General features: G+C 35.0%; 3 protein-coding genes, 2 long non-coding RNA genes, 1 other non-coding gene and 3 pseudogenes across 7 annotated transcripts; 5 read left to right on the forward strand and 4 right to left on the reverse strand.

The window, feature by feature from the left end:
• Nucleotides 1-6517: 6517 nt before the first annotated feature.
• Nucleotides 6518-97479, forward strand: LOC146926513 (uncharacterized; annotated as a pseudogene).
• On the forward strand, nucleotides 19151-20302 carry LOC146926514 (uncharacterized). The gene is made up of 2 exons (XM_085758836.1): nucleotides 19151-19656; nucleotides 20113-20302. The coding sequence occupies exons 1-2, from the start codon at nucleotides 19222-19224 to the stop codon at nucleotides 20185-20187; spliced, it is 510 nt and encodes a 169-aa protein (XP_085614962.1). The 5' UTR covers nucleotides 19151-19221; the 3' UTR covers nucleotides 20188-20302.
• On the forward strand, nucleotides 35091-36274 carry LOC146926515 (uncharacterized; annotated as a pseudogene). The gene is made up of 2 exons (XR_015008129.1): nucleotides 35091-35595; nucleotides 36038-36274. The product of XR_015008129.1 is annotated as an uncharacterized LOC146926515 (transcript).
• On the reverse strand, nucleotides 39060-42339 carry LOC146926516 (receptor-like protein 7; annotated as a pseudogene).
• Nucleotides 42460-50692, forward strand: LOC146926517 (uncharacterized). The gene is made up of 6 exons (XR_015034141.1): nucleotides 42460-42810; nucleotides 42980-43051; nucleotides 44506-44569; nucleotides 44840-48702; nucleotides 48872-48943; nucleotides 50398-50692. It is a non-coding gene; the product is annotated as an uncharacterized LOC146926517 (long non-coding RNA).
• On the reverse strand, nucleotides 53352-55894 carry LOC146926518 (receptor-like protein 33). Its single transcript, XM_085758835.1, has one exon. The coding sequence runs from the start codon at nucleotides 54583-54585 to the stop codon at nucleotides 53563-53565; it is 1023 nt and encodes a 340-aa protein (XP_085614961.1). The 5' UTR covers nucleotides 54586-55894; the 3' UTR covers nucleotides 53352-53562.
• Nucleotides 58374-61598, reverse strand: LOC146926519 (uncharacterized). Its single transcript, XM_085758834.1, has one exon. The coding sequence runs from the start codon at nucleotides 61478-61480 to the stop codon at nucleotides 58535-58537; it is 2946 nt and encodes a 981-aa protein (XP_085614960.1). The 5' UTR covers nucleotides 61481-61598; the 3' UTR covers nucleotides 58374-58534.
• Nucleotides 92780-92886, reverse strand: LOC146926520 (small nucleolar RNA R71). The gene has a single exon (XR_015009192.1). It is a non-coding gene; the product is annotated as a small nucleolar RNA R71 (small nucleolar RNA).
• An 8223-nt stretch (nucleotides 97480-105702) lies between the features above and the next one.
• Nucleotides 105703-106897, forward strand: LOC146926521 (uncharacterized). Its single transcript, XR_015034140.1, has 2 exons — nucleotides 105703-106319; nucleotides 106460-106897. It is a non-coding gene; the product is annotated as an uncharacterized LOC146926521 (long non-coding RNA).
• The last annotated feature ends 37282 nt before the right edge of the window (nucleotides 106898-144179 follow it).

The following is a 144179-nucleotide window of genomic DNA, read 5'->3' on the forward strand; positions in this document are numbered from 1 at the left end:
ATAAAAATTTCCGTTACTCCCCGGCAACGGCGCCATTTTGATGTAAGACTTTTCCTACACGTCATATAACTATGTACACGTGAGTATATATAGGATCGTTTCCACAGGGAGTTACGTTTAATCATAAGCATTTACACAATCGTTCACATTAAGGGTTTGGATATAATTTGTTTGTTTGTAACACTATATCCATATTTGACACTAAAGTAAAAACGAGAGGGGATCGAACTATTTCGCTTGCGGTATAAGATAACGAGCAAGCATAACAGCAGCAATCTCTCGATCGATTAACAGACTCTAGCTTTATAACCAATATTATTACAATCATTTCTACAATATCCTTCGTGTCCAAAGCGACATCGTTATTTCTAGGTTATCGTTTAAACATTCGTGTCCAAATTCCTTAAACGATAACAAAGTTGATCGGATGACTTAATCGACCGTGTCCAGCCTGATTAAGTATCTGAAAGCATTAAAAGCTTGATTAAAAGTAATTATCAAAGGTTTACAAACTTGTCAAGAATGATATAACATAAGATAGATTGTTATTCTAGGTCTAGATTCAAGGGTTTGTGTCCAAATCATCTTGAATCTCTTTGAAAGCATTAAAAGCAAGAATAACAACAATATTGAATCATTAAGCTAGAACCTTATATATTAAAAGATCAAAAGATTACATAATAGCTTGATTGTTACCTCAATACTACAAAGAAGGTTAGTTACATATAGACATGTAAACTAATGCAAGGAATGAAGGAAAGATGAAGATTCCATGCCAAGATCCTTGATGTCTCAATGAATCTAGGGTTGAATCTACTCTTTAATCACTTGCTTTGTGTTTCTCTCTATGAAATAGCTCTAACCTCTCTCTAGAAATGTATAAAATGTTTCAATGGAATAGTGAATAGTCCTAGAGAGAGGGAAAACTTGTATTTAAATGGGCTAAAAACGTGTAATCTCGCTTAAGCGAGATACATCTCGCTCAAGCGAGAAGCCTAAATATCCAATCATGGCCAATGAAGTCTTGCCACGTAGCCCTGCTCCTTGATGAAGTTGCATCTCGCGTAAGCGAGTTAGACCTCGCGTAAGCGAGGTTGCTTGAAACTTAAACCGCCTTAGAATCCTGCTTGAGCGACATGGAAGCGAGATGGAAAGCGAGATGCTCATCTGATCCCTGGAGAAATCTCGCGTAAGCGAGATTATCTCGCGTAAGCGAGTTTCTAAGATTGCACAAGCGACCTGGAAGCGAGTTGTAAGCGAATGTTTAGTTTCTCCCTGGAGGAATCTCGCGTAAGCGAGATGACCTCGCGTAAGCGAGATTTGCTTGGTTCACACAATTGAGTTTTGGTCCTTGCTTGTCATTTCCTGCATCAATTGGGTAGAATTAGGCATATAAAGCATAAATGGTATAATTACAACAATTGATTGCTTTTCCGTAGATAACTTGCATAACAAGTCACTAAAAATGCCTCTTTTTCCACATGAAATATATTACTTTTGAGCACTTATCAATCATATACTCCAAAAATCCCCAATCCACCGAATCATACGCCTTCTCAAAGTCTACCTTAAAAATAAGACAATCCTTCTTCATTTTCTTCGCATAATCCACCAACTCGTTCACAACCAACACACCATCCACTAAATGCCTCCCTTTAAGAAAAGCCGATTGAGAATTAGAGATGATAGAATTCATGACACTTGCTAACCTCCTAGCCAAAACCTTAGCAAGTAATTTATATAGACACCCAAGAAGAGAAATAAGCCTAAAGTCCTTCAATTCCAACGGGGATGAGACTTTGGGAATCAACGTGACAAAGAACGCCAACATACCCTTAGGTAGAACCTCATTAGCATGGAATTGGTCAAACATGATTCTCACCTCCCCTTTGATCAAGTACCAAAACTCCTTAACAAACGCAAAGTTGAAGCCATCCGGACCCGGACTTTTACCTCCATCACTATCCTTCACTATCGCCTCTATTTCCAACAAGGAGAATGGCGTCACCAAGCTCGCATTATCTCTATCGGAAAGCATACAAAAATTCACCCCATCCAACTTTGGCCTCTCCCATTTATCATTCGAAAAGTGCTCCTTAAAATAATTCACCACCTTCCTACGAACGTCAAAAGGAGTAACAACCCACCCATCACCCTCATTGAGAGCCTTGATGGAATTTCTACTCCTCCTTAATTTAATACATTTATGGAAAAACTTTGAGTTGGCATCACCCTCTTTTAACCACCTAGATCTCGACCTTTGGGCTACCGAGGCATCCTTGGCTTTAAGAAGTTTCCAAAGCTCATCAAACTTGGTCTTTCGGCTACCCACTTCCCATTCCGTCAACACCCCATCCTCCCCTTTTTCATCAAGAACTCTAATCTCCTCAACAAGCAAATCAACCTTCCCCTCCATACCCCCATATTCCTCCTTATTCCAATCCTTAAGAGAGTACTTAAGACCTTTCAACTTTTCCTTAAGCACAAAGCTCATCCAACCGGAAACATTTAGATTCCTCCAAGCCTCCTCCACCACCCCCTTGAAATCCCTACGTTGAAGCCAAAAATTATTGAAACGGAACGGGGAAGGTCCCCAATTCCAAGCCTCATTCTTGAGCATTAAAGGACAATGATCGGAGACATCTCTTGGTAAAACCCAAAGGGCATTATCCCCCCACAAATTTGCCCATTCCTCCGATATTAGCATCCTATCAATCCTACTCATCGATCGCCCATTAGGATGATACCACGTAAACCTACGACCCAACACATTTAAATCCTCCAAATCCATCTCTCCTAAAAAGGCATTGAACAAGAACATCTCTAATATATGTGCCGACGATGCTTCCGCATTAACTCCTCTCCTCTCATCCCTTCTTCTAACCACATTAAAATCTCCAAGGACGTACCACGCCCCAACACCTCTACCATTCCGGTCTCCAATAAGATCTTCCCATAGCCTTCTCTTAGCCGGCAAGTCACATTTGGAATAAACATTAATAATAAAACATTTAGAGTTATCAACCCCCCACTCCAACTCCACCCCAACATAACCATCCCCTTGGAAAGTCGTGATTAAAGACGCACAAGACTTCCTCCAAATAAAAAGAATACCACCACTGTTACCTTCCGACGCTCTAAACACCCAATCACAATCTTCATTACCCCAAATAGAATAACATAAAGATGGCGTAACGGTTTCCAACTTTGTCTCTTGAATTGCCAAAAAATCAATATTATTTTGCCTAACCAACTCAAGAATCTTATTTTTCTTGATCCTTCCCCCCAACCCCCTCTCATTGAAAGTTGAAATAATCATAAAACCACCTGAGAACCCACATTACCATCCTTGATTTTCTTAGCCTTAACTTCAAGATTAACAAGTTTGTCTATAATCCCTCCTTCCTTCAAAGGAAACAATACCCCTGACTTCTTTTGGATATGTAATTCTTTGGATGCTGCAAGCACCTTAAGATGATTGCCTCCCCCACATTGTTTACGAGCATGGAATTCATTCACCTCATCCGCATCTCCTCTACACATAAAATCGATTCCAGAACCAAGAGAGTGCCCAACACGCCTTCCTCCCCCACCTCTTCCAGTCACCGAGTCAACTTCATCACACCACCCATCCTCTCTATTCACCGGGTAAGATGCGGCCCTCCTACCAGAAGAGCGTTTAAGGCGCCTTTTCTTATCATGGTTCAACCCTATCGGGCTACCATCAAGATGATTTTCTATGGGCGACCCTGATAATTTGAGCGCCAAAGAAATGTCTTTCTTCTGTCTAACCTTCAGAATCATATGAATATCCCCCACAGAATCTTCAATAGAGTCGCTATAGTCCGAGCAATTAGATTCTTCCGAAGCAAACCTTATATGTTGATTAACCAGCGGTTCTTCCTGTGCCATAAAACCCACCTCTTTAAAAGGATCCTCATCACCTCCTTGAACTGGCCCAGACGAGCCCAGACCTTTGCCACGAACAGAAACAACAAAGAAGGACGATGCAATAAGTGCTGGCTGCACCTCCCCTTTCGTTCTGAAAGTAGAAGAATTCACCTCCAAACCTTGGGCTTGCAAATTCACGGGCCCAAAAGAAATTCCAGGAGCAAGTCCTGATGGCCCCACCAACTCAGGCGCGTGAGGAGAGGATGCCTTCCTATCCTGTGAAGCTAGCGCGTGAGCTTCTGTTGGCGCGTTGGAAGCAGAACCCAACCACTCCTGCTCACTTTCCAACGAATGCTCCCTCCTGTCTCCTTCAGCGCAATGGTACATGTCCACTTCAAACCTCCTCAAGTCAGAGCCCTCTACACTAGCTGCCACTAAGCTACCAACGATTGGATCATTCAAAAACTTAACCCCATTTGATGTGTTTGGTAACTGAGATTCCCTGATATCCTCCCCCAGTAGTACTCTGTTAACTCCTGACACCTGTGTTTGCTATACACAAGGTTGACTAATGGGAGGCCCTACACCCTGTTGACCCCTAGGAGATCCCTCATCCTTTGAAAAAACATCTACCAAATCTCTTCCCACCTCCTCATCACGTGATCCAGTCGAGGACCCATCCTCAAGAGCTTCCATCCCTTCTGGTAGCCGCCGTCGTCCACCACCCTCCTCCACCACCCACGAACCAAACACTGCCCCCATTGATAAGTGTTTAAAAGTGATATATTTCATATAGGAGTTTAGGCATTTTAGTGACTTGTTTTGCAAGATTCTCTATGAAAAACTCCAAATATTGTGTTAATATGTCATTTATGCTTTTGAGCCTTATTCTACCCTTTTTGTGCAGGAAAATACAAGCAAGGAGCAAGAAAAGTCAAAATTCAAGGAAGCCACGCCATTAGCGTGTCCTACGCTATTAGCGTGAGGAAGAAAAGCCCAAGGTCAGAAGGGTACGCCAATGGCGCACCTGGAGCATAAATCTAGAGCACTTGTGAAGAACACGCCATTAGCGTAAGCTACGCTATTAGCGTAATCACTCCAGAAAGGTACGCTAATAGCGTACCTGGAGCGTAGCAGGCCATGAAGAAACACGCCATTAGCGTGAGACACGCTATTAGCGTAAAGAGTCCAGAAAGCTACGCCATTAGCGTGGCTGGAGCGTAGAAGCAGGGCAAGGCCAACGTGGCAGCAGCCCATTGGCCAGATTATAGGCCGACCTACCACGCTATTAGCGTAAATGGCGATATTAGCGTAGGTACAAAAACACAGGCCCATATAAATAACATTCTTACCTCTCTTTTAGGTCATTCACTATTCCATTGATATTTTTATACATTCTAAGAGAGAGGTCAGAGCTATTTCCAAGTGAGAAACACAAAGCAAGTGATTAAGGAGTAGATTCAACCCTAGATTCATTGAGACATCAAGGATCTTGGCATGGAATCTTCATCTTTCCTTCATTCCTTGCATTAGTTTACATGTCTATGTGTAACTATCACCTTCTTTGTAGTATTGAGGTAACAATCAAGCTATTATGTAATCTTTTGATCTTTTAATATATAAGGTTCTAGCTTAATGATTCAATATTGTTGTTATTCTTGCTTTTAATGCTTTCAAAGAGATTCAAGATGATTTGGACACGAACTCTTGAATCTAGAACTAGAATAACAATCTATCTTATGTTATATCACTCTTGACAAGTTTGTAAACCTTTGATAATTACTTTTAATCAAGATTTTAATGCTTTCGGATACTTAATCAGGCTGGACACGGTCGATTAAGTTATCCGATCGACTTTGTTATCGTTTAAGGAATTTGGACACGAATGTTTAAACGCTAATTTGGAAATAACGATGTCGCTTTGGACACGAATGATGTTGTAGAAATGATTGTAATAATATTGGTTATAAAGCTAGAGTCTGTTAATCGATCGAGAGATTGCTGCTGTTATGCTTGCTCGTTATCTTATACCGCAAGCGAAATAGTTCGATCCCCTCTCGTTTTTACTTTTATGTCATTAGTGGATATAGTGTTACAAACAAACATTTTATAAATGATACCTTAATGTGAAAGATTGTGAAAACGCTTATGATATAACGCAACTCCCTGTGGAAAACGATCCTATATATACTCACGTGTACATAGTTATATGACATGTAGAAAACCTACATCAAAATGGCGCCGTTGCCGGGGATGTAGCGTATTTTATATTATAAGTTTTGAAACAATTTTGTCATGTTAAGTCAATTTTGCACAAAATTCTTTCATGCATATACTTATACACATATATCATTCATTATTTTTGATGCTAACCACCTGGTATAGTCTTGGTAAACTTTGTTTATGCGAGGTACCATTTCTAAAGAAGACCTTCAATTTGATCCAGAAATAGAGAAAACTGCTAGGTTACTTAAGAAGCAAGCAAAGGAAGCTAAGAGATTAGCCAGGCTGGCTTAGCCGGAATCATCTAGTTCTATTCACTCTCCTTCGGGTTCGGACACTATCTCCGGGTGGTTCTCTACACACAACTCCACCATCATCACCGGAAAGGGAAACTATTGTAACTATGGCTAATGAAGATGAGAATGCTCTTCCAAGTTGGGTTAGTCCAAGAAGGCTTGCTAACCTTGGTAATCAAAATGCCAAGCAAGTCGAGTTGAAATCGGGGTTGATAAATTTGATAACTCATAATCAATTCACTGGAATGGATCAGGAAGACCCTTACAAGCATCTCTCAAATTTCTATGTTACCGCCGGTACTCTTGGTATGAGGGAAGATGAGGAAGAACCAATGTTTTGCAAATTATTTCCTCACTCTTTGATTGGTAAGGCTAAGGAGTGGTACTTAGATCAACCTACTTCTTTGATGAAAGATTGGCCTGCATTGGAGAAAATGTTTCAAGAGAGGTTCTTTCCGGAGGATAGGCATCTTGAAGCTAAAACATCAATCATAACTTTTTCTCAAGGTCAAAGTGAGTCTCTATGTGATGCTTGGGAGCGATACAAGTCTTTGCTTAGGAGCTATCCTAAGCATGGTTATGATAGCCAGATGCAAATCTACCTATTTCGTCAAGGGCTTCAAGACATGTCCAAGACGATGCTAGATGCAAGTGCTGGAGGATCTATTGCTTTGAAAAGTCCAGCTGATGCTGTCAAAATCATTAACCAAATGGCTCTCAACACAAGAAAATCTTCTCACAACCGGAATCCTAATCAAAGGAAAGCCGATATCCTTGAACTAGAAGCAAACGATGCAGTGTTGGCTCAAAATAAGCTTCTCACTCAACAAATAGAAGCCATGCAAAAGGAGATGAGAGTTATGCCAAAACAAATTCTCGAATCTCTCAAGCAAGAAGGAGGAACATCTCAGGTTAATGCTTGTGAGCTTTGCACGGGAGATCATCCCACCGGCTTTAGTCCCACACCCAGTTCTTTCGAAGAAGAGGTAAATTATGTGGGAAACCAACAAAGACCTAACCAACCACAACAAGCCGGAACCTCACAACAAGCTCAAAATCCGGGTACTTACAACTTCCAAGGAAGCTATCCGGCCAACCAAAACCAACAAAGACCTTGGAGAACACCTTACAACAATAACTACCAATATCCACAATCAAATTTCTACCAACAACCGTACCCTCAATTCCAACAACCATTCAATAATCAATACCAATTCCCACCACAAAATAACCCCCAACAACCTAACAATTCCCAAAGCACCGAAGAAACCTTGAAGCAATTCATGCAAATGTCCATGGCTAACCAGAAAAACACCGACGTGTCCATCAAAGGCCTTGAAACGCAAGTTGGTCAGTTAGCACAACAAATGGCTCAAGGTCCTCCGCAAGTGGGAACTTTCACCGCTAACACTCAACCAAATCCTAAGGAGCATCACAAAGCATAGAATTCAAAGGCTATTGCTACAAGGAGTGGTAGAGTAGTAGGTAAAGGGGTAGGTGAAGATATTGTTGTTGAAGAGAAGAATGATGAAGTTGTCAATGAGGAGGATAAAGAGAAGTTCGAGGAGGATGTTGTAGAGATAGAGAAGGAAGTGTATATAAAGAATAAAGAAGAATTAGTTGAAAAGAAAAAAAATCAAAAAAGAGAAATAGTTGAACAAGAGTCGATGGAGAGAAAGAGTAAAGCTGTGGTGCAAGATAAAGGCAAGAAGAAAGAAGTTGAGAAGCAAGAAGTAGCTCAACGTCTACCGTATCCACATGCTCCATCGAAGAAAGATAAAGAGCGGCAATACGCAAGGTTTCTTGAACTCTTCAAGAAGTTGCAAATAGACATACCATTCTCAGAAGCCTTGGAGCAAATGCCGGTCTATGCTAAATTCATGAAAGACATCCTTTCCAAGAAAAGAAAAGTCAATGATGAAGAGACTATCCAAATCAATGCCAATTGTAGTGCTATCATTCAAAGAAGGTTGCCAAAGAAAGAGCAAGATCCGGGTAAAGTTACACTTCCGGTAGCTATTGGCACAAACCATGTAGGTAAAGCACTACTTGATCTTGGATCAAGCATAAATCTCATGCCTTTGTCTGTTGCCAAAAGAGTTGGTGACCTTTGTATAAAGCGGACTAGGATGATGTTGCAATTGGCCGACAAATCCTTTGCAAAACCACTAGGTATGGCCGAAGATGTTCTTGTAAAAGTGGACAAATTTGTTTTTCCGGCTGACTTTGTGGTTATGGATGTCGAAGAAGATGAGGATGTGCCTATCTTAATGGGAAGGAATTTCATGCAAACGGCTCGGATGATGATTGATCTTGATGATAATATTATGAAGGTCAAGGTAAATGATGAAGAGGTTACTTTCAACATTCGAGAAGCCTTGAAGTACTCAAAAGACAAGGGTGCATGCTTCAAAATGGATGCAACCGAAGAAGTCATCTTGACTACTCGGAAGCAATTGCACAAGAGAACACCCCTTGAGAGTGCTTTGGTGGACACACTCAATGCTATTGATGAAGATGAAGCAAGAGACATTGAAGAGTGTTTGAAGGAGCTAGATTCCTTGAAGGAGATTCTTCCTAATCAAGCCATACTTGAAGATTTGAAAGAAGATTCCAAGGAAGAAGCAAAAGTTGATGACGCCAAGGTAGAATTAAATGTTTTACCATCTAATTTGAAATATGTTTTTCTTGAGAAAGATGGTACAAAACCGGTGATCATTAGTAGCTCCTTGTCCATCGATGAAGAAACAAAGTTAGTAAAGGTCATCAAGGCCAACAAGGAAGCGATAGGGTGGAAATTATCCGACTTGAAAGGGATAAGTCCATCTTATTGTATGCACAAGATTATGATGGAAGAAAACTACAAGCCGGTAGCACAACCACAACGCCGCTTAAATCCAAACATGAAAGAGGTAGTGCGAAAGGAAGTAGTGAAGTTGCTTGAAGCAGGCATGATCTATCCTATCTCGGATAGTGCTTGGGTAAGCCCAGTTCAAGTAGTTCCCAAGAAAGGAGGAATGACGGTGATCACTAATGATAAAAATGAGTTGATCCCAACTAGAACCGTCACCGGATGGAGGATGTGTATAGATTGTAGAAGACTCAATCAAGCAACAAGGAAGGATCACTTCCCCTTGCCCTTCATGGATCAAATGCTTGAAAGACTCTCCGGTCAATCCTTTTATTGCTTCCTAGATGGTTACTCCGATTACAATCAAATCGCCATGAACCCAGATGATCACGAGAAGACGGCTTTCACTTGCCCCTTTAGTATTTTTGCTTATCGAAGAATGCCATTTGGCTTGTGTAATGCACCCGCAACTTTTCAACGGTGTGTTCAAGCAATCTTCTCCAAATTTATTGGTAAATGCATGGAGGTGTTCATGGATGATTTCTCAGTTTTCGGTTCGTCATTTGATATGTGTTTGAATAGCTTGGATACCGTGCTGAAGCGGTGTATTGAAACTAGCTTGGTGCTCAATTGGGAGAAATGTCACTTCATGGTTACCGAGGGTATTGTCCTTGGTCATAAGATTTCTGCTAAGGGTATTGAGGTAGACCAAGCAAAGGTCGATGTTATTGGAAAGCTTCCACCACCGGTGAATGTCAAAGGTGTTCGGAGTTTTCTTGGTCATGCCGGATTCTACCGGAGGTTCATCAAAGACTTCTCAAAGATAGCAAAGCCTATGAGCAACTTGCTCAACAAAGATAAGTCTTTTATTTTTGATAATGAATGTATTTTAGCATTTGAAACTTTGAAAGAAAAATTGACCACTGCACCAATAATCATTGCTCCTAATTGGAATTTAAATTTTGAATTAATGTGTGATGCAAGTGATTATGCTGTTGGTGCGGTCTTGGGTCAACGTAAGGATAAAATTTTTCATGCTATTCACTATGCAAGTAAGGTTTTAAATGAGGCACAAATCAATTATGCCACAACTGAAAAAGAGTTACTTGCAATAGTTTATGCAATGGAGAAATTTCGTTCTTACCTTGTAGGTTCCAAAATTGTTATTTATACTGACCATGCAGCTATCAAGTATCTCCTTGCTAAGTCCGACTCAAAGCCAAGGCTCATCCGTTGGATGTTGTTGCTTCAAGAGTTTGACTTAGAGATCAAAGATAAGAAAGGCACGGAGAATCTTGTAGCTGATCACCTTTCAAGGTTGACAAACAATGAGGTAACCAAGAATTAACCGGAAGTTCGTGAAGAATTTCCCGACGAAAGGTTGCTTGCAATCAATGTGAGACCGTGGTTTGCCGACATGGTGAACTACAAAGCAACCGGGTTCATTCCGGAAGATTTTGAATGGCAACAACGCAAGAAGTTCCTCCATGATGCTAACCACTATGTGTGGGATGAGCCTTACTTGTTCAAAATTGGAGCGGACAATCTCTTGCGTAGTTGTGTGGATGATGAAGAGGCAAAGAAGATCCTATGGCAATGTCACAATTCACCCTATGGAGGTCACTTCAACGGGGAAAGAACCACCACAAAGGTACTTCAATCCGAGTTCTATTGGCCAACTCTTTTCAAAGATGCCAATACACATTGCAAGCATTGTGATGAATGCCAAAGAACCGGATCAATGTCAAAGAGAAACGAGATGCCTTTACAAATCATCCTTGAAGTGGAAGTGTTTGATTGTTGGGGTATAGATTTTGTTGGCCCTTTTCCTTAATCATATTCAAATGAGTACATCTTGGTAGCTGTTGATTATGTTTCAAAGTGGGTGGAAGCCGTAGCATCGCCTAAAGCCGATAGCAAGACGGTAGTGAAGTTCCTAAAGAAGAATATTTTTACCCGGTTTGGTACACCAAGAGTTCTTATTAGTGATGGAGGGTCACACTTTTGCAACACACAACTTGCCAAGGCCCTAGATCATTATGGAGTCAAGCACAAAGTAGCATCACCTTATCATCCGCAAACGAATGGACAAGCCGAAGTTTCTAACCGGGAGGTCAAACGAATACTTGAGAAGACGGTCTCTACATCTCGGAAGGATTGGTCGGCTAAACTTGATGAAGCTTTGTGGGCATATAGGACTGCATACAAATCTCCTATAGGCCTCACTCCTTTCCAAATGGTCTATGGCAAATCTTGTCACTTATCGGTCGAGCTCGAACATAAAGCATTTTGGGCATTGAAGTTCCTAAACTTTGATCAAGAGAAGGCCGGTGAAAGAAGAAAAGTTCAAATGCATGAGCTTGAAGAATTGAGAAATCAAGCTTATGAATCTTCAAAGCTCTACAAAGAAAAGACCAAGAAGTATCATGACAAGAAGATCATTCTGAGACAATTCATGCCGGGGCAAATGGTGTTACTTTTCAATTCAAGACTAAGACTGTTTCCGGGCAAATTGAAGTCTAAGTGGTCCGGACCTTTCATGGTTAAAGAGGTCAAACCATATGGAGCTGTTGAACTTGAGGATCCAGTCACAAAAGCCAACTGGACTGTGAATGGGCAGAGACTTAAGCCCTACTTCGGTGGTGAAATTGATCGGTGTTTAACGATGATTTCACTAATCGAGCCATGATTTCTTCAAAATGCGTCAAGCTCAGGACGTAAAACAAGCTCTTGCTGGGAGGCACACCCAGTTTTGTAAGTATTTTTTTATGTTTATTGCATATAGTAGTAGTACATAAGCATTGAAAGCTGAATTGAAGCAACAAAGAAAAAAACTGATCCTGAAGCATCACGCTAATAGCGTGAATTTCGCTATAAGCGTGGGAGCTACAGAAAGCTACGCTAATAGCGTAAGTTTGGCGTAGGAGAAAATTTTTTTGGTGGGCCCAGGGGATTAACTCCCCTTAACTTCCCACAACCCACTCCTCTTCCCTTTTTACGGTTTCATTATTTCTTTTTTCACTCTCACACACAAAAACTTCTCTCACTCACACACTAACCCTAAAAATCAAAACCCTTTTCTTGTGGTTCAATTGGTTCCAAGCATTCATCCTTGCATCATTCATTCTTGCTTGCATCCAATCACTACACTAACAGGTTTGATTCTCCTTCCTTTCCTTGTTTTTGAATTGAGAAATACATGTTTTGACATGATTAGCAATGGTTAGGGTTAGGGTTAGAATTTTGCTTTGTGATTAGAGACTGTTATTCATTGATTATAGTTTGAAAAGGAACAAGAATCATAACCCACATGCAACAAACATTCATCTTTTGATTTTGACCCATTTTGTAAAAAATTGAAAAATAAGGGTTTTGAATGATTTGTGTGCCAATGTTGTGATTCTGATTCCTTTTCAAGATTATATTGTGTTTTAGAGACATAGGATGAAACCTAGGGCTGAAAATTGCTGGTTTCTACTGTGAAATTGCAGGAACAAGAATTTTGAAAATTTGAAAATTGCAGGTACGAAGAAATACGCTAATAGCGAAATTTACGCTAATAGCGAAATTTTTCCAGAAAATTTCGCTATTAGCGTGGCAGGCGCTATTAGCGTGGTTCTTCCAACTTGCCCAGATTTTTAAAATTTTTTATGTTTTTAAATGACCAATTCTAGTTTGTGCTAATATTTTCTATGCAATATGTTGGTTTTTCCTGGTTTTGTTGCAGATGGCACCTAAAAATGTTGAGAAAACTACCGGGACCAAACGTCCTAGAGGCAAAGGTGCCTCAACCTCTGCTACACCTGTGGCCCCAAACCGTTTCCCCACCCCTGCCCACTCTGCCAGGTTTAAGAAGATGGCTCAATACAAAACCTGGCACGAGAAAACTTTTGACATTCACCCCGATGGTGAACATTGTGACCTCCTCTACATTTTCACTGATCGTAAGTGGCATAAACTGCTTTATCCTTCAACTGAGATTAACACTGATTTAGTAAAGGAGTTCTATTGCAATGCTACACCTGATGCCTCACCCACTACCCTGGCTGATGCCTTTTCTTGGACTTCATATGTGAGAGGGAAGCAAATCCCTTTTGATAGGGATTCAATCAATGAATTCCTAGGCAATCCCTTAGTCCTTCCACCTTCAGAAGATCCAACTGTCCCTCCTTTGTGTACTTATGCTAAGAGAAATGCTCAAGGAAACTGGACCTATGAGCAAATTGAGCGGGACATCATGAACAAGGGTAGGTTCTTTGTGAAGAATGATAGGGGAGAGATCAGGCATGCTCTCACAAAAGAGATGAATGCTAAGGCCTGCTTAGTGTTCCAATTTCTTGTCCACAATGCTTTACCCCGAGCCCATACATCCGATGCCCCGAAAGCTGTCCTACCACTCATCTGGTGTATTATGAAGAAAGTCAAGGTTGATATTGCTCGCGTAATAGCCAATGAGCTGAAGGCTGTGGCGTTGAAGGTTGTCACAGGTGCTAAGAAGGTTGCACTATTCTATCCTGGACTTATCATGGCCTTGCTTAAGGCCCATGGAGTAGCCATTACTGGACCCTTTGATGAAGACATTGAGGGGACCATTACTGATACTTCTATCCACACTTGGGAGAAGAGAGAGCAACGATGTTCCCAAAGCCACTTTGATGATGATGAGGGTGGCCCATCTGAGGGCCCTGGTTCCTTTGATTTTTCAGGTTTGCAGACTTTCATGCTGGAGCAGCAGATGCATAACCAGTACGTGAGGGACCAGAATAGCTTCTTAATGGATCAGAATGAGGCAATTTGGAGGAGCAACATGGGCATACACCAGGACCTCTACAATGGTCACATGTATCCGGGAAATGCTGATTACCCGGTTATGACACCTGACCAGTACCAGAGCTATGTTCACTGGCCTGAGGGCAGGCCAGGTCCTTATGTGGGGGTGGCAGATGCTATGGATGATGAGGCTACACCTGATGCTGATGTTGCTGATGCTGGAGGTGAAGATGATGATTTGGATGTGGACGTGGATCTGGATATGGATGATGATGGAGAGGATGATCAGTGATATCATGGATTTTTAGTGATGTTTTTATTTTTGCTTTCGAACTTATGTTTCTTTATTTCATGTTAGAACTTATTTAATTTGGTTGTTTTTGTACTCTTCGAGCATTGTGGTTTTTAGTGCTCGACCTGATACTTTAGTACTTTATATTATTGTGGTTTAATAACTTAGCTTTTTGGTTTTTAACTTATGCTTTGGATGAATTTTTTTGTTTACATCTTGCTTGTGTCTCTCAAAAGAAAATTGCTCATGAACAATAAATTTTAAAGTGCTCCATGGAGCCATGTTTGAGCAAAAGCAGGTGAGTGATAATGATATTACTTGTGAGAAAGCGTAAGGCCAAGGTATTGGTTTCCTGTTATTCTAGGTTTTTAATAAGAATTTGAAACTTGTACTTTGCACAAAATATATATCATTTAATTCTTTTCATAAACATAAATATTTTTGAACCACTTAGTACTTAACATAAATGTGAGGTAGCTTCAATCTGTTGTATATATGCTGGAGACCGATAATCACCGTCTAACTTGTTTTAGTTATGTTAAATCTGATAATCATTTTGAATTGTTTGAAAGCATGGAAAAGATCAAGGCACTTTTTGAATTGAGAGTAACCTACTTGAGCACATAAAGCCTACCTGTGAGAAGAGCGAGTATCTGATACCCCAATCTGAGCCTAATGAATCAAGTCCTCAAACATGAACTGTCAATATTCATAAGCAATGCTTAGTGAATTTGTCTGAAATTTTTCATAAATCCAGTTCATGCTTGTCTCTGAAAGGACTTTGATAATTTTTAAATTTGTTGAACCCTTAACCTCTTTGTACTTTGTCCCTTGCCTTAGGATAGGGGAACATTCAATTAGAGTTTTGTTGTATTCAAGTTGGGGAGAAAAGGAGGCATTATATGTCAAGTTTATGGTGAAATTGTTAAAATAACCTGACAACATTGAATCAAAGAAAAAAAAATTGTACATTTGAAAAGAAAAAAAAAAGATAGAGAAAAATCAAAAATAGAATAAGTTGTCAAGGTTATAAGTTTGATTGTTAATCACCAAAGGTTGTAATTCTTGGTAGGGAAGTATATGGATTTCAAGTTGTGATACAAAAAAATGTTCCTCTTTGATAGGCTTTCTGATCAATTGCCCCACATATGACATTTCTTTTGTAGCCCGGCCAAGTTATAACCCTTGCAAGACCTTTTGATCCATGCTTTTATGCTTTTTGAGACGATATTTGGATGGACACCTAACTTAAATAGGATGTTAGCATGATTGTTGGATGTGTGTTCATTACCTCACTTATTGTTATCATATCATTGCATTTACTTTTAAAGAAGTGTGTTAGGTGTGGTTCATAGATAGATATGTTTATGTTTTGAAGTTTATGATGTATAGTTTGTGCTTAGGACATTTTTCGCATTCTTACTTTGAATCTAGAGTAGTGGAGGACTTTATGCTTGTCCACGCGATCTTATTTGAATCACCATTTGTTTATTTTTGTTTTGAATTGTTTGACACCATGTTGAAAACCTTGTCCAAAGCCTTGTTAGTTTCCTTTTCAATTGATTTGTTTGAGGACAAACAAAAAGCCAAGTTGGGGAGAGTTTGATAAGTGTTTAAAAGTGATATATTTCATATAGGAGTTTAGGCATTTTAGTGACTTGTTTTGCAAGATTCTCTATGAAAAACTCCAAATATTGTGTTAATATGTCATTTATGCTTTTGAGCCTTATTCTACCCTTTTTGTGCAGGAAAATACAAGCAAGGAGCAAGAAAAGTCGAAATTCAAGGAAGCCACGCCATTAGCGTGTCCTACGCTATTAGCGTGAGGAAGAAAAGCCCAAGGTCAGAAGGGTACGCCAATGGCGCACCTGGAGCATAAATCTGGAGCACTTGTGAAGAACACGCCATTAGCGTAAGCTACGCTATTAGCGTAATCACTCCAGAAAGGTACGCTAATAGCGTACCTGGAGCGTAGCAGGCCATGAAGAAACACGCCATTAGCGTGAGACACGCTATTAGCGTAAAGAGTCCAGAAAGCTACGCCATTAGAGTGGCTGGAGCGTAGAAGCAGGGCAAGGCCAACGTGGCAGCAGCCCATTGGCCAGATTATAGGCCGACCTACCACGCTATTAGCGTAAATGGCGCTATTAGCGTAGGTACAAAAACACAGGCCCATATAAATAGCATTCTTACCTCTCTTTTAGGTCATTCACTATTCCATTGATATTTTTATACATTCTAAGAGAGATGTCAGAGCTATTTCCAAGAGAGAAACACAAAGCAAGTGATTAAGGAGTAGATTCAACCCTAGATTCATTGAGACATCAAGGATCTTGGCATGGAATCTTCATTTTTCCTTCATTCCTTGCATTAGTTTACATGTCTATGTGTAACTATCACCTTCTTTGTAGTATTGAGGTAACAATCAAGCTATTATGTAATCTTTAGATCTTTTAATATATAAGGTTCTAGCTTAATGATTCAATATTGTTGTTATTCTTGCTTTTAATGCTTTCAAAGAGATTCAAGATGATTTGGACACGAACTCTTGAATCTAGAACTAGAATAACAATCTATCTTATGTTATATCACTCTTGACAAGTTTGTAAACCTTTGATAATTACTTTTAATCAAGATTTTAATGCTTTCAGATACTTAATCAGGCTGGACACGGTCGATTAAGTTATCCGATCGACTTTGTTATCGTTTAAGGAATTTAGACACGAATGTTTAAACGCTAACTTGGAAATAACGATGTCGCTTTGGACACGAAGGATGTTGTAGAAATGATTGTAATAATATTGGTTATAAAGCTAGAGTCTGTTAATCGATCGAGAGATTGCTACTGTTATGCTTGCTCGTTATCTTATACCGCAAGCGAAATAGTTCGATCCCCTCTCGTTTTTACTTTTATGTCATTAGTGGATATAGTGTTACAAACAAACATTTTATAAATGATACCTTAATGTGAAAGATTGTGAAAACGCTTATGATATAACGCAACTCCCTGTGGAAAACGATCCTATATATACTCACGTGTACATAGTTATATGACATGTAGGAAACCTACATCAAAATGGCGCCGTTGCCGGGGATGTAGCGTATTTTATATTATAAGTTTTGAAACAATTTTGTCATGTTAAGTCAATTTTGCACAAAATTCTTTCATGCATATACTTATACACATATATCATTCATTATTTTTGATGCTAACCACCTGGTATAGTCTTGGTAAACTTTGTTTATGCGAGGTACCGTTTCTAAAGAAGACCTTCAATTTGATCCAGAAATAGAGAAAACTGCTAGGTTACTTAAGAAGCAAGCAAAGGAAGCTAAGAGATTAGCCAGGCTGGCTCAGCCGGAATCATCTAGTTCTATTCACTCTTCTTCGGGTTCGGTTCAGACACTATCTCCGGGTGGTTCTCTACACACAACTCCACCATCATTTTTTAGAAGATGAACTTGAATCAGTACACTAAAATGTTCTGCAAAGGATGACGTTGTTTCAATCCCCCTGAATTGGTTCATTTTCATTATTTGATATCTGAATCTCTCATCTATTTTGTAAATTATAGGAAGAGGATGTAGAGATCATAGATGAAACAGAGAAACCTAGAAGAAGAAATGGTCCTGTCAAAAATAAGAATGCAAAACTGCCAAGTCATATAGAGGTGTTCATACGAGTTCGGTGCGGAAGAACATAGACCGGAAAGATGAAGAGGCAGCAATAGCAAAGTAATGTTGTTATGGATGAAAATGTGTTGCTTTGGAATTGAGAGGTGAAGTTGACAGGAACAAGTGGCAGAAACAAGTGGACAGCAAACAAAAGCAGTTTTCCAGCGGTAGTTAACTACCGCTGAGAGTCCATCGGCAATTAACTACCGGCGCTTTAATCAATGGTAGTTAACAACCGCTGGGGGCAAAAAGGTCATTTCCATGTGTCAATAGGAAGTATTCTATGTCGGAAAAGCAATTTTCATGCTTTTGAGTCACTTGATAGACACAACAGAGCGTCCTTTTTGAAATGGGCAGTTGTATTTAGTATTGCTATCCGCACCTATATTTTACTTAAGTACACCCTTTTTTCAGTTTTTTTTTTCTTTGGCATTTAGAAGTTGATTTCATTTATACATATTATGCGTGTAAAATTTTGTCAATCAATCATAATCATCGAAGTATCACAAAAGTTTGTTTTATCATAATCACTTCTAAAATCATACAAAAGATTGATTGCGATTTTTTAAGTGCAAACCTCTTTACAATAAAAATGCACGTGTGTGGTTGGGTTGCACGTTTAGTGGCGAAAAACCCGAGTTTGCAAGTTCACTAAAACAAAGTTGCGGTGATTTTCAAAAGCTAGATTCTTACAACTTTTGCCAAAATAAAAGATCAATTAAAAAATAATAAACCAAAATGATTTTTTTTTTTTTAAAGCTATAGAACTAAAGTAAAACAAATAAAGCAAAATATCTAACTTTTTTTGACTCAAACAAAATATCTAATTAAAAATTCCAAAGGTTAAGAAATCAAAATTAAATTGATCAAAGTCAGATAAGTAGATAACATTTCATTTTCACAATCATGCATGTTCAAGATTGTTTCTTTCTCCTTTCCACTTGTCTTGTTACTACAAGATCCTTGAATTACGTCAAGAGCTAGAACACTCAAAATCATCGACGTGTAGCAACACGTGTTATGCCCCTAAGACATTGCTCTCACACATCAAATTCCTCACGACACACTTTGCCACATGTCACAAACCTAACAATTTTTCCCTTAAATCCACACCCCATAAATCACCACTTTCAATTCTCACTTTTTCTTCCCATAATAACGCAAAATCACACACCACCATCATCACAAAGAAACAAGAAAAAACACTCAAGAAAAACAACAATATGGCTAGTGATGGAAGTGAAGTGTTCAAGTTGGTGTCACCAGCAATAGCAAACGAAGGAAAACTACCAAGACAATTCACTGATGAAGGACAAGGAGCAAAGAAAAACATATCACCACCATTAGAATGGTACAACATACCGGAGGGGACAAAATCTCTTGCACTTGTTGTGGAGGATATTGATACACCTGACCCAGAAAGTCCACTTATACCGTGGACATGCTGGGTCGTGGTGAATATTCCTCCGACAATTAAGGGATTGCCGGAGGGGTTCTCCGGAAAAGAAGAGGAGATGGGTGGTGAGTATGCTGGGATTAAAGAAGGGACCAATGATTGGAAACAACCTGGTTGGCGTGGTCCGAGGTTGCCTACACATGGTCATAGGTTGGAGTTTAAGCTCTATGCCTTGGATGATGAACTTCATCTGGGTAATAAGGTATATACATTTTTTTGTTAATTTTATGTTTTCTATATCATTGTTTGTTGAATTTCTTTTCTTCTATATAAAAAAGAATATAAATATATGAAAAATAATATTATAAGAATATTTTAGTATGAGTGTGTTGTATAAAAAATAACAATGAAATTGGTTCATGTATGATATCATGTGACATGTTTGTTTCATATTATAGCTTCTAAATGCATATAAACTAAACCCATTTGAGTTGGTTTGGTGGTGTTGACTGAATTGTGTTTCTTTTAAAGTTTTATATGTTCAATTCTCTCCCGTATTAATTTTGGATAGACGAATTTAACTTATTTATAAAAATGCATCCGGTGTCAATTTGTATAAACTAATTTAGCTTCTTAAAAAAAAATCATATAAACTAGAGTAACTTGTTTGAAAGTGGATTTTTTTTTTCTCTTCTTTAATTTGGTGAATTAATTGCAGGTGACTAAGGAGAAAACCTTGGAGGCCAAGGAAGGGCACGTGCTAGGAGAAGCGACTTTGATTGCTATATTCTAAATAATATTGTGATGATATTGTGATGTAAAAGTTTGAACTATTACTAGTATACAATGTCTTTGACAGATGTACCATTTTGAATCCAATGAGAGAAGAGCTTCATTTAATCCCATTACACTATAGATTTGTCTTATTTGCAGATTAGAAGACAATTTCTTGATTGAAACTTCAACCGAAGTGAATTATGTTTTTTAGGGCAAATAATTACCGAGTAGATACAATATTTCTTCAATATTGTAAAATTACAAAATAGCTTTTTCTTTAACAAGCTAAAATAAAATTATATTAAGAATATTAATCAAACAGAAGCTTTACAGTTCGATACATTGAACACATGACAAAAACAAACTCTGCTAGCCACCAACCTTGAAAACCTATAGATAAATTTGCAATTTTAGAGTTCAACCACCCGAAAGAAATAAGCTTAACCTTGTCTATTAGTTGTGTCATAGATTTTTTCTTATTATTGAAAATTCGATCATTTCTTTCATTTTAAAGGACCTAAACACAAGTGAATCAGATTAAGTGCATAAAAGAGCGTCATACTTTAGAACCACCTACCAAATAAGCATATTGAATAATGTGATCCTGAAGAACATTGGGATCAACCGAAGAAAAACTCAACCAAGCACGAACCGAACATCAAAAAGAGCTAAAACTGGCACAATTAAGAAACAAGTGGGATGTCGTTTCTGCCACACCACACCCACTCACACACAAAAGATCCTTATGTCATGAGTAATTACACCATGCCTAGCCAGATTATCTTTGGTAGATAACCTCTTACGCAGAAGACATCATGCAAAAACTAAAACCTTCAACGGAACATATTTATGCCAAATCAAATCGGAAGCAACGGGAGGTTGAAGCTGATGTGAACTAGGTACCCACCACGAATTGAATAGGCACTATGAAGCACGGATACATCTCGGATAAGGCGTGTCTCCGTATCAGACACGTGTCGTGTCCGACACCGACACATATAATTACATTGAATTATATAGTTTTCTAGAAAAATTAGCTGTGTCGGTGTCCGAAGTCCGTGTCCGTATCCGTGCTTCATAGAATAGACACCATTCCGGTCTAACTGCCACCACCAATCATTATTAGTATCAAGCTTCTAATTAACGATAGAAATAAGATCCGCACACTCTTCAATCAACTCATTCTTCTTTGTTAACAACCGTCTCCTCCACTTTGAAAATTGTTAGATTGTACACTTTACTAGTTAAAATGATCTAGAACATTAAAATGCTCTTTTATGCAAGTGTTTTTGTATTTTTGCATTAACATTATCATATTATCATTTTACGTCATTGGCAGCTTGACTAACAAAGTCCATAACATGGATTATTTTAAAATAAGTGACTATATTTTTTAGTGTTTACGTTGTTATTTATATTGCTCCAGTCATCAAGACTTTGAGTCCTATTATTGTAAATTGTAGATTAAATTTTCTTGTCATGTTGTGTTTACAAATTAAATTTCTTGTTTAGTCTTGACAAAAAGTAAATAATATTTCTTATTTAGTAAAGTAAATCACGAAACCAGAATCATTTATGGTAATTCAAATTTTGCAAAAGAAAATAAAAACAGAATTTGGCAGTGATAATATGTGGATTACCTGTACTTTTACACAAGTAGAGAGACAACCATCATGATTCATGACATTCATAAACCCCAATTTCAATCTCAACAAACTTAATATTCAAATTATTTTCTATTACACAAGGGTAGTGGTCAAAGAGGGAGAAAGATCAACTATCCGATCGATTCAAGTTACAAATAATTTTTTTTTTTTTGGCTTGTGGAGACTAAAATCGACTATAGGTGTTATCATAACTGACCAATCCAACTGTCCTTGATCAATTCAAGTTACAGATCATTTGTTATGAAATGAGTCCTTCAGTGTAACGGATTTTCCCAAGTGCAATTTTTTTTTATTTACACCATTAGATATGAAAAGGAAACAGAGATATAATAATGAGTTTTTCTAGTAACACCCCATAATAATCTAGTACACTAAAAAATATTCAAAATACCCGTGTGTTTGGGGTAACTTGATATTTTTGGGGTATTACTAGAAAAAGTCTTTAATAATATTATAAAAAGAAATATTGAGTGTGTGATTGAGATGTAATAATTAAGAAAAATGAAAAGAATTTTACTTCAAAGAATTCACTCCAGTCTTTCAGAAACATTTCACGAGCACAAACATTAAACCAACTAAAACTAACAAAACACAAACAGAGAAGTTGAACAGGATAAATAAATAAACATCATTATAGAATATAAATAATTGATCTCAAACTCATTTATTTTTCGTTGTGCAGACTAAAATTGACTATAGTGTTCTTTTAGCTGATCAATCCAGCCACGCGTCTAGAAGGGCAAAAGTTATGGTGCATAAGGAGATCCTTATGCACCGTGCATAATTGCTTTCTACACCCAACATAATTGCTTTTCACTATAAAATCTATTTGTTTGTGGGCCTAATAAAGCCCCATATTATAATTTTTTTTCTTAACAATTTATTTATGCAAAATAGCTTATTCGAAATAGTTTATTTATGCAAAACAACTTATTAGAATGATTTTTTAAAAACCGCTTATTCAAAACAACTTATTTATGCAAAATAGCTTATTCCGATTAATTTTAAAAACCAACTTATTCAAAATAGCTTATTTATGCAAAACAGCTTATTCGAAACAACTTATTAGGATCACTTTTTTTAAAACCGCTTATTCAAAACAACTTATTTATGCAAAACAGTTTATTTGTTCAAAACAACTTATTTATACAAAACAACTTATTCCGATTTCATTTTAAAAAACAACTTATTCAAAACAACTTATTTATGCAAAACAACTTATTCAAAACAGCTTATTTATGCAAAACAGCTTATTCGAAACAACTTATTTATACAAAATAGCTTATTTGTGCAAAACAACTTATTCAAAACAACTTATTTATACAAAACAGCTTATTTGTGCAAAACAGCTTATTCAAAACAGCTTATTTATACAAAACAACTTATTCCGATTTCATTTTAAAAAACAACTTATTCAAAACAACTTATTTATGCAAAACAACATATTTATGCAAAACAACTTATTCAAAACAGCTTATTTATGCAAAACAGCTTATTCGAAACAACTTATTTATACAAAAGAGCTTATTTGTGCAAAACAGCTTATTCAAAACAACTTATTTATACAAAACAGCTTATTTGTGCAAAACAGCTTATTCAAAACAGCTTATTTATACAAAACAGCTTATTCCGATTAATTTTAAAAACCAACTTATTCAAAATAGCTTATTTATGCAAAACAACTTATTCAAAACAACTTATTAGGATCACTTTTTTTAAAACCGATTATTCAAAACAACTTATTTATGCAAAACAGCTTATTTGTTCAAAACAGCTTATTCAAAACAGCTTATTTATACAAAACAGCTTATTCCGATTTCATTTTAAAAAACAACTTATTCAAAACAACTTATTTATGCAAAACAACATATTTATGCAAAACAACTTATTTAAAACAGGTTATTTATGCAAACAGCTTATTCGAAACAACTTATTTATACAAAATAGCTTATTTGTGCAAAACAACTTATTCAAAACAACTTATTTATACAAAACAGCTTATTTGTGCAAAACAGCTTATTTATACAAAACAACTTATTCCGATTTCATTTTAAAAAACAACTTATTCAAAACAACATATTTATGCAAAACAACTTATTCAAAACAGCTTATTTATGCAAAACAGCTTATTCGAAACAACTTATTTATACAAAATAGCATATTTGTGCAAAACAGCTTATTCAAAACAACTTATTTATACAAAACAGCTTATTTGTGCAAAACAGCTTATTCAAAACAGCTTATTTATACAAAACAACTTATTCCGATTTCATTTTAAAAAACAACTTATTCGAAACAACTTATTTATGCAAAACAGCTTATTTGTTCAAAACAGCTTATTCAAAACAGCTTATTTATACAAAACAGCTTATTTCGATTTCATTTTAAAAAACAACTTATTCAAAACAACTTATTTATGCAAAACAACATATTTATGCAAAACAACTTATTCAAAACAGGTTATTTATGCAAACAGCTTATTCGAAACAACTTATTTATACAAAATAGCTTGTTTGTGCAAAACAACTTAATCAAAACAACTTATTTATAAAAAACAGCTTATTTGTGCAAAACAGCTTATTCAAAACAGCTTATTTATACAAAACAACTTATTCCGATTTCATTTTAAAAAACAACTTATTCAAAACAACATATTTATGCAAAACAACTTATTCAAAACAGCTTATTTATGCAAAACAGCTTATTCGAAACAACTTATTTATACAAAATAGCATATTTGTGCAAAACAGCTTATTCAAAACAACTTATTTATACAAAACAACTTATTTGTGCAAAACAGCTTATTCAAAACAGCTTATTTATACAAAACAACTTATTCCGATTTCATTTTAAAAAACAACTTATTCAAAACAACTTATTTATGCAAAACAGCTTATTTGTTCAAAACAGCTTATTCAAAACAGCTTATTTATACAAAACAGCTTATTCCGATTTCATTTTAAAAAACAACTTATTCAAAACAACTTATTTATGCAAAACAACATATTTATGCAAAACAACTTATTCAAAACAGGTTATTTATGCAAACAGCTTATTCGAAACAACTTATTTATACAAAAATAGCTTATTTGTGCAAAACATCTTATTCAAAACAACTTATTTATACAAAACAACTTATTTGTGCAAAACAGCTTATTCAAAACAGCTTATTTATACAAAACAACTTATTCCGATTTCATTTTAAAAAACAACTTATTCAAAACAACTTATTTATGCAAAACAACATATTTATGCAAAACAACTTATTCAAAACAGCTTATTTATGCAAAACTTCTTATTCGAAACAACTTATTTATACAAAAGAGCTTATTTGTGCAAAACAGCTTATTCAAAACAACTTATTTATACAAAACAACTTATTTGTGCAAAACAGCTTATTCAAAACAGCTTATTTATACAAAACAGCTTATTTCGATTAATTTTAAAAACCAACTTATTCAAAATAGCTTATTTATGCAAAACAACTTATTCAAAACAACTTATTAGGATCACTTTTTTTATAACCGCTTATTCAAAACAGCTTATTTATGCAAAACAGCTTATTTGTTCAAAACCGCTTATTCAAAACAGCTTATTTATACAAAACAGCTTATTCCAATTTTATTTTAAAAAACAACTTATTCAAAACAACTTATTTATGCAAAACAACTTATTTATGCAAAACAACTTATTCAAAACAGCTTATTCGAAACAACTTATTTATACAAAATAGCTTATTTGTGCAAAACAACTTATTCAAAACAACTTATTTATACAAAACAGCTTATTTGTGCAAAACAGCTTATTCAAAACAGCTTATTTATACAAAACAACGTATTCCGATTTCATTTTAAAAAACAACTTATTCAAAACAACTTATTTATGCAAAACAACATATTTATGCAAAACAACTTATTCAAAACAGCTTATTTATGCAAAACAGCTTATTCGAAACAACTTATTTATACAAAAGAGCTTATTTGTGCAAAACAGCTTATTCAAAACAACTTATTTATACAAAACAGCTTATTTGTGCAAAACAACTATTTTGCACAAAATAAGCTGTTTTGAATAAGCTTTTTATGAGTTAGAGAGAGAAATGAGTATGGATTATGAGTTTCTTTACTGTAACGTTGTTTTACATGTTATACACTGCAATTATTACTGAAACCATAATTATGGTTTAATGGTTTTGATAATCATGTATGTGAAACCAAGATAAATGTGTAATGATTTTTAATGAAATTATTATTGTTAGATGGTTTTGAATAATGATTAAGATGTTATACACTGAAATTATTACTGAAACCATAATTATGGTTTAATGGTTTTGATAGTCTTCTATGAGAAACCAAAATAATTGTCTAATGGTTTTGCTATGGCTATGGTTTCTGTGAGTTGGTTTCAAAACCATTTTGCTGTGGAAATGGTTTCCGTGAGTTGTACTCCAAAACCATTTTGCAGTGAAAATGGTTTCCGTGAGTAATGCTAACACCAAATCCGAACCGGATTGATCATAAACAACACAATTCATCACAACATTCTCAATAATTCATCAAATCCGAATTCCAGCTTATACCAACAGATTTCACATCGAATCATTTCCCAATTCCAGTGAAAATGGTTTTGTAATAAAAAAATTGTGATAAACATTTAAATCATTATTAAGTAACCACTTAATAGTACACACTTATAACCTAATGTGAATTAATCAATAAGTAACCACTTTTTTGTGCAAAACAACTTATTCAAAACAACTTATTTATACAAAACAGCTTATTTGTGCAAAACAACTTATTTATACAAAACAGCTTATTCCGATTTCATTTTAAAAAACAACTTATTCAAAACAACTTATATATGCAAAACAACATATTTATGCAAAACAACTTATTCAAAACAGCTTATTTATGCAAAACAGCTTATTTGAAACAACTTATTCATACAAAATAGCTTATTTGTACAAAACAACTTAATCAAAACAACTTATTTATACAAAACAGCTTATTTGTGCAAAACAGCTTATTTGTTCAAAACAGCTTATTTATACAAAACAGCTTATTCAAAACAACTTATTTATACAAAACAGCTTATTTGTGCAAAACAGCTATTTTGCACAAAATAAGCTGTTTTGAATAAGCTTTTTATGAGTTAGAGAGAGAAATGAGTATGGATTATGAGTTTCTTTACTGGAACGTTGTTTAACATGTTATACACTGCAATTATTACTGAAACCATAATTATGGTTTAATGGTTTTGATAATCATGTATGTGAAACCAAGATAAATGTGTAATGATTTTTAATGAAATTATTATTGTTAGATGGTTTTGAATAATGATTAAGATGTTATACACTGAAATTATTACTGAAACCATAATTATGGTTTAATGGTTTTGATAGTCTTCTATGAGAAACCAAAATAATTGTCTAATGGTTTTGCTATGGCTATGGTTTCTGTGAGTTGGTTTCAAAACCATTTTGCTGTGGAAATGGTTTCCGTGAGTTGTACTCCAAAACCATTTTGCAGTGAAAATGGTTTCCGTGAGTAATGCTAACACCAAATCCGAACCAGATTGATCATAAACCACACAATTCATCACAACATTCTCAATAATTCATCAAATCCGAATTCCAGCTTATACCAACAGATTTCACATCGAATCATTTCCCAATTCCAGTGAAAATGGTTTTGTAATAAAAAAATTGTGATAAACATTTAAATCATTATTAAGTAACCACTTAATAGAACACACTTATAACCTAATGTGAATTAATCAATAAGTAACCACTTTTTTGTAAAGCCTCGTCATCTCTCTTTTATTTCTTACGTTGTAAAACGAATTTCTGACTTTGTCTAAATATAATCGCGCTTTAATGGTTTTAATAGACTTGTATGTGAAAGAAAAATAATTGTCAAATGCTAAATAAAATAAAAGAATAGTGAAAATTATTACTGACAAATGATTTTAAATAAAAACTATTACTGAAACCATAAGTGCGGTTTAATGGTTTTGATAGTGTTCTACACGAAACCAAAACTAATTATTTAATGGTTTTGCTATGGGTATGGTTTCTGTGAGTTGTACTCCAAAACCATTAGATGTACTTAATGGTTTTGGAGTACAACTCACGGAAACCATTTTCACTGCAAAATGGTTTTGGAGTACAACTCACGGAAACCATTTCCACAGCAAAATGGTTTTGAAACCAACTCACAGAAACCATAGCCATAGCAAAACCATTAGACAATTATTTTGGTTTCTCATAGAAGACTATCAAAACCATTAAACCATAATTATGGTTTCAGTAATAATTTCAGTGTATAACATCTTAATAATTATTCAAAACCATTACACAATTATCTTGGTTTCACATACATGATTATCAAAACCATTAAACCATAATTATGGTTTCAATAATAATTTCAGTGTATAACATGTTAAACAAAGTTCCAGTAAAGAAACTCATAATCCATACTCATTTCTCTCTCTAACTCATAAAAAGCTTATTCAAAACAGCTTATTTTGTGCAAAGTAGTTGTTTTGCACAAATAAGCTGTTTTGTATAAATAAGTTGTTTTGAATAAGCTGTTTTGCACAAATAAGTTATTTTGTATAAATAAGTTGTTTCGAATAAGCTGTTTCGTATAAATAAGCTGTTTTGAATAAGCTGTTTTGCACAAATAAGCTATTTTGTATAAATAAGTTGTTTCGAATAAGCTGTTTTGCATAATAAACTGTTTTGAATAAGTTGTTTTGCATAAATATGTTGTTTTGCATAAATAAGTTGTTTTGAATAAGTTGTTTTTTAAAATGAAATCGGAATAAGCTGTTTTGTATAAATAAGCTGTTTTGAATAAGCTGTTTTGCACAAATAACCTGTTTTGTATAAATAAGTTGTTTTGAATAAGCTGTTTTGCACAAATAAGCTATTTTGTATAAATAAGTTGTTTCGAATAAGCTGTTTTGCATAAATAAGCTGTTTTGAATAAGCTGTTTTGCACAAATAAGCTGTTTTGTATAAATAAGTTGTTTTGAATAAGCTGTTTTGCACAAATAAGTTATTTTGTATAAATAAGTTGTCTTGAATAAGCTGTTTTGTATAAATAAGCTGTTTTGAATAAGCTGTTTTGCACAAATAAGCTATTTTGTAATAAGTTGTTTCGAATAAGCTGTTTTGCATAAATAAACTGTTTTGAATAAGTTGTTTTGCATAAATATGTTGTTTTGCATAAATAAGTTGTTTTGAATAAGTTGTTTTTTAAAATGAAATCGGAATAAGCTGTTTTGTATAAATAAGCTGTTTTGAATAAGCTGTTTTGCACAAATAACCTGTTTTGTATAAATAAGTTGTTTTGAATAAGCTGTTTTGCACAAATAAGCTATTTTGTATAAATAAGTTGTTTCGAATAAGCTGTTTTGCATAAATAAGCTGTTTTGAATAAGTTGTTTTGCACAAATAAGCTGTTTTGTATAAATAAGTTGTTTTGAATAAGCTGTTTTGCACAAATAAGCTGTTTTGTATAAATAAGTTGTTTTGAATAAGTTGTTTTGCACAAATAAGCTGTTTTGTATAAATAAGTTGTTTTGAATAAGCTGTTTTGCACAAATAAGCTATTTTGTATAAATAAGCTGTTTTGCATAAGCTGTTTTGAATAAGTTGTTTGGCATAAATATGTTGTTTTGAATAAGTTGTTTTTTAAAATGAAATCAGAATAAGCTGTTTTGTATAAATAAGCTGTTTTGAATAAGCTGTTTTGCACAAATAAGCTGTTTTTTTATAAATAAGTTGTTTTGAATAAGCTGTTTTGCACAAATAAGCTATTTTGTATAAATAAGTTGTTTCGAATAAGCTGTTTTGCATAAATAAGCTGTTTTGAATAAGTTGTTTTGCACAAATAAGATGTTTTGTATAAATTAGTTGTTTTGAATAAGCTTTTTTGAACAAATAAGTTGTTTTGTATAAATAAGTTGTTTTGAATAAGTTGTTTTGCACAAATATGCTATTTTGTATAAATAAGTTGTTTCGAATAAGCTGTTTTGCATAAATAAGCTGTTTTGAATAAGTTGTTTTGCATAAATATGTTGTTTTGCATAAATAAGTTGTTTTGAATAAGTTGTTTTTTAAAATGAAATCAGAATAAGCTGTTTTGTATAAATAAGCTGTTTTGTATAAATAAGTTGTTTTGAATAAGCTGTTTTGCACAAATAAGCTATTTTGTATAAATAAGTTGTTTCGAATAAGCTGTTTTTGATAAATAAGCTGTTTCGAATAAGCTGTTTTTCATAAATAAGCTGTTTTGAATAAGTTGTTTTGCACAAATAAGCTGTTTTGTATAAATAAGTTGTTTTGAATAAGCTGTTTTGCACAAATAAGCTGTTTTGTATAAATAAGTTGTTTTGAATAAGCTGTTTTGCACAAATAAGCTGTTTTGTATAAATAAGTTGTTTTGAATAAGCTGTTTTGCACAAATAAGCTATTTTGTATAAATAAGTTGTTTCGAATAAGCTGTTTTTGATAAATAAGCTGTTTCGAATAAGCTGTTTTTCATAAATAAGCTGTTTTGAATAAGTTGTTTTGCACAAATAAGCTGTTTTGTATAAATAAGTTGTTTTGAATAAGCTGTTTTGCACAAATAAGCTGTTTTGTATAAATAAGTTGTTTTGAATAAGCTGTTTTGCACAAATAAGCTGTTTTGTATAAATACGTTGTTTTGAATAAGTTGTTTTGCACAAATAAGCTATTTTGTATAAATAGGTTGTTTCGAATAAGCTCTTTTGCATAAATAAGCTGTTTTGAATAAGTTGTTTTGCATAAATATGTTGTTTTGAATAAGTTGTTTTTTAAAATGAAATCAGAATAAGCTGTTTTGTATAAATAAGCTGTTTTGAATAAGCTGTTTTGCACAAATAAGCTATTTTTTTATAAATAAGTTGTTTTGAATAAGCTGTTTTGCACAAATAAGCTATTTTGTATAAATAAGTTGTTTCGAATAAGCTGTTTTGCATAAATAAGCTGTTTTGAATAAGTTGTTTTGCACAAATAATCTGTTTTGTATAAATAAGTTGTTTTGAATAAGCTTTTTTGAACAAATAAGTTGTTTTGTATAAATAAGTTGTTTTGAATAAGTTGTTTTGCACAAATAAGCTATTTTGTATAAATAAGTTGTTTCGAATAAGCTGTTTTGCATAAATAAGATGTTTTGAATAAGTTGTTTTGCATAAATATGTTGTTTTGCATAAATAAGTTGTTTTGAATAAGTTGTTTTTTAAAATGAAATCAGAATAAGCTGTTTTGTATAAATAAGCTATTTTGAATAAGCTGTTTTGCACAAATAAGCTTTTTTGCATAAATAAGCTGTTTTGAATAAGCGGTTTTAAAAAAAGTGATCCTAATAAGTTGTTTCGAATAAGTTGTTTTGCATAAATAAGCTATTTTGAATAAGTTGTTTTTTAAAATGAGATCGGAATAAGCTGTTTTGCATAAATAAGTTGTTTTGAATAAGCGGTTTTTAAAAAATCATTCTAATAAGTTGTTTTGCATAAATAAACTATTTTGAATAATTTGCATAAATAAATTGTTAAGAAAAAAATTATAATATGGGGCTTTATTAGGCCCACAAATAAATAGATTTTATAGTGGGCTTACTTGGGGTGTAGAAAGCAATTATGTTGGGTGTAGAAAGCAATTATGCACGGTGCATAAGGATCCCCTTATGCACCATAACCACACCCGTCTAGAAGAACTCTGAAGTTGGTGATATTTATTGCGCTAAAGTTTAAAAATTATGAACGATGTTTTTACATAAAATTTTGATTTTGATTAAATGTATAAATATAAATAATTGTTGCTTTCAAATTATAATGAACCAAACTAACTTTGTTTATCTATTTCATTGACACCAACAATATAACAAAAAAAATAAAATCTAAATTCTTATTTTTTAATGACACCAACAACAATCATTATTACAAAAAAAATTGTTTTAGGGTAAAATTGAGACTATGAAAAAGTCAGTCCGAAATCTTATATTTTCTTTATATATAGTATAGATATATAATATAGACATATTCGTTCTAATTTTTTTTAAAGGATAAAGGGAAAAAACTGAACATATAAAGAATAAAAGATAAGGAAAAAAATTGTTATGTCGTGGAAAATAAATGCTGAGTTTGTTACATTTTTTTTTTAATATTTAAATTTACTCTTATTTATTTGTTATATGTGCTACTTGTATTAAATTTGAGGGTAATTTGGGAAAGATAAAAAGTCAGTCCAAAGGGCCGAAATGAACAATTTTCTTTATATAAAGGAAATAACATGTCTTGCCTCTTTTGGGTTGACCTTTTCTCTTCCCATAATTACCGTCAACTTTCAATACCCACCTAACACATATAACAAATAGATAAAAGTAAATTCAAATGTCAAAATAAAAGTGTAACAATCACAATATAAATACAAGTATATACATGTCCAATTTTTTTCTTTATCCTTTAAAAAATGTAATAAATTAGATGAGTATATCTATACTTACTTTTTCACTATCCCAATTATACCCTTAAACAAATTTTTCTATAATAAAGATCGTTGGTGGTGCCATTTAAAAAAAATTAAAATTTAGATTATATTTTTGTTATATTGTTGGTGTCATTGAAATAGATAATCATAGTTAGTTTATTTTGTTATAATTTGAAGGCAACAAACATTTATATTTTTTAGATTTAATTAAAATCAAAATTTTATAAAAAATCGTTCATAATTTTTAAACGTTAACATAATAAATATAGCAGAAAGACGGACACTTACCGAAATTGAAATGAAATAAAAGAATCGAAAAAGAGAAGAGAAAATCTTGTGTGGACCAAGACCAAGAATTTTGGTTTGGTCACACACAAAGAGAGAAGAGAGAAGAGAGAGAAGAGGGAAGAGAGAGAAAATGTAGAAGAGAGAAGAGAAGAGAGAGAAGGAGAAAATCTTGTGTGTGTGACCAAACCAAAATTCTTGGTCCAAGTCCACACAAGTGTTTCTCAAAAGAGAATTGTGACACATATTTGGGAGCAGGGTGTAGCTGTCAACTTTTTCATTGTACACAATGTTGGAAATGGATTTGGTGCAGTTACTTTTCCGAGCGTCCATAATGTTCTATTCTCCATTCCAACAAAGTAATTTTAGGAATTTTAGTTTCTTTCATGAAAGAAAGTCAAGAACTTGGAGATAACAATGGTTCCATATACACAACAACTCACCAATAAAAATAAGAGCTTCTACGTTAAACTCATTGAGCTTTTATACTTATTTAGATTTAGATTCTCTCTTTTGTTAATTTCTTCAATCAATACTCTTTAATCTCCTTATTTTCATATTTTTCCTATTTGTGGTGTGTATGTTGAGGCCTGAGGGATAGTTTTGAGTGCATGAATTTTTTTAGCAACCAAAAAGAACAGTAAAGAGAAGGCAAAAAATATCTCTCGGTATACATACATGCAAACAATATAATCTATACGAGTACAAAGCTGAGTGAGTTTAACATAGAAACTCTCATTTTCATTGGTGAGTTGTGTATATGAAACCGTAGCCATCTTCAATTCCTTGCCTTCCATTCATAAAACTAACTAAACTTATTTTGTTGGAATGCAGAGCAGTACATTCTGTGTATGGGAGTTATATATAAAATGTTGTTTTTGTATTCTTTCTTCTCTTTGTTATTTTGTATATATTTGTGATATTTTTTACACTTAGATCTAGATTTTTTTGTTATTGTTGTTTGAGGCTACTTTGTTCTTTGATTATTTAATTAAAATAAATAATATATGAAAAATAATACTATAAAAGAAAATTCAGTACATGTGTATTGTATAACAAATAACAATGAAATTCGTTCATGTATGATATCATGTGACATGTTTGTTCAAGATTATAGCTTCTAAATGCATATAAACTTTTTTTTTTTTTTGAAGGAAAATGCATATAAACTTGGTGAATGCGAGTAAGTTGTTTGAAAGTTGAATTTTTTTTCCTTCTTCTTTTATTTGGTGAATTAATTGTAGGCGACTAAGGAGAAAACTTGGTAAATAATAGTGTGATGTAAAAACTTGAACTATTACTAGTATACAATGTCTTTGATCGATGTTTTATTTTGAGTCCAATGAGAGAAGGGCTTTATTTAATCCCATTACACTTTACTAATGTCTTGTTTGGAGATTAGAAGATAATTTGTTGGTGAGAAATGATATTTGTAAACTATTTTGTGATATTTTTGAATAATTTCTTTTATATTTAGAGTAAATTACACTCCCTTCCTTTGAAAAGTAAAATTTATACTCCCCTTCCTTATAAGATGCTTGAATTACAACCCTCTCACTTAATAATTAAATATGCACTACAGTTTAATCTATTTTAACATAAATAAATATTTTTATGATATATATTAATTTTGAACCACCATTTAAGAAAAAATAATTTGTTTCTTTATAATTTAAATGTCAATGATAATTAAATTTAAATATTATTGATTTTATAATTTAGAGTATAAAATTAACTTTTAAATAACCATGCTTTAATGTCTTTGGTAATTTTTCACATATTTTAATTTTATTTTGGGTTGTTTCATATTTTATAATAGGGTTTAAAACTACATGTTAATGAAATTGTGAATAAAAAATAGCGAAAAAATATGTATTCAATTTTTTATTATATTAAAATAGACCCGCAATACTATTTTTTTCGAAGTGTGTTGGATTATTCTTTTTTTTGCTAGATTATTAGAAATAAAAGAAAATATTGAGGGAGTAAAGTGTAGATTTTAACATAAGAGGGGAGAGGAATGTAATTCAAGCTTCTCTTAGGGGAGGGGAGTGAAAAGTTTTCCAATATGTTTTGAATAAGAGGGGAGGGGAGTGTATATTTTAACATAAGAGGGGAGGGGAGTGAAATTCAAGCATCTTTGAGGAGAGGGGATTGTAATTTACTCTTATATTTATATTATGTTTTTATTTTTTATTTTTTTTCTCTTACTGTTTTTGACCAATAAAAAATGAAAAATAAAAATTGACACAAAAATTATTATCAAATAGTTATATATATTATTACTCTTATTTTATGTTATACAATCAATGCAGAGGAAAGATCATGTCCAACCGCTAGATGTTGTCAAACGTGTCAAAGTCAGAATATTTCAATTTTTTTAGCATGACACATGTTCAACCACAATCATCTTTTATAGACATGAACTTACAAACACACCGCAAATTAATCAATTATAGCATTTGCAAAATACGCAACAAAAGTGCACAAATAATAAACATATTTACTTTAATTTGCTATCCATGGCTAGCAAAGAATTCAAGTTGGTTTCACCAGCAATTGACAAAGAAGGAGGTGTCAAATTACCAAGATATTACACACATGAAGGCATAGGTTCAAAGTGGAACATATCTCCACCTCTAGAATGGTATAACGTTCTTCCCAAAACCAAGAGCCTAGCTCTTGTGGTTCAGGATGTTGACACCGTGGATCCAACTGGACGCACGGTGCCAATCACCCACTGGGTAGTGGTCAATATTTGGGCAACTTTGACCAAGTTGCCAGAAGGATTGTCGGGAAGGAAGATGAAATGGGAGATGAGTATAATGGAATTGAAGAAGGAGTTAATGATTGGAAGGTGAATTTGTGGCGTGGTCCAAAGACTCCTAACTATGGTGATAGGTTTGAGTTTAAGCTCTATGCTTTGGATGATGATATGCAATTTGATAACAAGGTAACAATTTAACTAGCTCGATTTGATATTACAACATAATAAATCTCTAAGATTTAAAAATATATTTTATACTCTACCTGTCTAAAATTATAGTAAGTATTACACTCGTAAAAAGATAATAGGATTATTAAAGTAAGATTTTAATGATACACTAATCTAATTATATCTTATGTATACTTGCACAAACACCTACCATATATTTAGTATTCAGATTCTATGAAAATATATTTTATTAAATTTGTCACACTAAAAAAATTTAGTATAACAATTGTGTTTACCTATAAAAAAAAAATTGTGTTTATTTAATATTTATTTATAAAAAAACAATTGTGTTTATTTAATATTTATTTACAAAAGAAAAAATATAACTTAAAATTGTTCATACTTTGATGTTATTTCATATTCTATTACTGTATATTGGGCTCATTTGAAACTTTGACAGGTGACAAAGGAGAAGCTGTTGGATGCAATAACAGGCCATGTACTTGGAGAAGCTGTAATGATTGCTACTTTCTGATATATGCACTGCCATCTTAACAAGGCCATGAAGATTAGTCCAAAGAATATTCACCTATATTATTTCTGCTTTTTGTAGTTTTTTTTTTGTGTGATTATTATTACTTTGCATGTATTTTGTCAAGTTTTGTGAAATATAAATCTTTACAGAACCTGAAGTCAATCAGCATTGAATTCCTTTAACTTTATACAAAAGGAAAATACTAATAATTGCCCATTTTCCTATTTCTAGCTATCTTAAAAAAAAGTGGGAAATGAATTTAATGTGTTTATTTGAGTATTAATAAGGAGTATATTATCAAGAATAAAAACCTTTTTTTGAAGGAATCAAGAATAAAAACCTTGTTATTTATATAAGTGTTTATATTTAGGGTTAATTTTCTTTTTTGAAAGGATCCTTATAATTAAAGATAGAGGAAGGAAACCTTCAAAAGTTAATTAAGGATAGAGGAAGTACAACCTATGGGAGTTATGTCATCAGAAACCTTGGAACTTCCATACTTCCAATTTTTTTTATAATTTTTTAACAAAACATGAATTTAATATGAATATTTTAGCGCAAAAAAACATAAAATTTCATATTTAATTTTTAATATGAATATTTTAGCGCAAAAAAACATAAAATTTCATATTTAATTCATGTTTTGTTAAAAAATTCTAATTATTTTTTGGGAGAGATTGTCATACTAATAACCGATCTAAAACATAGACCGGATCGGTCCGGTTCCCGATTCAACAGGTAGAACCGACCGGTCCGGTCCGAATTTTAAAACTATGCATAATATTCTACCCTTTTTTGAAAAGTTTCCGGTTCCTGATTCAACTGGTAGAACCGACCGGTCCGGTCCGAATTTTAAAACTATGCATAATATTCTACCCTTTTTTGAAAAGTTTCATTAGAAAATATTAAGGTTAGACATGAGTTGCCTAAAAAGTAGGACTGATTTAATGAATGAAGATTTTGGAGGGACCAAAAGCCTACGGAATATTTTACGAGGACTAAAATCAAATGTTGATATATTTAAGACGACCATTTACTTATTTAACCCTAAAAAGAAATAATTACGACATAAACATTATGGATTTTGGGGTAAAATGAGTTCAACGAAATTTGAATTAGCATAACAAAATTGAATTGGAAATAAATCACTGAAGATGAAGAGATAATAAACATCTACAAATCCTCAAACTTAAAGGGTTTGTTTTTACATTTCTAACCCAATTTACTATTCTCGTGCCATCTAGTGGTTATTATAATGGTAAGGGCATGCAATTTTGTTTTTCTTTTCACACATGTTCTTTTGAACTCTCCACACACCTGAACTTTGAATTCAGACAGAAAATAAATATTAAAATAGAAATCGTGAAGAGATTAAAAAGGTACCGCCACTGAAAGTGAGAAAATGAGAAAATGAGAAAGGTTTCACACATGTACTTTTTTTTTGTAACCAAAAAAAACAAAAAAAAAAAAAGTGAGAAAATGAGAGTCTCCCGTTCCACACCAGTGATTATAAAACTATATTTTCTCAATGGTCGGTATACATTTGTTGCATAGTTAACCGACCTACCTAATGAAAGAATTGAAACCAAGCAGGATACAAACAAGTATAAATATAAACTAATTGAATATAATCACATTTGTCGTTCAGATATCAGACATGCATGTTCAGATATCAGATACGATACTAACACTGATACAAACATTAATAATACATAAAACTTAAAAAATAAATTAATCGAATGTAATCACATGTGTCACATATATGTCTGACACTGATACATAGCATGTTAGACACCAGACACATCTTCTATTAGAAGAGCTTGAAAGTCATAATTGTGTTGACTTCTAGGTGATCCAAAATGGATAAAGAAAAGTTGGCCAAGAGAGATAAAATTTATAGGTCAAGCTACGATTTTTGATAAGGTCTACTTCGAAATAATGAATTGGTTAGTTTCCTCAGCCAAGTGTCTTGAAGATCAACAATCCTTGTTGCTCCAATTAAAAAACAATCTCATTTTCAAGTCAGAAATTTCAAGCAAACTGAAGTTGTGGAATAAAATATTGCATGCTGCAAATGGAGTTGGAAAAGTTGACATATATGAATTTATCAGATGCTAGATTTGTTGGTAAGATTCCAATATAGAATTTTATCAAGTTATTTATAACCAGCAGGAGATGACAACTCCTAGATAACAGCCATTGTCAGAAGATTATAGATTAATGAAAATAATAAACATCAATCAAGTGTAGCATTTTCTATGCGAATTAAAAACTAAAGCACTCTAAATTACAAAATATATTAGAACAAATGTCGAATTCTTTATGCAAACTATGTAACAGAAATGTTATGCCATTGAAATAAGGCTTTCCATAAAATATATATGATTCATTGGCTTTGTAAAATCCATTTTATGGTAAACAAAATGTTCTTTATCACCAAGACATTGAATGGAATGTATTTCAACTCTCATATACTATTATGCTGGATAAACTTCTTCTAAAGCTTGCATTAATAGTGTAATTTTGATCACCGCCTTTCGAAAATTGGAAATCACAGGAACTAAATTAGACCTTCAAAATTTAGAGCATAATAATTGGATATCTTAATTTAAAAATAAGACCAAAAACTCTAAAATAATATATCATTAGGTGTATCTAGATTAATATGTGAATAAAACAGTTGACAACACGTTAACAAGATGTTAGGCAGAGAATGGTATCAATGTGTATGTCAAATGATGTCATTATCTAGCTGACAATCAGAAAATCAAATTAAGCAATTGTTTTACAAAAATGAAGTAGTTGGGTTCATATATAATGTTTTAAAGGCTCTGTATCTAGATTTTGAAGTTGTATCCTCTTTGTGTTTCCAGTTTGATTATGATGTTTATAGTTATAAATTAACTTATATATTTCTATTTTGAATGAAACACTATCGCCACAATACTCAATGAAAGTTAATACATACCATCACACACAAATGAGTAAACATTATTTTAATAATTATCACAATCCCTCTAACATTAATGTTATCACCACCTTAAAATTCTGTATGTCTGTCCTCTATCAGTTGCATATTCAAAATACATACTCCGGAAGATCCAACACAGAATTTTGTCTATGAGTTTCCAATAACTTACTCTCCATTTCTTCCAAAACAAGAGGGGACCGATGATGATTCCGAGCCCAAAAACAAATCCCAACTCCACACTTAAAAAATTCCATTCAATTGAACAAGCTAACCTTTCACAAGCTGGTTGTAGGGGAAGCTCATCCTGCCTTTTACCATTTGGTTTTTCAGGCAGTGGAGGTCCATATAGCCCCTTGTTTCCTTCAAATGAAGACGCTTGAAATGACTGAAGTTGAGTACCTGTCGGGATCTTTCCAACCAAATGATTGAAGGAAAGGTTCAAATAAGAAAGGAATGATAAGCTTGCAAGTTTCACAGGTATTACGCCAACCAAGGAGTTATTTGAGAGGTCTAATGACTCTAACTGTTTCAGGTTCCCAATAGTTGATGGGATTTCACCGGAAATACCATTGTTCGAAAAGTTGAGAACATGGATTGCTTTGAATTCCATCAGCACCTGTGGTATTGGTCCTTCAAAATGATTGGATGAGAAATCAATGGCTGTGAAGATTGCTAGAATTTTAACCAACTTCATTTGCCGACCTTTCATAGAAACCGTCACACTATCCTGATAATATGAGCAGTCTTTGTTTCGCGTGTGGATGAAGTCTGATATAACATCATCTTCATCTTGCATCATTCTATCCTATGTTGCGAAGTATTTTTCTTGTAGTTTTCCATTGAAATTGTTGAAAGCAATGTCCACAATCTGAATCATTTTCCAATGCTTATCTGCTTGTGAATGTGAACATTTTATGGTTCCATGAAACTTGTTGTTCCGTAAAACCAATACACTGAGAGTTGGTATGTTTCTTAAAAAACATGGAAAGCCACAAAGAATTTGATTTGATCCAATGTCCAACACCTTTAATGATGAGCAGTGGGAAAGAGACTTCGGAAGCGGCCCATGTAAGTGATTCCCATTGAAGTTCAAAGTCCTTACAACACAAGAAGCAGGAAACATATCAGGTATAGAGCCTGTGAGTTTGTTTTTACTCAAATTTATAACCTCAATGGTACCAGCCATTGTCATTAAACATGCGGGTATTGTTCCAGAAATTTTATTAATGGAAAGATCAAGCACTTGAAGATTTGAAGCATTGCAGAGGGAACGAGGGAAACTTCCGTGTACGTTATTATTTGAGAGAGATAGAAACAATGTGGAAGACAGGTAATTACCAATATCTTGTGGGATAACAGAAAAATTGTTGGTTGAGTAATCCAAATAAATAGCAGATTGATGAAACATGGGTATTGGTCCTTGCAGCTGGTTGTTATGAAGGTCAAGAAGTATAAGGTTGGGAATATGATTCGTCATTGGTCTTTGAAAGTTTGTAAAAAAATTGTGAGAAATATTTAGCTTATCAAGATATGGTAGTTTCCAAATCCAGTTTGGTACTAGTCCATGAATCTGGTTAGCTGAAAGGTCTAGAGAGCCCAATTCGGATTGGTTAATCAAGAAATTAGGAAATGTTTTAAAGTTGCAGGATGCCAAACCTAAAACATTAATGTTGGGAATAGAAAGTAAATCATAATTTGAAGCATTCCAACTGATTGATAAGTTGTTGTATGAAAGATGTAGTTCACGTAAACTTGTAAGGCCAAAAAGTTCATCTAATTGGACGAATCCAGTGAACTTGTTATAGGAAAGATCAAGGTGATAAAGTGAACCTAGCTGCATTATAGATATTGGAAAAGGCCCTGATAGATCATTGCTTCTTAATTCAAGGGATTCTAATATAGAGGAAGATATGATTGTGAATTCTTCAAGTTTACTAAAGTGGTTGAATGAAAGTCGGATACTTTTCAGATATGGGAGTGTAAAAAGGACTGATGAAATGCTACTATTGATAGAATTATAACTCAAGTCAAGGTTAACAAGATTCAGAAGTCCCTCAAGGTGAAAAGAGGATGAAACCTCACCACTTAAACTATTATAAGATAGGTCTATGTGGTTAAGGTTTTTGGCCATACTAAATGATGGTATTGGACCTGTGAAACTGTTATATGACAAATCCAAGTAACTTAGTTTTGTTAGGTTTGAAAATGAATTGGGAAGTGTTCCATTAAATTGAGAATTAGAAAGATCCAATTCATATAAGTGCCTCATGTTACCAATGATGTGTGGAATTCCTCCAGAGAAGTTTGTGAAACTTACCCTTAAGGTGTGGAGAGATCCACTCAGCTGAATTTCTGGAAATGAACCATGGAGATTGTTGTTGTGTGCTAAGTCAATAACGGAGAGTTTTTCAATCTGAAAGATCTTTTGTGGAAATGTACCTGTTAATCCACAAGATGTAAGACTAAGGGTGGTCAGGTTTTGAAAATTGGAAAATGTTTCTGGAACGGGGGATGAAAAATTGTTCCTATCAAGAATAATGACCGTTAGGTTTTTTAGTTTTGATAGGGAAGAATCTAGTGGCCCTGCTAGATCACAGTTATACATGCTCAACTCTTGTAGTTCACGCAGCGGCAACAAAGCATTGCTCCATTCAGGTCCCTCAGATGTTAGAGTTATACCTTCTAAATACAGTTGCCTAATCTTGGTAAGATTTTGGACAAACTTTTGTAGATTTTGGTTTTTCATTGTCAACGCATTCTTTATCGCATGTTTAGGTCCAGAGATATCAAGAGTAATCAAATTTGTAAGATTTGAAATCTCTATAGGAATCTCTCCCTTAAAGCTTGCGTGTGAAAAATTCAGATAATTCAACATCACCAACTTGTTGAATCCTGATGGAATGACAGTTTCGAAAAAGTTATAAGCCAAATTCAGTTTCTGGAGATGATTGAGACTGAAAAGACTACTTGAACTATCAAATCCACCATGGATATGTTCTTCACTTAAGTCGAGGCCAATCACTTGCCCTCTACTGTCACAAGTTACACCACTCCACTTGCAGCAAGCTATGCTTTGATTCCACATCTTCAGTTTAGTCGAACTTTTTGGGTTAAATGTGAGGTTATTTTTTAATTGGATCAACAATGACTGTTGATCCTCAAGACATTTGGCAGAGGCAAAAGAGATTTTGAAACTATTATATATGCAGTAATAGCAGAGAAGGAAGGAAAACAATGACACTAATGTAATTTTCATTGTTATGTTAATTACTTACAGTGTCTGTCAATTACACAACACAAGACAAAACTGAGAAGACATTGGGGACAAATGATTGAAACATACCATTTCAGTTTTGAAAAGAAATAAAATAAATAAATAATTATATATATAGTAATACAACACACACGTGAGAAAAAAAAATACTTAAATAATAATGATATTAAAACAACACACACATGACATATACACTTCCCATTCTTTTTCCACTCTCCCGAAACTTCCAGCTTCTTCTCGGTTCCACCTTTCCTCATTTTTTTCAGTTTTTCTTCTTTTCACAAACCACCAAATTCCATCACCAAATCAAACCCCATAAGAAAAATTGCACATATAATCAAAGCTATTTCATAGTACAAGTGATTTTGGATAAAGTTTTGGAGTTGGAGTTGGTGCTTCAAAGAAGGAGAGGAATACCTATCTCATAAAACTTGTCTATTGGGACTCTTTGAGGTATTTTTATCAACTTACAATTCAATTGGTGCTAATTTAGACATGATTAGTTTGTTTAGAAATTATTTAGAGGTTATAATATATACTATGAGGATTTTATGATTAATTATAATTAGTGAAGTTGTAGAATGAGTTTCTAATTCATAAGAAAATATTTGTTGATGCTCAGATATGACGTCGGACGCTTCAGGTGTTTCTTCAGGAGTGGTTAGAGAGCAAACTTAGTTGATTCGTCATAACTGTGAGTTGATAACGATCATTATCATATATTTTCATGACTAATATTATTGATATTTGATAAATTTTCTATGTTAAAGTGTTTTATAAAATGGGGAACACACCTTTTGAATATTTTTCTTCTCATTTATATTTACGTTTAAGGTCATCAATATTAATATGGTCTCTATTTGAACGTATCCATGATTTATTAAGCAAAAGATTTGAAGTTGAGATTTGGTTGCATATACTGCAGCATAAGTTTTGAGATATTGAGAACAATGGTTTTGAGATATATATATATATATTCCTTTTGAAAATTATTTTGATATATTATCATAAACTCCATTTGGATTTTGATTTAGAATTTAATTGTGATTTATAAAGCAGTGGAATTGAATTTGATACTTGTGACTTATAAAGTAGTGGAATTGAATTGGAAATTTGACGGCATGTATTTTGGCATTATAGTTTTCCTATGTTGCAAAGCATGGTTTCGAGATATGTATTTTTGTTGAAATTTTGATATCACTTGATTTAAATTTGGATTTAGATTCAATGATGATTTATAAAGTAGTGTACTTTCAATTGAGATTTGATGGTATATATTTTGACAAAGTTTCGTCGTATTATGAAATATAGTTTTAGACATGTGTTTTAAGAATGAAGTTTTGAAAATTACGGTTATAATGACGACGACCTAGGTGCACCTAGTAGTGATTTCAATTAGGTAGAATTACCCCATTAGATGGAGCCGCCCCTATGGAAAGGCCACCATTAGGAGGAGAGGGCTATCAATGAGAGGTAAACTCCCTAATTGAAAATGTTTCACACTTTGTTTTGAGTCAAGAGAAAAGAGCTATCCGTTAGATGGAGCCGCCCCTATGGATAGGCCACCATTAGGAGGAAAGGGCTATCAACGAGATGGAGCTAGTTCTTGATTCACCCATTTTGATATACTTTAAAAAACATTTTGTTTTGAGTCGAGAGAAAAGAGCTATCCGTTAGATGGAGCCGCCCCTATGGATAGGCCACCATTAGGAGGAAAGGGCTATCAACGAGATGGAGCTAGTTCTCGATTCACCCATTTTGTTTATTTTCACTAAATGGAGTTTTCATTAATATTTTTAAAGGCTTTAATCAAGATTTTTGGCAAAATATATTTTTAAAGGCTTTTATTTTGATTTTCGGCAAATTATTTTCAAAGGCTTGTAATGTTATCTTCATGTTTTTACGATGTTGGACTTTTCGTTGAAGGATGTCTATTTGACTGGAAATATTTACAAAGGGTGGATTTTCATGCGTATAAACGGTTGCGGATTATTAGAAACTTATACGGCTACTAGATTTGTAAATTAACATTAAATTTTGAGTAAAGAAAATAATCGTGCTCTTGTGTGTTTCCCTTCTAGTTGGTGGTGGTTGTTGTCTCTCACTAAGTCCTTGTGACTTACTCTTCTATTTTCTATTTTTTTTCAGATTACCAAGTAGCTAAATGGGAAGCTGCCAGTAGATTCGAAGTTCAGTGGTGTCACTCTTTTTGGTAGGCTTCCTTGATGAATGTCTCTATTGTTTATGTATACGTTGAGTCCAAGTATCTGCAGCTATTTGGAGTTTAGAAATGTTTCATTTTGAGTTGTACAAATATGTTGAAATGTCACTTTGAAATTCTGGTTGATGATGATAGTTTATAAACAGGATTTACATCTTGGTAACGTTGAAAATATAGGGGTTACTCTGTCGAAATTTTAGTAAACATGATTTTGAATCGAAAGTTAGCTTGAAAATTATTTATTAATTCTTTGGTCATCAGGCTTGCCGAACTATGAGGTATTAGTTCGTGCGCCGGTCACGATTAGTGTCCTTGGGTCGTGACAAAGTTGGTATCAGAGCTCCGGTTGTTGGTCCTAATAGCTGCAGGCATAGAATGAAAATGGATTCTTGCTAGTAAATTGTGAACCGCGGCACCATTTACTTGCAAAAATCTGTTTGCATTCTATGGCAGTGTCATTTGTTGTCCGATCTTATTATTTCTTTTGGTCTTTGAATTGTTTCACTTTTGTTTGTCGTCTCGTCCTATTTTTGATCAAAATTTTTTTCTTTAATTCGGTGAGGATTCCTTATGGGTTTACTGCCCAACCTTAAGATCTTAGCCATAGAGGTCGTGGTTTCTTATGGTGTTCATGTTGACAAACGTAGTTTGGTTGTAAGAGTAGTTAGTGTGGAGGTTCATAGAGGGAGGCGAATTTTGCTATTGGTTTTCCAACAATTATTTTTTTTGGGTTGTTTTTGGGAAGCAACACGATAATCTAAGACAAACAAATCTTGGCGGTCAACAAGGAGTTAGTTAGTGTGAACAAGACGACAAATTCATCTAGAAGTGATTATGAATCCTAGACATACTCCAAACAAGACCATACGAAAGACCTTTCTAGGAGTGTCATATCTCTTTCAAAGGCTCAGTTACTTCCCTATCTCAGTGAGTGACAAGTAATTATCTTTTCTTGTGTCAAATGACGATTGAAGTACGAGGAGTACGTTGGAAAATCCTTTTTGGTTTGTTCTGAATAGTCCTTAATCAATATAACTTTGATCTTAAGAATGCCATTAATGTCATAAGTTTGACAGTTCAAGGACTTATAGATTTGAAATTAATGATGCATAAGCAATGAAAATTCTTTTGTATTAGAAAACGCAATAACCAATGTGATAGTAGAGGTGTTGTTTGGCAGTGTTGGGTTTCTGAGGTAATTTTAATTGAAAGTTATTTTGTTTAAGTTATGATTTGAGAGTTTTGGAATTTGTTAAAATTGTTAAGTAAATAAAGAGAGCCTATATGGAGCAGATCTTGATTTAGTTAAGTTGTGCGGAGGTTCGAAGATTAAAGAAAAAGAGTTAGTTGATATTTGATGTTTTCATAAGGCATTTTCTATGGATTCTCACTAGTACGGAGTGTTGGAACAAACGGAGGATATGTCACTTTTTAGAGTACAAAACTTGTTTGATAGAGCTCATAGGCACGATCATCAGCCTATCATAGAAAAAATGTGTTGCTGGAATATTTAATTTGATTTGTGGTTTGATCTAATTGTACTACGCGGATGTTTTGAACCTGACACTTCAGATTAGGCAATAAAAGCTTAAGGGAAGTAGTAAATCAAATTTTTGCAAGAAATGCATGATCAAGTATAAGTATAACTTCACCATCACGCTAAGAATAATCAAACTTTTGGGCGGAATGCAAAATCATAGGTTATATCATGGAACATATAGACAATTCATTTTTTCCATAGAGTACTTTTGATTCTACAATGGTTGACTCGAATCTAGAAATATTTTGTTTCAAAGATGAAAAATATGATTTCAACGTGGTTAAATATGTCATATCAGAAGGGATAGTCCTCTGCAGTTACAACACAACTATTATCTAGTCATGCATTTGCAGTAGTCGTGTTAGTATTGATTTATAGGATTTTGAGTTGATTGTCCTTCCAACATGTCACCATAGTCCATTATAACAAACTAGCGAGAGTTGAGATACTAGGTAATTGCTTCTCTACTTTTGAGAAAAACGTGGTTGGGTACCATATGATTTAACCTTAGATTTAGGATCTAACAAGTTATTGAAAGTAGGTTGCCAAGGATAATTGAATTTGTTTATGGATATACAAGTGAGTAAAGAATTATAAAAGTTCTAAAAACATTTGGGTTTCATGATGTTGTCCTGAACTTCTTGGATTGTCGCTTGATAGTGAGATTAGATTCTCTATAGACTTGGTCCCTACCACTCAACCCACATCCATATCTCATTATCGAATGACCTAGAAATAACTTACATTGTTAAGGTGGATAAAGTTTCTTAATGGCTTTGATTGCAAAGACTTGGAAAGTCAAATGTTGTTGTAGATGTTTTGAGTAGGAAAAACATGGATGGGCTTACTCATCTAGACAAAATGAATGGACCTATAATTAAAGGGTTACAAAAACTTGTTGGAAGTGGAATTCAATTTGAACTTGATTTGTTCCACCATAGTTTACAATATCAGGAATCTCGGTAGGTAAAGTTGATAGATAATGGGAGGAATAGTAAAGTTCCAAACCTCTTATTTGATTTAGACTTTGTATAGGTGGTATATAATGTGTGGAACGATAAAGTTATAAGTTTCTAAGTTAATTTTGAGGGTGTTTTGTGGTTGAAGCCTTGATTTTGTGTTCACTAAGTTAAGGAGAAAAATATTATAGGAGGATCATTATTCTTGTTATATATTAAGTTCTTATAATATGTACAAAGATTTACAGAAGTTTTAGTGATGAGAAGGGATGAAGGAGGACGTAAAATAAAATAAAATAATTATCTCTAGATATTTAGGGAGCCGATCTCTGCTACATGTGATTATAAGGCTCGATTCACTGCTATGTTTTGAAAGTCTTTCGAATATGAATTTGATACCCCATTGAACCTCGCTACAACTTTCATCCTAAGACAGATGGTCAATCTAGGAAAGTTATACAAATCGTAGAGAATGTGTTCTGTGTTTGTGGTTTTGTTATTGGTGATAGTGGGGCCTACGTTTGTCTATGATGGAATTATCATAGAAATAGCTACCAATTCAGTAGCCAGGTGGCACATTTTGAGGCATTGTGTGATAGGTGATATATGTCGTCAATAGGATGGGTTGAAATTGGAGAGTTTGAACCAGTGAGTCTAGAGTTGTTTAAAAGTTCCATTGAAAAGGTCAAATTAATCTATTTTGTTTAGTAACAACTTAGAGTAGGAAAGATCTTATTTTAACTAGAGGCGCCATCCCTTAGAGTTGTCGGTGGGAGAGCAGGTATTTTTACGTGTTTCAGGAATGTGCAGTGTTTTATGGTTTGGCAACATGGGACTAGCTAGTTAGACATTCATTGGAGAGTTTGAAATTTTGGAAAGTCAGACTTGTAGTTTATCATTTGGTACTTCCATCAGAGAGTTTGTCCTGTCTTTCATAATTTTAAGCCTCAGAAGTACCTTTATACCTTTTCTCATGTGACTAGTCATGAAGATGTGCAGTTAGATGAGAATTTATGTTACATCGATCATTGGACAACTATAATAGATAAGAAAATGAAGTGCTTATACTCAAAAGATATCGTTTTGGTAAAGATTTTGTGGCAAAGGCCGACCGATGAAGAAACAAATTTTTAATCCGAAGAAGTGACGTTTGAAGAGTACCACACTTATTTGAAACCGAAGCATGTGGTGGTTAAAAATTCGAGGACAAATTTTCTTAAGGGGGGAAGACTGAAACATACCATTTCAGTTTTGAAAAGAAATAAAATAAATAAATAATTATATATATAGTAATACAACACACACGTGAGAAAAAAAAATACTTAAATAATAATGATATTAAAACAACACACACATGACATATACACTTCCCATTCTTTTTCCACTCTCCCGAAACTTCCAGCTTCTTCTCGGTTCCACCTTTCCTCATTTTTTTCAGTTTTTCTTCTTTTCACAAACCACCAAATTCCATCACCAAATCAAACCCCATAAGAAAAATTGCACATATAATCAAAGCTATTTCATAGTACAAGTGATTTTGGATAAAGTTTTGGAGTTGGAGTTGGTGCTTCAAAGAAGGAGAGGAATACCTATCTCATAAAACTTGTCTATTGGGACTCTTTGAGGTATTTTTATCAACTTACAATTCAATTGGTGCTAATTTAGACATGATTAGTTTGTTTAGAAATTATTTAGAGGTTATAATATATACTATGAGGATTTTATGATTAATTATAATTAGTGAAGTTGTAGAATGAGTTTCTAATTCATAAGAAAATATTTGTTGATGCTCAGATATGACGTCGGACGCTTCAGGTGTTTCTTCAGGAGTGGTTAGAGAGCAAACTTAGTTGATTCGTCATAACTGTGAGTTGATAACGATCATTATCATATATTTTCATGACTAATATTATTGATATTTGATAAATTTTCTATGTTAAAGTGTTTTATAAAATGGGGAACACACCTTTTGAATATTTTTCTTCTCATTTATATTTACGTTTAAGGTCATCAATATTAATATGGTCTCTATTTGAACGTATCCATGATTTATTAAGCAAAAGATTTGAAGTTGAGATTTGGTTGCATATACTGCAGCATAAGTTTTGAGATATTGAGAACAATGGTTTTGAGATATATATATATATATTCCTTTTGAAAATTATTTTGATATATTATCATAAACTCCATTTGGATTTTGATTTAGAATTTAATTGTGATTTATAAAGCAGTGGAATTGAATTTGATACTTGTGACTTATAAAGTAGTGGAATTGAATTGGAAATTTGACGGCATGTATTTTGGCATTATAGTTTTCCTATGTTGCAAAGCATGGTTTCGAGATATGTATTTTTGTTGAAATTTTGATATCACTTGATTTAAATTTGGATTTAGATTCAATGATGATTTATAAAGTAGTGTACTTTCAATTGAGATTTGATGGTATATATTTTGACAAAGTTTCGTCGTATTATGAAATATAGTTTTAGACATGTGTTTTAAGAATGAAGTTTTGAAAATTACGGTTATAATGACGACGACCTAGGTGCACCTAGTAGTGATTTCAATTAGGTAGAATTACCCCATTAGATGGAGCCGCCCCTATGGAAAGGCCACCATTAGGAGGAGAGGGCTATCAATGAGAGGTAAACTCCCTAATTGAAAATGTTTCACACTTTGTTTTGAGTCAAGAGAAAAGAGCTATCCGTTAGATGGAGCCGCCCCTATGGATAGGCCACCATTAGGAGGAAAGGGCTATCAACGAGATGGAGCTAGTTCTTGATTCACCCATTTTGATATACTTTAAAAAACATTTTGTTTTGAGTCGAGAGAAAAGAGCTATCCGTTAGATGGAGCCGCCCCTATGGATAGGCCACCATTAGGAGGAAAGGGCTATCAACGAGATGGAGCTAGTTCTCGATTCACCCATTTTGTTTATTTTCACTAAATGGAGTTTTCATTAATATTTTTAAAGGCTTTAATCAAGATTTTTGGCAAAATATATTTTTAAAGGCTTTTATTTTGATTTTCGGCAAATTATTTTCAAAGGCTTGTAATGTTATCTTCATGTTTTTACGATGTTGGACTTTTCGTTGAAGGATGTCTATTTGACTGGAAATATTTACAAAGGGTGGATTTTCATGCGTATAAACGGTTGCGGATTATTAGAAACTTATACGGCTACTAGATTTGTAAATTAACATTAAATTTTGAGTAAAGAAAATAATCGTGCTCTTGTGTGTTTCCCTTCTAGTTGGTGGTGGTTGTTGTCTCTCACTAAGTCCTTGTGACTTACTCTTCTATTTTCTATTTTTTTTCAGATTACCAAGTAGCTAAATGGGAAGCTGCCAGTAGATTCGAAGTTCAGTGGTGTCACTCTTTTTGGTAGGCTTCCTTGATGAATGTCTCTATTGTTTATGTATACGTTGAGTCCAAGTATCTGCAGCTATTTGGAGTTTAGAAATGTTTCATTTTGAGTTGTACAAATATGTTGAAATGTCACTTTGAAATTCTGGTTGATGATGATAGTTTATAAACAGGATTTACATCTTGGTAACGTTGAAAATATAGGGGTTACTCTGTCGAAATTTTAGTAAACATGATTTTGAATCGAAAGTTAGCTTGAAAATTATTTATTAATTCTTTGGTCATCAGGCTTGCCGAACTATGAGGTATTAGTTCGTGCGCCGGTCACGATTAGTGTCCTTGGGTCGTGACAATGATGGTCTTATAAAGTTGTGAAGACGAGAAGTTTTGTTGCATCATTTCAAAGTAAACCACATCATGGGCTAAAGTTACTTGACCCATAAAATTAATATCTCTTTGCCAATTTTTCTCTGGAAAACTTTGATTACTAAAAGTGAAAAATGTGTTATGGAATACATTTTTGAAATTCCATTAGGTTACATTAATCTTGACAGCTTCCAAGTCTTCCATTAATTATGCATAAGAGTTTGTTATCCATTGAGAAAATATATATGTTGCTATAATCATTGGTGTATAGAATTGAACACATTTTGTTTTCACATTCTCGTTGGGGTAGTTAGTTATTCACTTGGTCTCTAATAACAATGACTAAGAATCCGTTAATATTCCATCAGCTTGACCAATAAAGCATGAATGCAGCACCATCATGTTTAGGTTGGTCTATGAATTTCTATCTAACTATCTTTCATTGATATACATTATTCTTTTGGTACATGAACCCGTCCATTTCCATGATTGATAGTTTAATTATTATTATTATTTTTCATATTAAGCATAATCTTTTCATGTTCTCCATTGTAGCCTATGAGACACGGACACTCCTCGTTAGGTGTGCCCTTTTGTCGGACACACGTCGGTGTTTTACAGTTACCGACACATGTAATTTCATTAAATTATATTATTTTTTCAAATTATTATAGATGTTAGACATGTTGGTGCTTATGTCGTGTTTGTATCTATGCTTGATAGACTGTGGCAGACACAAATATCTCCGTTAAAGAGCAATGCACCTTCAAAATATCTTCTAGAATCCTCCTTTCTATTTTTTTCTTCAAACAAGCCTTTTGTGCAACACAAATATGTGAGGTTTTATTGTTTAGCCATAAATCAAATTCATGTAGCGTCTTCGACAAAAAAGAAAAAAATGAAACGTCCTCTGTAACTTGTCTATTTTTTTTAATAAAATAAATATCCATTCCTTCAAAAAAAAAAATTAAATATTGAGAAATTCTTAGGTGAAGCCGAACCTAATTTCAAACGTTACAATATTATATTATTTAACTTCATCCTCTTATTTTCTTCTTTCTCTATTTCCTAATTCTTCTATTATTCCTTGATATGTGCTCACAAGTAACATCTATTTGCTTTCATTACAAGCTCTCATTCTTCAACAAAATTTTTGTATTATACTTATGTTTTTCCATGGGTTGCTACTCACTTTGAACATTCGTTTTGTTTTAACAAGTAATATTTCATTAAATTGATGATTTTTCACGGTCACAAACACGTCAGAAATCAAGAAGTTAGCAAAGAAGATGAGAGTCCACAACACTATCAATATCATTTTTTACTCATACATACAAATTTTGGTATATTTTTCCTCTCAGTAAACAATAATTCCGACAAACCAATCTTTTATTTTGAATTGCAAATTTGGCCTTGATTTCAGTCTTTATTTTATATTATATTTGTAATTGCATTTGGCACTTTGATATTTGATATATCCTTGGTGTATAATTTCTTATTTTGATTATTTATATATGTATCTTTTGCAGAAGACGCCGTATATAAATTCGTCCATGTTTATTTATACATTTGCATTACAAGAATTGGAGAGCATTGGTTGCTTACATTTTCTATTCTCAACAAAATAACTCATCTTTTAATTAGGCAATCATCTCACCATCTTCCTTTCTTCTTTTTTCTAGGCAATTTACACTAAGATACAACGATTTACTTATAGCCTTTTAATTAATGTCAACATATATTCGAATTCATATGTTATTAACAACTTCACTACATAAATAAATTAATAATTATATATTCTCTAAAATTTTCACAAACTAAACATTCAAGATATCTGCGCAACGTGCGGGCTTATATCTAGTATTATTTTAATAGTTGTATGTGGATGTTTTTCAAGAAATTTCACAGACTCTAAAAAAAATAAAATAACAAGTCCATTGGAAATAAGTTTCGGTGGAATTTATTTTTATAGTTTCCTGTGGGTTTTTCGCAGGAAAATCCAAAGGACAAAAGTTTATCTGCATGCACTACAACCACTCCAATGTATATTTTGGTGTTGAGAGAAAAACTCATTTTCCAGATCGGATAGAAATTGGCGTTGAGCCGAACACAACTCCACAAAATCGGTGAGAATTAACCCTACTTATAAACACATGTTCATGCTATTGTCCAAAGTGGAACTTTTTAACAGTATATATTTTTCAAAAGTGGATTATATATTAAGTAAAAAATCCCATATCATCACTGAAAAGTAAACACAAAGAACAACATAAAATGGAAATGAAGACATTGTTCTCTAGTTATCACAATCAGTACAACTAATGTCATCACTAGGAGTGGAAATTGGTTGGACTTACTTAGGCTTTAAATAGGTCTAGCCGTGATTTGTAGTTTGTCATAAGTTTATTTTTAGGTTTAAGTATGACCTTTTTGAAAGTTCGGTATGATTTGTTAGCCTACTTAACGATCTATTTCTCATGAACATATTGAAATAAGTAATATGATCTATGTTTGAATCGATTAATGAGATAATATATGACAATAAGATTAAAGCTTTGTTTTGATATTTAACTACGTAGATATCTTGGAATATTTGACAATATATAATACTCCCTCCATCTGGAACAGAATGAGCATCAACAACAAAATTATCAACTTTCACATTTATGCTAGGGAGTAAACACAAAGTACAACTTAAATGGAAATAGAAAACATTATTTCAATAATTATCATAATCCCTATCACTAATGTTATCACCACCTTAAATTTCTGTATGTCTGTCCTCTATCAGTTGCATATTCAAAATACATCCTCTGGAAGATCCAACACAGAATTTTGTCGACGAGTCTCCAATAACTTACTCTCCATTTCTTCCAAAACAAGAGGGGAGCGATGATGATGATTCCGAACCTAAAAACAAATCCCAACTCCACACTTAAAAAATTCCAGTCAATTGAACAAGCTAGCCTTTCACATGCTGGCTGTAAGGGCGGCTCATTCTGCCTTTTACCATTTGGTGTTTCATTCAATGGAGGACCATATAGCTCTTTGTTTCCTTCAAATGAAGAAGCCTGAAATGACTGAAGTTGCGTACCTGTTGGGATCTTCCCAACCAAATGATTGAAGGAAAGGTTCAAATAAGAGAGGAACGACAAGCTTGCAAGTTGGACGGGAATTTCACCAACCAATGAGTTATTTGAGAGATCCGATGACTCCAACTGTTTCAGGTTTCCAATAGTTGATGGGATTTCACCATATAGACCATTGTTTGAAAAGTTAAGAATATAAAGTGCTTGAAAGTCCATCAACACCTCTGGTATTGGTCCTTCAAAATGATTGAATGAGAAATCAATGGCTGTGAAGATTTTTATAATTTTCACCAACTCCACTTGTTGTCCTTTATATGAAACTACCACACTATCCTGATAATATACAAAGGTTGACGTACTCCCTATGTGAATAAAGTCTGATACAACATGATCTTCATCGTGCATCATTTTTTCCCATATTGTGAAGAATGTTTCTGGTAGTTTTCCGTTGAAATCATTGGAAGCAATGTCCACAATTTGAATCATTTTCCAAGGCTTATTTTCTTGTAAAGATGAACATTCTATGGAACCATGAAATTTGTTGTTCCGCAAAACCAAGACACAAAGTGTTGGTATGTTTTCAAAAAGCATGGAAAACCACAATTTGATTTGATCCAATGTCCAATACTTGTAATGATGAGCAGTGAGAGAGACACTTGGGAATTGGCCCATGTAAGAGATTTCCATGGAAGTTCAAAGAGCTTACAACACAAGAAGTTGGAAATGTATCTGGTATAGATCCATTTAGGTTGTTATTCCACAAATTTAATGCCTCAAGCGTACTAGTCATTGACATTAAACATGGAGAAATTGTTCCCGAGATGTTGTTGAAGGAAATATCAAGCACTTGAAGATTTGAAGCTTCACATAGGGAATGAGGGATGCTTCCTACTAAATTATTATTTGAAAGAGATAAAAAAGATTGTGTTAGGTAGGTAATTACCAATATTTTGTAAAGGTCCTTCCAATTCAGTTAGAAAATTGTGAGAAATATTCAGGATTTCAAGAAATTGTAGTTTCCAAATCCAATTGGGCATTACTCCTTGAATTTGGTTATTTGAAAGGTCTAAATATATCAATAATGAATGATTTCTCAAGAACCTAGGGAAAGTTTTCAAATTGCAGGATGCCATTGCCAACCATAGAATGCTAATATTGGGAAAGGAAGTCTGATTAGTGTTTGCATCATTCACATTGATTGATATGTTGTTGTATGAAAGGTCTAATTTATATAACTGTCTAAGCGCTAAAATCTCATTGGGTCCCTGATAGATTATTTCTACTTAAATCAAGGCCTAATATTGGGAAAGGAAGACACGTTGATGAATTCATCAAATTTACTTAACTGGTTGAATGCAAGCCGAATTACCTCCTATGATGGAAGTGTAAAAAGGTATGAAGAAATTGCACCACTCAAATCATTATAAGAAAGGTCAAGAAGTTCCAACCTCGTGAGCTGAGAAATCTCTTTTGGAATCTGCCCCACAAATTCATTATATGATAAATCAAGATAAGTCAACTTCTCCAACTTGTTGAATCCTGATGGAATGGAAGAATTGAAATAATTCTCACCCAAGTTCAGTTTTTGGAGATGTTGGAGACTGAAAATACTACATGAACAATCAAATCCACCATAAATTGATTCTTCACTAAGGTCAAGACCAATAACATGTCCCTCAATGTCACAGGTAACACCAGTCCAATTGCAGCAAACAATGATTGTTGACCCTCAAGACATTTGGGAGAGGCATATAAGTGATATATATGCAGTAGTGGCAACAGAGAATGATTGAAAATAAAGTTATTTTCATTGCTCTCTCTCTCTCTCTCTCTCTCTCTCTCTCTCTAATTACTCTCGGACACAATTTTAGTTTGATATAAATGTGATAATATAAATGGTGGTATTATATAGTTGCAAACACACTCTCCAAGGTGAAACCGGGCAAAGTATAAAGAAGTTTCTTTGAAGAAGAGCAGTGTGGTCACTCTCCATGATTTTTTTTTTTTTTAATAGCAATATATCAAAATTGTAATTTCAATCAACTAGTTTTTCAACTATAAACTATCAAATTAGTCACACACACAAAAAAAAAAAATATCAACTAGCATTGTCTAAATAAATTATCAACTTTTTTTTAGGCAAAATAAATTGTTAATCATCAGGTTAGTTTAACTTTTTCCAAATGAGTACAAAATAAATTAGAATATTGTGTTTTAATAAAAACTATGTTTGTGTTCTAATGATTTTAGTGGAAAAATCATTATGCTGGAAGGCGGAGAGTTGCGTGTTCGAACTCACCTCTCTATATCAAATGTCTCTATCGTCTTTTACCATTTGAACTCTACCTATGAGACAATTTGTTCAAAACTTTATTTACACAAAAAGCTACGAAGATCAAGTCATTTGAATTAGAACTAAAGATACTAAATAAATTCTCTAAAACCAGCAGTTAATGACTCAGTCTGAGCTGATTTTGACACTTTAATGTGCTCCCTGTGTATGCAAACCAACTACAAATTAATTTATATATTTACAAAGGATGTGGAAGTTAATCACTCACACTTGATACCTGATAGGTATCTGGTAAGTGTACCAAAAACTATCAAAGTAGTAAAATTTATAAGTTCGTATTCACAGGGACTGTTTCAATTTCTACTCGGCAAAGACGTTAAAATTAAGGATGTATTAAATTTATAGGGTTGCCCTAGGCAGTTGGATTAAGTGCTAAAAATAATAAATTGCAAGTAAATACAAATGGTTGGAAGATATATAGAAAACAAATTATTAAGCCGGTGATGAAAAGCTAGGGCTAGTAGTCATTCAATTCCTAAGATCAATTTATGTGATTGAAAGAAGCTAAGGTTAATAGTCATACAAACAATCATATGAAAAGCAATGAACACAAATAATTCTGAATAAAAATTGAATAACATTGATTATAAAGAGAGTTTCAACTACTGATTCATATATTCCAATAGGTTCATCATAGCTTAATCAAAGGAAATTAGCTAGACATGATCAAAGGGATAAACAACATAGTAAAAGAAAATAAACCGAAAGAGTTTCGACGTTGCCGGCTTTACTCCATAGTTTATATCCAACGGTGCTATTGTTGTCCTCCAATTATCATGTGCTTCCTGGCTTGATTCCTGCTGTGCGGCTCTATCTTCCCAAAACCATGTGGCCAAAATCGTGATATCCTGTACGGCTCACTTTCCAAACCGTGATTGCACAATACGTGAATCCTTTTCTTGAGGTGCGGCTGTTCCTTTTATAGCAAGCATGATTGGTTTCTTTTCTTTGGTTACGGATAGTCACTTCCTTGGCCCAACAAATGTCCATGCCATTATTTTATTTTTCTATTCACACCAGCCCATAAGCGAAACAATTGTTCTCATCCCTTAAATTCATACGTGGCAGCAACTTAATTCAATCATCGTGGCACGTTTCGTGGTTCATCGTGCCACGAAATTTCCAGAAAGTATTAGTGAATTCCACATCCTTGCAACGTGCCACGATTAGAGCAAACTGACACGATTCTTCACATTTTTTTTCCTCTTTTTCTCAATTTCTTCCTTTGGGCTCTTGTTCCTGTTTTAATCTGATTTCACCATGAATTACAAGCAGTTGACTCTCTAAACATTACAAAAAGGACACAAATATGACTAAAAAACTAGTAATGACGTACTGTCATCAATACCCAACAAATTACGTACATCATATGGTATTTATATGCTTTTTATTGTGAATTTCATTATTCGAACTAGGCTTGTTTTCTCTTTATTATTTGTTGTTTTATTTTTGGGTAGTTAATATGAGTAATGTTTGGGAATCCGTATGATACTCTCTCGTTTTAAATAATTGTTTCTAGTTGTTTATATTTTCCAAAATTTCCTTGTCGAACCGGCCAAAAATTTGAAAGAAATTTCGTGCAAAGGCAATTTCATGCACTGTTTTATGAACCACAGTGGAAATCTTATGAACTTCAGTGGAAGCATTTATCTGATGCTAGATTTGTTGGCAAGATTCCAATAGAGATTTCCCATGTGACAGATCTAGAGAAATTTAGCAAGTTATTTATAACCAGAAGGAGGCTGCAACTTCCTCATAGAAGCCATTATAGATTAGTGAAAGTAATAGACAACAATCAATTGTAGCATTTTGTATGAGAATTAAAATAAAAGCACTCTACAATACAATTTTTTTTTAGAATTAATGTTTTTTAAAAAAAAAATACAAATAACAGAAATTGCATAAAAAGGAACAATTTGGAAATCACAGGAACTGAGTTAGACCTTCAAAATCAAATTAAACAATTGTTTTACCAAAAGGAACAATATTAATTAGTTTTTTTTTTTTTTAACAAAATGATTTAGTTATTTGGTTGATATATGAAGTTTTAACTTATACTTAGCTTTTGGAGTTGTATCCTCTTGGTTTTCTTTTTATTTCGGATGAAACACTATCACCACAATTTTCAATGATACTGCTTTATTTAAATTTTATAGAATGTTTATTCAAAGTCATAGTACATATCATCACACACAAAGGAGTAAACACAAAGTACAACTTAAATGGAAATGGAAATAGAAAACATTATTTCAATAATTATCACAATCCCTAGCACTAATGTTATCACCACCTTAAAATTTTGTATGCCTGTCCTCTATCAGTTGCATATTCAAAATGCATCCTCCGGAAGATCCGACAGAGAATTTTGTCTACAAGTTTCCAATAACTTACTCTCCATTTCTTCCAAAACAAGAGGGGACCAATGATGATTCCGAGCCCAAAAACAAATCCCAACTCCACACTTAAAAAATTCCATTCAATTGAACAAGCTAACCTCTCACATGCTGGTTGTGGTTGCGGCTTATCTGGCCCATCAATCGGTGTTTCAGTTAATGGAGGTCCATATAGCCCATCATTTCCTTCAAAGGAAGATTCTTCAAATGATTGAAGTTGGGTACCTGTTGGGATCTTCCCCACCAAATGATTGAAGGAGAGGTTCAAATAAGAAAGGAATGACAGGGTTGCAAGTTGCTCAGGAATTTCACCAATCAAATAGTTATTTGAGAGGTCCAAGGACTCCAACTGTTTCAGGTTCCCAATAGTCGATGGAATTTCACCAGAGAGATGGTTGTTTGAAAAGTTGAGAACATAAAGTAATTCGAAGTTCATCAACACCTCTGATATTGGTCCTTCAAAGAAATTGGATGAGAAATCAATGGCTACGAAGATTGTTAGAATTTTAACCAACTCCGTCTGATTGCCTTTACATGTAACTGTCACACCATCTATATAATATGAGTTGTACGATTGTGGAATGTAGTTGTTGCCCAATACAACATGTTCATCATGTTTCCTTCTTTCCCAGCTTGTGAAAAACTTCTCTGGTAGTTTTCCGTTGAAGTTGTTGAAAGCAATGTCCACAATTTGAATCATTTTCCAAGGCTTGCTTTCTAATAAATGGGAACATTCTATGGAACCATAAAATTTGTTGTTCCGCAAAATTAAGACACTAAGTGTAGGTATGTTGTTCAAACAGCATGGAAAGTCACCAATAATTTGATTTGATCCAATGTCAAATACCTTTAATGATGTGCAGTGTGAGAGAGACTTGGGAATTGGCCCACTTATGAGATTTCCTTGAAAGTTCAAAGTCCTTACAACACAAGAAACTGGAAACATATCTGGTATAGGTCCTGTTATATTGTTATTCCTCAAGTTTAATGCATCAAGGGTACTAGTCATTTTCAATAAACATGGAAAAATTGTTCCAGAAATATTGTTGAACGAAATATCAAGGACTTGAAGATTTGAAGCATTGCAAATGGAATGAGGGATGTTGCCTTGTAAATTATTATTTGAAAGAGATAGAAAAATTGTGGAAGAAAGAAAACTACCAATATATTGTGGGATGACAGAAAATTTGTTGGTAGAGAAATCCAAATATCTAACATATTTAGGAAAAACAGGTATTGATCCTTGCAATTGATTGTTATGAAGGTCAAGAGAAATCAAGTCATTAAGATTTTGCAAAGGTCCTTCCAAATCAGTGAGAAAATTGTGAGAAATATTAAGGATTTGAAGATCTTGCATTTTCCAAATCCAGTTTGGCACTATTCCTTGAATCTGGTTATTTGAAAGGTCAAGAGTGCTCAATTCGTCTTGGTTTATCAAGAAACTAGGGAAAATTTTCAAGTTGCAAGATGCCAGGTATAGTTCAAAAAAGCAAGGAATAGAAGATTGATCAACATTTGCAACATTCCCATTCACTGATAAGTTGTTGTATGAAAGGTTTAGTAAAATTAAGTTTCCAAGCTCCAAAATTTTATCTAGCAGTAGGGATCCGTTGAACTTGTTAAAAGAGAGGTTGAGATACGTAAGTGAACCAAGCTGAAAGATAGATGTTGGAAAAGGCCCTGAAAGATTGTTGCTGCTTAAATCAAGAGTGTTTAATGAGGAAGGAGAGATGATTTTAAATTCATCTAGTGTACTGAAGTGGTTGCATGAAAGATGAATCTCTTGTATTGACAGCAGTAAAAAAAGGATTGCAGGAATTCTGCCATCGAGAGAATTATAACTTAAGTCAATGGTTTCAAGATTCTCTAGTCCTTCAAAGTTAGAAGATAATGGAATTTGACCACTTAAACGATTATGAGAAAGGTTTAGACGGGTAAGGTTTTTGGCCATGCCAAATGGTGGCATTGGACCTGTGAAACTATTATTTGACAAATCCAAGTAAATGAGGTGTGTGAGGTTTGACAATGAATTGGGAAGTGTTCCATTAAATTGACAACTGGAAAGATACAATCCAGATAAGTGCCTCAAGTTGCCAATAGAGCTAGTTAATGCTCCAGAGAAGTTTGTGTTACTCACCATAATGCTGTGAAGAGATTCGCTAAGTGAGTAGTCTGGAAAAAAACCATGGAGGTTAGGGTTGTCAGATAAGTCAATATCTGCCAGTGTTCTAATTTGAAAGATATTTTGTGGAAATGTTCCAGTTAATCCACAATCCTGAAGATTGAGGGTGGTTAGGTTTTTAAAATTGGCAAATGTTTCTGGCACTGGGGATGAAAAATTATTGTCACGAAGAATAATGACTGATAGGTTCTCTAGTTTTGAAAGGGAAGAATCAAGGGGTCCTGATAGACCACAGTCTGACATGCCTAATTCTTGTAGGTCACGGAGCGGCAACAAAAGACTGGTCCATTCATATCCTTGAGCTGGTATACTTATACCATATAGATATAACATCCTAATCTTGGTCAACTTTTGAATACTGAAAAGACCACTGGAATTGTCAAATCCACCGGATACTTCGTTTCTCAGGTCAAGGCCTATAACTTGCCCCTCATTATCACAGGTTACACCACTCCAATTGCAGCAAGAAATGCTTTGATTCCACTGCTCCAGTTTATTAAAACTATCTGGTTTGAATGTGAGATTGTTTTTGAATTGGAGCAAGAATGATTGTTGATCCTCAAGGCATTTGGCAGAGGCAACATATATCTGGAAACTCATATATATGAAGTAGAGAAGGAAAGAAAACATTGAAACTAATGTAATTGATCTCATTGTTGTTGGATTACTTTGATTTTCCACCACACAACACAAGAGAAAACTGAGAAGACATAGGTGACAAATGGTGTACTTATAAAGTTGCACACAAGAGAAGTTTCGTTGAACAAGATCCATAAAGTTGTAACACATGTAATGGGAACTAAACATTGCATTATTTCAAAGTGAACCTTATAATATTTTATAGTTTCTTGACCCATAAATTTTTTCTCCGTTGGCCAATTTTTCATTGGAAAATTTGGATCACTTAAAGTGAAAACAATGACCCTACAATGTTGATATTAATTAATTATGCATTAGTGTGCCAACCATTAGTGTGCCAACCATTCAGCACCTCATATTTATAGTGGTTTATGAATATCAATCCTTCTATCTTTCACTTAATAAATATTTTTTATATTGACTTGTCTATTTTAATTTAATACAAATAAAATGATAGCCACGGTAAATAAATCCTTTTTTTATGTAGTTACTACTTGAAAATCACACATATTAATAGGTTGAGGCTCGATACGTTGCATGCAAAGATTTAATGTTGGACACATTTTGAAGCATCACTAGGCAACCCCTCATATTTGACTATTCAGGCGGTATAAACAATATATTCAGGCAGGCTCTCTTTTGTTTCTCTTTTATTAAAGGTCTTTTTTCAATAAAAAAAGTCATGGTTACATTACAACTTACAATCTAATGTTTTGTCAGTTGTTGATGGTTAAAGTGACATCACCATCGGTTTAAAGACATAGGCTCTGTTTGGTAAAAATAGCTTTTAGCTGATAAGTTAGCTGATAGCTTTTAGCTGATAAGCTAGCTGATAGCTTTTAGCTGATAAGCTAGTTGAAGTGTTTGGTAAAATTAGCGGTTCAACTAGCTTATAAACGTAAAATGACATAAAAGGACATTCTTAATAAAATTTATATCAATTAATACTTCAAATACTTTCTTTTTAAGAAATTTTAAGATACTTAAAAATTAGTAATTTAAATAATTAATTTAAAATATTATTTTATATATTATTATTAATAAATTAATTTTTTCCTGCATAGATTATTATTTATATTTATGTTTATTTTAATTTTATACTTTATAAAAAAAGTTAATAATAATGTTTCTATCTATTCATTTAAATTATAAAACTAATAATAATAAAATTATATATTATACTAACAACGAAAATTATAAAGGCTCTTTCAAAGCAAAACAAAAAAATTATAAAAAGGTAATGTTGTTTACGTAACAAAATATGTATATTGCAACCATCTTTTTTTTTTTTTTGTCAAGGTAAATTGCCATCTTCCCTTAAATATATTGCCAGTAACGTAACAATTTTTTGCCAATAACCTAACAATTTATAAAGGGTAAAAACAGAATTTAGTTAAAGTGATAAGGGCAAAAATGGAAGAAAAAATGAGAAGCTATTAGCTATAAGCTCAAACGCTACTTGAAGTAGCTTCTGAAAAATAGCTTATAAGCTCCTGAAATAAGCTATAAGCTCGTTGTAAAAAAATGTTACCAAACAGAGCTGTTTTTGTCAAATGAGCTTATAAGCTAAAAGCTAAAAGCTAAAAGCTCTTTTTGGTGGTTTATCAAACAGAGCCATAGTGGAGTATGATAGTTTTTTGAGCAGATTTCTCAATTTTATCATAGCCATCTATTCTTTGATTTAATCAATGGGATGTAATAAGACAGTCAAGATGTAAATATCACTGCCACTGATCTAACCTCTTTCTTGGTCTATTTAAAAATTCCGATTATGTGCCACCTGTGCCACGAACTGCGTTTGTTTAACCTCTAAAATGGTAGAAATTAGAGTTTGTTCTTAGAAAACTTGTTGAAGGTTAATTTATTGTAACTTCTATATCTCTTTGTAAGAAAGTTTTTGATGATGGATTTGATAGTATCTTTGTACGTGGGTCAATTTGACTGAACTGAAAAAACATATATTGATGTGTTCTTCTTTTCTTTCATCTTATTTTATTATTTGTGACACTTTGGTTTGGTTTGGTTTGGTTTGGTTGATGTTAATTTTTCATCAAACATTAAAGAATTAGTGTGATTTTTATCTTAATTCACATCATTTAATTATTAAGCATATTCTTTTCGTGTCAACTGCAAGGAAAGAGGCTGAAGTTGAGAAACACTTGTTAGGAAACATCAATTGGTCCATAGCATGACCAATTGACCATAAAACCTCATCTTCCATCAATGAAGAAACGGTTGCCAAGTTGAATTACTAAAATATACTAACTAGTCATCATTGAAGAATAAATCAAATTTATCCATACTTCACGTTATAGGATTAAAAATAAGCATGGGATTGAAAATAGTTAGTTTAGTTTCCTTTCCTTTTTTTCCCTCCCATTTCAATATAAGCATGGGACTGATTGATACCCAAAGATTCCCAATAAGGGTGTTTCGCTTACGGTTTGGTTATGTTTCGCTTATCTTAAACAAACACTTAAAACATAAATTTTTTAAGAAACGCTATTTTAAATATTAAATACATATTTTTTTGGTGGTGGTCGGAGTTTGAACCCAGACCTTACATATATTATACATTGTTCATACGAACTGAGTTAAGCTCACAGACAAATATTAAATACATTTAACCGCCTTTTTAGGGTTCTTGAAATCATGTTTTAAGTCCCTTTTTGCATAAAACTGAATTATAAGACGATTGAACTATAGACTTTTTGTTGATATGATGGAAAACCAAATATTCTAATCTTCCACAATTGATTATAAAAGTGATCATACACAATAACAAGGACAAACGAGAGCTTCTACGGGACATTTACAATTTTGAGGTGTACTGGTGATTTGATTCATAAGTCAAAAAATCAATAATATTTTTTATGATTCAAATAACTATTTTTCGACTTTTGTATTTTACAAAAGATCATTTCATAAGAAAAAAAATTATATTTTTTTCATTGTTTATAAGAAACAGTAATAGTTTCGTTTAAAGACTCCTTGTTTCTTAACAGATCAGTCAGCTATGAATTTTTAATCAATTCGAAACTAAAGTTATGGTTTCGTTTATCTCGATTAAAAAACCCTTACTTCTTCATTCCTGGATTTTCTAGCTTAAAATTTTTAACTTAATTTTTGTTAAACGTAAATGAGTTTGTTTGCTTGCAATACTTATCGTAAACAATTTTAACATCAACAAGAAAGTATGTGTTCTATTTTATTTACGAAGAAAACATGCCTTCATGATTGAGAAGACCGAGAGTTCAATTCAAATTTTCCAATGGGGAGGTGAGTGTAAATTTACTCAATTTTTTTCTATTGGCTGATTTTTATTTGGAGAATTGAATGACTTAAAAGTGAAAGCAATGACCCTACAATTATTTAAGTTATATTAACGGACTTCCAAGCCTTGCTTTCGGTGGTCTGACCTGTTTTTCCATTCTCCCATGGTCTTTACTAAGTGGATCCCACCATCATTATTTTTTGTGTGTCTATCTCTCTCCAAATTGCAACAAATGGAAAAAATTATAAATGGAGAGGATCTTTACCCCATTACAAGTTAACAACAATTGTTCATTGACCCCGTTAAAAGAAAGAAAGACTGGATGGTACACTTGACATTACACATAACTGTGCTTTAAGAAATTGAGCATTATTTTCCATTAATCGGGTGTGGTCTTGTGTCAAATATGAGGTATAGTACTAGAACCCAATATTCAATATTCAAAGGTGAGAGACTTGGTAAGTGTTTGGATTGGCGTTTGACATGAATTTCATGCGTTCTAAAGACAATCGAAACGTGAACAAAGAGAATCTAAGAATTGTGGCTTTCGTCCAAACCCAAACGCTGCTTCTTAAAGTGGATGGCGACATTGATGAATAGTGATCGGAAACTAGAAAAATATTGTTTCCTATTTCCAATTCCATTTATGTTATTCATTGTGTTTACTCCTTTTTTATGAGATGTATTGGAACAATGATGATACATACCATTCAGTTGTTTGATTCAGATATCAAGCAACACCTAATTAATTTTTTTTTTTTTTTTATAGTTCCAATGGTCTTGTTTGTTAATTAGCTCATCCAGTTTTAGTATCTTCTAAATAACTCATCCATCAAACACATACTCATCATCAATGCATTGTATATAAAATAAGGACTTGATTAAGTTAAAGAATTTATATAGTCTTTTATTTTATTTTTTTTACTAATAGAATTTATATTCATGAAGTGGTTTTACAAAATCAATATTGAACCATAGATGTGACCTTTTCAAAATACTTAATAGAAGGCATAAACAATTTCTGTTTATAAGCTCAACAACATGTATTTCTAGACTGATTTTGGTTACAGATACATGATCTAAGGACAAAATTTGACATTAATTTTTTTAGTATATGCTATAAGGTATTTTCGTAAGCTATCTTGAAAGACTTGTGAAAATAAGCTCAAAATTTGACATTAATAACTCAACCTCTCACCTCATCGCCATCTTCCTCGAGGTTACTTGCAACAGTTTCTCAGTATCTATTGTATGTGGTTGGGGCTTGTCGCATCGATGCTTCGTCATTCCTTCTTCTTTTCATGTTTTATTTTAGATTTTGTGGTATTTTGCTTCCTTATTTTCTTTCTTTCATCTTATTCTACCTTTTCCCCATCAAATTCGAACTCAGTTTAAACTAACACTTGCAATGAGATTGTTTTTCATTTTTCCTTTTCCATTTTTGAATGTCTCAATGTTTTTTCTCCTTTGTCTGTGTTTGAACTCAAGACCTCCAACTCTTTATTCCTTAACTCAAACTAATTGAGCTACTCAACTCTCCCCCCTCTTTCAGATGTCTCAATGTGCTTGCCAATATTTGCTGCAGTTGGTTTTTATTGATGTATATAGGTTAGGATTTCACTGTTTGACAAAAATACTACAGTCGATCGTTATTGTTCGGCCTGTTCTACTAAAAAATAGTGGAATTGTGCAATTCTTGCTATTATTCTATTTAATTATATATAATATCATAGAGAGTGTGTTTTCTGCAGTTTTAATTGTCTGGAGTCAGTTTAGGATGTCTTTTTCAATTAGTTCAAAATTAAAGCATTTTCCCTAGTGGGTAATCTGGAGTAACCTCTTTTATTGCACTGAAACGCAAAAAACAAAAAACAAAAAATGGTTTCTGCAACAATGATTAGAGTAATCTTTGTCGACCAAAATTTTTTAAGTGTTAGTCAATATCTACAAATAGCCAGAGATACAAGTAAGTCGATTAAGCTTAGCCAAAAGACGAACTACTAGCTCATGACTTGAGTCAAAGCACCAGAAACAACAAGGAATGAAACATCTTAGTGAAAATGTAGGGCAGAGGGTGTGTTATTTACAGTGTTGTTGTCACTAATGAATAGTGATTGTCAATTAACAAAATAGTATATGAAAGCTAATGAACTATATAGATTACATAATATGCCGCCTTTTCTAAACTGTTTGAAATCTATTATTGTTTATGGAAGGACATATTTTCATGGCATGACATTTTTTATATATAGATTGAACAAAAGTTTGACATTAATTATGGATCATCTTTAAGCTCAAAAACATGTTTACAAATAATTTATCTGTATTTGTCAAAAAAAATTGTTTATCTGTAGACTGTTTTTGTAGTTTAAATTCTCATAGAAAATGATATATATATATATATATATATATATATATATATATATATATATATATATATACACACACACACACACACACACATAAGAAATTGTTGTTAAATACGAAGAATGTATAATATTTCTCTAAAGATATAGTTTGTGAAAGAAAAAAAATCTAAAGATATAAGATAAGATTATGGAGCCATAAATTAAGTGAATGTTATGGTCTTTTATAATGATGTTTTTTTTAGAAGTTGTAGCTTCAGATATTAAATTGATCTAGTGGAAGATGTCTCATTTTGTGGGGGATAACGCATGATGATGATGATGATGGGAGAAAAAGAGTGGGTGGGAAATTTTTAAGAGGATAAGAATTTTTTTCTAAAGATGATACATCACTTCAATGCTAGTTTAAACACATGATTTTTTTTTGTCCTCGTGAGCTTAGCTCTGTTGGTAGAAACTAGAAACAATGCATGATATATGTAAGGACTGGGGTTCAAACCCCGACCATCAAAAAAGGACTGGGATTCAAACCCCGGCCACCAAAAAAAAACATAATTTTTTTTCTTCTTTTTTCCTTTTTCCATATGGTTTTGTTTCTTTCTATTTGTGACATTCCTACTTTGTGCCATAAGTAGTTTTGTTGAATGCAATATTGTTGGCTTTTTCAAGAGAATGGTGCTATTTTGACCAATTGATAATGCTACAAAGCGACTTAACATTAGGCATGCCTGCTTTGCACGTTCCTCACGAAATAAGTGTTTCTCATTAAGTCAAGAGCCTCTTTCCTTACAATATGATTTATATTTCTATCTCTTCAGACAAAAATGAATTTTTATTTTTATTTTTGGCTTAATTGCACTTTTCCCCCATCTTTATCTTTATGTCAATTGTGCGATTTTGCATACCCTCTTCTTCTTTTTAGTGATTTTGCACCCCATCTTTTGCCCCATTTCCCCTCTTTTAATGATGATTTTGAACAAAACACAATTGGTAAAAAGATGGGGTGCAAAATCGCTTTAAAAAAAGAGGGGGGGTGCAAAATCGCACAATTAACAAAAAATAGGAGGGAAAAGTGCAATTAAGCGTTTATTTTTTTTTTATAAAAATCTATTGAAAATAGTTTTTGTTTTACTTAAAGCATATATGTTATTTATTTTGTACCAAAAAAAAATAAATTTTTTAACAAAATAATTTCAAAGAAAAGCTTACACAAACATAACTTGAGTAACTTGAAACATTATATTGAAACAGTATACATTAACTCTTGCTTAAAAAGTGATTTTATACCCAGATAATTTAAACAAACATACTCATATAACCGTTTTGCTAATATATTTTAATGGCAAATGAAAATGAAACTACTTGCTCTGTTATAATTAAAATTATTTACTACTAAAAGAGAAAAAAATGAAATGATGAGATAATAAATAGTTAAAATTATTACAGAAAAGAAACAAATAATTCTACTAAAAGTGACAAAGTTTATTATATTTATTGCTACTAGCGAAAAGACGGGCACTCACGTGTCCATCTTTCTGCTCTTTTTATTGCGCTAATGTTTGAAAATTATGAACTGATGTTTTTTTATAAAATTTTAATTTTGATTAAAAGTATAAATATAAATGTTTTTTTTCTTTCAAATTATAAAAATCAAACTAACCATGATTATCTATTTCAATGAAACCAAAATATAACAAAAAAATATAATTTAAATTCTTATTTTTTAAATGACACCAACAACAATCTTTATTATAGAAAAAGTTGTTGTGTAAGGGCATAATTGAGATAATGAAAAAGTAAGTATAGATACACTCATCTATTTTGTTACACTTTTTAAATGATAAAGGAAAAACTAGACATTTGTGTTTGTTACACTTTTATTTTAATATATAAATTTGTTCTTATCTATTTGTTACATTTGTTATTTATATTGAAAATTGAGGGCATTTTTGGAAAGAAAAAAGACAGTCCAAAAGAGCTGAAAGGGTTTTTTTTTCTTTATATATAGAGTATAGATGTATAAATAATCTGAAAATAATGATTTTATAAGTACTATGAAATATTCCTTAAAAAAAGTACTATGAATTATGGTAATTAAATGAGCCGAGTCTATCAAAAGCAAAAATTACATATCAAATCAACAAATTGCAGATGTATATACTTTGTTGTTAGATGTCTTGGGTTCCCAATTTGTGTTTTGTTGGTAAGGGTTTTTAATTTGGCTCTGTTTAGTAAAAATAGCGAATAGCTGATAGCTTATAGCTGATAGCTTCCAACTGATGACTTATAGATTATAAACTAATTGAAATGTTTGGTAAAATTAGCGGTTCAACTAACTGATTAATGTAAAATGACATAAAAGAGCATTTTTAATTCATAATAAAATTTATATCAATTAATATTTAAATATTTATAATTTGGTAATTTAATTTTTTTAATTAATTATATCTTTGATATTAAACTATCAAATCAAATTTTATTTAGTAACATTTATTTTATAGTTATTTTCATTTAAGTGTTTATACTTTGTTTTTGTTTGAGGAATGTATTATTATTATTATGTATTTTTTTTCTTCAAGATTTTATATGTATTATTAACCCTGGATTATATTTACGTTGAATATTTACTTCATTGAATTACATTTACGTATTTAAAAAACAAAGAATTATTTTACCTAACAATAAGAGCATGCATGACCCTTTTCAAAAAAAAAAAAACAGTATGTACTTGGAACCAAAATAAAAATAGTATGTGGCTTTTCGTAACAAAAACAATATGTACATTTTTTTTTAAAGAAAAGAAATGTACATGTCCAACACCTAACAACTATTCAAAAAAGAAATTGTCCAGCAACTAACTTAACTAAATATTAGTTTAAATTACAATAAATTATGAAGGGTAAAAAAGAATTTTAGATAAAACAATAAGGTTAAAATTGGAAGAAAAATGATAAGCTATAAGCTCAAACGCTACTTGGAATATCGTTTGAAAAATAGTTTATAAGCTCGTGGTGAAAAATACTACAAAACAGGAGCTACCCATCATACTTGTTTTGATATGAAATGGTTTAGTAATTGCACTAAAATTGAACCTATTAGTGTTAATTTACCTAATGGAAATACTACAGAAGCTAATTGTAGAGCACAAATAAGATTGACATAGGAGTTGAGTATAGATAATGTCTTATATCTACCTCAATTTGCTGTGAATCTAATTTCTGTCTCAAAACTAATCAAAGAGCAAAATTGCATTTTGCAATTTGAGGCTGATAAGTGTACTATACAGGAAAGGAACACTTTGAGGAAGATTGGTTTAGCTGAAGAAAGAAATGGTCTTTACTACTTGAAGACTGATGCTGAGAATCATTAAGTTTCAGTTTCAAGTGTATCTGCTTCAGCAAAGTTACACAAAGAACATGTGCCTGATGGAGTTCTATGGCATCTCAGGCTTGGTCATTTGTCCAAGGATAGAATGACATGCATGAATAAAGTGTATAGTTATATGACTACTAGTCAACACATTGCTTGTGATGTATGTCAAATGTGTAGACAAAAGATTTTACCCTTTCCTGTTAGTGATAAGAATGCTAAATTTCCCTTTGCATTACTTCATTTTGATATTTGGGGACCATTTGGTACAGCCTCTGTCCATGGTCACAAATACTTTCTTACAATATTGGATGACTGTACAAGACATATTTGGATTGTCATGATGAAAAATAAATCTGAGACTTCTCAGAATGTGAAAAGTTTCATTTCAATGGTTGAAAGGCAGTTTGAGTGTAAAGTGAAAATCATTAGGAGTGATAATGGGCCTGAATTTTTGTTGAAAGATTTTTATGCTGAGAAAGGAATTATACATCAGAGGAGTTGTGTCTATTCTCCACAGCAGAATGGTAGAGTGGAAAGAAGGCATCAGCATATACTCAATGTCAGTAGGGCTTTGATGTTTCAATCAAAATTGCCTAAGAAATTTTGGTCTTATGCTGTTTTGCATGCTGTATATGTGATTAACAGGATTCCTACTAGAATTCTAAACAATAAATCCTCCTATGAAGTCTTGTACAATGAAATACCTGATCTTAGTAACCTTAAAGTTTTTGGATGCTTAAGTTATGCATCAACATTACCAGTCAACAGACATAAGTTTGACTCAAGGGCCAGAAAGTGTGCTTTCTTAGGTTACAAGCCAGGAATCAAAGGTTTTGTCCTTGTTGATGTTAATACTTTTGAAGTTTTAGTTTCCAGAAATGTCAAATTTTTTGACATGGAATTTCCTTTTCATTCCTCTAGTATCACTACAGTTCCATCTACAGAAATTTACTTTGATAGGCCAGTCAATCCTATCATGCCTGAGAGTAATATAGGTGTGAGCTCTGTTGAAGATGATTTAGAAGTTTCACAGGGAGACTCCACTAGTGATACAGAAGAAAGGAATGTTGAAATAGCACCAGTTTCTATTAGAAAGTCATCCAGAAATAGCCATACCCCATCTTATTTGCAAGATTATGTTTGCAACTCAATAGATGGTCACTACTCAATAAACAACTTTGTTAACTATTCAACTCTTTCTCCCAAGCATTTAGCCTATGCTTACTCTTTGAATACTGAGCTTGAACCCACGAGTTTTCTTTCAGCCAGTAAAGATTCTAGGTGGTTGACTGCTATGCAAGCAGAAATAGAGGCACTCAATGTTAATCACACTTGGGTGTTTGCTGATTTGCCCCCAGATGCCAAACCTATAGGTAGTAAATGGGTGTATAAAATCAAGAGGAATGCAGATGGTACTATAGAACGCTTTAAAGCACGTTTAGTTGCACAGGGTTTTAATCAGACTGAGGGTCTGGATTACTTTGAAACTTTCTCTCCTGTTGCAAAATTATCAACCATCAGAGTATTGCTTGCACTAGCTTCCATTCATGGATGGTATTTACATCAGCTTGATGTAAATAACGCATTCCTTCATGGAGATCTGCATGAAGCTGTCTACATGAAGGTCCCTCAAGGTGTCACTTCTCCTAAACCTGGCCAAGTTTGCAAGCTCTTAAAATCACTCTATGGTCTTAAGCAAGCTAGTAGGCAATGGTTTGAGAAGCTTACACATTTTTTGCATGCTCAGGGATTCACTCAAGCCACTGCAGATCACACACTATTCACTAAGATCACTGCAACTTCCTACACTGTGATCTTAGTATATGTGGATGATATAATCTTGGCAGGAACATGCCTCAAAGAGTTTGATTCATTGAAACAGGCTCTTCATAATACATTTCGTATTAAAAATCTAGGGGAACTTAAGTTCTTCTTAGGTTTAGAGGTAGCACGTTCTTCTAGAGGTATCTCTCTCTGTCAACGCAAGTATTGTTTAGAACTGCTTGCTGAAGCAGGTTTGACTGATTATAAACCTACCTCCACTCCTCTTGATCCTTCTATTCGCTTGTCTCAAGATGGTGGCTCTCCTCATACTGATATAACTGGTTATAGGCGTTTAGTTGGAAGATTGTTGTATCTTACAACTACCCGGCCAGATATAGCTTTTGCAGCTCAACAACTAAGCCAATTCATGGCCTCTCCTACTGCATTGCATTATAGAGCAGCTCTTAGAGTCCTACGCTACTTGAAACGTTCTCCAGGCAGGGGTCTTTTCTTTCCTCATTCATCTGAACTTCAACTGCTTGGCTTCAGTGATGCAGATTGGGGTGGATGTGTGGACACTCGTCGCTCTATATCAGGCTATTGTTTCTTCATTGGGCACTCTCTGGTTTGCGAGGGGGTATTAACACATGCAGAAAATAACGCAAAGGAAGATAACTTGGCGCGCAAGACAACTAGTTAAAGTGCATTTGTAGTTTACAATTTCATTTCACTTGTAATTTCATGTGCATTTAGTTAGTTAGAGTTATCATGAGCTGGCACATTTGTCTATATAAAAACTGCTTGTAACAACCTTTCAGAATCAATAAAACAGTTTAACTTTCACTCTCTCTTTCGAAGCTTTTTCACCACCTTCAATGACGGTTTCATCTTCTTACAGTTTTTCTGCATTTTCCTGCTTGTGTTGTTCAGGTCTGCTATGTTTCTAATAACAGTCTGAAATGATAATTTTGTTCCGATGCCACCGGAGGAAATACGAGCAGCAAATTACCAGGATGGAGACTAGGAACAAATTTGTTTGTATATTATGATCATTAGCTTATTATGTTAGTTTTATAGATTGTATGAATATTATTTAAATATTTATGATTTTTTTACGAAAACTATTTAAGGATTATACAAATATTATGATATATTGATTAATTAATTTGTGTCTTATTAAATTAAAATTTTATTTATTTGTGTTGAATTAATTTTATTTCTTTAATTAGAATTAAAAAGTAGGAAGGGATCACAAAAGAAAAGGTCCATTACATTACTGGCGGAATTTTTCGTCACTGATGCAAATATGTATAAACATTACTGGCGGAATTTTCCCTCAGTAATGGAGAGGTAGTTTTGACAAAGCATTACTGAGGGATTATTCCGCCAGTAATTACTGACGGATTGCAGTAATTACTGGCGGAATAATCTCTCAGTAATGCTTTGTCAAAACTAACTCCCCATTACTGAGGGAAAATTCCGCCAGTAACATTTCTGACGCTCATATTACCGAGGGACTCGAATCCGTCAGTAATGCGTATTACTGAGGGATTTTTTGCATTACTGGAGGATTATTTCCACCAGTAATAACCAAAATTCTTGTAGTGCTAGATGATAGTTTTCTGTTGTGTTACCATGAAATTGAGATCAAATTTCCTATATGTTTATCCATCATTTGGTTGTAAAAGACATTCACAGCTGTCTTGCACTTTTCAAGAAAACATTTTTCTTAGGGACGCTGAATGCCCCACAAAGATTATGTTGAATATAAAAAGTGAATTTGTAAACACCACTTACTTCATTATAATGGATTCTTAGTCATTGTTAGAAATGGGTAAAGATCCTCTCCATTTATAATTTTTTCCATTTGTTGCAATTTGGAGAGAGATAGACACACAAAAAATAATGATGGTGGGATCCACTTAGTGATAGGACCCACCACTTATTTTTTTGTGTCTATCTCTCTCCAAATTGCAACAAATGGAAAAAGTTATAAATGGAGAGGATCTTTACCCGCCTTGTAATGAGGGAAAAAAAAATTAATTGGAGTTTGTTATAACAATTGTCTAATCTATAGTTTAGTTTGTTATAAGGTAAAGTGAAAGCTCCCTAAACATGAGCAATCGCTTGTTCAAAAAAATTTGTATGAACTTCATGTCTTGTTTCGGCTTGCAGCAAAATTTGACTATCTTTCCATCAAAGAGTTTTGAAATAAGTCTCTGAAATGTACACATTCGTTAGTGACACATGATCAAACATGTTGTGAAATTAATTGTATTTAAGGTCTTGGTTATGTCGAATGTGTAAGTTTTATTGTTAATAGGATTCAATTTTTCTTGTACGAGAATAGAGCTTGGCATGTGTAAGGGGAATTGTATTTTAATTCTGTCATATCAACCTTACTCATGATGCATCAATATCAAACATATATTATACATCACATAATTAATTCTTTCTTTTTAAAAAATTTATTGTTCTTCTCATTCTTTTCTTCCCTTTTATGTTCAATTTGTCAAACTTTTTCCGCAAGTTATGCTAGATCAATATGATGATTAACTTCTTTCTAATGTGGAATTCTAATCCACTATCAGTTATTTTGACCATCTCCATTTCTAAGATAGATGTAAAACTCTTAACTCTCATCTGTGTAAGTCTAGCAAAATAATCATCGACAAATTCAATTCTGGGAAGCACAATCACAAATAAATATTATTTAGGCACCCTCACATGAAATGAAAAAATTTAAGAAAAAATATTTAGTCAAATCAATTGACATTATTCAATTTTGTTCTCTTTTATTTTTCTTTTGGTTTTGTGTGTGTGTCCAAATATATTTATTTGGACTTGTGTCCAAGCAATGAACATGTTTATCTGTCAGAAGGGTGAAATCATTACGTCGTTGAAGCAAAATACTAATAATGTGTGTGCTTCCCCTAGCCATAAAAATGCCAAGATTGAACCAAGCATTACAGTTGAAAATGAGCCAAGTCGAATCGAGATTATCTGAGTTTGATTCGACTCGTTAAGAATTGATTCAGTTCAAAACTCGATTCGAGTTCAAAACGAATCGTTTTTAACTCATGTTCGACTTGTTAAAATTTCAAAAATAATTCAGTTCAACTTATTAGTTTAAGCTCAATTGTCTAATAATTAACTTGGTTGTACTATAACATCAAAAAAAAAAAATTAGGACCGGAGATTTCAAAATTTACGAGAGGTCCCAGTACTTCTTGTTTTGCCCATACTAGAATTTTGAGCTAAACAATGCCCGAGAACTTAGGCTATTACATTTCCCACCATGTGCGTTACTCACACGCCCTTTTTTTTCCTTCAAAAAATACCATTTGCTCGGCAAATATAATTCGAACTATATTTCAACAAATTGAACTGTTCTAAAATTGCTCATGTTTATTCAAAGCCTGTGAATATGCAGTTTGGATTATATTTTCCGAAACCTTGAAAAAAAGTTCAATAAGTAGAATCTGAAATGTGTCAAACCCCCCAAAAGACCATGTTTGAGGTAAATTTTAGTGTATAAAAGGACACAGATAGGATTATATAAACCGAACGTTACACATACAGCTCGAATTATATTTGCTGAACTGTGACAGCACACAAAGGAGGAATATGTGTTCACTACTTAAAACCTCTCTCTCATTCATTCAATTGATTTTATTTTATGATAGATGATCACAATGAAAATACAAGTTTGATCTTAAAATGAACAAAGGAAAAAAAAAATAGTAGAGAAATTATCTATAGACAGAACCAGATTGATGAGTCAATAATTAGTCTATTTTATTGCATTAATTAGTTTAGTTTTATTAAAGATTTAGTTTTATTTTATTGCAATTTATTTCCTTTTTGAATAATTTACTACAAATTGCTTTTTATTATATTTTAGGAACGAATATATGGTGGAAGGTGTCTTGGAGCAAAAGAAAGAGGACTGGAGCAAATACGGTGCAGAAATACGAAGATACGGGACAAAAATATGTTCCCACCAAGTCAGAACCTTGGCACGGCTAGTGCCAACATGTGGCACGGCCGTGCCACCCTCCAGGCCAACTTTTGCTGCTTTTCTTCAAGCCCAAGTTACCCTGTTGCAGCTTTACTGTTTTACCCTTTTTAGTTGCTTAGTTTCTAAGTCGATTGTAAAGCTATAAATAGAGTAGCTCTCCACCATAAACATTCACCTTAACTTACTTTTGCTTAGAATATTTCAAGTATTATTTCAATAAAGTCTTTTATTTTATTTACCTTCCTTCGCAATTTATTTTATTGTCTTCTCTCTTCTTCCCCCATGTCTACGATGAACATGAGTGAGTAGACTTCTTTGTCTTGGGATTGTTGGAAAAGTCTAATGACATAATCCTAACAAACCAAGCTTTAACCCTAATTCTATGTAGCCGTAATTTCTAATTTAGATTCACTGTTTTAACATGAATTAACAATTATCAAACTGTGGAAGCGAAAGCGGAGGGTTTGATAATTGTTAATCCATTATCCCAGACATCAATTCATAAAGCGAGAGCGGAGCTTTGATGTTGGAACAAGTGAATCTAGACAATAATTGCAAGACAGTGAAATAGTCCTTGCAATTATTGAGACATAGGTAGTTTCAATCCTTATAAGCATCTTCTAGTAATCAAGTCAGCGAAATAGGCTTGGTTACTAGAAGTAAACTCTCACCGGACTTTCATCGGAAAGGTGAGGGGCTAAAGGGAAACCGGTCTTAAGAAATTACGGTGTAAACCATGGAATTAGAAGTTAAAGTCTTGTCTAGTGAAAGATTTGTTATTATGACAAACCAATAATCCCAAGGCTCCTTTATTATTATGGTTATTTATCTTCAACAATCAAAACCTCCTTTTACTAAACTTTCTCCTCCTCTAATCATTCTTTTAAAGTTAATTGAATTAAACAACTCCCTAGCGGAACGATACTCTTCTTACTATTATTACTTCGATAGGCCGTGCACTTGCGGTTTGGCCCTATCAAGTTTTTGGCGCCGTTGCCGGGGAGTTAACTAATTTAATTAACTTTTTCTTAGTGATTAGAATCCTCTCTCTTCTTCTCTTTCCCTTTCTTTTTCTCTTTTTATTTTTCTTTCACCATTAACTTCTTGGAAAGCACAAAAATAATACCAACATGGCTGAAAAACGTGCTCTTAAAGAATATGTGACTCCTTCAACGGAAGAACCATATGCTATTATTGTGTATCCAACGGTTGAGGGTGATGACTTTGAAATTAAGCCTGCCCAACTTAAGATGGTGCAGCAAAACTATTTTTTGGGGTCCCCCGATGAGGATCCCAATCTCCATATCTCAACTTTTTGGCGGCTCACTGTAACTTATAAGAAAAACCAAGAAACTTTAAGACTGCATCTCTTCCCTTTTTCTCTAAAAAACAAGGCTCTTAATTGGTTCCATTCCCTAAAAGTTGGTTCTATCACCTCATGGGACCAATTGAAGCGAGAATTTCTCATTCGTTTCCTTCCTCCATCAAAAATCGGCCAACTAAGGGCAAGGCTCTTTCAATTCACTCAAAATGAGGGGGAATCATGATTCATGGGGACGTTTTAAAGAAATGCTTAAACTTTGCCCCCTCCATGGACTAGAGGAATGGTTAATCATCCACACTTTTTACAATGGTTTATCTCATGCTACTAAAATCTTTGTTGATACAGCTGCAGGTGTTGCTCTAGTGAATAAGGACTTCGAAACAGCTTATGCCTTGATTGAAGACATGGCTCGAAATCTCTTTCTATGGACCGATGAAGAATTCATTACAAAGTCTTCACCCTCCAAAAAGAGGGCAGGTATGTACGAAGTCTCTAATTATGATCACCTTGCTTCTAGGATTGATGCACTAACCCACAAATTTGAAAAACTTAATGTTAGTGCTAGCACTTCTACTTCTACACCTCCCTCTTGTAAGACATGTAGTGAATGCAAACCAGGTAGTGTTGAGCAAATAAACTTTATTCCAAACAACCAAGGGGTAAGTTTTAACCAAAACCCCAATGAAAATCCCTTGGTTCAAGAAACAACACCACCAAGTTATGCAAATGTTCAAAAGGTCATTCAAAAGTCTAATCTTGAACTTTTAATGGAAAATTATCTTTTTAACCAATCCGAACAGCTCAAGGAGCTTGTGAATCAAACTAGACTTTTGAATAACTCTTTTGTTACACTTACATCAAAAGTAGACTCTATTTCCTCTCTCAACAAAATCTTAGAGACTCAGCTCTCTCTAGTTGTTCAAGAATTTTGCCAACCTAGAATGAACGCCGTTACACTTAGGAGTGGTAAGCAATTAGAGGACCCCTTAAGAGTCAAGCCTAGTGAGGTTGAGGAAGAGACTAGTGAACCACAAGGCGAGATGACCAAAGAAGAGAGTGAGAAACCACAAAGTGAGGAAGTTACACCACCTCCCTTCAAACCAAAAATTCCTTTCCCTCAGAGATTTGCCAAGTCTAAGCTTGATGAGCAATTTAAAAAGTTCATTGAAATGATGAATAAAATCTTCATTGATGTTCCCTTCACCGATGTCCTAACTCAGATGCCTACCTATGCTAAATTTTTAAAAGAAATTCTTTCGAAAAAGAGAAAAATTGAGGAGAATGAAACGGTGAACCTTACGGAGGAATGTAGTGCCATCATCCAAAATAAATTTCCACCCAAGCTTAAGGATCCAGGAAGTTTCTCTATACCTTGTGTCATAGGGTCTGAAATAGTAAAAAGGGCAATGTGTGACCTAGGGGCTAATGTTAGTTTGATGCCTTTATCTCTTTATGAAAGATTGGGATTGGGGGAACTTAAGTCAACTAGGATGACCCTACAATTAGCGGACCGTTCCATTAAGTATCCAGCTGGAATCATAGAGGATGTCCCTGTCAAGGTAGGAGAAATTTATGTCCCCACGGATTTTGTTGTGATGGAAATAGAGGAGGATAACCAAGTACCAATACTTTTGGGAAGGCCCTTCCTTGCTACCGCTGGGGCTATAATTGATGTTAAACATGGGAAGTTGGAATTTAATGTTGGTAAAGATACTGTTGAATTTGAACTTGCTAAACTAATGAAAAATCCCTCCATTAAAGACTCTTGTTGCATGCTAGATATAATTGACCGTTGTATGAAAGAATGCTCCTTAGCATCAACTACACATGATGGTTTGGAGGTATGCTTGGTTAGTGATGCAGGTACAAAGCTAGAAGGAGATGCCAAGGCCTACGAGGAGTTATTGAATGAAAACCCTCCCATGGAAGGTTTGGGCATGGAAGAATTGATAAAAGGAGAAGCAGCCCCTCTACCAAAAGAGGCGCCAAAGGTGGAACTCAAACCACTCCCACCAAGCTTGAGGTATGAATTCTTGGGCCCTAACTCAACCTACCCTGTTATTGTGAATGCAAGCTTGAATGAGGTAGAAACTGAAAAATTACTCTATGTCCTCAAGAAATACCCTAAGGCTATAGGTTATGCCATTGATGACATTAAGGGAATAAACCCCTCATTGTGTACACATAGGATACTACTTGAAGAGGACTATAAGCCCTCCGTTGAGCACCAAAGAAGGTTAAATCCTAACATGAAAGAAGTTGTGAAAAAAGAAGTCTTAAAACTCCTAGATGCAGGTGTTATTTATCCAATTTCTGATTCTAAATGGGTTAGTCCAGTTCAAGTTGTACCTAAAAAGGGAGGTCTCACTGTTATTAAAAATGATAAAAATGAATCCATTGCAACTAGAACCGTCACCGGTTGGAGGATGTGTATTGACTATAGGAAGCTTAACAAAGCAACCCGTAAAGATCACTTCCCACTCCCTTTTATAGACCAAATGTTAGAAAGGTTAGCTAAGCATTCACACTTTTGTTACTTAGATGGCTATTCTGGATTCTTCCAAATACCCATCCACCCTAATGACCAAGAGAAAACTACCTTCACATGCCCTTTTGGCACTTTTGCCTATAGGAGAATGCCTTTTGGTCTTTGCAATGCTCCCGCTACTTTTCAAAGATGCATGATGTCTATTTTTTCCGATTTTGTTGAAAATATAATGGAAGTTTTTATGGATGATTTTTCTGTGCACGGATCCAGTTTTGATAATTGCTTAACTACCTTGGAAAAAGTTTTAGAAAGATGTGTACAGGTGAACTTAGTGTTAAATTGGGAGAAATGCCACTTCATGGTAAGAGAAGGAATCGTCCTAGGACACTTAGTTTCTGAACGAGGTATAGAAGTAGACAAAGAAAAAATCAAAATTATTGAAAAAATGTCTCCTCCTACCTCGGTAAAGGAAGTAAGAAGTTTCCTAGGGCATGCCGGATTTTACCGCTGTTTCATTAAAGATTTTTCTTCAATCACTAAGCCACTAACAAGTTTGCTCCTTAAAGATGCAGATTTTGTGTTTGATGATGCATGCCTAAAAGCATTTTGCAGGTTAAAAGAAGCTTTGGTCACTGCCCCAATCATACAACCACCAGATTGGAACTTACCCTTTGAAATAATGTGTGATGCAAGTGACTTTGCAGTTGGGGCTGTGTTGGGACAAAGAAAATACAAGAAGATGCACGCCATTTATTATGCAAGTAAGACCCTTGATGGGGCACAGATCAATTATGCTACAACTGAGAAGGAACTGTTAGCAGTAGTCTATGCTATTGACAAATTCAGGCCATACTTGGTAGGATCAAAAATCATTATTTACACAGATCACTCGGCAATAAAATATTTGTTAAACAAAAAAGATGCCAAACCGAGGTTGATCCGATGGATTTTGCTCCTCCAAGAATTTGACATTGAAATAAAAGATAAAAAGGGCGCTGAAAATGTTGTAGCTGATCACCTGTCCCGCCTTAGGGAACCCAATGAGGACGAGTTGCCTTTGGATGACTCTTTCCCAGATGACCAACTCTTCTTATTGGCGCAAACTAACGCACCTTGGTATGCAGATTTTGTTAATTTTCTTGCAGCAGGAGTACTACCACCTAACTTGAACTACCAGCAAAAGAAAAAATTCTTCCATGATCTCAAGCACTAATATTGGGATGAACCTTACTTATTCAAAAGAGGCTCGGATGGAGTTTTTAGAAGATGCATCCCTGAAAGCGAGGTAAGTAGTATTCTTCACCATTGTCACTCTTCTTCCTATGGTGGCCACGCCAATAGTCAAAAAACTTCTTTCAAAATTCTTCAATCTGGTTTCTGGTGGCCATCACTTTTTAAGGATGTGCATCTCTTTATTTCCAAATGTGACAATTGTCAACGCACCGGTAATATTACTAAAAGGAATGAAATGCCCTTAAACAACATCCTTGAGGTTGAAATTTTCGATGTATGGGGTATTGATTTCATGGGGCCATTTCCTTCTTCTTTTGGTAATCAATACATATTGGTGGCTGTTGACTATGTGTCCAAATGGGTTGAGGCCATTGCTTCCCCCACCAATGATGCACATGTAGTTATGAAATTGTTCAAGAAAATTATCTTTCCAAGGTTTGGGGTGCCAAGGGTTGTCATAAGCGATGGAGGGTCTCACTTCATTTCTAAACATTTTGAAAAAATTTTACAAAAATATGGAGTGAGACATAAAGTTGCAACACCCTATCACCCATAAACTAGTGGACAAGTTGAGGTCTCAAATAGACAAATAAAAGCCATTCTTGAAAAAACAGTTTCTATCTCTAGGAAAGATTGGTTAAGTAAGCTTGATGATGCTCTTTGGGCCTATCGAACGGCTTACAAAACTCCCATTGGAATGACTCCCTTTAAACTAATTTATGGGAAATCTTATCACCTTCCAGTTGAGCTTGAGCACAAGGCTTATTGGGCAATTAGGAACCTTAACTTGGACCCAAATCTAGCCGGTCAAAAAAGAAAACTTCAACTAAGTGAGTTAGAAGAACTTAGGATAGATACCTATGAGAATGCTCGCATTTATAAAGAAAGAACAAAAAAATGGCATGACAAGCATATCCTTCAAAGGGACTTCAAAATTGGTGACCTTGTACTACTTTTTAACTCTAGGATGAAGCTCTTCCCAGGAAAACTAAGGTGTTATACCCTAATTTTGGACCTAAAAATACTAACTTCTTTCTTTTCTTGTATTTCAAGTCATTTGAACTATCTCTGATCAATTACATCTTTCTCTGCATTTCATTTCAACACTATTTGCAAAATTCATATAGAAGGACATTTTAGTCATTCCCTATGTTAAAAATTTCTTTCAGTCTTTGAAAAATTGTTTGAGTCTTTTCAATTGGTTAGAATAAGTCCTTATTTCAATTCTATGTCAAAATCCATTTCAAAAATTGCATTTGAAGTCATTTTGAGTCAGTTTAGCCCCTAAGGGTATTTTAGTCTTTTCATGTGTCAAAACTCTGTTTAAATTCTAAAAATTGTCTCTGAGTCTTTTCAATTGGTTTAAATAAACTCTTGTCTTAATTTCATGATAAAATCCATTTTAAAATTGCATCTGAGTCATTTTGAGTCGTTTTAGTCCCCAGGGGCATTTTGGTCATTTCACACGAAATTTTGGCAGAGAGAGGTTACTTTAAAGTACCTCATTTAGGTAATTGGTTCGTTTTAGTCCGTTTTGTCAATTTTAATCGTTTCACTTTACGTTTTTTCCAATTTACCAATTTTATTCCAATTTTATTGTTATTTTCATTTTAGTTCCTAAACTTTTAAGAAATTGCACTTTGGTCCTTTTATGTCATTTCATTTCTTTTAAGGTTTTTATTTTAGTCCTTTAAGTCAATTTTTGTTTTAAGTCCTTTCTTGGGTCAATTGCAGTCCAGTCCTCTAACTTCCACAAATTACAGATTAGTCCTTAATAGTTTTTTTGCAGGTCAGTCCTTGAAGCTTTCGAAATTGCAAATTAGTCCCTCAAGTCCTAAGTCCAGAATCCAGTCCAAAACGGGTCCAAAACACGTGGCAGTTCCACATTGGTCTAGAGTCACACATGGCACCTATAAATAGAGGCCAACTCAACAGAGGCCCATACACCAATGGCCAACTCAACAAACACGTGATACAATTTTCTCTCCAGCCACCGTAACAAACTCTCCAGCCACCGTAACAAACTTCCCACCACCACTCCCTCCGCCGTAACAGAATTCAATCATCTCAAATCACCACCACAAACTCAAAATTCATACGAATTCTTCATCGAATTCATCATTCAACATACAAAAATCAATTCAAAGTTCCAGAATATCAAAAACAAAATGTGTTCAATTCAGCAAAAGTGGTTCGAATTTACAGAAGGTTCTCAGTGATTTTCCTTGAAAATCATCATCATTGAACCTTCACCTTCACAATTCAAGCAAGAATTCGTACAAAGACGAATTTCTTGCGATCACGAAGGGTTTTGGTGAAAGAGAGGAGAAGAGGGATCGAATTCGAAGCGAATCAGAGAGGAAGAAGACGAACAACAACGAATTACTTACCAGAAGCTTAGAGAGAATCCGAGAAGGTTTTCTTCGTCTTCTCACTCGAATTTCCATTCGAAACCAGGTAAGCATACGAATCCTTCTCACTTTTGTGTTTAAGTCATCATTGAAGGTTCACGTTCCAAAATAAACGGTGAAAATAGCATAGATCAGCAAGCTTTGAAACTCGTTCTTTCCAAAAGGTGTGAGAAACATCGAAAAGATTCGAAAACCAAAACCCTAGGGTCTCGATCTGTAATGATTCACCGTTTATTTTGTGAAATCAAGTGCAAATTCGTCATCAGCATGCAAAATAAGATAGATTAGGGTTTGAAATGACGAACGGTGAGAACACCAGTCAAACCTCAAATTTCAAGAAAATACAAAGAAAGGATGAACAGAATCTGTCGTTCTCATCGGAGAAGACGACGATTCCGTCGTCCTACAAGGCTTACGAGGTGTTTATCACCTTCCTCTCACTCAAACGGCGCCGTTAGGGTTCATGTTGGAGAGATGAGAGAACGAGATAGTTACGAAGAGAAGAAAGAGAAAAAAATGGTTTGAAATGAAATTAAACCGGCTCCCAAGCTTTTATAGGGGGTGAACCGGACCGGTTCACCAGAACCAGTCTGGTTCACTCCCAAACCGGTCTCTCCTTCGTTTATAACCGTTTGATCTGTTTCTCAAAGGTGTGTACGGTGTAGATCTGATCTTTGTGTGTGCCTGATGTGTCTTACGGTGTGCTGCATGTTCTTGACTGTTGGATCTAGGTTAAAGCTGATCTGGATCAATCCAACGCCTCTGAGGCACTTGGATGATCCAGAATCCGTTTTCCCTTTGGGCTTGGGCCTAATCTTCCTGCAGCTTTCGTTTTGCCCCTGTTTCTTGCTATTTTGACACTACAAGTTGTTATTTACACCACTGCTAGCTTAAAATTTTTTTGATAAAATTCTAGAAAAATTTCTATGTGTTTTCAATGTGTTTCCTGATATTTTTTTGTGATTGACTTACATGTTAAAAAAATTGGAAAAAAATATATAATATCACTTGTGATTTGTTAGTCTTTCTTGTCAAATTCTTGTGAATTCTTGTTATGATTTTGATATGATATTTTGTCAAATTGATAGTAACATTTGATGTGCAATCTTGTGATATGTTTGTCTCTAATTTGGGTCCTTTGCTTACTGTTTGTGAATGCAATTTGTTGATTTCTTGTGTTGCAAGTTATGTGGACATTATTTGTGAAAATAAAGTGTCAAGTATGCCTAAAAGACACATCATAATCCTTGACTTGAATGTGTCCTCATAATTCTCACTTTCTTGATCACAACAAAGCCTTTGAAACCTTGTCATGAGAATTATGGGTCATGTACTTGTCTTGATATTATGGTAAGATTTTAGGTGAATTTAGTTACTCTTAGGTTAGGAATTTCATTAACTTTTGACAAGTTTTAGTATTTTTCTTGCTTATAATTTCCAATTCCTATTATGCCTTATGCCACTAACTATCTCATTTCATGTTTCATTCATTCATAAGCATTCCACACTTCATCTCCCTCTCCATCTTATTTCTTGCACTTTAAGTTTCACCAAAAATTAGAATGTAAAACTTAGGAATTTTTGTAATACTTTTTCCTATGTTCTTTAAATTCTTGCAAGACCATAGAATGTATCTAGGCCAATGATGTAAAGGACAATGGACTCTAATGATGTACACCGACACAAGCACCGACACATGCACACACATCACTTTAGGTATATGGCTAGGATATGCATGTTTAGATGTATGTTTAGGATTGTATGTTTTGATGAATGCTTAGGATTTACACTTAGAAAAATCAATTTTCCAAAAAATATGAACAACATCACCCAAATATTTTTTTCTTAATAAACCTTGGGATCAAAATCCCATTGAATTTTCCTTCTCTTTTCTTAAACAAAATCTTAAAGAATCTTAACCATACTTAGACCACATTTTGCAAAGTAACTAATTCCACCTCACCTTTTTCTAATCTCATGCCCTTGAGGCCTCTCTCTTATTCTTCAAAATTCAATTTTCAAACTTAAAATCAACCAACAAAAACAAAAACATCTTTTGGAAGAGAACTACGGTGGATTTGATCCCTTAACCGGGTACGTAGGCAAGGAATCAAAATTCCTTCAATTCAAATAAAATAAAAATTCAAACACATTCTTCTCCCTCCAATTCTTCACTTAGAAACTCTTAGGTTTAAATAAATACTTTCAAAATAGCATTTAAAAATAAAGCGTGCGCGTCGAAAGTAAAGACGGTTCCTATAGGATACTATAGTCGTTATGGGTGCCTAACACCTTCCCGTAGCGAAAACAACTCCCGGACCTCGATTCTCAAGGGTTTTGCTTACTTTTTCCCTTCCCAAGAAAAAAATAAGATATCACCGGTTAAAAAGGTTCAAACGTAATCAATGTTTGACACCCGAAAACCAAGATAAAACAGCTGGCGACTTCACTGGGGAGATTCGAGAGTTACGCCTAGTCTTTATTTCCGCGCTCGCACTCTTTTTACTTATTTCTTTTACTTGCTTTCCTATGTGAATAAATGTTTAAATTCTTGCAAACGTGTGGGGTGAGAATATCAAAAGTCCTGCACCCGAGCTGAGTGAACTTAGGATTTAGGAGGGATATAATCGACAATTCATTATGGGGGTTGCCTCGTGTTTTGGATTATGCGATCAATCCCACATAGCTGAGGCATTTTAGGGGTGATGTTGTCGGCGCGTGTTGTCGCGTTTAGGCACTTTACTTCTAATTGTTCTATGACGCTATGAACCGTAGATAACCAAACCCATCCATGGCCATTTGCTAGGACGTAGTGCGGAGGCTAAACCGAGTGTTGTCTCGAGTTTTAGTCGTCACGCGATACTACACTCAAGTTAGACCTTCCACGGATAATCATGGAGCGAGTGTTGTCTCGTGACACCATGATATACGTCGGAGAGGTTGCAACTTGGGAACCTTTTTAGAACCCGGTTACTATTTCCTAAAGCCCTAGATTCACCGGACGCCGTGTCCACCCATGACTCCTCGACTTTGAACTTCAACCCACCATGTTTTCTCCGAACTTGAACATAATCATGCATACATGCATTCATGCATACATGCATAAACTTTTTTCATGCATTGTTATCAAAGGGCTTAGACAATTTGAATTTGTAAACATTGTAGGAATGAAGAAGACTAAGTCCTACAAGTTCAAGGAAGTGGATTTGGCTAGTTTGAGAGATTTGGCACTCAAAATTGAGGATCCGACTGGTTTCCGACATCGTTACGGGGCTTTACTTATTATTCTCCAGACTAATGTGGATGAGAAGCTTGTGCACACTCTAGTGCAATTCTATGATCGGGAGTATCGGTGCTTTACTTTTCCCAACTTTCAGTTGGTGCCTACTCTAGAGGATTATTCTCACTTGATGGGTCTATCTATTGCTAGGGGGGTACCCTTCGCGGGACTTGAGAATCCTCCTACTCCATTAGTTATTGCTAAAGATCTCTATCTCAAGACCACCGATGTCTCCAAGAATCTTGTCACTAAGGCACGTATCTGAGGGTTCACTTCAGAGTATCTTCTTGGGAAAGCCAACCTCAATACCACTTGTCAAGACACTCTCGAGGCTATTCTTGCACTTCTCATCTATGGGCTCATTCTCTTTCCAAATCTTGATGACTTCGTGGACATGAATGCTATTATGATCTTCCACTCCAAGAATCTGGTTCCTACCTTGCTAGCTGACACATATCATGCTATTCACGATCGATCCGGCAAGGGTCGTGGATACATTCTTTGTTGTGTGCCTCTCCTCTATAGCTGGTTTATTTCGCACCTTCCGAAGTCTTTCCACGACAATCCAGAGAATTGGTCTATTTCACAGAGGATTATGGCTCTCACTCCTAATGAAGTGGTTTGGCTCACTCCCGCTTCTAGGGTTAAGGAAATCATCGTTGGTGGTGGGAAGTTTCTTAATGTACCTCTTCTTGGTACCCGGGGTGGAATCAACTATAACCCAGAGCTCGCCTTGCGACAATTTGGTTTCCCGATGAAAGGAAAGCCCATCAATCTTGCTACATCTCCTTACTTCTTCCACTACTCCAATGCCCCCACGGGAATTAAAAAGGATTTCATAGAAGCTTGGTCTAAACTTCGAAAGAAAGAGGTGAAGCATATGGGTGTAAGGTCCGGTGTTGCTCATGAGGCCTATACACAGTGGGTGATAAACCAAGCTGAGGAGATTGGTATGCCTTACCCCTCTATGAGATATGTGTCTGCATCTGTTCCTGCCATGCCTTTGCCTCTAGTCCCACCTACCCAGGAGATGTATCAGGAGCACCTAGCTATGGAGAGTCGGGAGAAGCATCAGTGGAGGGTTAGATACTATGAGGCTGAGAACTTGATCATGACTTTGGATGGAAAGGATGAGCAGCAGACTCATGAGGTCTTGACACTGAAGGAAGAGTTAGCTAAAGCTAGGAGAGAGATTGAAGAGAAAGATAAGTTGCTTATGAGAGACTCCAAGAGGGCTAGAGGTGCCCATAACTTCTACGCCCGATACTGCATTTATGAGTCTGAATCTGAGTCCGAGGATGATGCTTCCACTTCCTATGCTTGAGGATCTCCATTTCCTGTTGTTATTTCCATTTGTTTACATTGTTTTACATTTCAAAGTTTATCCCTTGGCTTAGCATTTCAAAGGGAATCGTCTTGTAAAACTATATGTTGGTTGTTTGTTTCCTGTTTATGTTAATTGTTGTTTAGTAATGTTTACAAACTTCTAATTTGTCTAAAACCCTCCGATAACACAAAAATGGTCCTTTTCCATATGCATTAACACATTTCATGCATCATATGCATTCACTGGTCACAAAAGACTTCACTCGTGCTCATTGCCTCCTGGTTTTGTCCGCCGCAGTCTAAAAAGTGGCTCGTGTTCGCAAGGTTTACCAACCAGATAGAGTTCATCAAACAAGATTTCGCAAGAGAAAGATTATGGCTAACTTTGAAGAAGAAAATGCTCAGCTCCGTGCCGAATTGGCTGCTATGAAAGAAGACTTGGCTAAGGCTCATGACGCTATGTCCACTATGATGGCTGCACAGGAACAACCAGCCACATCTGTCCCAGTTTCTACTGAAGCAATTCCATCCATCCCACTGTCTACTGTGACTACTGATGCTCGGTTTGTTATGCCCAATGGGCGTCCTTATGGGCTCTCAGCTTACTATTCTCCTAATACTGCTGCTGGTGTCTCTGGTTTTGCTGGTCAAGGACAGATTCCCGTATCCACTGCTATGCCTCAGGTGACTACTGTTGTTACCGATCCTATTGTCCACACTGTGCAACAGGTAATTGATGTCGATACTCCGCGTGGACAAGATCCCGCAATGGAAGCTATGAAAAGACAGTTAAGGGAGTTGGCTGGAGAACTCCGTGAGGTCAAGGCTAGCCGTGGAAACAATGTCTCTGCTAAGGCTCGTGATCTATGCTTGGTATCCCGATTTGAGATTCCTAAGAAGTTTAAGGTGCCAGATTTTGACAAATACAACGGATCTTCCTGTCCACACATCCATGCCATTCGGTACGTCCAAAAGATGGCCAATTACGCAGATAATGACGCACTGATGATACACTGCTTCCAAGACAGCCTAGCAGAAGATGCGGCAGATTGGTACACTGGTTTGGGCAAAGACAACATCCATACTTTTGAGGATCTGGCTACTGCTTTTGAAAGCCATTATGAGTTCAATACCCGTCTGAAGCCAAATAGGGACTCTCTTAAGTCCATGTCTCAGAAGTCAGATGAAACGTTCCGTGAATATGCCCAGAGATGGAGAGGGGCAGCTGCCCGTGTTTCTCCTCGACTTGATGAGGAAGAATTAACACAGACATTCCTGAAGACTCTGAAGAAGGAATATAAGGAAAGAATGATAGTCTCTGCTCCAAACAACTTCTCCGACATGGTTACTATGGGAACTCGTCTAGAGGAGGCTGTCAGAGAGGGTATCTTTGTTCTTGAAAAGGGTGAATCTTCAGCCAGTGCACCAAAGAAGTATGGTAATGGCCATCACAAGAGGAAAGAATCTGAAGTAGGGATGGTATCTGGTAATCAGTCTACACCTGCTAATGCTACTCAAATACCTTTGCCCTATCAATACATGCAGTACTCTCAACATCCTTTCTTCCCGCCATTCTATCAGCAATATCCTCTGCCACCGGGTCAACCACCAGTGTCCGTTAATGCCATTGCTCAACAAGTACAACACCAGCCTCCTGTTCAGCAACAACAACAGCAACAACAGGGTCCCCGACCCAGACCTTCTTTTCCACCAATACCTATGCGGTATGCTGAGTTGCTCCCAACCTTACTTGCTAAGGGACACTGCGTCACCAGACCAGGCAAGTCTCCACCTACTCCATTGCCTCCCAGGTTCCGACAGGATCTCACATGTGAATTCCATCAGGGCGCTCAAGGCCACGATGTTGAAGGTTGCTATGCTCTGAAATATATTGTGAAAGACCTGATAGAAAAAGGACGGTTGACTTTTGAAAACAGTGTTCCTCATGTTCTTGACAATCCACTTCCAAACCATGCTGCTGTTGACATGATCGAGGCTTTCGAAAGAGTTCCCGTTCCTCAGAGGGATCCCTTGCTAGATGTCCGTAATGTTGCTACTCCCTTGGTACCGCTACATGTCAAACTCTGCCAGGCTTCTTTGTTCAATCACGATCATGCTTCTTGTTCAGAATGTCTTCAAAATCCTATGGGTTGTTGTGTGGAGCAAGATGATATACAGAGCCTGATGGATGACAAACACTTGATTGCCAGTGATGTATGTGTGATTGTGCCAGTGTTTCATGATTCTCCTGCTGAAAGTGCATCTAAGACAAGGAATGTTGAACCTTTGGTGATCAGGTTACCTGGTCCTGTATCTTATACCTCTACAAAAGCAATTCCTTACAAGTACAATGCAACCATGATTGAGAATGGAGTGGAGGTACCTCTGGTATCCCCAGCTACAGTTGATAACGTTGCTAGTGAAATTACAGCTCTGAGAAGCGGGAAAGTCCGTCCACCCTTGTTCCAAAAGAAGGTGGTTACACCTATTGCCACAATAACTCCACCAGTTGCTCCTCCAATTGACAAGAGCCCCGGCCCAACAGGGCAATCTATTGACGAGTCTAATCTGGACGAAATTCTGAGGCTTATTAAGAAGAGCGATTATAAAATTGTTGACCAGCTGCTGCAAATTCCGTCAAAGATATCCATCTTGTCTCTGCTCATGAGCTCAGAAGCTCATAGAAAAGTGTTGATGAAAGTACTGGAACAAGCTTATGTTGATCATGAAGTCTCTGTGGATTAGTGATGAGTCATAGATAGTATTATTTATTGCCTTATTTAGTTTAGTTTTATTTTAGATTTGATTTAGTTTTATTGCATTTTATTTTATATTAGAATATTTTACTTCAAATTATGTTTTATTTTATTTTAGGAATAAATATATGGTGGAAGGTGTCTTGGAGCAAAAGAAAGAGGACTGGAGCAAATACAGCGCAAGAATACGAAGATACGGGACAAAAATATGTTCCCACCAAGTCAGAAGCTTGGCACGGCCGTGCCACCTCCAGGAGCCTCTTTTGCTGCTTTTTCTTCGGGCCCAAGTTACCCTGTTGCAGCTTTACTGTTTTACCCTTTTAGTTGCTTAGTTTCTAAGTCGATTGTAAAGCTATAAATAGAGTAGCTCTCCACCATAAACAATCATGCTTTACTTTGTTTATTTCAATTGCTATTTTAATAAAAGTCTTTATTTTCCCTTTTACTTTCTTTGCAATTTATTTTTATCGTATTTTCTTCTTCCTCCATGTCTACGATGAACATGAGTGAGTAGACTTCTTAGTCTTAGGATTATTGGGGAGTCTAATGACTCAATCCTAAACAAAACATGTCTAAACCCTAATTTCTATGTAATCCTAATTTCTAATCTAGATTCACCGTCTTAACGTGGATTAACAATTATCAAACTGTGGAAGCGAAAGCGGAGGGTTTGATAATCGTTAATCCATCATCCCAAACATCAATTCATAAAGCGAGAGCGGAGTCTTGATGTTGGAACAAGTGAATCTAGACAATAGTTGCAAAACAGTGAAATAGTCTTTGCAACTATTGAGACAAAGAGTAGTTTCAATCCTCTATGCATCTTCTAGTAATCATGTCAGTGAAATAGGCTTGGTTGCTAGAAGTAAACTCTCACTGGACTTTCATTGGAAAGGTGAGGGGCTAAGGGAAACCGGTCTTTAGAAATTAGTGTGTAAACCATGAAATTAGAAGTTTAGGTTTTGTCTAGTGAAGGATTAGTTATTAAGATGAACCAATGATCCTAAGGCCCTTTTATATTATTGTTTTTACCTTCAGCAATCAAACCCTTTCTCATCAACTTTCTCTCCTCTAATCATTCATTAAAAGTTAATTAAGTTGAACAACTCCCTAGCGGAACGATACTCTACTTACTACTATTACTTCGATAGGCCGTGCACTTGCAGTTTGGCTCTATCAAGTTTTTGGCGCCGTTGCCGGGGAGTTAACTAATTTAATTAGCTTTTCCTTAGTGATTAGAATTCTCTCTTCTTTCTCTTTTTTTTTTTTTTTTTTTTTACTTTTTATTTTCCCTCATCATTAACTTCTTGGAAAGCATAAAAATAATACCAACATGGCTGAAAGACGTGCTCTTAAAGAATACGTGACTTCTTCAATGGAAGAGCCATATGCTATTATTGTGTATCCAACGGTTGAAGATGAAGATTTTGAAATTAAGCCTGCCCAACTTAAGATGGTGCAGCAAAATTATTTTTCGGGATCCCCCGATGAGGATCCCAATCTCCATATCTCAACTTTTTGGCGGCTTACCGTAACATATAAGAAAAACCAAGAAACCTTGAGACTACATCTCTTCCCTTTTTCTCTAAAAGATAAAGCTCTCAATTGGTTCCATTCCCTAAGAGTTGGTTCCATCACCTCATGGGACCAACTGAAGCGTAAATTTCTCACCCGTTTCCTTCCCCCATCGAAAATTGGCCAACTAAGGGCAAAGCTTTTTCAATTTACTCAAAAAGAGGGGGAATCTCTTCATGATTCATGGGGACGTTTTAAGGATATGCTTAAACTTTGCCCCCTCCATGGACTAGAGGAATGGTTGATCATCCACACTTTTTACAATGGTTTATCTCATGCTACTAAAATCTTTGTTGATACAGCTGCAGGTGGTGCTCTAATGAACAAAGACTTCGAAACAGCCTATGCGTTGATTGAAGACATGGCTCGAAATCTCTTTCTATGGACTGATGAAGAACTCGCTACTAAGTCTTCACCCTCCAAAAAGAGGGCAGGTATGTACGAAGTCTCTAACTATGACCACCTTGCTTCTAGGATTGATGCACTAGCCCACAAATTTGAAAAACTTAATGTTAGTGATACTACTTCTACATCTCCATGTAAAACATGTAGTGAATGCGAACTAGGTCGTGTTGAGCAATTAAATTTTATTCAAAATAACCAAGGGGTAAGTTTTGACCAAAGCCCTAATGAAAATCCCTTGGTCCAAAAAACAACACCACCAAGTTATGCTAGTGATCAAGAGGTTATTCAAAAGTCTAATCTTGAACTTTTAATGGAAAATTATCTTCTTAACCAAACCGAGCAGCACAAAGAGCTTGCAAATCAAACTAGACTTTTGAATGACTCTTTTGTTTCACTTACATCAAAAGTAGACTCTATCTTCTCTCACAACAAGGTCCTAGAGGCTCAGCTCTCTCTAGTTGTTCAATTTTGCCAACCTAGAATGAACGCCGTTACACTTAGGAGTGGTAAGCAATTAGAAGACCCCTTAAGAGTCAAGCCTAGTGAGGAAGAGACTAGCAACCCACAAGGTGAGATGGCTAAAGAGGAAAGTAGAAACCACAAAGTGAGGAAGTTACACCACCTCCCTTCAAACCAAAGATTCCTTTCCCTCAAAGATTTGCCAAGTCTAAGCTTGATGAGCAATTTAAAAAGTTCATTGAAATGATGAATAAAATCTACATTGATGTTCCCTTCACCGATGTCCTAACTCAAATGCCCACCTATGCTAAATTTTTAAAAGAATTTCTTTCAAAAAAAAGAAAAATTGAGGAGAGTGAAACGGTGAACCTTACGGAGGAATGTAGTGCCATTATCCAAAATAAGTTGCCACCCAAGCTTAAGGATCCAGGAAGTTTCTCAATACCTTGTGTCATAGGGTCTGAAATAGTAAAGAGGGAAATGTGTGACTTAGGAGCTAGTGTCAGTTTGATGCCTTTATCTCTTTATGAGAGATTGGGATTGGGGGAGCTTAAGTCAACTAGGATGACCCTACAATTAGCGGACCGTTCCCTTAAGTATCCAGCTGGAATCATAGAGGATGTCCCTGTCAAGGTAGGAGAAATCTACGTCCCTACGGACTTTGTTGTGATGGAAATAGAGGAGGATAACCAAGTACCCATACTTTTGGGAAGGCCCTTCCTTGCTACCGCTGGGGCTATAATTGATGTTAAACATGGGAGATTGGAATTTAATGTTGGTGAAAATACTGTTGAATTTGAACTTGCTAAACTTATGAAAAATCCCTCCATTAAAGACTCTTGTTGCATGTTAGATATAATTGACCGTTGTGTGAAAGAATGCTCCTTAGCATCAACTACACATGATGGTTTGGAGGTATGCTTGGTTAGTGATGCAGGTACAAAGCTAGAAGGAGATGCCAAAGCCTACGATGAGTTATTGAATGAAAACCCTCCCATGGAAGGTTTGGGCATGGAAGAATTAATGAAAGAAGAAGCAGCCCCTCTACCAAAAGAGGCGCCGAAGGTGGAACTCAAACCACTCCCACCAAGCTTGAGGTATGAATTCTTGGGCCCTAACTCAACCTACCCTGCTATTGTGAATGCAAACTTGAATGAGGTAGAAACTGAAAAATTACTCTATGTCCTCAAGAAATACCCTAAGGCTATAGGTTATACCATTGATGACATCAAGGGAATAAACCCCTCATTGTGTACACATAGGATACTACTTGAAGAGGACTATAAACCCTCCGTTGAGCACCAAAGAAGGTTAAATCCTAACATGAAAGAAGTTGTGAAAAAGGAAGTCTTAAAACTCCTAGATGCAGGTGTCATTTATCCAATTTCTGATTCTAAATGGGTTAGTCCAGTTCAAGTTGTACCTAAAAAGGGTGGTCTCACTGTTATTAAAAATGATAAAAATGAATCCATTGCAACTAGAACCGTCACCGGTTGGAGGATGTGTATTGACTATAGGAAGCTTAACAAAGCAACCCGTAAAGATCACTTCCCACTCCCTTTTATAGACCAAATGTTAGAAAGGTTAGCAAAGCATTCACACTTTTGTTACTTAGATGGCTATTCCGGATTTTTCCAAATACCCATCCACCCTAATGACCAAGAGAAAACCACCTTCACTTGCCCTTTTGGTACTTTTGCCTATAGGAGAATGCCCTTTGGTCTTTGCAATGCTCCCGCTACTTTTCAAAGATGCATGATGTCTATCTTTTCTGATTTTGTTGAAGATATAATGGAAGTTTTTATGGATGATTTTTCTGTGCATGGATCCAGTTTTGATAATTGCTTAACTAACCTGGAAAAAGTTTTAGAAAGATGTGAACAGGTGAACTTGGTGCTGAATTGGGAGAAATGCCACTTCATGGTAAGAGAAGGAATCGTCCTAGGACACTTAGTTTCTGAACGAGGTATAGAGGTAGACAAAGCAAAAATCGAAATTATTGAAAAAATGTCTCCTCCCACCTCGGTAAGGGAAGTAAGAAGTTTCCTAGGACATGCCGGATTTTACCGCAGTTTCATCAAAGACTTTTCTTCAATCACTAAGCCACTAACCAGTTTGCTCCTTAAGGATGCAGATTTTGTGTTTGATGATGCATGCCTAAAAGCATTTTGCAGGTTAAAAGAAGCTTTGGTCACTGCCCCAATCATACAACCGCCAGATTGGAACTTACCCTTTGAAATAATGTGTGATGCAAGTGACTATGCAGTTGGGGCCGTGTTGGGACAAAGAAAAGATAAGAAGATGCACGCCATTTATTATGCAAGTAAGACCCTTGATGAGGCACAGGTAAATTATGCTACAACTGAGAAGGAACTATTAGCAGTAGTCTATGCTATTGACAAATTCAGGCCATACTTGGTAGGATCAAAAATCATTATTTACACAGATCACTCGGCAATAAAATATTTGCTAAACAAGAAAGATGCCAAACCTAGATTGATCCGATGGATTTTGCTCCTCCAAGAATTTGACATTGAAATAAGGGATAAAAGGGGTACTGAAAATGTTGTAGCTGATCACCTGTCCCGCCTTAGGGAACCCAATGAGGATGAGTTGCCTTTGGATGATTCCTTCCCGGATGACCAACTCTTCTTATTGGCACAAACTAACACACCGTGGTATGCAGATTTTGTTAATTTTCTTGCAGCAGGAGTACTACCACCTAACTTGAACTACCAGCAAAAGAAAAAATTCTTCCATGATCTCAAGCACTACTATTGGGATGAGCCTTACCTCTTCAAAAGAGGCTCGGATGGAGTTTTTAGAAGATGCATCCCTGAAAGCGAGGTAAGTAGTATTCTTCACCATTGTCATTCCTCCTCCTATGGTGGCCACGCCAGTAGTCAAAAAACTTCTTTTAAAATACTTCAATCTGGTTTCTGGTGGCCAACACTTTTTAAGGATGTGCATCTCTTTGTTTCTAAATGTGACAATTGTCAACGCACCGGTAATATTACTAAAAGGAATGAAATGCCCTTAAACAACATCCTTGAAGTTGAAATTTTCGATGTATGGGGTATTGATTTCATGGGGCCATTTCCTTCTTCTTTTGGTAATCAATACATATTGGTGGCTGTTGACTACGTGTCCAAATGGGTTGAGGCCATTGCTTCCCCCACCAACGATGCACATGTAGTTATGAAATTGTTCAAAAAGGTTATCTTTCCAAGGTTTGGGGTGCCAAGGGTCGTCATAAGCGATGGAGGGTCTCACTTCATTTCTAAACACTTTGAAAAACTTTTACAAAAATATGGAGTGAAACATAAAGTCGCAACACCCTATCACCCGCAAACTAGTGGACAAGTTGAGGTCTCCAATAGACAAATAAAGGCCATTCTTGAAAAGACAGTCTCTATCTCTAGGAAAGATTGGTCAAGTAAGCTTGATGATGCTCTTTGGGCCTATAGAACAGCTTACAAAACTCCCATTGGAATGACTCGTTTTAAGCTAATTTATGGGAAATCTTGTCACCTCCCGGTTGAACTTGAGCACAAAGCTTATTGGGCAATTAGGAACCTTAACTTGGACCCAAAACTAGCCGGTCAAAAAAGGAAACTTCAACTGAGTGAGTTAGAGGAACTTAGGTTAGATGCCTATGAGAATGCTCGCATTTACAAAGAAAGAACAAAAAAATGGCATGATAAACATATCCTTAAAAAGGACTTCAAAATAGGTGACCTTGTACTACTCTTTAATTCTAGGATGAAGCTCTTTCCAGGAAAACTAAGGTCTAGGTGGTCTGGTCCGTTTCAAGTCCGCAAGGTCTATCCCTATGGGGCTATTGAAATCTTTTCTGAAAAAACCGGACCATTTAAAGTTAACGGACATAGGCTAAAGGTTTATAATGTAGGGGAAGGGACTGAAGTAGTGGCTGCTTGGAGACTTATTGACCCGCCTTAAAGATGTTTTTCTTTTTGTCAAGCTAATGACGGTAAAAGAGCGCTTCGTGGGAGGCAACCCACGCTTTTAACTGCTTTTGTTTTGTTTTTCTTTGTTCTAAGTTGTTTTGTAGGTAATTGTCCAAGTATGATTCGACAAGAATTCAAGAAATTGAAAATTTTTGTAGCCTCCTTATCAGAAGGTAGGCACGGCCCGTGCTAAGGTTGGCACGGCCGTGCCATGTTTTTCAAGCAAAATGGGGGCAAGGAAACAGAATGTTGGCACGGCCCGTGCTGAGATTGGCACGGCCGTGCCAGCCTACAGATCCCAAAATTCATCAATTTTTGCTATCTATAGCGCACTGTGAGCTTTCTGCACCCCTTTCTTCCATTCTATTTCTTCTTCTTCTTTTAATTTCTTTTTCTTTTGAATCATTGAGGACAATGCTTCCCCTAAGTGTGGGGGGGGCCTAATAAAGTGTCTAGAGTCGTAGTGTTCCCAAACTCCCTTGAACTTTATTCTTTTGTTTTGTTTTTATAGCAAGAGGCATGACTAAGTAGCTTGTTTTTAATGTAAATATGGCATGAAAATTTTTTGTTTTGTCTCTTCTCTAAAGGTTGTTTCTTGTACATAAAAGTAGTTTCTTGTGTTTCTTATGTTCTTGCTATGCCCATATCTTGTTTTATTGTGAAAATCTCCAATGAGAAAAGCACCCAGTTGCAATCTTTGAGCAAGTGTATGAATAGGTATTTTAAGGAACACGTTCTATCTTTAGTGTTAACTTAGACCCTTTAAAGTCTTAAGAGTAAAAGTAGTATAAGTTTGTGTGGGAAAATTAATCAAATTGTTCTTAATTGTTATATTCCTTTTAATTTGTTAATGTTAAATGGGGCGGGAGAATGGCACCAACATGTGGGGGAAAGGACAATCCCTAACTTCCTAATTGTGGTGGTGACTCCCTAATTTGAACCTAAAGTGAAACAAATTCATCAATGCTAGGGGGAAAGGACAATTACATCAAAAAAGACTTCCTACGCGGAGATGAAACAAACAATAATTTTGCAGCACTACTTAGGGTGATTTTGAATCTAGGGGGAAAGGACAATTACATCCGAGAAGACTCCCTACGAGGATAGATAGCCCCTAAGCATCTGCATCCCCTTGTGCTTGATTGTTAAATCTAATTTAATTTTAACTCAAATTCCCATCACTTTTATATGAAATGAAGAAAGGACTTTTCTCGGTTACTTTAGCACTAAGGATAGAACCTATTCCTCATAATATCTGTCTTATACAGGAGCAAGAAAAGGGTTGGACTGCACACACACACTCACTTGAGGCTTGATGTTGGGTAGAATAAGTTCATGAGGAATATTTGGAATTGTAATTAGTGTACTTGGAACAAAACCTTTCTTTGAGACTTATGTTCTTAATATTGCCATAAATTAATCTTTGTTGCTGCTATGTTTGCTGCCTTTTGCTTGAGGACAAGCAAAGATTCAAGTGTGGGGGAGTTTGATGAGTCATAGATAGTATTATTTATTGCCTTATTTAGTTTAGTTTTATTTTAGATTTGATTTAGTTTTATTGCATTTTATTTTATATTAGAATATTTTACTTCAAATTATGTTTTATTTTATTTTAGGAATAAATATATGGTGGAAGGTGTCTTGGAGCAAAAGAAAGAGGACTGGAGCAAATACAGCGCAAGAATACGAAGATACGGGACAAAAATACGTTCCCACCAAGTCAGAAGCTTGGCACGGCCAGTGCCAACATGTGGCACGGCCGTGCCACCTCCAGGAGCCTCTTTTGCTGCTTTTTCTTCGGGCCCAAGTTACCCTGTTGCAGCTTTACTGTTTTACCCTTTTAGTTGCTTAGTTTCTAAGTCGATTGTAAAGCTATAAATAGAGTAGCTCTCCACCATAAACAATCATGCTTTACTTTGTTTATTTCAATTGCTATTTTAATAAAAGTCTTTATTTTCCCTTTTACTTTCTTTGCAATTTATTTTTATCGTATTTTCTTCTTCCTCCATGTCTACGATGAACATGAGTGAGTAGACTTCTTAGTCTTAGGATTATTGGGGAGTCTAATGACTCAATCCTAAACAAAACATGTCTAAACCCTAATTTCTATGTAATCCTAATTTCTAATCTAGATTCACCGTCTTAACGTGGATTAACAATTATCAAACTGTGGAAGCGAAAGCGGAGGGTTTGATAATCGTTAATCCATCATCCCAAACATCAATTCATAAAGCGAGAGCGGAGTCTTGATGTTGGAACAAGTGAATCTAGACAATAGTTGCAAAACAGTGAAATAGTCTTTGCAACTATTGAGACAAAGAGTAGTTTCAATCCTCTATGCATCTTCTAGTAATCATGTCAGTGAAATAGGCTTGGTTGCTAGAAGTAAACTCTCACCGGACTTTCATCGGAAAGGTGAGGGGCTAAGGGAAACCGGTCTTTAGAAATTAGTGTGTAAACCATGAAATTAGAAGTTTAGGTTTTGTCTAGTGAAGGATTAGTTATTAAGATGAACCAATGATCCTAAGGCCCTTTTATATTATTGTTTTTACCTTCAGCAATCAAACCCTTTCTCATCAACTTTCTCTCCTCTAATCATTCATTAAAAGTTAATTAAGTTGAACAACTCCCTAGCGGAACGATACTCTACTTACTACTATTACTTCGATAGGCCGTGCACTTGCGGTTTGGCTCTATCAATTAGTTTGATGGAATAGTGGGTAACATCACTGCTTGCAATAACTTGGGGTTTGGTGACGATGAACTCCCCGAAGCAGGGAAACACCACAACTTGGCTCTGCATATCTCGGTACACTGCAAGTCTGACATGATATCCAATGTGCTGGTGGACACTGGATCATCCTTGAATGTAATGCCTGAATCTACACTAAGGCAATTGAGTCATCATGGAATTTCTCTGAGGGGAAGTAGCTATTTGGTTAAGGCTTTTGACGGATCTCGCAAAGATGTTCTTGGGGAAGTAGACTTGCCAATCACCATTGGTCCTGAGACATTCCAGATCACCTTCGAGGTCATGGACATCAATGCTTCTTACAGTTGTCTCCTCGGAAGACCGTGGATTCACGACGCTGGGGCAGTAACTTCCACTTTGCATCAAAAGCTCAAGTTCATGAGGAACGGTAAGATTGTCACTGTACATGGTGAAGAAGCATATCTGGTTAGCCAAGTGTCATCTTTCTCTTGTGTTGAAGCAGGGTCCGCTGAAGGGACGTCATTTCAAGGCTTGACTGTTGAAGGTGCGGAGCCTCGAAGAGCTGGTACTGCCATGGCTTCATTGAAAGACGCCCAAAAAGCTGTTCAAGAAGGGCAAGCTGCTGGCTGGGGCAAAGTGATTCAGATTTTGGAAAACAAGCGTAAAGAGGGCCTTGGATTCTCCCCAACCTCTGGTGTTTCAACAGGAACTTTCTACAGTGCTGGGTTTATCAATGCTATTGCTGAAGATACTGCTGGGAGTGGTTATGTGCCTACATTTGTTGTACCAGGAGGCACCGTGAGAAATTGGGAGGCCATTGATGTTCCTTTAGTCATGCATGCTTCCATGTAATGTGTCTTGTTGCTCATGCTTTTGTTTTCAAAATAACAATCCTTTCGCTCTTCCCAAGGCGAAAGTGATATCATTGTAAGGGCATGTTTGTTTCGGCATTGCCGTTATCAATAAAAAGTTGTCGTCTTTCCCACGACTCTTTGTTTTTTACTTTTTAGTGCCTTTTTCTTGGAAATAATGGTAATGCCAGAAAAAACCAAAACATCTGTATTTTCTTATTAATTTCAAAAATCTGCACGAAAAACATTTTTCTAAAATATCATCCCAATCATATTATGCAGATTGAACCATAATAAACCCGTTGAACACAGTGACCCTATGGTTCCTCCAAATTTTGAATTCCCTGTATATGAAGCTGAAGATGAGGAGGATGATGAAGAGATACCGTATGAGATCACTCGACTGCTTGAGCAAGAAAGAAGAGCCATTCAGCCTCACCAGGAAGAGATTGAGCTTATCAACCTGGGTACTGAAGAGAACAAGCGAGAGATTAAGATTGGTGCTTCACTCGAGCCAGAGGTGAAAAAGAAGATTATTCAGCTTCTCCATGATTATCCAGATGTCTTTGCATGGTCATATGAAGATATGCCGGGTCTAGATCCCAAGATTGTGGAACATCGAATACCGACAAGACCTGAATGTCCTCCCGTCAAACAGAAATTGAGAAGGTCTCGTCCAGACATGGCTCTTAAGATCAAGGCTGAGGTGCAGAAGCAAATTGATGCGGGTTTCCTCATGACAGCTGAATATCCTGAGTGGATTGCCAATATCGTACCAGTACCAAAGAAAGATGGGAAAGTTCGAATGTGCGTTGATTACAGAGATCTGAACAAAGCCAGTCCGAAAGACAATTTCCCGTTGCCTCACATTGATGTGCTTGTTGACAGTACTGATCAATCCAAAGTGTTCTCTTTTATGGATGGTTTCTCTGGCTATAACCAGATACGGATGTCTCCTGAAGATAGAGAAAAGACGTCCTTCATCACCCCGTGGGGAACGTTCTGTTATAAAGTGATGCCGTTTGGCTTGATAAATGCTGGTGCTACCTATCAAAGGGGTATGACCACTCTGTTTCATGATATGATTCACAAAGAGATTGAAGTATATGTTGATGATATGATTGTGAAGTCAAGTGATGAAGAGCAGCATGTTGTGTATTTGAAAAAGATGTTTGAAAGACTGAGAAAGTACAAGCTGCGGTTGAATCCTAACAAGTGTACATTTGGTGTAAGATCTGGAAAGTTGCTAGGCTTCATTGTCAGTCAAAGAGGCATTGAAGTTGATCCTGACAAAGTCCGAGCCATCAGAGAGATGCCGGCCCCTCAAACTGAAAAGCAAGTCAGGGGTTTCCTCGGACGTCTGAACTATATTTCAAGATTCATATCTCACATGACTACTACCTGTGGACCAATTTTCAAATTACTCAGAAAGAATCAGCCTGTTGTATGGAATGATGAATGTCAGGAAGCTTTTGATAGCATTAAAGAATACCTGTTGGAGCCACCTATCCTTGTCCCGCCAATGGAAGGAAGGCCTTTGATTATGTATCTATCAGTGTTAGATGATTCAGTGGGTTGTGTTCTCGGTCAGCAAGATGAGACTGGTAAGAAAGAGCATGCTATCTACTATCTGAGCAAGAAGTTCACCGACTGTGAGACTCGGTATACAATGCTTGAAAAGACATGTTGTGCCTTAGCTTGGGCTGCCAAACGCCTGCGTCATTATATGGTGAATCATACAACTTGGTTAATATCCCGAATGGATCCAATCAAGTATATCTTTGAAGAGCCTGCAGTTACTGGAAAGATTGCACGTTGGCAAATGTTGTTATCTGAATATGATATTGTGTACAAAGCTCAGAAAGCAATCAAAGGAAGTATCCTTGCTGAGCATCTTGCTTGTCATCCTCTTGATGATTACCAGCCGATTAAGTTTGATTTCCCTGATGAAGAGATTATGTATTTGAAAGCAAAAGACTGTGAAGAACCACTGATCAATGAAGGGCCATATCCCAATAGCAAATGGGGATTGGTGTTTGATGGTGCTGTTAATGCTTATGGTAAAGGGATTGGAGCCATCATTGTAACTCCGCACGGGCACCACATTCCTTTCACTGCTCGAATAACTTTTGAGTGCACAAACAATATAGCTGAATATGAAGCATGTATCTTGGGCATTGAAGAAGCCCTTGATCTGAGAATTAAGCACCTTGACATCTATGGAGATTCTGCACTTGTTATTAATCAGATAAAGGGTGAATGGGAGACTCATCATGAGAAGCTGATCCCTTACCGTGACTATGCAAGACGTCTGTTGACATACTTTACAAAGGTTGAGCTGCACCATATCCCCCGGGATGAAAACCAGATGGCTGACGCTCTTGCTACTTTGTCTTCCATGTTTCGTGTCAATCACTGGAATGATGTGCCCGTAATCAAAGTGCAGCGTCTTGATAGACCCGCTCATGTGTTTACTATTGAAAATGTACCAGATCAGGCTGATGAAGATGTGAATGGTAAAAAGCCTTGGTATTACAACATCAAACAATTCTTGCAGAATCATGAATATCCACCTGGTGCTTCCAACAGGGATAAAAAGACTTTGAGACGATGGGCTAGTAGATTCCTTCTGGACGGAGAAATCCTATACAAGAGGAACTACGACATGGTCTTATCGAGGTGTGTTGATAAGCAAGAAGCTGAGAAATTGATGCATGATGTACATGATGGCACTTTTGGGACCCGTGCTTCGGGTCACACCATGTCAAGGAAACTGTTAAGAGCCGGCTATTACTGGATAACCATGGAGCGTGATTGCCACAAACATGCCAAGAGATGCCACAAATGTCAAATCTATGCTGACAAGATTCACGTGCCTCCACATTCCCTCAATGTTATATCTTCCCCATGGCCTTTCTCTATGTGGGGCATTGACATGATCGGAAGAATTGAGCCAAAGGCTTCCAACGGGCATCGTTTCATTCTAGTGGCAATTGACTATTTCACCAAGTGGGTTGAAGCTGCTTCCTATGCAAATGTGACCAAGCAAGTGGTAGTGAAGTTTATCAAGAGTAACATCATCTGTCGATACGGTGTTCCCAATAAAATCATCACTGACAATGGTTCCAATCTGAACAATAGCATGATGCAAGCTTTATGTGAAGAATTCAAGATTGAACATCACAACTCTTCTCCTTATAGACCTCAGATGAATGGTGCAGTTGAGGCCGCTAACAAGAACATCAAGAAGATTGTTCAGAAGATGGTCACTACTTACAAAGACTGACATGAGATGCTACCTATTGCCTTGCATGGTTACCGTACTACGGTACGCAGTTCAACCGGGGCAACTCCTTTCTCTCTGGTATATGGCATGGAAGCAGTTCTCCCTCTGGAAGTGGAGATTCCATCTCTTCGAGTAATCATGGAAGCAAAATTAACTGAGGCTGAATGGTGTCAAAGTCGATATGACCAATTGAATTTGATTGAAGAGAAGCGTATGGATGCTATGACTCATGGACAGTTGTACCAAGTGCGAATGAAGAATGCTTTTGACAAGAAAGTCCGACCTCGAGAATTCAAGGAAGGCAAACTTGTATTGAAAAGAAGGATAAGTTAGCAACCCGACCCAAGGGGCAAGTGGACACCCAACTATGAAGGTCCTTATGTTGTCAAGAAGGCTTTCTCTGGTGGTGCTTTGATCCTTACACACATGGATGGTGTTGAACTCCCAAATCCTGTTAATGCCGATATAGTCAAGAAATACTTTCTCTAAAAAGAAAAGAACAGCGTGGTAGGTCGAAAACCCGAAAGGGCGGCCTAGGCAAAAATGCGCTTCCCGATGGATCGAAAACCCGAAAGGGCGATCCAGGCAAAAGTTAGGTACAAAAAAAATGAATATGAAAAAGCTCGCTGAGATTGTACGCAACTCAGGCAAGAATGAGCGCCTCGATGAGCCGAAAACCCGAAAGGGCGGTTCATGCAAAAATGAGGTTTGACAATAAAAGACAAGCAACTATATCTGGCAAATCACCATCACCCCTTGGGGCATCTGCAACTGTCAAATGATCGTCTTCATCAGAAGCTTCTGTACCTGTGAATTCAAAATTTCTATGAAATGTAGCGGTCATCGTGTTCAATGTATCACCAACCAATAAAATTACCATTTTCCAAGCTTTGTAAATCCATGAAGTCATGCCTTTGGCTGACTTTCACTCTTCTACATCAATTTGAGCCTGTGCTATTGTTTGAAACTCTATTTTTCTTTCTACTTTCAATGCTATATACAAAATACTTTCTTTCTATTTGATAATGTCAATGTCTGAAACAAACGTTTTTGAAAAAATTGCAAAAGTCTTTTTGTCTATTTTGAAAGCAAACCTGAGCAATAAGGTACATTTCAATGAAACATGCATGAATGAATGAGTGTCAATGTCTATTTCAATACAAGTTACAAGCAGGTTACTCCCCAGGATGATCTGCGGTCAATGGCAAAAATGAAAAACAGAATGAAATTTGAAAAAATGCAAATAAAAAGCTCGCTAAGTTGAAAACCCGAAAGGGCGGCTTAGGCAAGAATGAGCACCCCGCTGATTGACAACCTATGAAGGCAATTCAGGCAAAAATGGGGGAATGAAAAGAATTTGGCTTAAATATGCTTTTGGTCCCTGCAAATATAGCCAATTTGGGTTTTGGTCCCTGTAAAAAAAAACTTTTGAAATCAGTCCCTGCAAAATTTTGTTTTTTAAAAAGGTCCTTGGCCCCACTTTCTTGCTGACTTGGCCAATTTTTGCTTATGTGGCGCTTGACATCTGTGCAATAATGTTCCACGTGGCATTTACATGGATTTAAATAATTAAAAATAAAAATAATTCATCTAAAAATGTTTTTAATAATTTTTATATTAGTTTTCTTTATTTTAAAATCATTAAAATAAAAAGGGGAAGAACTTGGCATCGTGTTTTATGTTATCTTCTTCTTCCTTAATCCAATCTCTTCCTCCTTCTTTAATCTCTTCCTCTCGCCGGTGATTTCTTCGGTGGCGGGTTCTCCAAAAAAATACTCGTTCTCCGCCATGAAAGCCACGCATGGAAGCGGTGAAGGGGTGAAAAATCAGGGAGTGGTGGTGGAGGGGATCTGGAAGGGCTTTTGAGGTGTTGGTGGGATGTAGGAATTGTCATGTTAGGGGGATTAATTTAGGATTCTAAACCTCTTTGTGGGTACACTAAAACGGAACAAAATCATCACATGGTGAGCCTTAATTTTGAGGTAATTGCTTCTCATTTTTTCATTAATTTTGAGAAAGATTTGATTTTGAGTTTTAGTTTTGTATTTCTTGTAAGATCTGTTCATTTGATTTTATTGATTAGTAAATTTGTGTGTTAATTTTGTATTTTGATTTTGTTTAGGTGAAAACAACCAATCCCAGGAAGTATGATGGTTGAAACACATGAAAAAGGATTTTTCTTGTACACATGGATAGAGACAACGACACTAAGAATGATCGCTGCTGATAGTGATGGTAGGAGAGAAGCTGATGTTGTTGTTACTGCCGCCATTACTGAAGTTGTGGTGGTGGTGGCGGCAACGGCGATGGTGTTACAACGGCGTGTTCTTCGAGTTCTTCTTACTCTTCTTCTCCGTCTTTACATCTTCTTATTCATATGGTGTGCAGATTTGGAGTTACATAAGAGTTGAGTTTGTGTGTGTGATTCATTTTCCTGGGTGTGGTTTTGAGGAAGATGGATGTGTGTGTTAGAGAGTGTAGATCCAGATTTATGAATTAAAATTTGGGGATGAACATGAATTAATTTGTTGATGAAGATGAATGTTGTTTGAAATTAAAATTAATTGGTTTTTTTAAATTCCAAAAATATGTTATTTGAATTTTTAAAATGTTTTTAAAATATGTTAAATAGCATAATTGCCATGTGGAGGACATGTGGGAAGCTTAACACAGTCAGCAAGTGACAAGTAGGCAAAAATCTGACACATAGGCAAGAAAGTGGGGCCAATGACCTTTTTAAAAAACAAAAAATTTTGCAGGGACTGATTTCAAAAGTTTTTTTTTACAGGGACCAAAACCCAAATTGGCTATATTTGCAGGGACCAAAAACATATTTTAGCCAAAGAATTTTACTCCCCGGTGAATCGAAAACCCGAAAGGGCAGTTCAGGCAAAAAGGGATTGAAAAATGAAAAATAAAATATTGAAAAGCATTGACCACAGATGCGAACATCCAATGTTTACCCAGCACTGACACGCCTAGCAACGACGACCTGTATCAAAGAATCTTCCAAGGTTCCCTCCTCTATAAGTTTTATTGCCCTCAGCGATGGTTTCGATACGTCTCTCAACGACGGTCTCTCCAAAGAGGTTTTCCCCTGTGAATATGTTGCAGCACGAGCCACTACGTGCCCAATCCTCCAATGTTTTGTCTGCCTTTGTGAAGTTTCTTTGTCAAACTACAAACCAACCATGCATTTCAAGCATTCATACATGCATAATCATGCATTTTATGTGCTCATACATTCAATAATCTTGTTATACCATACATACATGTTGCATTTCCAATTTCAATTTTCAATCTAAATCAATTTCCATTTTCAATCCAGTTCAATTTCCACTTCAAATTCAACCCAATTTTAACTTCCAACCCAACTCAATCTTCAATCTTAAGGTCAGTTCAATTCAATTTCAAATGTCAAATTCAACTCACTTCCAATTTCAATCTTCAATCTCAATTTCAACTCAATTCAATTTCAACTGTCAAACTCAATTTCAATCTCAATTTCAATCTCAACTGTCAAATTCAATCCAATTTCAACCTTCAATCCAATTTCAAATGTCAAATTCAATTCAATCTCAATTTTCAATCTAATCTCAATGTCAGTTTCAACTCTCCAAATCCAATGTCTATGTCTATGTCTCTAATCAATCTCAATTCTCAATCTCTCTTTCAATCTCGAACTTTCAATTCAATGTCTGTGTCAATGATTAATCCACTCTCAATTTGCTTTTGGGCCAACAAAAATGGTCATGTCTATCTTCAAGTCAAGTCAATGACAATTTACCCTCAGTTGGTATCTTGGTTAAATCAGACTTCCAATTTGTATCTTGTTACTGGTTAAATGCCAAGTTCGATCCAAAGAACAACTTGTACCTACTTATATACCTATACTTCCGAACAAACAACAAGTTCGATCCAAAGAACAGTTTGCACCTACCTACATGATGTGGTGATGATCCAACAGCCAGTTCGATCCAAAGAACAGTTTGTATCTATCCTTTTGTCTATATCTCCAGCCAAACGACCAGTTCGATCCAAAGAACAGTTTGTGTCTGTCTATCTGTTTGTACCTTCAATCAAGTTTCAAGTTCGATCCAAAGAACAGCTTGTGTCTGCCTATATGTCTATGTTTCCGGTCAAGTGCCAAGTTCGATCCCAAGAACAGCTTGCACCTATCTTTTGCTTGGTATTCTTCGGTCAAGTGGCTAGTTCGATCCAAAGAACAGTTTGTACCTTATTTTCTATCCCCTGGTTCGTCTACGCTGTCAATGTCCACCTGAATCCCCGGTGATATGACAGGCTCCATAGACTCTAGTCGTTTGTCTTGCATTCATAATCAAAGTATTGCATGGCATTCATGTTTTTGAAAATCTGAAAATGTATTTTTATGTCCAAAAGCAGTGCAAATGTTAATATTTAAGTACCTTCGTCCCGTCAAATCAAAGACTTCGTCTCTTGACTCTCCGGACAAAGAAACTTAAATAGGGGCAGCTGTTATACCCTAATTTTGGACCTAAAAATACTAACTTCTTTCTTTTCTTGTATTTCAAGTCATTTGAACTATCTCTGATCAATTACATCTTTCTCTGCATTTCATTTAAACACTATTTGCAAAATTCATATAGAAGGGCATTTTAGTCATTCCCTATGTTAAAATTTCTTTCAGTCTTTGAAAAATTGTTTGAGTCTTTTCAATTGGTTAGAATAAGTCCTTATTTCAATTCTATGTCAAAATCCATTTCAAAAATTGCATTTGAAGTCATTTTGAGTCAGTTTAGCCGCTAAGGGTATTTTAGTCTTTTCATGTGTCAAAACTCTGTTTAAATTCTAAAAATTGTCTCTGAGTCTTTTCAATTGGTTTAAATAAACTCTTGTCTTAATTTCATGATAAAATCCATTTTAAAATTGCATCTGAGTCATTTTGAGTCGCTTTAGTCCCCAGGGGCATTTTGGTCATTTCACACGAAATTTTGGCAGAGAGAGGTTACTTTAAAGTACCTCATTTAGGTAATTGGTTCGTTTTAGTCCGTTTTGTCAATTTTAATCGTTTCACTTTACGTTTTTTCCAATTTACCAATTTTATTCCAATTTTATTGTTATTTTCATTTTAGTTCCTAAACTTTTAAGAAATTGCACTTTGGTCCTTTTATGTCATTTCATTTCTTTTAAGGTTTTATTTTAGTCCTTTAAGTCAATTTTCGTTTTAAGTCCTTTCTTGGGTCAATTGCAGTCCAGTCCTCTAACTTCCACAAATTACAGATTAGTCCTTAATAGTTTTTTTGCAGGTCAGTCCTTGAAGCTTTCGAAATTGCAGATTAGTCCCTCAAGTCCTAAGTCCAGAATCCAGTCCAAAACAGGTCCAAAACACGTGGCAGTTCCACATTGGTCTAGAGTCACACATGGCACCTATAAATAGAGGCCAACTCAACAGAGGCCCATACACCAATGGCCAACTCAACAAACACGTGATACAATTTTCTCTCCAGCCACCGTAACAAACTCTCCAGCCACCGTAACAAACTTCCCACCACCACTCCATCCGCCGTAACAGAATTCAATCATCTCAAATCACCACCACAAACTCAAAATTCATACGAATTCTTCATCGAATTCATCATTCAACATACAAAAATCAATTCAAAGTTCCAGAATATCAAAAACAAAATGTGTTCAATTCAGCAAAAGTGGTTCGAATTTACAGAAGGTTCTCAGTGATTTTCCTTGAAAATCATCATCATTGAACCTTCACCTTCACAATTCAAGCAAGAATTCGTACAAAGACGAATTTCTTGCGATCACGAAGGGTTTTGGTGAAAGAGAGGAGAAGAGGGATCGAATTCGAAGCGAATCAGAGAGGAAGAAGACGAACAACAACGAATTACTTACCAGAAGCTTAGAGAGAATCCGAGAAGGTTTTCTTCATCTTCTCACTCGAATTTCCATTCGAAACCAGGTAAGCATACGAATCCTTCTCACTTTTGTGTTTAAGTCATCATTGAAGGTTCACGTTCCAAAATAAACGGTGAAAATAGCATAGATCAGCAAGCTTTGAAACTCGTTCTTTCCAAAAGGTGTGAGAAACATCGAAAAGATTCGAAAATGATAAGTGCTAAAAAGTGTTAATTTCATGTTATATTTTAAGCACTTTTTGTTGCTTGCTTTGCAAGTAATTGAAGGAAAAGCCGAGAAATAAGCGTTAAATGCCTTATTACGCTTTACTTATCATTACTCTATCCTTTTGTGCAGGAATTAGCCCAAGACATTGATCAAAGAAGCAAAATCATGAAAAAGTACTGTTTGGGCAGAAGCTGTCCCTGGAGGCATGTAGCTCGCAACCAAACTCGCAACTGCGAGTGCCTGTTGCGAGTAGCTCGCAATTGCGAGCTCCCTTACTCGCAATTGCGAGTAAGGACGGTTTGATCAATACAAGTGGCCCACTTGCTATTCCTTGAAGATATTTTTAGATATTTTGGGCTTGCTTTGTGATATATTTTTAGTAGTTCATTAGGGGAACAAAAAAGTTAGTAACTTAGTTAGTTTCTCTTAGTCTTTTCATTGTAATATCTTAGAGAGAAAATAGGGTAGATTATATAAGAGTGAGAGTGGTTTTGGAAGTTGGATCATATTCCTTTGTTGAGACATCACTAGGAGAATGAATCCTTCCTTTTCAAGCTATCCTTGCAAGGCTTCCATGATGATGTGTAGCTAAATACTCTTTGTTGGGATGAGAGGTACTTGATCTTTGCTTAACATGTAATCTTTTGATCTTGCAAAATATGTTTCTAGCAATTTATATTCAATATTGTTGTTATTCTTGTGTTAATGCTTTCAAGGAGATTCAAGATGCTTTGGACACAAACTCTTGAATCTTGAGCTAGAATAGCAATATATCTTAGGTTAACTTACTTGACATCTTTGTTAATCTTGTGATAATCACCATAATTAAGAGCTAAATGCTTTCGTATAACTTAACCAGGCTGGACACGGTCGATTAGGTTATTCGATCGACTTTGTTATCGTTTAAGGAATTTGGACACGAATGTTTAAACGATAACTTAGAAATAATTATATCACTTTGGACACGAAGGATAGTTTAGAATTGATTGTGATAATGTTGCTTATGAAGCTAGAATTCGTATGGATCAATTAGGTTACGTGTAACGCTTGGTTAAGGAACGCTACTCCTAACAAGTTTCAATCCTTATCTTTCTCAACTTTTACTTTTCGCAATTAGTTTAGCTAATCACTTTTCAAACAAACAAGCACTCTTAATACTTTGAATGATAATCGATGTTAAACTGTCATTGATAACGCACTATTCCCTGTGGAGACGATACACAAATACTTATCTTGTTTGATGCAAAATATACTTCATCAAAATGGCGCCGTTGCCGGGGAATTGGTGTTTAGTTATTATAGATAGAACGATTGATTTATCATTTTAAGCATTCGTACATATCCGTAAATAGTTTTCATTTCTTGATAGTTGTTTGTACTAACCCCTTGTTGATAAACAAAGAAAAGTTTCTTGTAAGTTGTTTCCGTTTTAGGATCACCACCTAGCCACAATCATGGCTGATCATGGTTTCCTCAACTTCTATACTCCACCCGAGTATGAATCCTATCCACAGTATCAGCAACATTCTTATGAAGATGAGAGATACCAGGTGATAGAAAATACTTTGAACATCTTCAAGCAACAATCCATGATAAACATGCAAGATACCAACCAAAGATTGAAGACTTTATCACTTCAAATTGAGTTGATTCAAGCACAAATCATGGATAACCAAGCCAACAATCAATCCACTCTTGGAGAACAAGAAAATAATCCAAATATGTTTGAGAGAGTCGGAGAGATTGTTGAAGAAGTTGTGGTTCAAAATGAGGAAGTTACAACTGTTGATATTGAAGAAGCAATGGTGGTTGAGAAAAAGGAATGGTTACTAATCAAGGAAGATTTAATGGTAACAAGAGGGAAGAAGATGAACAAGGTAGAAATCGATCGAGTCATTGATGAAATTTGCACCTTGTTCAAATTAAAGCTAGGGAGGTCATGGACTCCAAATCATTTGTTCCTAAAGTTCATGGAATTCCTACCAAAACGTAGGGTTTCGAAAGATGATGTGCTTACCGTTTCATTTTGGCCACCCTAACGAAAAAGGCGTCGAGCTAACGACGTTAAACAAGCGCTTGTTGGGAGGCAACCCAATTTTGTGAGTCTATTTATTGTTTTAAATGCATAATTAGATACAAGAGTCATGTGCATGCATCCAAACATCCAAAAACAGAATCCAAACAGAGAGCAAAAGTTTGAACCAAAAGTACTCGCAACTGCGAGTAAAATAGCTCGCAACTGCGAGCTGAATGGGTTTGACTGCGTTGACTACCAAAACACTCGCCTCTGCGAGTAAAGCTGCTCGCACCTGCGAGTGGCTGCAGTTTTGGGCAGTTACGAAACCCAAGGCCACCAACTTCCATTATCTCACATTAAACTCCCATTATCATCATTTTTATCTCATTTTTCGGTTTTGCTTTCTCTCTCATCAAACAAATCACAAAATTTTCTCCCTTCCTTTGTTGAACTCACGTGAAACACAAACCCTTAAGCTTCAAGGAGTCATTCAAATCAATCCAAGTCATTTGCATTCCATTTTCATTTCTGCACTTGTATTACTAAACAATCAGGTTTGTTTGTTTCTTCTCTGTTATCATTCTCTGCATGCTTCAAACCCTAGGGTAGAAGAGTTCTGTTGATTCTTAATCTGCGAAAATGATACCCATTTGTTTGAGATGAGCATAAATCATGCAAAGATTCATTTTCATTGCACTTGCATCCACAATTTTGGATTACCCTTTCGTAAAAAGATATTTTCAAATAAAATTAGGATTTATGTGGACCAATTCGAAATTCAAGCTTAATGCATGATTGTTCTCATCTCTGAATCAATACTAGGTTCGAAAATGCTTCATTTAGGTTTAGAAAACAATGCCCTTGAGAAAAGTTTGAAAAGGATGCGTTTTTGCCAAAATCTGGGCAACTCGCATCTGCGAGTAAATTAGTTCGCATCTGCGAGTGATAACCAAAACTCGCAACTGCGAATGCTTCTGCTCGCAACTGCGAGTTGCAGCAGAACTTGCTGCATGTTTCTGTGATTCAGCCTGCATTTGTGTAAATTTTGTTCCATACTGGTATTAATTGTATATTCTATGTTGTATGGTATTTTTCTGGTTGTTTTGCAGGCATGGCACCCAAAAGAATTAACACCGGTAAAAGAAAGCAAGGCGAGTCATCCGTACCTCAACCTCCAACCCAAAACCAGTCCTATGATCAAGAGAAATTCATGTCTAGGTACCACCAAAACAAATACAACGCCTTGCTTAAACAATCCCTGTGGTTGGAGAGAGTTGTTCAAATTAAACCGGATGGACCTTATGGCAACTTTCATAAACTTTTCCTTGAGAAAGGGTGGGCTAGACTCCTAAACCCCATAACCAAAATCAACGAAGAGTTGGTGCGTGAGTTCTATGCCAATGCCCTTCCTCAAAACCCCCAAACCGATCCATTCACTTTTCAAACTTTTGTGAGGGGTAGGACAATCAAGTTTGACCGTAATGCCATTAATGCATTCCTAGGCAATCCCTTCGACCTAGATGTCGAGACTGAGAATGGGATTGATGACTTTCTCAACAAGCAAAATCTAGGTCACTTTCTCCTTGATGATGTCCACAATGAGATAAAAAAATTCATAATGCTAGAGGGGGAAACCTATGATAAAAGTGATGCGGGGAGAGAAAACATCGCACAATATAAACTCATGAAACCACCGGCCAAGCTTATCTTTCGATTCCTATTGCATAATGTCAAGCCCAATAGTCATATGGCCGATTGCACCGTTGATGTCTGCCCTCTAATTTATTATATCCTCAAAGGCATCAAGGTAGACATAGCCCGGACCATTGCTTGGCAACTGAAGTTGGTCGTGCTTCAAGGCCATGGTGAGCCAAAAACTCGCCTATCTTTTCCTGGTTTGATCATGGGTTTGATCAAAGACACCCACATGAGGATGCCCACTGATTATCATGAAATCATCAAAAACCCCATTGATGATGCCTTCATTACCCGTTACATCATGGGTGAATCTAAGAAGAGTAAGGGTAAGGGTACGCAAGCCTCATCCTCAAGGGCACCTCCCGCACAATCCGAGCCTCAAGATGGACCTTTTCCATTCCCACCAGCAGCTGGATTTGATTTTGCTAGCTATGTTCAATGGCAACATGAGAATAATGTGCTCAATTATAATATGATGTCGGCCATTCATCGGGAGAACTTGTACTTTCAGCAATCTCAATACATTATGCAGCAGCAATCTGGATACCCTCCGGAGATTATGGCACAATTCATGGCTCCTCCAGTTTTTCAAGAATATGCAAATTGGCCTGAGGACACGCCAAAACCTTTTGGAGGGGGTGGAAACTTTAGAGGTCAGGATGATGCGAACATGGAGGATATTGGTGGTTTAGGTGATGATGATGATGATCCGGCAAATGTGCCAAGTGCTACTTCAACCCCCCATGGGTCAGATGATGATGACATGCAGTCTTGAGGAAGAGGAAAAGAATTGAAAGCTAGTTCTTCAAAGAGTGATTTTATCAAAGCTTTCATTCATTTCTTGCTGTCTTCCTTAGCTGTTATTTCTTTTCTCTTTTGTTTCTTTGTGAACAATATTCTGTTGGTTTTTATTTTAGCACATGAACTCATTTTATGTTATCAGCACTTTGTTAAGTATTTTGGATATTGATGTATGGTAACTTTTATTTCATTTTAATTAGTATTATTATGTTCGTATTTATATTAGTATGGTTTAATTTTATTTTGTAGTATAATAATGTGTTAAGCATTTTTCAAGTACTTTATTTGGTTTTAATTTAAAAATTGTGGAAGTTTCTTGCGTATCACTCTTGCTTAATTTCAAATCTCAGATGATTGATAACAATTCATAGTTGTGATTAAAGCGCAAAGCCAAGGTACAAGTTTCCAGTTTTTCTAGGTTTTTACTCGAATATGGAACGAGTACTTTGCGCAAATTTCATTTCATTTAGTTCTTTACAATAATTTATTTGTTTGTGAACCACGTAGTACTAGCCTAAAGTGAGGAAACCTCAAATGTTTGTACATATGCAAGGAGACCGGCTTTCATTGTTTAACTCGGTTGTTTTATGTTAAATCCAATAATTGTTTTAAATTGTGTGAAGGCATGGAAGTGATCAAGGCACATATTTTTTTGTTATTGAGTGAAACTTACTTGACCACAAATAGCCTACCTTGTGAGAAGAGCGAGTATTTGCTAACCCACTTGAGCCAAATGAATCGGAGTCATCAATTATGAACTGTCAATTCATAAGCAAAATGCTTGATGAAGTTGCCTTTAAATTTTTCAAAATTCAGTTCATTCTTGACGCACTTTAGGACTCTGATATGTTTTTAATTGTTGAACCCTAAAATTTCAATGTTATTTGTCCCTTTTGCCTTAGAGTAGAGGAACATTTAATTAGGGTATTTGTTGATTCAAGTTGGGGAGAGAAGGTAGATGTAAATCTTATGTCAAGTACTATGGTGTAAATTTATCTTTGATCAAGACAACATGTTGTTGTAAATACAAAAGAAAAGAAAAACAATGTGTACATGAAAAGAAAAAGAAAAAGAGAAAAAGAAAGAAAAATCCAAAAAGAAAATAAGTTGTCAAGATCAAAGTGCTTCATGTTTAAGCACCAAGGGTTTGTAATGATTGGTAGGAAAGATTGTGAATTTTAATGGTTGATACAAGGAATGTTCCTCTTTGATAGGCTTTTTGATTTCAATTGCCCACATATATGACATTTCTTTTGTAGCCAAGCCAAGTTATAACCCTCAAAGACCTTTTGATCCATGTTTTTATGCCTTTTGAAACGATATTTGGATGGACACATAACTTGATTGGAATGTTAACTTGATTGCCGGATGTGTGTTTATAATCCTCATTCATTTGATTTCAATTGTTTATCTACTTTCATAGAAGTGTGTTAGGTGTGGTTCGTAAATAAATATATTATTGTTTTGAAATTTTTGACATGAACTTTGTACTTAGGACTCATCTCATGTTAGTAGTAGAATTTTAGATTAGTTGGAAACTTAGACTTGCCCACGCATTCACTTTTAAATCATTTATCTGAAAATATTTTCAAAGCCTTTTGTACTTGTGTCTTGTTATTAACTTGTTTGATTTTCAATCTTTTGTTTGAGGACAAACAAAGAGTTAAGTTGGGGAGAGTTTGATAAGTGCTAAAAAGTGTTAATTTCATGTTATATTTTAAGCACTTTTTGTTGCTTGCTTTGCAAGTAATTGAAGGAAAACCCGAGAAATAAGCGTTAAATGCCTTATTACGCTTTACTTATCATTACTCTATCCTTTTGTGCAGGAATTAGCCCAAGACATTGATCAAAGAAGCAAAATCATGAAAAAGTACTGTTTGGGCAGAAGCTGTCCCTGGAGGCATGTAGCTCGCAACCAAACTCGCAACTGCGAGTGCCTGTTGCGAGTAGCTCGCAATTGCGAGCTCCCTTACTCGCAATTGCGAGTAAGGACGGTTTGATCAATACAAGTGGCCCACTTGCTATTCCTTGAAGATATTTTTAGATATTTTGGGCTTGCTTTGTGATATATTTTTAGTAGTTCATTAGGGGAACAAAAAAGTTAGTAACTTAGTTAGTTTCTCTTAGTCTTTTCATTGTAATATCTTAGAGAGAAAATAGGGTAGATTATATAAGAGTGAGAGTGGTTTTGGAAGTTGGATCATATTCCTTTGTTGAGACATCACTAGGAGAATGAATCCTTCCTTTTCAAGCTATCCTTGCAAGGCTTCCATGATGATGTGTAGCTAAATACTCTTTGTTGGGATGAGAGGTACTTGATCTTTGCTTAACATGTAATCTTTTGATCTTGCAAAATATGTTTCTAGCAATTTATATTCAATATTGTTGTTATTCTTGTGTTAATGCTTTCAAGGAGATTCAAGATGCTTTGGACACAAACTCTTGAATCTTGAGCTAGAATAGCAATATATCTTAGGTTAACTTACTTGACATCTTTGTTAATCTTGTGATAATCACCATAATTAAGAGCTAAATGCTTTCGTATAACTTAACCAGGCTGGACACGGTCGATTAGGTTATTCGATCGACTTTGTTATCGTTTAAGGAATTTGGACACGAATGTTTAAACGATAACTTAGAAATAATTATATCACTTTGGACACGAAGGATAGTTTAGAATTGATTGTGATAATGTTGCTTATGAAGCTAGAATTCGTATGGATCAATTAGGTTACGTGTAACGCTTGGTTAAGGAACGCTACTCCTAACAAGTTTCAATCCTTATCTTTCTCAACTTTTACTTTTCGCAATTAGTTTAGCTAATCACTTTTCAAACAAACAAGCACTCTTAATACTTTGAATGATAATCGATGTTAAACTGTCATTGATAACGCACTATTCCCTGTGGAGACGATACACAAATACTTATCTTGTTTGATGCAAAATATACTTCATCAGAAAACCAAAACCCTAGGGTCTCGATCTGTAATGATTCACCGTTTATTTTGTGAAATCAAGTGCAAATTCGTCATCAGCATGCAAAATAAGATAGATTAGGGTTTGAAATGACGAACGGTGAGAACACCAGTCAAACCTCAAATTTCAAGAAAATACAAAGAAAGGATGAACGAAATCTGTCGTTCTCATCGGAGAAGACGACGATTCCGTCGTCCTACAAGGCTTACGAGGTGTTTATCACCTTCCTCTCACTCAAACGGCGCTGTTAGGGTTCATGTTGGAGAGAAGAGAGAACGAGATAGTTACGAAGAGAAGAAAGAGAAAAAATGGTTTGAAATGAAATTAAACCGGCTCCCAAGCTTTTATAGGGGGTGAACCGGACCGGTTCACCAGAACCAGTCTGGTTCACTCCCAAACCGGTCTCTCCTTCGTTTATAACCGTTTGATCTGTTTCTCAAAGGTGTGTACGGTGTAGATCTGATCTTTGTGTGTGCCTGATGTGTCTTACGGTGTGCTGCATGTTCTTGACTGTTGGATCTAGGTTAAAGCTGATCTGGATCAATCCAACGCCTCTGAGGCACTTGGATGATCCAGAATCCGTTTTCCCTTTGGGCTTGGGCCTAATCTTCCTGCAGCTTTCGTTTTGCCCCTGTTTCTTGCTATTTTGACACTACAAGTTGTTATTTACACCACTGCTAGCTTAAAAAAAATTTGATAAAATTCTAGAAAAATTTCTATGTGTTTTCAATGTGTTTCCTGATATTTTTTTGTGATTGACTTACATGTTAAAAAATTGGAAAAAATATATAATATCACTTGTGATTTGTTAGTCTTTCTTGTCAAATTCTTGTGAATTCTTGTTATGATTTTGATATGATATTTTGTCAAATTGATAGTAACATTTGATGTGCAATCTTGTGATATGTTTGTCTCTAATTTGGGACCTTTGCTTACTGTTTGTGAATGCAATTTGTTGATTTCTTGTGTCGCAAGTTATGTGGACATTATTTGTGAAAATAAAGTGTCAAGTATGCCTAAAAGACACATCATAATCCTTGACTTGAATGTGTCCTCATAATTCTCACTTTCTTGATCACAACAAAGCCTTTGAAACCTTGTCATGAGAATTATGGGTCATGTACTTGTCTTGATATTATGGTAAGATTTTAGGTGAATTTAGTTACTCTTAGGTTAGGAATTTCATTAACTTTTGACAAGTTTTAGTATTTTTCTTGCTTATAATTTCCAATTCCTATTATGCCTTATGCCACTAACTATCTCATTTCATGTTTCATTCATTCATAAGCATTCCACACTTCATCTCCCTCTCCATCTTATTTCTTGCACTTTAAGTTTCACCAAAAATTAGAATGTAAAACTCAGGAATTTTTGTAATACTTTTTCCTATGTTCTTTAAATTCTTGCAAGACCATAGAATGTATCTAGGCCAATGATGTAAAGGACAATGGACTCTAATGATGTACACCGACACAAGCACCGACACATGCACACACATCACTTTAGGTATATGGCTAGGATATGCATGTTTAGATGTATGTTTAGGATTGTATGTTTAGATGAATGCTTAGGATTTACACTTAGAAAAATCAATTTTCCAAAAAATATGAACAACATCACTCAAATATTTTTTTCTTAATAAACCTTGGGATCAAAATCCCATTGAATTTTCCTTTTCTTTTCTTATACAAAATCTTAAAGAATCTTAACCATACTTAGACCACATTTTGCAAAGTAACTAATTCCACCTCACCTTTTTCTAATCTCATGCCCTTGAGGCCTCTCTCTTATTCTTCAAAATTCAATTTTCAAACTTAAAATCAACCAACAAAAACAAAAACATCTTTTGGAAGAGAACTACGGTGGATTTGATCCCTTAACCGGGTACGTAGGCAAGGAATCAAAATTCCTTCAATTCAAATAAAATAAAAATTCAAACACATTCTTCTCCCTCCAATTCTTCACTTAGAAACTCTTAGGTTTAAATAAATACTTTCAAAATAGCATTTAAAAATAAAGCGCGCGCGTCGAAAGTAAAGACGGTTCCTATAGGATACTATAGTCGTTATGGGTGCCTAACACCTTCCCGTAGCGAAAACAACTCCCGGACCTCGATTCTCAAGGGTTTTGCTTACTTTTTCCCTTCCCAAGAAAAAAATAAGATATCACCGGTTAAAAAGGTTCAAACGTAATCAATGTTTGACACCCGAAAACCAAGATAAAACATAAGGTCTAGGTGGTCTGGTCCGTTTCAAGTACGCAAGGTCTACCCCTATAGGGCTATTGAAATTTTTTCTGAAAAAACCGGACCATTCAAGGTTAACGGACAAAGGCTAAAAGTTTACAATGTAGGAGAGGAAACTGAAGTAGTGGCTGCTTGGAAACTTATTGACCCGCCTTAAAGTTGTTTTTCTTTTTGTCAAGCTAATGACATTAAAAGAGCGCTTCGTGGGAGGCAACCCACGCATTTAATTGTTTGTTTTGTTTGTTTTAAGTTGTTTTGCAAGTAATTGTCCAAGTGCGATTCGAAAAAAATTGAAAAGAGAAAAATTTTGAAGCTCCTGACCAGAAGGTTGGCACGGCCGTGGCATGTTTTCAAAGGAAAAAAAGGTGCCCAGCCACAGAATGTTGGCACGGCCGTGCCAGCTTGCAGACTCCAAAATTTCATTTTTTTTTTGCTATTTATAACACATTGTGAGCTTTCTGCACCCCTTCTTCTCCTTCTACTTCTTCTTCTTCTCTTTTAATTTCTTTTTCTTTGAATCATTGAGGACAATGCTTCCCCTAAGTTTGTGTGTGTGTGGGGGGGGGGGGGGGCTAATAAAGTGTCTAGAGTCGTAGTGTTCCCAAACTCCCTTGAACTTTATTCATTTGTTTTGTTTTTATAGCAAGAGGCATGACTAGTAGCTTGTTTTTAATGTAAAATATGGCAGAAATTTTTTTGTTTTGTCTATTCTGTAAAGGTTGTTTCTTGTACTTGAAAGTAGTTTCTTGTGATCTTGCTATACCCATATCTTGTTTTATTGTGAAAAATCTCCAATGAGAAAAGCACCCAGTTGCAATCTTTGAGCAAGTGTATGAATAAGTATTTTAAGGAGCACGTTCTATCTTTAGCGTTAACTTAGACCCTTTAAAGTCTTCAGAGTAAAAGTAGTATAAGTTTATGTGGGAAAATAATCAATGTTCTTAATTGTTATATTCTTCTTAAATTGTTAAAGTTATAATGGGGCGGCAGAATGGCACCAACATGTGGGGGAAAGGACAATCCCTAACTTCCTAATTGTGGTGGTGACTCCCTAATTTGAACTTAAAGTGAAACAATTCATCAATGCTAGGGGGAAAGGACAATTACATCCAAGAAGACTTCCTACGCGGAGATGAAACAAATAAATAATTTTGCAGCACTGCTTAGGGTGATTTTGAATCTAGGGGGAAAGGACAATTACATCCGAGAAGACTTCCTATGAGGATAGATAGCCCCTAAGCATCTGCAGCCCCTTGTGCTTAATTGCTAAATTAATTTAATCTTAACTCAAATTCCCATCACTCTTATATGAAATGAAGAAAGGACTTTTCTCGGTCACTTTAGCATTAAGGATAGAACCTGTTCCTCAAAATATCTGTCTTATACAGGAGCAAGAAAAGGGTTGGACTGCACACACACACTCACAGAAGACTTGATGTTGGGTAGAATAGGTTCGTGAGGAATGTTTGAAATTGTAATTAGTGTACTTGAAGCAAAACCTTTCTTTTGAGACACGTGTTCTTAAAATTACCATGATTAATCTTTTGTTGCTGCTATGTCTATTGCCTTTTGCTTGAGGACAAGCAAAGATTCAAGTGTGGGGGAGTTTGATGAGTCAATAATTAGTCTATTTTATTGCATTATTTAGTTTAGTTTTATTAAAGATTTAGTTTTATTTTTTTGCAATTTATTTCCTTTTTGAATAATTTACTACAAATTGCTTTTTATTATATTTTAGGAACGAATATATAGTGGAAGGTGTCTTGGAGCAAAAGAAAGAGGACTGGAGCAAATACGGTGCAGAAATACGAAGATACGGGACAAAAATATGTTCCCACCAAGTCAGAACCTTGGCACGGCCAGTGCCAACATGTGGCACGGCCGTGCCACCCTCCAGGCCAACTTTTGCTGCTTTTCTTCAAGCCTAAGTTACCCTGTTGCAGCTTTACTGTTTTACCCTTTTTAGTTGCTTAGTTTCTAAGTCGATTGTAAAGCTATAAATAGAGTAGCTCTTCACCATAAACATTCACCTTAACTTACTTTTGCTTAGAATATTTCAAGTATTATTTCAATAAAGTCTTTTATTTTATTTACCTTCCTTCGCAATTTATTTTATTGTCTTCTCTCTTCTTCCCCCATGTCTACGATGAACATGAGTGAGTAGACTTCTTTGTCTTGGGATTGTTGGAAAAGTCTAATGACATAATCCTAACAAACCAAGCTTTAACCCTAATTCTAGGTAGCCGTAATTTCTAATTTAGATTCACTGTTTTAACATGAATTAACAATTATCAAACTGTGGAAACGAAAGCGGAGGGTTTGATAATTGTTAATCCATTATCCCAAACATCAATTCATAAAGCGAGAGCGGAGCTTTGATGTTGGAACAAGTGAATCTAGACAATAATTGCAAGACAGTGAAATAGTCCTTGCAATTATTGAGACATAGGTAGTTTCAATCCTTATAAGCATCTTCTAGTAATCAAGTCAGCGAAATAGGCTTGGTTACTAGAAGTAAACTCTCACCGGACTTTCATCGGAAAGGTGAGGGGCTAAAGGGAAACCGGTCTTAAGAAATTACGGTGTAAACCATGGAATTAGAAGTTAAAGTCTTGTCTAGTGAAAGATTTGTTATTATGACAAACCAATAATCCCAAGGCTCCTTTATTATTATGGTTATTTATCTTCAGCAATCAAAACCTCCTTTTACTAAACTTTCTCCTCCTCTAATCATTCTTTTAAAGTTAATTGAAGTAAACAACTCCCTAGTGGAACGATACTCTTCTTACTACTATTACTTCGATAGGTCGTGCACTTGCGGTTTGGCCCTATCACAAATCTTTGCAAAAACAAAGACAGCACTATTGCACTAAAACGTCTAGAGTTCCATTACATGAAGAGTGTTCCAAACTCAAAAACACGTAAAAAAAACTTAGTTAAAAGAACTATATTAGAGTGTAGTGAATAAACCAAAGTTAGTTGATAACTAAACTATGGTTAGTTAGTTAGTTAGAGTGTTTGAGAAGCTTGGAGAGCAAGTTATCTAGATAGCTTGGAGAGCAAGCAAGTTAGTTAGGAGTTAGTTCTATAAATAAGTCTCAACTATTGTACTCTCAACATCTTTTGATCAAATAATTCTCTGTAATCTTTTTCAACTCATAATGAAATTCAGTTACAACTTTTCTTCTTTGTGAAGCTTTTCTTCTCTTAACCATGGCGTTTTCTACTTCTATGATGGTATCAGAGCGATACCGTTCGCCTCGGTTGCGATCTACGAGATATCATTTTTCTTCCACTGCCGCATCGGAAATTTTTACCGTTCTTTTCGATCCTCCGTCGTTTCTAATGACATACTCCATTGTTTGTCATCTATGGAAGATATCAAAGGCTGAAAAGAAGTTTTCGCCATTACCGCCACTTCGGAAATCACCGCAAGAATCTGCAGTTTTATCATCCGAAGCTGTTTCTTTCAATTTTGGCAGTTTTAATTCAGAAATTGTTCCTATCAAGCCGATCGAATCTGTTGCACCACTAATAGAAGGTTGCAGCATCAAGATTGGTGAAATCTAATGTGTTTTGAATGATCATGTTTCTGCATCATCACTATTGTATGCGAACGATCCTGTTTCTGCATCATTAGTATTGAATGCAAGTGATTCTTCTAATTCGTTCGATTTCGTATTTGAATCTATAGCAAATTCAACAAAGATTGTTATAGACGATCAAGAACCACAGAGTTTTCGAGATCCTTCCGCTGTTTTCAATTTCGTCATCGCAAATCAATTCTGCGTTGATAATTTCTCCAAGGCTCTAATCAATCTTTTCATGAAGTTTGTTTACATTTTCAGAATTGTAATTTCAGCACCGTCTTGGTTCGCCGGTGGTGATGGTTATTCTCCATTGATCTTCGATCCCGATGGAAGTGTTGGCTAGTGTTCGGTTTTCTCTGTTTTCGCAATTCTCGGTCAAATTCGTTTCCGGTTGTGGTGGATACCATGGGATCGAGGCAAGAAAGTTCTGTCTTTATTCAAATAAATACACGCCATTACAGAATCGCGTTTCCTTCTTCTTCTTCCATAATTTTGATTCCGTAAATTGCAAAATTGCTTCCATAAATTGCAAAATTGCTTCCATAAATTGCAAATTGCTTCCGAAAATTGCAATTTTCCTCTGTTTCAAGAATCACGTTTTGAGTTTTACATGTTTGGAATCACATTTACAACAAGCTTTTCTATTTGAAGAAAGTGCATTCCAGAAGCGCGTTTCGAAATAAGTTGCTTTGCAAAGGCACTTATTGAGTGGCTGATTGAAGAAGTTGTTTTGAATCAGATTCTGCAAAAGTGTTTTTTTTTTTGAAGAATTGGTTTGGTATAATCTGTTCTGGTTATGTTCAGAGTCTTTCCTTACAAACGTGTGTTGGAGAAGTGTTTTTGGAAAAGCGCTTATTGGAAAGCATGTTTGGTACCAGCTATTTTGCAGCACGCTTCAGCAGTTACAATACTCCAAGGAAGAAATCTGGTGTGTCCAAATTCTTCACCTTAGAATTGGGAGTCTTCATTTGGACATGGGCCTGATCACTTTGTTGGACTACATTATGGACTTGCTTATCATTTTCTACCAGTTTTATTTTACTTAGTTTACCGCTAGTTTGCTTAGTTAATCTAGTATGAATAATCATTGTACTTTCCTTGTATTTCAAACTCAAAATTGGTGCATTTTCCCATTTTGAGTTTGAGGGGGACTATTAGAGTGTAGTGAATAAACCATAGTTAGTTGATAACTAAACTATGGTTAGTTAGTTAGTTAGTTAGAGTATTTGAGAAGCTTGGAGAGCAAGTTATCTAGATAGCTTGGAGAGCAAGCAAGTTAGTTAGGAGTTAGTTCTATAAATAAGTCTCAACTATTGTACTCTCAACATCTTTTGATCAAATAATTCTCTGTAATCTTTTTCAATTCATAATGAAATTCAGTTACAACTTTTCTTCTTTGTGAAGCTTTTCTTCTCTTAACCATGACATTTTCTACTTCTATGAAACTAGCCCCATTAAAAAGGTCGGTGTAACATCCCAATATTTATCTTATTTTTATTTTTATGCTAAAGTATTTTATCATAATTTGACGTAAAAATATTTTATCGTATGATTTATTGAGTGATGATATTATTTCTCTCTTAAGAAAATATTTTTGAATTTTTTTATTTATTATATGGTCAAATCTTTGTTCCTAATTATTTAGTTGATTTCTTATTTTATTTTATTTTATTTTAGCAAACTATATGGATATTTACTTTATTATATTAGAGTAGGAAAATGGGTGACATTTATTAAGTTACTAATTTAGTTTTATTATAACTGCTCCTAATTTTATGTGACCTACCGGTTAGAAAGCACACGTTCATTTTCTCTACTATAAAATAGGAGATACAACTTCTTCCCTATTCATATGACCATGACACACCACTTTACACTCCATGATTTAATTCCACTCATTTAGGAAGGAAGTTGGCAGGGGGTTTCTCTCTATGAATAACGGTCGGCCCTCTTTCTCTCTCAGTTATTCATTACTGATACCACATTTAGAAAAATAGAGAGATTGAGAGAAACATATATAGAGATTTTAAGGAGAACGGGAAAGGGAGATCTTAAGGAAGAAGGAAAGAGAACAAACATTCACTCTAGGAAGACAAGTAAGATTCCTATAATTATTATTACTCTTCATGTCAATTATTATTGATGAACCAAAATCCTTCCCTATTTTTATAGTGTATCTAGAAACAAACCATCTCACGCAAGTTATCGTTGTAAGTATTTTAATTGTGGAAATCATATTACTTTTGGAAAAACATCTTCTACCAATTCAATGATTTAAAATGAAAGAAATTTCAATGAATTCTCTAGGTAGCATGACTATTAGGAACCTGAGACTTTTATGTTAATTAACCATGAACTTTTATTTTATTTTATGATAGTTTACGTAATGAACTTGTCAGAAGCTTTGAACAAAAATTCTACTTGGGTGACCATGCAAATGATCTTAACTTATATCCTTGATACAAATTTTAATTTTAAATCCTTTATAAATATTGGTTCAGCGTGTTAAATAACTTAAGTTCATAGTGGAAACTTTTTGTATAAGAATTTAGGTGCAGAACATGTTTTATAAGTGATAGATGAAGTTATAATTATGATTTAATATAAACTTAAACTAGTTTGAAATTATTTTAATCAAATAAATATTATATATGATCTTCATTGTTACTTGTCAAATTGCTTTAAAATGTTACCCATATATGTACTCTAGTTAAAGAAATTGAGTAGTCAATAACATAGTAATTATAGTTATATTTAATACTCGTGTTTACTACATTATATTTTGATAACAAAGTAATTAACCAGGTAGAAGTTAGTTACCTTAAACCAAACCAAAGCCCTTAGTAAGGATCAGGAGTACCTGAAGTATGAAACTAAGTAAATATTTATTTGTGAAGGTTTAGAGGTAGTGTAACAAAAAGACTGTTGTGTGAAAAGTTTGAGAGCTGCTATTGCAAAGGTAAGGGCATCACTCCACGAGCTTCCGTACGTGTATGTGTGTATATGTTTGTGTTGTGATAATTATCATAGTGTTGTTGTTTTGAAATGAATGCTATTTGTTATATATTGGTGATGTGATAATTATCTTGGTGGTGTTGTTTTGGCATGAATATTATGTGTATTATTTATGTGGTGTTGTTTTAGCATAAATACTATTTGTTATGGGTGAATAACCTTAAGTAACTAAAATGGTGAATCAAAACTATATCCAAAGGTGGGATACTAGACCTTTGATTTTTTTGAAGATTACCCAACGGTGGGGTAATTACGGAGACATTCATGCATTAGATGACTCAGACAAATGCCCAAAGGTGGGGCACTGACCATCGAATTTTTAGGAGTTACTACCCAATGGTGGGGTAGTGGCGATTCATATGCATTAGGTGATTCAGAATAATGCCCAATGATGGGGTACTGAACATCGAATTTTTAGGAGTTATTACCCAATGGTGGGGTATTGCCCAATGGTGGGGTATATTGTCCAATGGTGGGACATTTGGCTCCGTTTAGAGGTGAAATCCGGATCATGAGCATTTGCATATAGACTGACCAATAGGGATTAACGCATTTTAGTCAAGTTGTAACTTAAGGTGAGGTGTGGTGATTATGGAACTGAGTCATGTGTCTTGTACGGTCTATTTATTTATTTGGTTATCTTTTGTGTAAATTTATATCTGCATGCATATTTGAACTATGTTTGTTAGTTGGAAATGACCCTTACTTTTGGACAGAGGACCGTCAATCCGTCTTTCCTCCTTGGCGGTGACGCCGAGGAGGCAAAGTGATCTAGTAGATGAAGACGCAAGTAAAACGATGGTGCGCATTTGGAGGCTTGATATATTCTGACACTGGTATTAGCCTTGTTGAGAAAACTTTTCACAAGCATCCAGAACTTTGACCAGCTAGGTGTAGTGTTGGGTAGAAAAAGGCTAAGTGTCTTGTTATTAGGAATATTATATTTTTGATGCACATTTTATTGATGCACATTTTACTATTTTGGAAATTCAAAGAGAAACTTATTTATTGGGTTATTTTAATGTCGACGAGTTTTAAGTTATTTTTATTATTTTAAAAAAAAATTGTCTTTTCACTAAGAATTTTGCTAATTAACGTCCGAATAATTCGGGTCGTTACAGTTGGTATCAGAGCAGTTCGATCTAGTTCGGACTGTGAGGAAGGTTGGGTAGTTTGTGTAAGTCATGTAGTGCTGGTCATGTGCTCGGAAGCCTTCGAGAGATAGTGTGTATTTTATTTTATTTTATTTTATTTTATTTTTACACCAATCGCATCTTATTTTAATGTTTGCTTATCGAAACATTGTGCATCATAAACCGTTGTGTATAGATCTCAACCTTATTCTTGATAAATCAAGTTAATTATACAAGAAGCAGAACATTTGGTGTATGAACCTAAGTATCTTGAGTGGTTGTTTTTGTTGTTGGGGGTTGAATTAATGGGGAAAGAGATGGGAACCCATATGACCTAGAGTACAAGATGAAGTGAACAATATAATTGTTGCGAGAAGATAGTCTATATCACCATCATATATATTTTAGAAGGATACCTTGACCTTGCGTGAACCTATTAGAAGTTGATTGGTAGTTATAACAACTAGAGGATGTCTCATTCAAGTTGGTACATTTACGACTTTAGTTATAGATGAATTATGTTATTTGATTTCTACTTGAAAACGTTCAGGGAATAAGTGCCATAACCATTTTGGAAGTTGCACCACAAGGGATCATTTAAGAAGTCTTTTGAGGGTAGCTCTGAAGTGAGAAAATTTAAGTAGGGACTATTCTACATCAAGAAAGTAGCAGTAAGAGCTGGTTATATAAGTTTTAATTTCTTTCATTGACACCCTTTAGTGAGATAAGTTATGACAAACTAGATTTCAGCAATAGTGCCTTCTAGGGGAAGTAGGTTAGTCCTTAGTGAAATAAAGGATTTTGAGTTAATTGGTTTGTAATGATTAGCAGCCAAAATTTTGAGAAAGTACGGTAATGAGATATTGGAGGATTAAGAGGACATAGTTTGGAGAACAAGTTAATGATTGAATGAGATAAAGCTAAAGTGACTAGTGTGAGACTTTACAAGGATATATTATAATGGTCATAAGCAAGGGAAGCATATGAGTTGAAGTAAATATTTCCAATTGTTAGATAACAAAGGAGAGTACGGGAGGTTTTGCGAAACCATATGTAAACATATAGATTTAAGTCTCGGGGATTGGTAAGATGGAAGACGACGTTTTTCATGTTTAGTAACTTCTGTAGTATTGTTGTCCCAAACAGTCTCATTTCCTTGAGTTGGGCGTGATGGAATGAATGAGGATTTATCTTTTAAAATGGCCATCAGAGACATTTTAGCAATTATTAAGAAATAATGGAAGGTTGTCGGAGATTTCTCTAATGTCAGTTTCGAGGACGAAACTATTTTAGGTGGGTATGCATTGAAGTAGTACTTATCCCCAAGTACTAGGTTCGATTCCCACGGGAGGCAAAAACACTAGTATGGTGAGGGGGCTAGTGATTAAGCTTGTGAGTAACAGTGTAGTGCGGGGGGTGCAGTGCCTTGCCTTGCGAGGGGCCCGCCGGGCTGTTACAGTCGGGATCAATGCTCATCTCTGTTTGTATCATCCTTAACCAATTAACCTTAAAATTTCTAAAACATCAAGTAAACACTAGTAGTAGTTGTAACATTTAGTAATGAAATCAATTTCCATTGATATTGCCACTGCCATATACATATTCTGGCATGTTATATCTAATATACATCAATCTGACATATGGAGGGATGAGAATCTCCGTCCCACGATGTTATCAATCGTTTATATAGTCCTTAAGTTATAATTGGTATTACGTATCTGATAGGTCAAACCGCAAGTGCACGGTCTATCGAAATAATAGTAGTAGTAAAGAGTATCGTTCCGCTAGGGAGTTGTGAATTCAATTAACCTTTAGAGAATGATTAGAAGAGAAGAAAGATTATAAAATAGGGGGTTAATTGCTGAAAGTAAATAACAATAATAATAAAGATGCATTGGGATTATTGGTTTGTCATAATAACAAACCCTTCACTAGACAAGACTTTAACTTCTAATTTCAAGGTTTACACCTTAATTTCTAAAGACCGGTTTCCCTTAGCCCCTCACCTTTCCGATGAAAGTCCGGTGAGAGTTTACTTCTAGTAACCAAGCCTATTTCGCTGACTTGATTACTAGAAGATGCTTATAAGGATTGAAACTACTTGTGTCTCAATAATTGCAAAGACTATTTCGCTGCCTTTGCAATTATTGTCTAGATTCACTTGTTCCAACATCAAAACTCTGCTCTCGCTTTATGAATTGATGTTTGGGATAATGGATTAACAATTATCAAACCCTCCACTTTTGCTTCTACAGTTTGATAATTGTTAATTCATGTTAAAACGGTGAATCTAAATTAGAAATTACGGTTACATAAAATTAGGATTAAAGCTTGGTTCGTTGGGATTATGTCATTAGACTTTCCCAACAATCCCAAGACAAAGAAGAAGTCTACTCACTCATGTTCATCGTAGACATGGGGGAAGAAGAGAGAAAACAATAAAATAAAAGAACAATAATATAAAAGTGAATTTTTATTCCAAGAACAAAAGATGAATGTTTATGATGGAGTGCTACTCTATTTATTGCTTTACAATTGACTTAAAATCTAAGCAACTATAAGGGCTAATAAGTAAAACTACAACAGAGTAACTTGGGCCCGAAGAAAAAGCAGCAAAAGAGCTTTCGGAGGGTGGCACGGCCGTGCCACATGTTGGCATGGGTCGTGCCAAGCTTCTGACTTGAGGGAGACTTATTTTTGTCTCCGTATCTTCGTATTTTTGCACTATATTTGCTCCAGTCCTCTTTCTTTTGCTCCAAGACACCTTCCACCATATATTCATTCCTGAAATAAAATAAAATACAATTTAAAGTAAAAGATTTAAAAAGGAAATAAATTTGCAATAAAATCAAATCAAATCTAAATAAAACTAAACTAAATAATGCATAAAAATAGACTAATTAATGACTCATCAAACTCCCCCACACTTGAATCTTTGCTTGTCCTCAAGCAAAAGGCAATAGACACAGCAGCAACAAAAAGATTAAATCATGGCATTACAATTAAAAACACAAGTCTCTCCTAAGGTTTTGTTTCAAGTGCACCAATTACGGCTTCAAGCATTCTTTGTGAACTCATTCAACCCAACAACAAGTCTTAAGTGAGTGTGTGTGTGTGCAGTCCAACCTTTTTCTTGCTACTGTATAAGATAGATATTATGAGGAATAGGTTCTATCCCTAATGTTAAAGTAACCGAGAAAAGTCCTTTCTTCATTTCATATAAGAGTGATGGGAATTTAGTTAAGATTAACAATTTAAGCACAAGGGGCTGCAGATGCTTATGGCCTATCTATCCTCATAGGAAGTCTTTTTGGATGTAATTGTCCTTTCCCCCTAGATTCAAAATCACCTAAGCAGTGCTGCAATTTTTTTTTATTTCATCTCCGCGTAGGAAGTCTTCTCGTATGTAATTGTCCTTTCCCCCTAGCATTGATGAATTTATTTTTATTTTTAAGCTCAAATTAGGGAGTCACCACCACAATTAGGAAGTTAGGGATTGTCCTTTCCCCCACATGTTGGTGCCATTCTGCCGCCCCATTATAACTTTAACAATTTAAGAAGAATATAACAATTAAGAACATTGATTATTTTCCCACATAAACTTATACTACTTTTACTCTGAAGACTTTAAAGGGTCTAAGTTAACGCTAAAGATAGAACGTGCTCCTTAAAATACCTATTCATACACTTGCTCAAAGATTGCAACTGGGTGCTTTTCTCATTGGAGATTTTCACAATAAAACAAGATATGGGTATAGTAAGAACACAAGAAACACAAGAAACTACTTTCATGTACAAGAAACAACCTTTAAAGAAGAAACAAAACAAAAAAAAATTATGCCATATTTTACATTAAAAACAAGCTACTAGTCATGCCTTTCGCTATAAAAACAAAACAAAGGAATAAAGTTCAAGGGAGTTTGGACACTACGACTCTAGACACTTTATTAGCCCCCCTCCCCCCAACACACACACACATTTAGGGGAAGCATTGTCCTCAATGATTCAAAAGAAATTAAAAGAGAAGAAGTAGAAGAAGGAGTAGGAGAAGAAGGAGTAGAAGAAGAAGAAGAAGAAGAAGAAGAAGAAGAAGAAGAAGAAGAAGAAGAAGAAGAAGAAGAAGAAGAAGAAGAAGAAGAAGAAGAAGAAAGGAAGAGAGGAAGAGGAAAGCTCACAATTGTTTATTGGGGTCCATAAAGAGGACTTTGAAGATGAAGGTGTTGCATCATCCGACAGATCATTTTATTATTTTCATCATTGATGCGGTTGCCCCTTTGAACTTTATTTCGAAGCCCGGAGATTTCAACACCTTGCCTTTGTTGCTCTGTGCTCATCCTCTTAATCTCATTATGCATCCATACCCATCTTTGATTTTCATTGAGCTCACCGATTTCATGGTCATGGTGCTCTTCCTCTTGGTGCAATTTAGCACCTTCTCCTACATCATGGTGCAAGTTAGCATCGTCTCCCTCATCATCATCTTGCTCACTAAGAACCTGCACATCATCAACATACAACAAATTTGCTTCCACCTCGGTGGTAGTCCGAGATGGGTTAGGAAGTAAAAACATGATAGGTACATTAAACTTGAGTTGGTGATGGAGTGGTGGACGAGGTTTGATGAAATTTATAGCAATGAGGGTGTCCATGTTAAGTCCATTGTTTCCCTCAATTTGTTTGATCCCCTCATTCTCACCAATGCCAAAATGCCTAGCTATGTATGTAATGATGCCATCCACCACTATATCTCCTTTACCGGCCGATCTAGTACCGACAAAGTTTAGGTAATCAATCAAATAAAAGCAAGTGTTGACCGGGTGGTTGTAGAGCATTGCCCATAACATGAATAGCTCATCGGTTCTAGTGTTTCCAAGCTCTGTTCTACCCCAAATAGTGCAAGCCATTACCCTTTGAAGGTACCTAAGTACGGGGTTGTGAATGTTGCTAGCTTTGTTGGCTCTAGAGAAAAATTGGGTTAGACCGGTGATGCGTTCCCAAAAGGCAGATGGTTGGTAGTTATCCGATTTTAGGCTAGGGTCCCAAGAATAATGAATATACCCCTTGTTTGCAAAACCTAAGGTATCACAAAAGTGTTGTAGAGACATATCATAATTATCATTCATTAACCAGAAAGAAACTATATGCTTAGGGTTATTAAAATCCAACTTATCTTTAGTAAAAAATAATTGAGCTTAAAAATTCATAAGTGAAATTTTCATAACCCCGCATAGGTTTCAACAAATCAGTCCAACCTAGCCTTCCTATAAGCCTATAAACATCAGCACTAAGCTCTAGCATATTCAAAGTATGAGAATCGGGATATCGATAAGGATGCAAGGGTTTAAAGATTAGAATTTTATACCTGTCCCGTTGCTTGTTGTCTCGGAATTGGATTCCATGATTCTTTGCTTGTGCTTGCTTCTTTGAGGGAGGACCTTCGAAAGAGCTTGCTGGTTCCTTACCACTTCATCTTGAAGCCATATGACCTTGGGTGTGGATTGGTTTTGAAGGTTTAGGGTTTGGGAAGATATTTGGTGGAAAGGATTGGTTTAGGGTTGGGGTTTTTGTTTTAGTAAGGTTTATGGGTTTGGTTATGGAGATTTGTTGAGAATTTGTGGTTGTTAGGTTTAATGGAGAATAGGGTTTTGGTTAATTATAGGTTTGGGTGGATGAAAGTTGTTTTTGATGGGAGGGTTTGGTTTAGGATGAAGTTTAGAACTGTTTGGTGAAAGAATTGAGTGGATTGGTGAAGTTTTGAGGGAGATATGAAGGTTTGGGGGTGGATGGTTATGGAGGTTTAGAGAGAGAAGTTTAGAAGATGAAAGAGGTTTGTGGTTTGTGAATGAGGAAGAAGGAAATAAATTTTTTGTGGTTATAGGAATGTAGAGGTCGGGCACGACCGTGCCACCTATTGGCACGGGCCGTGCCAAGTTTCTGGAAGTTGGCTTGTGTTTGGCTTTGAAAATCTGGCACGGCCGTGCCAACCTTAGCACGGGCCGTGCCAACCTTCTGGTTCCAGGGGGCTTAAAAAAATTTCAACTTTCTTGAATCATACTTGGACAATTACCTACAAAACAACTTAAAACAAAGAAAAACAAACAAAAGGAATTAAATACGTGGGTTGCCTCCCACGAAGCGCTCTTTTATTGTCATTAGCTTGACGGTCAATAGGTTTCTCTATCCTATACCCAATCTTTCACGAAAGGACAATGGCAGCAAACTGACACTATCTCCCAAGTCACACACGGCTCTTTCTATTTTCTCTGATCCTATGACACATGGTATGAAATAACGCTCTGGATCCTTAAGTTTAGATGGCAATTTATCTTGAATTATTTCAATTAGTTTCCTAAACTGCTCATCTAACTTGGACTCATCAAACCCTTGTGGTAAAGGAGTGTTTGGATTATATGGTGGTGGTATGTTAAGCTTTTCACTCTCTACTACAACTTTCTCACTGTTTGGTTTTTCACTCTCTACCCCAACCTCAATTGTCTTGGTTTCTACAACAGGGTCCTCTAATTTCTTATCATCCCTAAGTGTAATAGCATTTATCGGGCCTTTGTGGTTGGTTTCAGTTTGACTCGGGAGGACTCCGGAGGGTTGTGGGGAAGAGGTTACTTGCTGGGCTACTTGAGGGATTTGAGCCTCAAGCATTTTGTTGTGAGTAAAAAGAGAATCCACTCTATTGAGAGAGTCATTCAAAATTCCAGCTTTGACTTTAAACTCTTGGTTATGTCTGATGTTATCTAATTCGAAATTTTCTATCAAAAGTTCCAAGTCGGATTTTTAAGGGACTCCTTGGTTGTTAAAAACAGGTGGTGTTGTTTGTTGTCCAAAAAAATTTTGAGGGTTTTGAAAAAAAATTTGACTATTCCTAAACCCTTGGTTAAATTGAGCAACTTGCTCAGGATTTCTAACAACACTATCTAGTTGACATTCAACACCGGTATGACCAAATATTCCATAAACTCTTGAAGGAGGCAAAACAGGGGTAGAAGTCTATTGATAGTAGTTTTGAGCCATGCCTGAAATCAAAACAGTTAAAAGATAGAAGAAAAATAAATTAAAAGAGAGAGAGAGAGAGAGAGAGAGAGAGAGAGAGAGAGAGAGAGAAAGATACTTTTTTACTTTATATATATATATATATATATATATATATATATATATTTTGAAACAAATATAAAAAGAAAATATAGTAAAATAGAATAAAATAAAGATTTTTTTTCTTTTTGGTCTAACCACTATTAAAAAGTTAATGAAATTACAACAACTCCCCGGCAACGGCGCCAAAAACTTGATAGGCCAAACCGCAAGTGCACGGTCTATCGAAGTAATAGTAGTAGTAAAGAGTATCGTTCCGCTAGGGAGTTGTGAATTCAATTAACCTTTAGAGAATGATTAGAAGAGAAGAAAGTTATAAAATAGGTGGTTAATTGCTGAAAGTAAATAACAATAATAATAAAGATGTCTTGGGATTATTGGTTTGTCATAATAACAAACCCTTCACTAGACAAGACTTTAACTTCTAATTTCATGGTTTACACCTTAATTTCTAAAGACCGGTTTCCCTTAGCCCCTCACCTTTTCGATGAAAGTCCGGTGAGAGTTTACTTCTAGTAACCAAGCCTATTTCGCTGACTTGATTACTAGAAGATGCTTATAAGGATTGAAACTACTTGTGTCTCAATAATTGCAAAGACTATTTCGCTGCCTTTGCAATTATTGTCTAGATTCACTTGTTCCAACATCAAAACTCCGCTCTCGCTTTATGAATTGATGTTTGGGATAATGGATTAACAATTATCAAACCCTCCACTTTCGCTTCTACAGTTTGATAATTGTTAATTCATGTTAAAACGGTGAATCTAAATTAGAAATTACGGTTACATAAAATTAGGGTTAAAGCTTGGTTCGTTGGGATTATGTCATTAGACTTTCCCAACAATCCCAAGACAAAGAAGAAGTCTACTCACTCATGTTCATCGTGGACATGGGGGAAGAAGAGAGAAAACAATAAAATAAAAGAACAATAATATAAAAGTGAACTTTTATTCCAAGAACAAAAGATGAATGTTTATGATGGAGTGCTACTCTATTTATTGCTTTACAATTGACTTAAAATCTAAGCAACTATAAGGGCTAATAAGTAAAACTACAACAGAGTAACTTGGGCCCAAAGAAAAAGCAGCAAAAGAGCTTTCGGAGGGTGGCACATCCGTGCCACATGTTGGCACGGGTCGTGCCAAGCTTCTGACTTGAGGGAGACTTATTTTTGTCTCCGTATCTTCGTATTTTTGCACTATATTTGCTCCAGTCCTCTTTCTTTTGCTCCAAGACACCTTCCACCATATATTCATTCCTGAAATAAAATAAAATGCAATTTAAAGTGAAAGATTTAAAAAGGAAATAAATTTGCAATAAAATCAAATCAAATCTAAATAAAACTAAACTAAATAATGCATAAAAATAGACTAATTAATGACTCATCAGTATCAATCAAACAAATAGGTATAGGGGATTTAAGAATTCTAATCGCCCATAAAAATCTGAATCAACAAACTTTTTACTTTTCATTGCAAACCAATAAATTTTGCAAACTCCCCCTATTTACTGTTTTTATTTATAAGTTTAGTAAATTACTAAGTCATAACTACAATCCTTGTGGAAACGATTATCTTACTACTAAATTACTTAAATTGTTTGTTGCACTTGCCGGATTTATCATCATCTATCAAAATTTTGTTTGAACAGAGTATTGTTTTCGACTTCAAACAAAATGGTTTTAACTTAAAAATAGTAAACGCAATTAAAAACTAGCTTTTTTCGAGCTTTTTTGTACCTACATCATACACTGTAAAGAGATAAATTTATCTTCCATTTGATCCATGCAAAAAGATCAAGTCGTACACTAAAAGTGAACAAAGTCTTCTATTTCAATCTTGATGATGTTTAATTTGTAGTGTTTTCAACGTACTTTACCAATTTCAACATAAATTATAAATTTATTATTACAGGTGAGGTGGTGCCAAAAAGGTGTGATCTGTCAAGATTGCAGGCCATGAGTATACCTCCAAATTTAAGAGAGAAAGAGACACTATAAATAAAAATATTTGATGCCTTATTTCATTTATATCATCTTACAGTACAAAATCATAAACTCAAGGTCCATCAAATTAGGGAAAACATAAGAAGAAAAAATAGTTATTGAGAGCATGCACAAAAACTAAATGACAGCAATTGGAATATTCTAGCATAAGGAATATTCATTAGGATGTTTTAGACCGCTACACATTTGGCCTTTAAGACACCTAACATTAACTGCTCGAAGTTTTGGACAATATTTATCATTTTACAAGCACTCTCAGTAGTCGTACTAAAAGAAGAATTGGATACTATTACGCAAAGAAATATGGAAAGAAATAGAAAACGAACATAAACTAACTTCGGAGAGATAAAATTATCTTAGATCTTAAAAATAGTAAATGCAATTAAAAACTAGCCTTTTTTGAGCTTTTTCGTACCTACATTATACACCGTAAAGAGATAAAATTATCTTCTATTTGATCCATGCAAAATCAAATCATACACTAAAAGTGAACAAAGTCTTATATTTCATATTTGATGATGTTTAATTTGTGTTGTTTTCAACATACTTTACCAATTTCAACATAACCTAATAAATTTATTAATATAGGTGAGGGGGTGCCAAAAAGGTGTGATCTTCAGGATTGCAGGCCATGCGGATACCTTCAAATTTAAGAGATAAGGAGACACTGTAAATAAAAATATTTGCTGCCTTATTTCATTTATATCATCTTAGAGTACGAAATCATAAACTCAAATTCCATGAAATTAGGGAAAACATAAGAAGAAAAATAGTTATTGAGAGCATGCACAAGAACTAAATGACAACAAGTGGAATATTCTAGCATAAGGAATATTGTACAATTCTCTTGCTAGTGAAAGAGCTCATTTATCTCATTAGGATGTTTTAGACCGCCACACATTCACCTTTACGACACCTAACATTAATTCCTCGAAGTTTTGGACAATCCTTATCTGTTTTACAAGCACTCTCAATAGTCGTACTAAAAGAAGAATTTGATACTATTATGCAAAGAAATATGGAAAGAAATAGAACAAGAACATAAACCAACTTCGGAGTTTCAACCATAGTTTTCTCTATTTGTGTCCAAATAATAGTAAATGACTTGATCTCTTTATAGTGTATAGTAAATTTAATGGTCTTATAGAAATGATTAAAAAGTTTAAGCGTTATACAATTTTAAAAACCCTTCAAAATTCTAGAATCATTACTAAATGTCTCTTAAATATACCAATGTGTTATTTTTGTCCCTTTAGCTCACTTAGGAAGGAGATCATGTAATGTAATAAACATAATAATCAAAATAATTGAATACAATTTTAATAACTTTCCATTACTTTTTCCTTTTAGATAATTTTTTTTAACCTTTCAGGGGTGTAAAGGGAAAAAAATATTATGTCATCATAAAGTTGCGTACGAATATAAAGCACCATTGGATATTTATGAACAAGTAGAACTATGTTATAAGCAATCTATTTTTTGATTAAATCTTTGGATCATAAAGAATGTATTTTTAAAAAATTTCATCGCATAATTTATTCCACTTTCTTATTCACATCAATTATATAAAGGCTTAATTGCAGTTTTTGCCCCCTAAGTTTCCCAAAGTTGCGATTTTGGCCCCCTAAGAAAAAAAACTACAAAACCGCCCCCTAAGTTTTGAATTTGTGGCAGTTTTGGCCCCCAAGGCTAATATTGACCCAGTCTACGCTGACGTGGCACCCTAAGTGAGGTGCCACATGTTTAATTTTTTTATTTTATTTTTTGCCTTGGGGGGCCAAAACTGCGACATTTGCAAAACTTAGGGGGCGGTTTTGTAGTTTTTTTTCATAGGGGGCTAAAACAGCAATTAAGCCATATATAAATCAATTATATAATCATTGGCCCTACTTTTATATTTGATAGACTTTTAGCAAGTGTACTCAAAATTATCGAACTAATAAAGTATAAAATTCGTCTCCACATGGATTGCTTTAATTCCCTTTACAGGTTTTGTTTGAAGTACAAGTGAACCTGTAAACCAAGTCTGGGATTAAGGGCCTCGACCAGTAATATCCCCATTAATAAGGAGAACCTTTGACATTCATGATGCATCTTTTGCAGTTAGAAAGTTGTTGATGGTCGAAAAGGTCTTTGAAGATGGGAAAGACCTCGTCCATAGAAAATCCATCTTTGAACAACACTTTAAGCATCAGCAAGAGATATTTGGCCACATCAGATCCATGAGTTGTTGTCTTTTGCAGAATGCAGTTAATCTCTTCCATATTGGAATGGCCTTCTTAAATCATTTGGGTCGCCATCACCACACAAAATGTTGCATGTCCACTATGAGATATCTTATGCATGAAGGGCATTTTTCTGCACAAGGTCCAGTTGTCAAAAAGGTACCACATGCAATCCCTTGGTAAAGCCCTAAGCACCACCTTTTTGTTGGCAAGCCTCCGATGAAGAACAAAAGTGGCTTTAAACCTAAAAAAAATTGACTTCAGAAGCAGTAACCTTCTTAAAAATGGTGAGTAAGACATCTTCTGGAACTTTTTCCATTTTTAGTAGAAAATAAGAAAAGTGCAGGTTTTTAGAAATGGAAGACGGGGCTGAGAAGTGAACAGGAAAATGGATTTTATATGGGACAAAGGTATTTGACGAAACAAAACTCTTCATTTTCCCGATTAAGTAAGCGCAACGTGTTTTGAGAGAAATTGCAGTCATGAGTTAGTGGGAAGTTGAGAAGTTTTCGAAAAAAAAATGACCCACAAAATCCAAAAAGGTGACGTTGTAATGATGAAAAATGGGGAAATGTTCCAAATATGACGTCATTCTTCAAAGAATACGTAGAATTTCAGAAAATGTCAATTTTCTCCTTCATATCTTCTAGTCAAAAATGACATTTTTGGGGGAAAATTTGTTGGCTTGTATTTTATCTTGTGTTATTTGACAAGTAAATGAAGGTTTAAAGCAGCAAAATTCTCTAAGTCCATGATTGGAAGTTAATGAGTTCGACAAATACTGAGAGTATTCGACAGAAGCCACAGTTCGACATGCAATTAATTAAGTAAAGAAGTTAGTTTCAAGTGTCCAGACACGTGGAAGGCGTGCAGTTTCTAATCTAAGAAATGTATTTCTTAGCAATTTAGTTTTGTAGTTATTTCTTCTATGTAAATATAGTAGATTTTCATAAGGAAAAAAAGGTCGCAAATCATGTATAGAATTCTAGCACTCAAAGTACTAGCGTCTCGAGAAAAGAGTCACAAAATGTATGTAATCTGATTTGTCGAACTACATTTACTTTTCTTTAAGTTTCTGCATTTAAACTTTTAAGTCTTTTACTTGCATCTTCATAAAAAAACAATTTTCTTCATCCAGTTCATCTACTGATAAATGACCTAGATTCAGCTCGGCTCGAATCGATAAAAATTAGATCAGCATTAAACTCGACTCAAGTTCGTCACAATCTACTTTTTTAGCTCGAACATGATTCGATTCGAGCTCACAAGCAACTCAGTTCAGCTTGATAGCTCGAATCAAATGAACCACAACTAAAAAAAATGATTTTTTTTAAATGAAAATGTATGCCAAAAAAGCCAAACACCGTAACAATAGAACCGTGCGAATGGCTGAGAACAAATTTGGTCTTAAGACCAAGTATCAGGAAATGCGCATTCACGAGTGTTTTAGCTTTTCTCTTATAGCCAATCTAGCTCTCAATTGTTTAAAAACTACCGATGTGGGACTATTCTCATACAATAGTTTCATGGTTTGAAGCATTTTTGTACACCGCTATGTTATAGTTCTAAACATTTGTTTGTCACTTTTTTTATTTTGAAAGCTATATTTATTTACAGTACAATGTTATGGCTCTTAATTTTTGTTTTATAATAGTAATATAATATAAATGTAAAACTGTTAATATATTGATAAATGTTTTAACAACAGGGTGAGGTAATAATGCTTAACAAACTTTAAAAAAAAAAAATCATGATATCTTCATGTTTAGGAACCTATATTTTTAATTTAGAGGGTTAATTTAAGTAGTTTGATACAAGTGTATGAATGTGTGTGTATATTCGAGTTGGCACATGAACCAAACGAGCCGGACTATATAGTTCAAGTCCAACTCATTTGTTTAACGAGTTTAATTTCAAACTCAAGTTTGATTCATTCGGTTCATGGACCGAGTTCAACGAATTAATTATTAAATCGAATCTCGAACTATTTTCGAGTTGTTTCGGTTCATTGTTAGCCCTAACCTCCACACTAAATAAAGGGGACTCTTAGCAGTCCCCAAGGTTAGATTCTCTTAACTCTCTCAACCCCCATTCTAGTCTCAATGCTGACTTGAGTGTCAGAGTATCTGCACATACACATCCCTCGTCGTTCCAATTATTGCAATTTAATTTAACCGTCATCAAACACCACGCCGATAGTCAACTTTTGATCAGGTCCAATAAGATTCGAAGACCACATATATTTGTGCAAACCATCTCATTCATCTCAAATTCTTCAATGGAAAAAAAAAAATTGAGAGCTTCAATGGAAAAATATTAAATACAAATCAATATGAATTATTGGGTTGTATCCTTAGCACAACATTAACTATGTTGGATTGTTTATCAAAAACAAATATCAAAATTATAGAAATTGCAATATAGTTTTTGACGTTCAATTTTTGCAATATTATAAATTAATGATTGAAAAAGAGTTGTTTTGGTTAGATGTCGTCATCTATTCATTCAATATGTTCCCTTGATCAATTATATGCTTTCTAAAATTCAGTTATGTTTCCACATGTCCCTCATCATATGTTTTCATGTATGTGAAACAGCGCAAAATCTATTGTATTATTTAACTTCCAATGCAGCCAGAATCGTTAATTGATTCGAGGAAATATAATCAAACAGTGTATGTGATTGTACACATAACATTATGTAGTAATTATAAACTACATATGATTTAATTCAGATCACTTGGATAAAATGTCGATGTCTCGTACTTTCTTAATTAAAAGTTTGTTTTAGTTTGAAATCCTAGCTAACTAAACATACTCCCCACACGAAGAGATAATTAATTACCCATGAGTGGAGTAACTAGTACAAAGATGAAAATGATGAAGGAGAAACTTCCAAATGCTTATCACACTTGTGAGTGAGATATAAAGTAAGAATAACCCTTATAGTGAGTTGTTTAATGACCCTTTGTGGTTAAAACCCTTCGGTAACAAGTCCAACATTGTAATTGTTGATGTAGCCAGTATGATTTTCTCAATGTGAACCACCCATTTGCAAACATTACCAGTCTTGCTTCGAGAACGAAGAACGAGATTCCATGTTTCATTTTTCTACGGAGTATTAAACTCTTCACACGTACATTGAGCTAGATAGGGTTTTTAAAGGAAAGATTCACATTTTTGGAATCACCGTGGTTGAGTAATAGAGTTGGTTGAAGGCAAGGTAGGAAAATACATGATTTGGAAGAGTTTTGATTAGAACTCAAGTAGGGATAATACAAATTACAAAACCCCGATATTTTTTATTAATTCTTATTGGGCGTAGCAAATCTTCCAATTCCAATAGATAAATTCCTTGGTCGAACTTAGATGATGATTATAGCGTTTATTGTAATATTAAGGTGTTCCGTTTGACTATAGTCAGTTTTGGTATGGTGTCGGGAGTGTCTTTGTCCTTCTTTTGAATTCTCCTTGTGGGCTATGTGTAGTGTTAAAGACTATATCTTGAGTTATACTTATTCAATATGTATGATTCTTATACCCTTAGAAATTTATTTTATTTATATACTAGTTTCTTTTTTTCTTTTTTATTTTTGAATGATGTATGTTAGTTGTTATGTTATGTTATTTTTTTTTTCTCTTTGTTAGAACTTGAACTTTGGACCTTCAACTACATGACACGTAACTCAAACCAGTTGAACTGCCCAACACTTTTCACAAATGTTTGTCCTTCCTTCATAGACTTTGTTTTATGTTTAATGTCATTTGATGACACCCTATCATACGATGTTTGTAGCTATATTTTGAATTCAGTTAATAAGCATTTTAGAGACAATTTAGTGGAGGTTTAGATGAGTTTATCATGTTCATGTTCCTTTAGTTTGCCAAAGAGTGTGATCATACTAAGAACATTGAGATTTTGCGATTCCTTGATAGCGGTAACTTTGGGCTGCCATTCCTTTGTCATACATCTCAAAAATTTTATAGTGCAGTCTTGGTTTGAAATGTTCTTACCAAGGTTTTGCAAATTGTTGACAATATGAATGAATCTCATTTGCATGGAGGAAATGGATTCACCATCCTCCATGCGAAAAAGCTCATATTGTTGCACAAGAGTATTAATTTTTATATTACCTACTTAAACTAAGTTTACATGATCCACTTAAACTGAGTTTAAGATTAAATTATGGTAGAATAGAGTCTTCTCCATCGTCAAAGCAAGTCCTTTTTTTTTCCTTTTGGTTTCGTTTCACTTATTTTCAATTACAGTAGAATCAAGTCTTCTCCATTGAAGGGAGAAATCTTGCTTGGAGAAGTATGATTTTCAAAGAGGAGAGAAGGAAGAGACATTTTCTGGGTTTTCGAAGAAGAAAGAAGGAAGAGACGTTAGTTTTCTGAGTGAATTTGAAAATTAAATTTTATTTAAAGATAATTTTGTCAGTTTAGGGTGTAACCACAAATATTTGGGGTGTAATTAAAAAAATAAACACATGAAGAAGAAAGCGGTTGCGATGGTGATGATATAGGTGGTTCCAAAGGCAACGAAGGAGGACGGTGATGTAGAGGGGGAAGAGGGGTGGTGGTGCAAAGGGAAGAGGGAGGATGTGTTTGAGAGAAAGAGAGCGTTTTTTTTTTAGTTAATTAAATAAATGTTTGTTTCTTAATTTAAAATCTCAACCCTTAGATGTTTGTTTGCCACATGTCTTGCATCCAAATCTTAAATGGATTAAATGGAGCATACCCGAACTCAATAATTGAATGAGTTAACTTACAAACAAGAACAAAGACACTATAAAAAAAATATATTATTTGGTATAAATGGAGTTTTTCAGAAATAAAAAAATATATATATGTAGAATGAAGTTTGTCCATGAGTTTTCAATACCTTACCCTCTATTGCTTCCAAAACAAGAG

This window comes from Medicago sativa, chromosome 4 (assembly GCF_051527215.1).
Source record: "Medicago sativa cultivar Bolivia chromosome 4, Bolivia_mono, whole genome shotgun sequence".
Classification (NCBI taxonomy): domain Eukaryota; kingdom Viridiplantae; phylum Streptophyta; class Magnoliopsida; order Fabales; family Fabaceae; genus Medicago; species Medicago sativa.

Coding starts and splice junctions, on each gene's coding strand:
- LOC146926514 (XM_085758836.1), top strand. CDS start 19,222: ATGGCTAGTGATGGAAGTGAAGTGTTCAAGTTGGTGTCACCAGCAATA. Junction 19,657..20,112: donor AACTTCATCTGGGTAATAAG/GTATATACATTT, acceptor AATTAATTGCAG/GTGACTAAGGAGAAAACCTT.
- LOC146926518 (XM_085758835.1), bottom strand. CDS start 54,585: ATGGAAATCTCTTACATGGGCCAATTCCCAAGTGTCTCTCTCACTGCT.
- LOC146926519 (XM_085758834.1), bottom strand. CDS start 61,480: ATGAGATCAATTACATTAGTTTCAATGTTTTCTTTCCTTCTCTACTTC.